At 45.1% G+C, this 144,179-nt stretch overlaps 2 protein-coding genes across 2 annotated transcripts in view; one reads left to right on the plus strand and one right to left on the minus strand.

The window, feature by feature from the left end:
* Positions 1-9,640, plus strand: part of LOC310917708 (UDP-N-acetylglucosamine transferase subunit ALG13-like) — a gene marked incomplete at both ends in the record, with an annotated part of 20,766 nt that extends 11,126 nt beyond the window's left edge. Inside the window, 6 exon segments of the mRNA XM_083876202.1 lie at positions 1,951-2,083; positions 2,327-2,362; positions 4,971-5,093; positions 8,126-8,166; positions 9,091-9,274; positions 9,375-9,640. Coding sequence (XP_083732328.1) covers positions 1,951-2,083; positions 2,327-2,362; positions 4,971-5,093; positions 8,126-8,166; positions 9,091-9,274; positions 9,375-9,640 — 783 coding nt within the window.
* A 12,692-nt stretch (positions 9,641-22,332) lies between these two features.
* Positions 22,333-95,295, minus strand: TRPC5 (transient receptor potential cation channel subfamily C member 5; the record flags this gene model as incomplete). Its single annotated transcript, XM_083876360.1, has 10 exons — positions 22,333-23,067; positions 23,754-23,843; positions 25,495-25,536; positions 26,430-26,636; positions 44,458-44,653; positions 50,361-50,683; positions 55,504-55,643; positions 59,240-59,576; positions 75,480-76,001; positions 94,918-95,295. 10 exons carry the CDS (start codon positions 95,293-95,295, stop codon positions 22,333-22,335), a joined length of 2,970 nt encoding a protein of 989 aa, XP_083732486.1.
* Between the last annotated feature and the right edge of the window lie 48,884 nt (positions 95,296-144,179).

Below are 144,179 nucleotides of genomic sequence, written 5' to 3' on the forward strand. Positions count from 1 at the left end.
TCCTACTCTGCCTGTGAGTTTATGAGCAAAAGGTAAGCTGAAGCCTTTCAAACATGAAGGGGAAAACTAAATGCACAGTGATTCTTTACCTAAATATACAGCAGCTTTTTTTTTTGTTGTTTTCTTGGAGTAAGGTTTAGCAGTGAATGTGACAATGGAAAACTGAAATTAGTCTAGTTCCTGTAAAACCTGCGTGAAACCTCAGTTTTTCTAGATGTTCCCCTTCTTTGTATCCTCAGTAGCACCACTTGTTTGCTTTTAAGCATATTTTCATAAACATAATAATGTTTCTCCTTTCTATTGCAGTTTGAAAGCAAAATCTTTTCCTCCTGTGCGTGTCTGTCTAGCTCTAAATATTGTGGGAGAAAGCTTTTCACTTGTTTGCCACACTATAATTTATTGTTTGGGTAGCAAAATTCAGAAACTGGATAGTGATAGCCTGGATTTTTTTTCCTATGAATTTGTAGTTGTGATGTTTTGGATTAACATGTTGTTCTGACACAGTTTCTTCTGCTGTAGAAACAGGAAAAAATTACAAACCTAAACTTTTCTTAAAGCAGTCTCTTTGTTGAATTGTAGATAAAGCGGCAGTGTATTCTTAAAGTTTAAAAGGTGTGGGTTTTTTCCTTTGTTTGTAGTCTAAGCGTAGTCCAAAGCTGCATGTGTTAAAAAAAATCAATTTATACATAGTTATCTGAATAGGAAACAGACAAAAAAGAAACACCAACCTGGTATGTTCCATTTTTTTTTGCTGTGTTGAAGCAGTGAACTTAACTAGGCTTAGACTTGTATTTAAATGAGGGAGAGAGAGTATGCTTAGGGCTGTTTCAGCATCAGTCATTTTTTCTTTGCTCTGATGTACTAGATCTGTAATCTTTGCTCTGATTTTTCCTCCAAGAGTGCCAAGGAATAAGGACACATTATCCTGCAATTTTTTTTCCAACGTGAAATCAATACAGCTCAGTGGTTTTTTTTCTCCCCCTTTGCTAGACTTGCCTGCAGCTCCTAATGAATAGGTTTTCATGTTCTTTCAGTGACTTTATTGTCAATGCCAAAGCTTTTTCTCTGTCTCTTCCTTGTCTTGTTTAGTAAAGGAATGTGACATTTCCTGGGGAAAGATGCATCTCACAGAGGACTCTGCCATGCTGCCAGAGGCCTGGTGGGAGAATCTTCTGCCTTACCACCTCTGCTTCAACCTTGGAAATGTTTCAAGCCTCTCTGAGCACTTTATCCATCTCCTAGTCACCAGTGTCTTCTGAGGAGAGTTTTGAGTGTCACCTTAGCCATCACAAAAGACTGAATCAACTTCTTCTACTCCAGCATCTCAATCCTATATTCCTCCTTTTAAATTGGGGTGCAGCTAAAGACTGATTTCAGTGCAGCAACAAAGGGCATGTAAAACATTGCTGTGGGCAACCTTGGGGCATGCTTGCTTCTCTCTGAAATAGTCAGGGTTGCATGTGTGGGTCAGCCAGGTGCAGACACTGCTGTCTATACCAGCAGCCACCTTTTGATCCCACCAGAAGGATGATCTTTCTCCTTGATGATCACTGTTTGGATGAACAGATCTGCTGCTGGTGTGGGGGGAAGGCTCTGGAATGAGGAATGCACTGATACATGTTGGGGGCAGCAGCCTCGTCTGGGATCTGCTCCCTCCTTTGCAGCTTTGTGAGAGCTTGGGATAAAGCTGGATGAGTTCTAGGGGGGAGCAGCTTGACTGCATGGCAGAGGACAATGGCAAAGCTCCTAAATTGCATTAATTATGCAAGGTAGAACAGAAGGAAAAGGAAGGAAATGTATGTTGCATTGGAATGGACACACAGGTGATGCTTCTAGTAAGCTTTGGTTGCAACAAGCTGGGTCAGCCTGCCTGTTTGATTGTGTCCATCTATAGAGCATGGAAAGGTTCTGAATTATTTGTAAATGTGTGCTTCTGACTTTGCTTTTCAGAGCCACAGTAGCCCTGCTCCCATTGTCCATGGTCCAGGGGCGTTTTGGGTAGCAAGGAGAAGTCCAAACACTGTTCCACCTAACAAGCAGACCCTGAGTGCCTTAGAGGAGGAGGAAGAAGCAAGTGAAAGTGGTGAGTTCTAAAAGGATTGATAGGCAAAAAAAAAAAGAGAGATTGTCTCCTTTAGGAGATGTAAGGAACCTACTTTTGACAATGAAAAGCACATTGACAAAGTGAGATGATACTGGAAGCACGTTATTAATGGATGCACTGACATGTAATTGCAGTAACTCCAGCTTTAAGCTTTTTTTTGCTCCCCCTTCCTTTTTTTTGTTCCCCTCTGAATCAAAACTTCTTGTTCTCTCTTCCTTGCAGGGAAATTTCGTGAGGAATATATTTATGCATCTCCAGGTGAGTAAAAGTTTCAGCTTTACTGATAGAACATTTGGTGAATGTAATACACTCAAATTGTGGCCTTCTAAGTTTGTGAAGGATTAGATTTAATGCAGCTCCTTTCAATTTATTTTGCCTATGTCCTCCAGATCCCAGCTGTGAAAATACAACAGTGTTTACTTCAGCAGAACCTACAGCAAACTTGGTAAGTTTTATTCACAGACTGTTCAGATTTGAGATCTCTGAGGTGTGTGGCATTCATGGAAGCTGTCGTTGGATGCATAGTAGGCCAGAAACTTAATAAAAGAAATTAAATCAACATTTCTTTATATGTTCATCATCCTTTTCTTCCCTGAATGGTGAGGTTTTTATCTGAGTCTGGATTGCACTGGATACATTAATGATTTTCCACCTTTCCCTCTGCAAAGAGTGTGTGTCTTTGAGTGCTGTTTACTTTTCTTTTGCTGCTCCAGACAGCACTTGCTTTTATCAGGCCACACTTCAGGTTATATTCCAGTTAATCTTAGTTCTCCTCTGTGGGACTGGAGAGATCTTATCTGTGGTAGAATTTATCTTGGAATTCCTTTTTTTTTTTTTTTTTTTTTTAAATTAAATCTTTAATCACCTGCTCCTCCACAGTGGATGTGAAAGCAGAATAAAACTGTGTTTAGTTGAGCTACAAAAAGACACTCTGGGTGTATAGTCCATGAATTTAAAACTAAAGAAAGGGGTGTGGTGTGTGTGCCTCGTGGCTCCTTTGCCCCTGGAATGAACCAATGCTTTGCTTTGGAATCCCTTCAGGAAGAAGGGGCAGTCTCGGTGTCACCTCAAGATGAAGTGGCTTCCTACAGCTATCCCCAGGAGGTAGTGTCTGCTACTCTGAGCTGTGTCTCACACTTCACTGTGGTGGCCCTGCAGAGAGGTGACCTCTCTGCTTGGACTGTGGCACTTTGTGGGGACCCCTCACAGCCTCTGGCAGCAGAGAATACAATTCCCTGCAAATGCAGGCAAAACAGACAACGCCTTGCAGGTGTCTGCAACTCTAAACTGGTATTTTCAGGCCAATTTTTAAGGAGTTTTTGGGTAGTTAGTGCCTTTACAGCTAGGATTTACAAGATGGATTTGTGTGAAGTGAGAATTTGTGAAGTGTGTGGTATTTTCATAGTCTTTGTCAAAGCCAGCTGCAGAGGCAGACTGTCAAATACTCTTGACTCTTTTCCAGGTGTTGGTGAACTCTGCAACAGTTTCCACCTCCACAGATGTTTATACTGCTCCAGCTACAGGTCTCTCTTCAAATTCTGCTGCCTCCACTCCAGCCAGTGTCATAACAGCAGCTCCCCCACAAACAGCAGTTCAGCCTGTCATAGTATCTCCCTTTTCTGTGGGGAGGCCAGGTAGAGTGTACAGACTGCAGCTGGACTTGGATTTCCAAGTTTTCAGTTACATTTTCCCCCTCCTTTCCTCCCCCCATCCAAAACAAGTGTTAAAAGGCTTAAAAAAAAAAAAAAAAAAAAAAAAGGTGTTACTTGCTTTGGTTTAAAATTACATAGCTTTAACTTGGCTGCTAACTTCATTTTGAAGGGGCTGTTGCCCCTGAATTTTTATGGGAATTGGAGGTCTCTGCTTTGGGTTCCCCTCTTGCCACCTTTAACCATTAATGCCAAATGTTTGCTAGAAAATTCTTTTCAGAAGGCAGAGTTCAGTGCAGCTCCCTTCACCTCCCCTTTCCTACAGCCAGTTTTCCTCTTGAGTTGAGGTAGCAAGCCTCTAGAACACTATCACTTCCAGGAGAGTCACTGGCTGGGGTGTTTTAGGGTCCAGTTAATTTTTGTGACCCTTAGTTTGTTCTGTGCAAGGAGATCAGGTTTGTGGGTAGTCACAGGGTGCACTCTCCACTTTAGGTACTGTACCTCCTTTGCTCTTGGAAAATGGCAGTTATGTAAAAATTCTGGTTTCCTTCTTGCAAAGAGCACTTCTCCTGTCTTCTGTAACATTTTATTTAGCATCTAAAAAATCTCCACCTTCCATTCTTCTCAGTTCTGTCTCACTTTTCTTCTCTTTCTTTATTTTTTTTTAATTTTTCTACTCTGCATGGGAGTTTAGTCAGCGTGGTTCTCAAAGCTGTCTGCTCACTGGTGCCAACCTGCTGCAGTGGTAGAGGTGTGGGCCACCCAAATGAATATTTAACACTTGTCTGTCCAGAAGATTTTTGTCCTGATATGTCTCAAACCTTCCCTTGGTTTTTGTGGGTTTACTGTCACACTTTGAGGACTTGAAATGATTAATTTGTTCTCTGTTGTTCTCATACATAACTATCTGTCCTAGAAGTCTGGCCTGCCTTCTAATATGAAGAAATGATTGAAAAAGATTATTTTTTTTTCCTTTAACCAGGATATACAGCTTGCAGATAGAAGTGCAGTTAAGGCTTGAGAGATTGAAACCTTCCCATCTAGTTTTAAAATTTCTTCTGGACACTTTTCCAAGTGATTGCTGAACAGAATTTTGTATTTAGGGGCACTGAGGTGTCAAAGTACATACTGAATTGTGTAACTCAACACCTTACTCATTTGACATACCATGGCAAAAGTTGACTTTTTGGATGACACTTGTTTCCTTCCAATTGTAGCAGTTTCTTCGGTGCCATTCCCAATTTATTCAGCTCCTCTTCCCCCAGTGAGTGAGGTGGGAGAAGCCAGTGCTGTTCTTCCAGCTTACTCTTGTGATCCCAGTGGCAGTGATCTGCCTCGAGGTAATGATGGTGTTTTGTATTTTTCCTCCTGCTTCTCTCCAGCACATTTCTGACTTGTGTTCTTCTTGGAAGCTTAAAGAACACCAAGTGAGAACACATAGTGAGAAGAAATGACTCTCTGTAACTCGCAGGGAGTGAGAAATAATATTGCAGATACTTATGCTAAAGTGTTTTCATTCCCAGTTTTGAACAGAAACTTTGTATCTCACTCAAATATGTGATTATTGCAGTCTCGACAGCACCTTTATTAAAGCCCAGGAGAGTGTGCTTGGCCTGTATTGTACTTGTTTGTGGCAGAATAATCACTTTTCTGATAACTGATTAAAATAAGAATTGTGTATTTATAAGCTGTGCTGTTGCACAGTTCAGTGAGGTATTTTGGTTGTTTTGCTTTATGGTTCCAAGCTGTAATTCCGTGGTATTACAGAGCAGGGCTGAAGTGTGGGGGCAGCTGTTCCTTGGGTGTGCAGCTTTGTCACACACACTGCCATCACCTGGGACATGTCTGAGGTCCCTGTCGGCTGTTCAGCAGTGACAGTGCAGGGACCAGCCGTGCCACAGGGTGCTGCCTTGCTCTGCAGTTACTCTGCTGCCTCTCTGTGCCCTCAAAGCCAAGGTTTGTTAATCCTGGCTGTCCCATTTCCCCTTCCCTGATCCCATGCACACATCAGAGTTCTGCTTTCCAGCTTTAGCTGAATGCCCTTAACGGAGGCTTTCCCCACTTGGGAGAATGGGGTGTTAAGTGTGCTGACAAGAATCTGGAGTGGATGTGGATTAATAACCTCTCCAGACCTTGCCTGGAGCTCTTCAGCTGAGCCAGTCCACACCATATTGGCCCTGTGCTGCTTGGCACAGACTGTAGGAATTTTAAAGATTGCTAGTTAGTAATATTGCATGTAGCATTTATGTTACACTGCTGGAGTTTAATCCATATGGCCTTTAAGTTAAGAAACTCAGCAGGTTTGGGGCAGGGCAGGGTGAAGTATGTGGGTGTGATTGGAATTGTGTGTGCTTTGCTAAAGACACCAGTCTGGTATAGATGGGGAGCAGGACTTGTCAACAGACTCAAGTCCTGGGAGGAAATCCTGCTGTGGGCTCTAGCATTACTTACACCTACATTTATTCCAGTTTTCACAGCATCTTGTGTCTTATTTTAATGGCACTTAGGACTTGCCAAGTGCCTTTATTAACACAGTGACCTCAGGTGTCCTGCCCTTGCCTGGTGCCCTGTATTTGAAGGAGCTGTTGGTAGAAGCCTGCTTGAAATGACTGTGTTCCAGAAACACTGTGTTCAGTACTGGCCAGAGCTTCCCATCAGCATAGTAAAAACTATCAGGAAATGAGATTTTTATCAGGCATCAATGTGGTCTTTATATTTTCCTGTCGGGATGGGCAACTTTTTTTTTGACGTAGCTGTTTCTTCATAAGGTTGTCACGTTTTACTGAAGATGGACTTGATTTCCAGACATCTAAAAGAGGAATATAAACGAAAACTGCTCTCCTACTGTACTGACTTCTGTTCCATCATTCCACAGATGTCAGTATTTCCAATGTCAGTTTGTCACTTCAGTCTCCCAGCAATTCCTTTGTACTGTTATTGCTGCTATGGAAGCAGCTGTTTCATTCAGCTCTTATGCTTGCTTTGCCTAGATTTGCATAAACAATTGAAGAACAAAATTGGGTTTTTTAACAAAACACTGAATTTTTCCAGATGTAATTTCAGCTCTATACTGAAAAGTTCATATTTGTGTAAGTCTTTGGAGTATTTTTAATATTTTACTGACTGTGGTGAGTGTTACAGCCAGACCACCAACATTTCCAGGACTGAGGATCTGTGTGTATTTCCTAAAACAGCTGCATGGATTGTTGCCCTGATTGATGGGGTTGAACAGGAAAAGAATTGAGAATTGCCAGCAGTGACAAAGGAACAAATCCTCGTGCATTTTAAAATTGCAGTTTGCTTTGCTGATGCTTTTGCCTTCCTGCAGCAAACAGCAACACAAAATGGCACAGAGAGCAGGGCTGGGAGATGGGGCAGGGCAGCCAAGGAGCCCAGGCCTGCTCTGGGGCAGGGTGGGTGTTTGTGAAGATGGAATAGAGTCACTGTGGAGGTGTTGCTGAGTTTAATCCCTCTGTGGCTCCTCTTGAGTCCTCTCCCTGCTTTTCTTTGGCTTTAGTACAGCTGGGAGCTCAATTCTGTGCTGTGGAATGGGTCACTTACTCTTCCTGAGCCTTCAAAGCAAATCTGTATTGGAATCTGAGAAATCAATTTTTTTCTCATGCACAGTTCCAGAACTCCATCATGGGATTAAGATTAAACACATACCCTCTTTTTTTTTTTTTTTTTTTTCTTCTGCCCTTTCAGTGGGTCAGCTTTAAAGGTTTAAAGCTGCTTCACAGTTTCTGGACTGTTGGAAATGTGTTTCCAAGTTCAAAACCCTGTTGCTTTTGGAGAGAGGTTTCAAAGTCCCTTCACACACCTGGGACTGTTTCTCAGCATATCATTTACTTGGCTGGGGACAAACGGTTCAGCACAGGGAAGACAGAAGTAAAATACTCTGTACCCTTGTGAGGAAGGAATATATTCCTTATTCCTGCTTTCACTGAGCTTAATATAACAGTTGGGGACCCCAAAATTTGGTGAGAAGGTCTTAGGATTGCTCTGTGTTAAATCCTAGTTGCTTAGACAGTGGAGCCTTGTAAAAAAACTGAGTTATCACTTGAGTCATCAAGATGAATAAACCAAAATTAAAGCTAATGTAGTCATTGAATTAAATAATTAGTTGGCCTGACAAATGGTCTGCCATTGCACAAACATCTAACTGGATTTAGTTAAAAAGATGAATATAAATAGTTGTTAAATTAGTTTTTAGATACATTCTTTACCCTTGAAACTTTAAAGAAAAGGTAGTGCTGAAATATTGTTATTCATTAAGTAAGAATAACTTCAGATAAAATGTTCTTAATGTAAGTTGCTTTTGCTTCTTGGTTTATATTCCTCTGCTCTTTAATGTCCTGTCCTTTAATTTCAGATACAAAGGTCTTGCGGTATTATTTTAATATGGGATTGCAAGTAAGTGCTTTTTAAATGAGTATAGCAAATTGCCTGCAGAAACTGCTGGGTTTCCTGACAAATGTACTGATGTATTCAAAACTTTCAAGTGTCCTAAATGTGCTTTCTGTGCACTGGACTATTAATACGGATGGATTTTCTTAGTGGAGGTTAAAGCCTGGATCAGGAAGGAAAGTTCTACCTCAAAATGTGAAGTACACCATATTAATTGTTTAGTAAAATAACCCACAGTATTTAGTATGATAACCCACAGTAGTGGGTTGTGGTTTTCTGGTTTTACTTTTGGCTTTTTGCTGGTTTAGGGTTTTGGGGGTTTTTTGTATTTTGATGCTGGATAAATACTCTTTCTGTGAAGAATTGTTCAAGTTCTTCCCCTATCTTAAGAGAATTTGTGCACTTAAATTTGTGCACCTTAAGCATCCAGGAAACAAACATCAAAGCCCACTTAGAGATGTGTGATTGGGGTCTCCTGGGACTTGTTCAGCTGAGCTCAAACTGGTTAACACTGTTTCTGTGTTCTGGAAATTTGCTCTGCTGAAGGATTCTCTGTAGCAGTAGTCAAGTGCAGTGTCAGTGCTGCTGCTCAGGGGAGTAAAAAACAGCAACATGAGCTCCTTCAGCTGAAGAAATGGGAAAAATCTCTGAATATGACACAATTAATAAGTGGGAATCTTCTTCCTCTATAAAGGCTTTTGACACAACAGCAGCATGGCTCTTGCTGCAGGTATTTCAGGATCTTTCCTGGTAGGCTGCATTGGTTTGATGGGGTTTTTTTGTTTGTTGATATGTCTTAAAGGGCTAAGGAGGAAAAAACTTCACTTTTTCCTGCCCTTAGATCTGAAAGTAGCAGTGATTTGGAGGGGGGCTGGAGAGTGTGTGGCTGTATGTATGACCATCATTTCCCTTTTTTCTTTTTCCTGCAAGTATTGCCACCAGAGCTGCTGGCCCTCCATGATGTACATGCAGCCAGTGCTGCCTCCCTCTCCAGTGGAAGTTTACCCAGCATATGCTGAGCCACCTCCTGTCCTGGATCAGGCAGTGCCTCAGCTCTTCCCTGATGCTGGGCAAGCTGAAATCCACCAGGTTCCCTTGGAGGCATCAGGAAATGGTTTGTATTTGAGTAATACTGTGTTCATGCCTGTTTAAAAAGGCCATCAATGTGGCTGGAGTGTGTGAATGTGCTTTTTGTTGTGGTTTTTTTTCTCAAGGTAACTTCCAAAACACAGAGCCTCCAGCCCTGTCCTATGGGCCAGTGTATTACCCCGTGGTGTCAGACCCCTTCAGCCAGCAGCCCCTGCCTGGCTTTGACTCTGTGGTTCCTGCCTACCGCTACATCGGCACCTGGCACCCCGTGAATCCTCCCCACGGCAATTCCCCACCCGTGGCCAAGGCTGGGAGCTCAGCAGCACCACCCCAGGTGGGCTACATGGCTTCCCCCAACCCTGCACCTCCCGATGCACCTCAGGGAATGTGAATCTGGGAGCTGCAGGCTCCTCCTTGGCCTCTCTTGTTAATACTGTTTTGTAAATGTTCCCTTCTCTCAAAGAGTTGAGTCAAACTGCGTTCAGATTTCATGTTTCTCTTTAGGTTTATGCTACTGATAGATGACCAGGTGTTGCTTTAGTTGGTTAGGAAAGCATAAGAGAAAAGTACTGTAGTGCAGAGAACAGCTTGGATGTGAGTATGTGAAAAAACATGCTGTGACTAAAGGCATGTTGTGCATGTCTGGGGCTGGCACTGGAGCACCTGGTTCTTGCTGCAGCACTGAATCAGGCTGCCATCAAACTCAGGTAAACACTGGGCACAGGGTCATTAGAAAGGGGTAATGATATTTCAGATAAGTTAACTTTCTCAGATTTTTGCAAAACAGAGCTGCTTTGTTTCTAGTGGTCACGTTTGTCATAGCTGTATTTCTTCTGTCTGACTTCATAGTGCATAGGTTTTGTGAAAAGTGTAATAATAATGTTTTGATCTGTTGTATATTGTTGTATATTTGTAAGATTTGTTTTGTGAAAGCTGTTGCACATACATGGTGGTGGCCGTGGTGTGGTTAATTTGCACAAAATAAAAGCATTAAACACATGAAAATGAGTGGTTGTTTATCACTGGCAGGTAATGTTCCTGACAATAATTAGCTATCCCACAGCCTGGACTGAAGAAATGCACTTGTGTGGGACAAGGCTGTTCCAGCCTTCTGTGAGAAAGCAGCAAAAGCTTTTAGCATGGAAATGAAAGTAGAATAATTCCTGGTAATTGCACCTTTCCCCCTCTAAACTCTAAACATCCTTGCCCTTCAAATAACATTCTACACAAAATTCAAATCAGCTCTATTGGCCCATTCTACTGTTTGGAGATTTTTTTTTAAAATAATTTTTCCTTTGTGTATAGCTAGGTGGTTGTGAAAAGGGGATTAAGTGCAGAACTGGAAGGGGAAAAAAAGTATTTCCTTTGGTATCCCTTTTAAGTAACCCTGGAAGCAAAACCATAATAGGAAAAAGTGACTTGTTACATTTTTGTTTTAAATTCATGCAGCACTGTTTGTGTTGATAAAGTAACTCTGTAGGGGGGAGGGCTGCAAGCTCAGCATTTCGTTTGTCTACTGCAATTTCTAATTGCTGTACATTTAATTTGGCAATTTAATAATGGCTTTTCAAGATGGAGCAGCCAGGTAGCAAGATGAAAATGACCCCTGAATACCTAATTTGATTTTGAGCTGCTGTGCTGTTTTTAAAACAAAAACATTTACACAAAATTCTTTATGAAATAATGGCTGGCCTTTGTGTTTCTGCCTCTGGAGGAGCACTTGACTTGCACAGGCATTTTTTGGAGAAAATACCATGAGGGTTTTTATTTTCTCTGAAATAACCTCTAAAAGGAGCTGGTAAAGCCTGTGATTCATTTTAAGGAAAAATTAAAACTTTAAAGTGGCACTTACCTGAGTACAGTCTCAGTGCTGGAGTCATGGGTGTGTTTCCACCTGTCTCAGGTGCCACCTGTCTATCCCAAGCAGTTTCTGTCAAGCACTGAAGGGAATTGAATATTTTCCCCTTTCAGGCTTTAGCTCTGAATTCTGCCTCCTTTCCTTCCTCTGTCACTGAGACAGCCTTGCTTTTTTCTACAAGTATTAGTCTGTCCCTGGAAGTCAATTATTTTCTTTTAATTGGAAAAAATGATAATTCTAGTATGGAGTCCTGGTGAGTTGTTTTTTTATTTTGCTTGCCCATTCAGGACCTGGATTATTCACCATCAGCCATGGCTATTTTGGCCTTACTGGCCATTTTGATATACATGAAAATTACTTTAATTGATATAATAACAGATCATACGCGGCCAGCTAACTTACTTATGGATTTGACACACTGAGCTACCTCTGTGACTCCTTTTATGTATTTTTTGCCAGGGCTTTTAAACCCTAAAATCAACTTTTTGAACTAGCAAGTAGGGACTGTGGGGGAGCAGTGTGTCCTGGAGCTGATGAATGCTCTCCATGGATAGGAAATGCCACCTCTTTATTAACAGCAAAAGAGCTCAGCATTCTGAGCTGAGGTACAGAACTTTAAGTGATTGCTGGAGTCTTTTATTTCACTTCTGTTTCCCAGAGTTGTGTTGCAGTACAACAGCTCTGCAGCACTTTTCTGAAACAGCTGCCAAAAAAGCCACAGCTCTGCCTAAACTGAGCTGAGCTGCTTTGTGCTTCAGCCCTTTCCTCAGCTGGAGATTGCCAGTCTGGCTGCAGCATCCCTGTGCTCACAGTAATCCTGGTTCTGTGGCTAATCAGCCTTTTCCAGGGGCTGTGGGATAATTCACATCAAAATTACACCATTTCTGGGTCTTAGTTTGAGAGGTTTGACTTTTTTTTTTTTTTTTTTTTTTTTTTTTTTTTTTTTTTTGTGGGGAACCCAGCACCAAAGCCTGCTGTGCTTTTCCAGACCTCTTTGGCACATGTTTTAGTTGTGATTATTTTAGCTTGATCATTGCTGTTACAGTCTGGTACCAGTCCAATACTGTGGGTTTTTCATGCCCAGCAAAATTGCTGTAAATGGGGATATTGGGATATAGTTTGAAGCCATAACCATATTTTATGTTTAGTTAGAAGAATGGAAAAATCCATGAGTATTGATTTCTGTTTGGAATATTTTTTTTTCTGCAGATTAATGTTTTTAAATTTTTTTTGTTCTTTATTGGACTTCTTGAATCATGCTGCCTAATAGTAAATTTTTAAAGCCAAGGTTTGATTCTGGAATGTGGGGGGGATTTCGTTTATTTTTTTGTGGATGGCTTTTCAGCTGTGAAAAGGGAGAAGGGTTCAGCCAAGTTCTCACTAGTCATGCTTGCCACCTCCTTTCCTTCACGGTGTTCTTACAGATGAAAGGCAGAGGCTCAAATTAAATCAACACCTGAAGGCTTTGTGAAGTGGCAGCACCATGGAGTGCTCTCCCTCCATGTGAGCCCCAGGGCCAAGCCTCTCCTTAGTGACACAGGACATGGCTCAAGCTGTGCCAGGGTAGGCTCAGGCTGCACACCAGGGAGAGTTTAATCATGGAAAAGGTTGTTAAACACTGCAATGGGCTGCCCAGGAGTCCCCAGTCCCTGCAGGTGTCAAAGGAGCACCTGGATGTGGCACTCAGTGCTCTGGGCTGGCTGACTGCTGCCGTGTGCATTTTGGGATTTTCCAAAGTCCTCTACGTTTTGGTATTAGTTTTATAATGGTTTATCCTTACACTCCCCCATCCCCAAATCCCCTGTGCTCTTCCCCTGGTGATGGATCTTGTCAATCACTGTCACCACACCCTAAAGCCTGAGAAGTTGTAGTGAGGCTTCAGGGTGATTCAGCCAAATATCAAGTTCCCCACTCCCCTTTCTGTCCATAGCTGGCCCTGCCAATTGTCCCCTGTTCTCAGTCACTCCTCCCCTTCCCTGAGATTGGTTCTGGATATCCCCTTGCCTGGGAGACACCCCTGGTACTTAATGGGCAACCTGAAGCTGAGAGCTCACTCTGCTCTGGGTGGAATAAAGCCTGGTAAAACCCACCTGAGTGTCCTCCTTCTTCCATGCCATTACCACGTTTCAGCCTGAGGTTCAGACCCACCAAACATCAAGGTACAAGGCTGTACCCTTCATATTGTGACCAGTGAGAGAGGCAGCTGGTAAAGCTTGTACTGGACACCAGCATAGGTGACAAAGTGGGGATCATGCACAGGTTGGGATCACTCATGGGTTGAGAACTCACTCCGTGAGGTCTTTTCCATCCTGAAAGGTTCTGTGGTTCTTCTGAACCTTTCAGGATGAACAAAGCAGTGACCATCCCTAGGGTTTGTGCTCTGGGCTGTGGCTTCTCATGTGGTGAAATGTGATTGAAAAGTGCTGCAAACCCTACAGCAGGAGGAGGCTGCAGCCTGTGTTTGCTGTGTGGTGCCAGACTCCAGAGTGGCTCTGTTATCTCTGCACAGCCAGCCCCAAGCCTGGGCTTTGGCAGAGGAGCAGTGTCACCCCCAGGGCTGTGCCCAGCCTGTGCCTGTGCCAGCAAGGCAGCACCAGTCCTGCACTGACAGCCACTGCACCACTGCTGATGGCAGCCCTCTGATGGAACTGTCAAATCCAGCTGTTATTTTATATATGCATGTATATATGTTATTCATATATATGTATGTATGTTATTTATATATATGTATTTATATGTATATGTTATTTATATATTTATGTATATGTTATTTTTATATATGTGTATATGTTGCTTATATATAGGTATATACATATGTATATATATGTATATGTTATTTTATATATGTATTTATGCATATGTATATATTATTTATATATCGATATATGTTTTACATATATGCAACATATATAGATGTGTGTCATTTATATATATATATATTATATATATTTATTTTATAATTATAAGTACTGTAAAGAGAGACTCTGCTGGTTCTGCCTCCCAGCACCACTGCCCCACTGGGCTGTCTCCTGCTAATGCTCCTTTGCTGTTTTCCCCCTGGTCACATAACCAAACCAATTCCTACAGAAAAATTGTTTTTCTAGCTTTGATTTTTTTTTTTTTAATTTCACTCTTAGGTTCCATTTCTCTCAGCAGTGCTGCTGGGGTACTTTTCTCTTTTATAAAATTACACCACCAAAGGCTGCATTATATATGGAAGATACTCAACACATAAATCCAGACCCAGAATTCCAAGTAACTGCTTTTCTCATAAGGGACAGAGATAAAACCGTTGAACCAGGACTTTATAGTTTTGAAATAAGATCAGAGATTAAATTTTGCAGGGGAGGCCTGTATCTAGAAGCTCCTGGCCACTGCTGCTCACCACATTTCACAGCCAGCGGGGCTGGGAAACAGCTCAGCCACAGGCTCAGAGCATGACGATCCCTGTGGTCCTGGATTTTGTACAGCTTTTGCCTTGCTCAGTGTTAATTTGTGTGCCCACATTGCCTCTCTTTGTGCAAGAACCTTCTGCATTCCAAGGAAAGGGATTTTGCCCTGGTTTAACTTGTGGAAACTCTTGTTTGACTGGAAGCTTGACCAAAACTCTCTGCTCAGAGGTGGAAACCTTTTGAAATGTATCTCCAGGACTTTAATGAGATTTGCCTGAGGACAGCTTTCCATAAGCGAATTATGTTAATACAGTTACAATTTATATAACTGTATTTTATAACTGTATAATAATACAGTTATAAGTTGTTGCTTAATGACTCCCTTACACTATTAGCTGTATTGCTAATTGTGTGGCCAATGCAGTTGTGCTGGTCTGAGGATATCTTTGGGGAGCAAATTAAAATGAAATTACACTTACTTAGACTTTTTCTGTGCAGGAGTAATCACATTCATGTGGTGAATTTTATTTACCAACACTTCCAGTGGGTTGCTATTTTCTGTTGTAGCCAAGATATAAAGAATATTTGGGGTTTTTTTTCCTCCCCAGCCAAATGTTGTTCAGCTCTTGCTCAAATTTGAGTGACCAGCAGGACTGTGGGATTTTTTTTATTACAATAATAATAAAATGTCTTTTTTTATTAAAATACCAATAAATTCTCCATAGAATCAGAGCCATTAAGTGCTCCTCTGACCACTGACAGCCCTTGAGAAATCTGTGCTGAACTTGTTCTTTTAAAAACTTCAAATTGTCAGACCTGTTGCTGTTCATAAATGTTTATTATCAATAGGCAGCTGGAAATGTTACATCTGAAAAGGTAGAAACACCTTGATTTTTTTTCTTTTTTTCAATAGGCTTACATTTTTGGGAAAAAAAAATTAAATGCTTTTTAATTTTTTTTTATTTTTTTCAGTTTACAGTTAAGCTAAAAATACACATAAAATAAATAATTTTATTTGTTATGTACATTGTTTCATTTTTGTACAGGTTATACCAGGGTCTGACATGGAGTCTGCACTACGGAGGGAAGAGATGCAAGTAGAAAAGTACATAAAACTAAGCATCTGTTTTTGCTTTTTGCTCTTTGCCCTTTTCTCCCCCTTTTCTCCAGGGGTGGCTATTACCACTCAACTGGCAGATTCTGAGGTCCCCGTTCTGTCTTTGCATACACAAAATTCTTACAACATCTAAAAGCTCTTTTGCCTGGAAAAGGCCCTTGAGTTTCTTGAGCAAAACTAAAATAAAGGAGAAGGGGGTGGAAAAAAGCCTCACCTTTTTTATTCCACTAAATAAAATGGCATTTTAAAATATGCTCGGGCGTGGAAGCTGTTTCTGGGGTTGATGGGGTTTTTTTAATAATGAAGATTTAATTTGACAATAAAACTCGATTGCTAAAAAAAATCCTGTTTTCAGAGTCAGCCCAGGTCTCCAGGGCTCCCATACAGAAAATAGAAGACTTAAACATCTGCTACTGCCTTTTGCTTCTCAAAATCCTTAGCCCTGTAGCCCCCAGACCTGCCTTATAAACACCTTCAGTAGTTTTTAAATAACTGTACAATAGCCAGAAAAAAAAAAATAAAATAGCTAAAGACCCAAAAGTGCCCCCCTGGCTGAAAAAACAACTATTTATAGTCAAAAGGCCTCTCGCTCTGTTGGCTTAAGGTATCACAGTGTTCTGTCAGCTCCTGGAGCCCTGGGCACAGCATTTGTGCTGCTGGGGAGGTGGGAATGCTTTCAAATGGGAGGGGAAAAGAATAAAAATCCCCCCAAAATATCCCTCAAATGGGCCATGCTGAGCAGGGATGGGGACAAGGCTGCCCTGGTGTCCCTGTGGGTGGGGATTGATGGAGAAGGGTCTGTCAGGAGTCCCCTCACTTGGCACAGGGTTGGACTGGATCTCCAGAGGTCCCTTCCAGCCCAAAGCTGGATTCTGTATGGAAGGAATTAATTAAAATGTAAAATTGTGGGTGGTTTGATCTCTATTGCTGTTCTGGGTGGGGGTTTCCTTTTGCTTTGCACACCTTAAAAAAAAACCCAACACAAAGCAGGTGGAAGTGTTTCCCTGAAGCACAAAATGCTATCAAAGGTTTAGAAGATAAAGATCAAACATTTTTTTTCCTTTTTAAGTGTACTTCTTTAGATGAAACATGTTTTGTTTTTAGAACAATGGTTCTTGGTGGTGAATTGCCTCCAGAGCAGTTGTTGGACTGGGTGGAGGCAGCTGCATGAATAGTATAGAAATTACTCTTTTCTAAAAAGGGGAAAGAAGTCTGAAAATTAAATTTAATCATATTATAAATGTTTAGGAAATATGCTGATGTGGCTAGCCCAGAGTATTCTCTACCTCCTCCAAAAAAAAAAAAAAAATCAATAAGGGAGTGACTTTATAGCTGTTTCATTCATTGAAAACTGCAGATTCTGTTGGGGGACAGTTTATTTTAGATGCTTCTCCAGAGAGTGGATTTATTATCCACCCACAGTCTCACTGATTCCAATTAATTTGACATTAATTAGAGTCCCTGATTGCTTCCAGCACACCTGGGAAGGTGTGACCAGCCCTGGCTGGAAGGGGCTGGAAGTCCCTCTGGGGATGAAGGAGGTCCCTGCAGTTCACCCATCCCAAAAACACCTCCAGGAGTTCTCAATTAAAAACCAACTCTCATTAGCTCGAGGCAGCCCTGATGGTTGGGATGTTTTTGGTGATTTTTTGCCATTCTGTGTGTGTGGAATTGCAGCAGAGGTGGGAAGGGGCTCCAAAAAGCCTCTGAGGCTGCACAGAGCTCTGTGTGTGTGTGTGGGACAGGACTGGACACTGCAGGAGGAGCTAAATGCTTAAAGGAGAGCTCAGCCAGCTCAACCAACACTGAACCTCCTCCTGGTTCACTGAAATGTGATTTTCTTTGGGATTTTGGTTCTTTGAAGGGGAAAGTAGCAATACCAAAGTGAAGCTGGGAAGGGAAGTGGACAAACACTTAATGCTGTGAGAGCAGTGAGTGCCTGGGTGGTTTCCAGCTGCTGGGAAACCCAGAGGTGATTCAGATCTTTGCTGACACTGTCCACATCTCCCTGTCAGTGACATCCAGGTCCCCAGTGCTCCTGTTCCTGGCAGGGAGCTCAGAGTGCTCAGAGTGCCCTTACCCTGCTGGTCCCCTCTCAGAGCTCCTCTTGCTCAAACCAAACACCTTTATCCAGAGCCAACACTAGAGAATATTGTACAGAGAAATCTGGGGGAGGAGGCCCCTCGCAGGGATGCAGGGGACAGTCTCCAGCAGCCATAGGGGTGGCCACACTCTGCCTGGGTGGGTGTCTGGAGCTGCCCTCCCCTCCCCTCCTGGGGCAGAAGAGGCAGAAAGGCCACCCTGCTCCTGTCCCAGCCTCCCTCTGCCCTCCTGTGACACCCAGGTGAGCTGTCCCTGCCAGTGATGGGGTGAAAGGTGATTATTACAGAGGTGATGATGTGAAATTTTTCCTATAGCCCCACCCCAGTGTGCCGGGCTGCCTGTGGAACTCCCCCCCTCCCCACCGACCACTTTTAACCTCTTTAAAAGGTAAGGGTTTGTATTCATACATTAATATATTTATTTAAATATTCTTAATATTTACAGTGGCTGTTTCTGCTAAAAATCATGTTACATGGGCTGTGGGGGAAAGGGATGGAACACAAATACAGGCAGGTGACATTTGGGGTGAGGCATAAATCACAAAAAAACCAAAGGTGGCAGAATTTAGGCTTCCAGGGTTATGCTGCTCCTGCTCTAAAGTCCCCTAAATTCCCTTCATGGGGAAACCATGCGAGTTTCCTACATGGAAAATTATCATTAACAGACATAACAGTTAAATCCTAACCTGAATTAGTTGTAAGAAAATAAAAGTTACATACCTACTGCTACCAATATCAACTACTGTACTGTATATAGCGCCTTTAAATTGGAAAGTGCTTATAAATAATGAACTGACCCCCCCTGCGAGGTAGGTAAGTATTATTATCCCTATTTTACAGATGGGGAAACTGAGGCATTTGAGAGGCTGAGTGACTTGCCCAAGGTCACGGGGGAGGCAGAGGGGAGCAGGGATGGAGCTGAGCTCCCTCCTGGCTCTGCCCCTGCCCACGTTTCCTCTGAGGGGACACAGCTACAAACACGGGGATATTTACATATTTACCAGTGACTGAGCATTTTTTTATTATTATTATTATTACCCAAATAACCTGCACGGATAATTCAGGTGGTTTCTTGTTTCTGAAGCAATTTAGGTAATCTCTGACCTGAGTACAAACACCTCCCAGCTCTATTGAATTCTTAACCCTGGGTGTTATTTGTTAATTTTTTTAATTGGTGATGGTGCCCCATCCCTGGAGGTGTCCAAGGACAGGGCTTGGAACAACCTGGCCTGGTGGAAGGTGCCCATGCCAGGGTGGGATTGGAACAAGAACTTTAAGGTCCCTTCCAACCCAAACCATTCCATAATTCCATGACCATCTGCAGATGTGCTGCTTTAAAAAGCCAGGTGAAAATGGGATGGGAGGTGAGGAAAAAAAAATGCAACTTCAAGAGCAAGAAACCTAAGAAAGGGCAAATGGTTGAGATCTGTGTTATTCCAAACTCCTTGCACAGGTACAAGGATCCTTTTTGAAGCCCACAAAATAAAGGCCAAGGTGTGAACCAGCTGAGCCAAGGAAAAGTTCAACTCCTCACAGGAGAAACTCAAGTGTTCCATCAGCTCCTACCCCGGCCCTTGCAGAGATAACACAGGGCTCATTCACTGATTTCTCTGAAGGAAACAACTTTCCCTAAAACACATTTTCTTTTTCGAGCCATTGAAAGCACAGAAATACTGGTGAAGTCCCAAACACTGTGCTGCAAGTGAATTAAGCAAAACCTGGGTTGGTTTCTTTTTTTTTTTTTTCTTTAATCAAATGTATTTTTCAGAAGCTACTTCAGTTTCACTCCCCTGAAGCTCCTGTTTTAGCATAATAATAATTCACCAGCTGCTCCAAAGCCTATTGCTATCAACAGGGATGCATAGATGCAATCAAAGAGAATTTTGCCTTTTGGGGGGACCAATTTGAGTTTTGCAAACTCCTGGACACGTGTATTAATCAGAGCCAAATCAAATATTTGTGTTGAATTCCAAAATCAGCTCAGATTCTGTCATAGCTGGGAGCAAGGGAGAGTCTCAGTCATGAAGCAAAGCCCAGGGGAGCCCCAGCCAGGGGCAGCATCTCCTCCTTCAGCACAGCCCTGGGGGTGTGCAGATCTGTCACCCTCTGCCCTTTGGGGCACAGCAGGGGCAATGTGACTCACCCAGTCTGCAGGGGAGGGATCTTTGCATTTTTGGGGGCAGCACTGAGGAGTTAATTCCGTTTCTTTGTGCTGTTGGTACCTGGGAATCCATCCTGGTGTCACCATGCGTGCTCCTCACCCAACACCTCAAAGCCTTGCCCTGGCCAGGGATATAAACCCCATTTCTGGCCCAATTTCAAGCCTAGTTGATGTGATCTGCAAAACTGTACTCAAATTGTTTGCATTCCTCCTCCTTACCCAGGAAATGCCATCAAGATTCTCTGGCCCCACGTCAAGCTGAGTTCAGGGAGTGCAGTGTGGGTCAGGAGAGGCATCAAAGGATTTCAATCCACCCCTCTGGCAGCAGCTCCTGCTAATGTTTATATCTGCAGAAATGTGCTCAAGTTTTGTTTTCTTCACCTGGGGGGATTTTATTGTGAGCACTGCCTTGGTGGGTCTCCCCTGTTGATGGATTTGCTCCTCCAGCCCCATGGATTTCCCCATGGATTTCCCCATGGATTTCCCCATGGAATGATCAGCAAGTCTCTCCCCACCCTTTAGGTTTTGCAAGTCTCCTCGTGTACCACCAATGTCAGTTTGCTCAGCCTTCCATGAGAGAAGAGGAAATGCAGTTTTCAAAGACGACTCTAACCCTGCAATTAGCGTGAAAGCCTGAAATCTGTTGATACAAAAATGCCTTTCACTCTGCCTTAACTAACTCATCCAGAGGCTTCAATATTTGGGGTTTTTACACTGCCTGCTGGTAACAGGGCTGCTGTCATTACCAGCAGGGAATACAGAAATGGTTTTGAGTCTCTGCTCCTTGCTGCTGATTGATCTCAACACCAGGGGCCACAGAGATCTGGACCAAACACTTCTACAGGGTCAGGCTGTTGGCCCAGAGGAAAAACCTCACCAGAGTTTTCCCTCACCAGAGGAGGTTTAAAGCTCGGGCAGAGCATCCAGCTGCAGGTGTTGAGCATCTCCCATCCCTCTGACCCTCCAGCAGAGCTGCTCCTGCCCCTCACTGCTGGACTCTGCCCTGCTCCAGTGGATTTTTCCAGCATTATCCTTCTCCAGAGGCCATTCCCAGCCCAGTTCCCAGGTGAGGGATTGCTGGCAGCCACCCTGGGGCAGTGCTGGAGCTCACACAGCCCCTCCTGGGAGCAGAATGAAGCCATTCCCCAGCTCCTGGGCAGGACCAGGAACAGCTCTGAGGTGGTGCTGAGTGCCAATCATCCGTGTTCCTTAGCAACACGGCAGAAGGAAGTTCAAGCATCCCATTGTTAAAAAAAATAAAATTAAAATAAAATCTTTGTTAAGAATCCAACCATCTTGCCCTTGATGGGGTTGTGTTTTTGCCCCCTCTCTGATGCTCCTTGGGACAACAGCAGTGACAGTGCTGAGTCCTGACACTCCCACAGCTGGGGAAACAAAATAAAATAAAATAAAATAAAATAATAAAAGAAAATAAAAGATACAACCTCGTGCCACAGTCCTTTTTGTTGCACCTCAGAGAAGGACCTGCAGAGCTGTTCCACTGCTGGTGCTGCTTTTCAGCCCTGCAGCTCAGGGGCTCAGGGAAGATGGATTTCCCCCTGGAGCCTGACACCCATCACACAGGCAGCAAAAAATGAACGCAGCACTGGAAGTAAAATTAGGAATTGCAAAATAATGGTACGGCTCAGAGCTGGGTTTTGGTTCACCTTGTTAGAAACCACTCTGAGGTTTGTGTTTCAAGCAGCCAGGGTTGGTTCGGGTTTTCTTTTCATCTACACAGGAGTTGGAGGCAAGGCCAGGTGCTGGCTCCCACTGTCAGACTAATTGGAAGGTCCTTCTGCTCCCCAAAAGGGAAATCAGGTAAATAAACAAATATGTCAGCAACAAAAACATGTTCCAGGTAGATGATCAAAGGGGTCTCATGTTCAGTAATGATTTACAATATTAATATAACGGCCTGAAAAAACAAGCACAACCAAAAGAATCATATTGCTTAAAGTGAACAAAAAAAAAAGCCCCAGTTATAAGTCAAAACCCTTTAAAAATATTTTCAGTGTGATTCTCAGCCTCCTGCTCGACAGCTGTCTGTGCTGATGAGGAAAGCTGAGCAGGATGCAGAGCCAGTGGTGCTGGACAGCAGCACTGAACCCAGCTGGGGTGGGATGATGATGGGAGCACTGGAGAAATCCTTCCCTCAGCCACCTGCAAGCCTCAAGTCTGTGGGGTTTGGAGACTAAGACTGCATCCAAAGGGATTCCTGTGGTTTATGGCAACCTTATAAATGGTGAAACCATTAGTTTAGCATTAGTGACCGTAAAAAAAAGTAAATCAAAAAAGGTGCAGATGGCTATAAAATAGGCTATAACATGAGTAGGTTTACACTTTTTTTTTTCACCTGTGGACAGAAAGGAAACAGTGATGCTGAACCAGATGAGAGCAAACAATTACCAATGCTTGGCTGAGTTTTCCAGTGAGAGTTAAGAGAGCTTTGCTCAGAGCCGAGTGGTAACATGATCCTCCTGCCCGTCTTTCCACTGGTTTATAAACAAGTCACAGGCCTCTCCCCATGAGTCAAACACATCCTCTGACGAGTCTATAAGTTTGGAGTTAGAGGAACAAATACTGGAAGCACAGTGAAGGGAGCTGGTACAAACCACAGGGCACTCCTTGCTCTGTCCTGTGAGTCTCGTGTTCCCACTGTAGGCCACCTCATTGAGGTTAATTTCACTTTTGGAACAATTCTCTTCCCTCTCTCTGTCCATGGGAGAATATTTAATGTCTTTCCACATGTAGTGTGGCTGGATGATCCCGTCTGAGATGGTGTACATGGGCTCTGAGCTGGGCTCGGGGACGTGCCCGTTCATCTTGGAGAAGAGCAGGCCCAGCCTCTTGAAGGATTCCTTCTTGGAGCTGGAGAGTCTCTGGACCCTGTTCCCATTCCTGACAAAGGAGCGCTTGCTGATCCCATTGCTTTTTGGCTTCTCTTCCACCATGTTGATCCCGGACATGGTTTTAATCAGAGCAGACACGTTGAAGTCCTTTTTCTTGTTGGCTACATTGAAGGACACGCTCTTGGCTCTGGGTTTTTCCCCAGCAGGGTCCTCGTTTGTCTCGTCCTTTTGGGACACCTCTGTGCTGCTGGTGGAGTAACTCCTCCTCTGGGGCTTCCTGTTGCCCAAGAGGTCGAGAACTTCGTAGCGGAAACTCGAGATGTCCTGTTTTAATTCCTGGGACGAGAGGAGACAGGAGTTACTCCCAGCAGCCTCACCTGACATGAGGGAATGGCCACATCCCCTCAGGAGAGCTGTTCAGCTGTGCCAGGGGCTGATACCAAATCACACAAGGACATCACATCCGTGCCCAGGGCCACACACAAATGATGTGTTGGTTATTGCTGAGAATTGGGGACCTAAAAAGGTTTTGTCTCCAAAGGCTGGGGACTGGTCCTGTTGATCATCCCCCTCTGCCCACCCCCTGCACACCCCAAAAAGTCAGATAAAAGAAGGGGGGAAATTGCTGAAAGATGGCAGGAATCCTGTCCAGCTGATAGACCTGACTTTAAATTTCTTGGTGAGTGTTTCTTAATATCCCCCAACCCATTCTTTGACTCTGTCTGCATTAGGATTGGGAATGTGATGTGATCAAATCACATATTTCATTCCTGCTCTTTTCCAGTGCATTTGTCTGCAGAGCACATTGTATATTAAAATATAGGAGGTGGTCATATAGGAAGACACTCAATAATAACAACTCACTCTGCCCACAAAACCCCACAGGCCCATCAGATATATCCCCTGCTCCAGCCACAATCCCATTTGCACACATCTCAAATCACCTTAACAAGTGAGTGCAAACTCTGCAAGGGGCCGTTTGAATTAATAAAACAAATTATTACTGAGGAATAATAAATTACCTTGAAGTTTTCTTCAGTTAAGCCTTCGTTGGTTTTGGAAGTTCTGATCATTGCAGCGACGTATCTTTTCACAAGATTTCTTATCACTTCCTGGAATGGGAAACAATCCAAGTGATTCAATTGCCTGCTCAGCCCAAACTCTGCTCTTGCTGCTTTTCCCTGAGCTCTTGCCAACAGCAGCTGTCCTGACTCTGCTGGCTAAAAACCACTCACCATCAGAAACAAAAAGCTTTCTTTTAAACAGAGCAAACCTTGGGAAGGGATGATACAGCTTCCATCTTATGGATGCTCAGTTTTTAACTAAAGGCAGTGCAGTTGTTTTGTGTTGGGGTTTGTGGATGTACAAATCACGGAGAGAAAAAATCCTTGGAGTGCTCTCTCCAAGCAGTTCCTGGATGTGCTCTTTAATCTCAGCTGCTGAAAGGTTTCACAATTACCAATCCCATGTGTGCACACTGCGTAGCCTGATGGGCTAAATTTGGCATTTGAAGGTGGTTTATCAGATATTTGAAGCCAAGAGGGTTATGTTAGCAATAGATAATGTGAAGAACAGCCAGGACCTCGTGGGTCAATGGACATCCACCTCAAACCACATCTGCAGCTGTCTGGGTGTTCCCTAAGGGCAGAAACTCCTTGGGCAGCACTGGAAGGGCCAAACCACACTCTCAGTGACTTCTCCAGGGTCTCTCACTCCTCTGTGTTACCTGTCTGCCACACTCCACGTTTTTGGTTGGGTGAGCTCTATTTTGCTCTGCTCATGCCACTCCCTGATGGATTCACAGAAACAAACTGGTACTTTGAGCTTCCACATTTATCTGTGCCAGCCCAAACACATCCAGGCCCTTTGTGCCTGTTGTGTGCAGGGAAGAGACTGCTCCAGACCTGCCCTGCACCTCCTCCCCTTCATAAACAAGTCTGAGCAACACCAAGCTGAGGATGGTGTCTGCACCGAGGCTTTGCTGGGAGGTTTTTAAGAGATCCCAGTGTCGCAGCTCTGAGCTGTGCTGTGGATCAGAAAGCACCATATGCCAGTTGTCAAAGGTGACTAATTATGTTAACCACCAACTTCTGATAAAAGGGCTCTTCAGAAAGCAGGAGATGTCTTAAGGAAGACAAATTACTGATGGCTTTTGGCAGTGCCACCTAACATTCTGGAGAATTTTTTTTTTCCTTCCAGCACGCTGGCATAATACATCCCACTGAATTCAAGGGTTGAAGCTGGTGGTTTTTAATGAAGTTTCATCCTTTTGTAGGTTGAGTTTAATGAGTACTTGATGACAGGCAGGCTGAGAATAAACAAGCCAGCCAGATTCAACAAAGGAATCGTTCCTCCTTCCTGAGCTGTCCCAAACAAAAGAATATCCCAACCACAGTCTGAGTTAGGGGTGCTTTACAAAAACGGGCAAGAGAGGAACAATTCAGGAGTGTAAAAATGATGCAGAAATAGTTTCAATCAGGATGTCCTGACAGCCTGATGGCAATGGGGATGTGACCTTGACTTCAGCAGCCACACTGACACCTGCAAGTTTTCCACTATTCCAGAGGGGCTGAAAGGCAAGGATGGATTTACTGAAGCATCCACCTCCAATGAGGAAATGCTTTAATCCATGATAAGCAAAATCCCCTTAGAGGACCTACACTTATCAAAATATATTCTGGAAGCAAGCAAGAATTGATGTATTGGAAAATGAGGAGGAGAAAGAAACAGCAAATAAAAAACTTTACGTGCCCAAGAGTTTACCTGGTAATGTTGATTCTGAATCAGGTTGTCAGCGTGTCGTTCCTGGAAAGAGAAAGGCACAGGGTGTCACCTGTCTGGTCCTGCCTTTAGAGTTCCTGATGGCTCTGAGCAAGTGTCTTGGGTTGCAATGGGTAACCAAAAGTGTGTATTCTGTTTGCCATCTGTCGAAACTGGTTGGGGAGTGTTTTTTTATTTATCTCTTGTAGAACCCATTCCTCATAACTCCAGGTAGAGGGGGTAGGTGTGTTCTGTTTCTGGGCAGCTGTTAAATCCAGCTGGGACAGTGTTCTTTATCTCCTCCAGGCCCATCCTCCTCCCAGGGGATCTCTGCTGTCCATGGCCCATCCAGGCTCACTGCAGGGCTGAGACAATTCCATCAGCCCATGGGGAGATGCTCCAGCCAGGGGGAGGAGCCCAGCATTCCCACCTGGATCAAACCTGGCATTGGGAACCCCAGCACAGCCTGTTTGGATTCCCAGAGGGAGACCAGACCCAGCTCAGCACCACTGGACCTTCTACAGGATCATCTCTGCTCCACCAGAACCACATCTGGCACTGCAGGAGGGCTGGGCTGGGCTGACACCAACAGCCTGAACCAACAGGGGGTCAGGTTGTGTTCTGACTCTGTCAGTGTTTCTAGGATTTTTATTGGTTTGTCTGATTGATTTGTCTGTACTATTACATTTTTATTTTTAATATTTCTAGTAAAGAACTGTTATTCCTATTCCCATATCTTTGCCTGAAAGCCCCTTAATTTCAAAATTATAATAATTCAGAGGAAGGGGGTTTACATTCTCCATTCCAGCTCCAGCCTTCCCTGGCAGACTCCTATCTTTCCAAACCAAGACAGCAAGTTATGACCCAGCAACCCTCTGCTGATCCCTCACAACCCTGAATATCCCCAGGAATGAAGCACGAGCCCGTGAGCTCCTTACCGTGAACGTTTTGAGGTTTTCGTGCCTCTTCTGTTCGTCATCAGAGTCGTCCCCTGGGCACAGCTGGTTGTGGATCCACTTGCAGAGGTACCAGACCGACTTGGGGCTGGGGACAATGTTGAAAGGAGGGGGCAGAGTGGCGCCTTCGTCAAAGTAACTCATCCAGAGCTTCGTCCGCGCAAACTTCCACTCGATGTCCGCGTGGTCCTGTGGGAAGGGCAGAGACTGTCAGGCAGCTGTTCCTGGAGCCAGGCTGGGCAGGGGAGGTGTGAGCAGCCAGGGATTTCTCCAGCTGCAGGCAGAGCACTGCCACTCCTCACATCTTCCCTCGCTGGGGGTGGGCGTAAACAAATAAATAAATTAAAAAAAAAAATTGGTGTGAAATGTAGCTGGAGTAAAAAAAATACCGAGCAGTGAGAAATGAGAGGAGAGAAATACCCAGCCAGGAGAATTCCACGTGCTGGAGGCCAGCTTTGTCCTGAACAGGTTGTGCTTATTAGTTCACCAATGCAAGGAGAAAGAAAACACATTTCTTGTTTTGCTTTTTGCCAGCACTTTTATTATCACAAACCGCTGTTCCTCATGTCTAAATCCAATGAATTCTCATATTCTTCCCTGGGGGAAAAAGGTCTTCCATAGTGGTTTTTGATTTGTTTTTTATAGTTTCCATTAATTCTGCTCTTATAAGGAAATGACACGTTTTATGTGTGCCGTATTTTACATCTTGCCTCTGCATTATCCTTACAGAAGCCAGGAGACAATTTGTTCTTAGGTTGGTGAGGGTTTTTTTGCATTTCTATTATCACCGTGATGCCTCGCTGTGCCCTGGTGTTTTTCATCCCGACAAAGTAGAGGTGGGAAGTTAACACCATCATTTTACAGCTGCACAGGTAGACACAGGGTCCATACAGTCCCCAGGGAAGAAATGCTGAGTTATAGAAGAGACTGACCTTACAGACTTCAGAATTTGGGGAGCACTCCCTGCAATTCAGTCAATTTTTAATGATGATGGAGCCAACCCAGTAAAAAGTGCAAATTCCCTCCAACATCAGGGCAGAGGCAGCTCCCTGCAGCCAGAGATGCTGCAGAGACCCAAAAAACAGATCTCGTGCTGCTTTTGTGCTTGTTTCAAAGTTGAACAAATGCCACTGCTTTGTACAGAATTTCTGCAGAAATTCTGACATTAGGCAGAACAGGGAGGGAAATAATTTGTGCAGATCACAGCTTGCAGCAGCACACTGAGCTGGAACTGAGTATTTGTGTGGTTCCCACTGCAGAGGACAGTGCCAGGGTGATGGTTGTGACACTTCAGCATTTGTGTGAACGGTGTCTGACACGAGATTAAACCAAAGCCACGATGATTGAGGCTGAGGAACAGCACAAGGTGGGAGAAAAGGACAACGTGGGACTTTAATTTCCCAAGGAGATTCTGGCAAGGTTGGAACAAGCAGTTTATTGAGCGAGGGGTGCTGGGCTGCACTGAAGTGTAGGACAGGGAGTTTAATAAAATATGGCTGAACATCAATGCCCAAAAAATTACTACACTGGCTCTCTGGCCATGCTCCAGCGCCCTGACACGGGTAAAATATGCTCACATTTTGACAGTGAGGTGCAGCTGAACTCCATTTTGGTAATGTATTCAAATTATGTGCAGCCCTGGATTTAGAACGACTTGTCTCAGTGGTCTGGGAGCACATTTATCTCTGCAGATGGTCTGAAGCAGCCCAGAACATCCTTGTCCCCTGCCAGTTTGTCATGGGGGCTCTTTGCAAGCCTTAGGGAGACTCAGAGGTGCAGCCTGTCGTGCCCCTTTTTTCCTCACACACCATCAGAGGCCATAAACAGGCAAACTGCAGCATTGCTGTGAAGCATCACGAGTTGATGTTGCTGGAAATGAAGTTCTGGGTAGTAAAAAAAAAGCAGTTTGGAGCAGTAGGAATAACTGCCACCATAAAAGAAACCAACAAAACCAACCTCCTGCTCATTTTCAGTTCATTTGTCTCTACCTGGCAGCTCACAGGACAAGTCCTTCTCTGCTGCTCCCACTTTGCAGCTCAGCCTCTTCCATAAGCAGGGCTGGCTGCTCCCTGCCCACACCTGACAGCTCCATCATGCCCATCTTTCCTCCTGAGCCTTTCCAGGGCAGCTTGAACCAAGAGGAAGGATGGGCACTGCAGGCCAGGTGAGCCCAGAGGAACCAGGGATGAGGGAAAGCAAATCCCTCTCCAGAGAAGGAGCCCGAGCTGCACTTTGTGTTCTTCACTTGGATATAAATTCATTTATCATGGAAAATCCCTCTAAAGTCATCAACTCCAACCATTCCCCTAACCCTGTCCCCAAATGCCCCATCCAGACACCTTTTAAACCCCTCCAGGGATGGGATCACACCACTGCCCTGGGCAGCTGTACCAGTGCCTGACAATTCTTTAGGAAAAGCATTTTTTCCTGATATCCAAGCTAAACCTCCCCAGGTCACTGCCAGGAAAAGCCCAGTGGCAGCTGCACGGTGCTGGTTTGAGCATCTACAGGGTTTTGTAGGGGAAGAGCTCAGGGTTAGATTACACAGCCCTGCTGGGGTTGAGCAAGAGCTACAAACACCTGGCAGCATCACCTGGGGCAGCTGGGGAGCTCTGGGCAAGGCAGAGACTGGAGGAGAGTGCAAAGACTTATTTTGGATAGAGACCTGTCTTTTGAGTTCTTTGTCAACACAGGAGGAGGTGTGAACGTGCCACCTTCCAACCCCACACATTCTGTGATGTTCTGTGAAAAATTCATCCCCCCTTTCAAGGAAAGTCCATCAAAGTGTTGGTGTGGGATCAGGAGTGGTGACTTGGCAGCAGGTTCCTTCAGCACATCATGAAAGGGCAAGTCCTGGGCTGGTGGATGTTGGATGCTGTTTGAAGAGGAAGGCAAAGCAAATCTCTACCTTGGGGATTGCGATTTTGTTGCTGGGAAAGGAAGGAAAAGGCTTAAAAAGCTTTTATTCTCAAAGTGGTTTTGGGTTGGTTTTGTTTTTTACTTTTTTGTTCTTTTATTTTAGAATAGCTGGATGGGATAATTCATCCCTGGAAGTGTGCCAGGCCAGGCTGGGAAAGGCTTGGAGCAACCTGGTCCCAGGGAAGGTGTCCCTGCCCATGGCAGAGGGTTGGAAAAGGTGATTTCAGCCCACACCATTCTGGATTCTGTGACTGCACAGGCTGTCCTTGGAGCTGAGTGCTGTGAGGCTTAGCAAGACTTTTCCCTTAGGAAGTTTTGAGGCTGCTCTGAACAAATCCCTGTTGGTCTGAGGGTGTCTGTGGGTGAGGCTGGGGATGCTGCCTTCACCCCACCTCTATTTCTTCTCGTGCTCTCTCAGTCAACAAGTGCACCATAACCTCTCTTAAAATACAGACCAGACCCTCTGTACAAAGCTCAAAGTGTCTTTTCTTCCCTTCTCCGTTCTGCTGCTGCAAATTCCCCAGGGTTTACAAACTCAGCCTTGTCTCAATTATTCACCTTGGCGTTCTGCAAACCTGAGCAAATCAGATGAGAGCTGCTGGCAGCAGTTTTGTGTTGGAAATATACAGCAAAGAGACACTTCAGCTTTACTGACAATGTCTTTGTGTGCCAGGAAACCACCATTTTCTTGGTTAGAGCTCTCCTTAGTGCTGTAAGCAATAAAATCCACACACAAAGCTACAGCTCCCCAAACTCTCCTCCCTTTTCTCAGTACCAAAAACCACTTCAGTATCTGTTCAAACCTGGAGAGCCACTTGCACTGGCTGGAAATGTGGCCCCACCAGGTTTGGGATGTTTCCCCACCCCAGTTTTCTCCCCCTGGGCAGGAAACACATTTTTGGGAGCTGCCTGAGTGTGAGCAGTGAGCACAGAGTCCTCCCAGCCCTGTGCTCTTAGATGACACAACTCTTTGGTAACATTTATAATAAGCTGAAACCCCACATTCACCAGCTTTGCCAGCCTGACCTTGTTGCTTCAGGAATTTTAAATGGAAGTTGGGATTTCACTGTCCTCTCTTTGAGAGCTTCTGTCTCTCTCGCCCTTGTTCTTGTCACCATTTTCTTTCAAGCACTGTTCAGCCTTTCAGCCATCAAACACTCTACACTTAAGAGGGCCGAGCCCTCAAGCTCAAAGAATTCATGAACTCAAAGAAACCAGCACTCAGCTTTGCTGTGAGAGATGAAAAAAAATAAAAAAAAACAACCTGTCTCACTTCCTATCACAATGTGAATGTGTCATCCCGGCCACATAATCCTCTTGCAAATCTCTGCCATTTGAAGTGAGAATTAATCTCCCACAAAGATTTCCCCGTGGGGTGGCTGAAGCCATTTCACTGGAGCAGTTGCAGATATTTCCTAATTCAGTCAAAGTGATGTATCCACAGATGTGCCAGATTTTAAATGATTACCTGCTACACTAATTATCCAGCATAATTCAGGCATTAATCTCCATCCTTATCTCTGCGTAGAAAATGTGTTGTTTACAGTTTCTGAGATGTTTTCTATAAAGATTTCCATCACCTTCTCCTTGTTGGGCCGGACAGGTTGGATCAAATGAGAGCATTGAGTCCTGAGCCAGCCAGCACAGAGCCAGCAGGGGAAGATGCTGTCAGCTTTCTGCAGGAGCTGGATGCCACTGCCACAACCTCCAGGTTCCTGAACCTCTCCATGAGATCAGCATTCCAGCTCCCTCGAGGCTGGGAAGGAGGGAATCATTGTGATTTTCTCTCAGGAGCTGAAGCACATCCCTTGGAAAGCCCAAATCAAGGCAGGGGAGTCCCATCTCCTGGCTCTTAACAGCCCTGGGAGTCCTGGGATGGCCCCAAGTTTTGATGGCTCAGGGCTGAGATGGATTCTGGCCGTGCTGTGGATTTTGCAGGTATCCCTGCATTGGGCTGTGGCAGTCTGAGGTTTGTCCTGGATCAGGCTGGTGCAGAACTGTGGTTCAGACCTTCAGCTCCCAGGGGCAGGGTTAGATATTAGAACAAAGTCCTTTATTGTGAGGGTGGGCAGGCCCTGGCACAGGTGCCCAGAGAAGCCCCTGGATCCCTGGAAGTGTCCAAGGCCAGGCTGGACTGGGCTTGGAACACCCTGGGATAATGGAAGTTGTCCCTGCCCATGGCAGGGGGTGGAATAAGATGTCTAAACTCCCTTCCAACCCAAACCATTGTGTGATTCTATAAAACCTAATGCTGAGGTGGTGGCAATGCTCAGCAGCCAGGAGTGCTGAGATCCTCAGACTTTTCCACTCTCAGAAACAAATCCCAGGATACTCAGTTGCTCCAGCTCCTCTGTGCCACGCAGAGCTGCCAGGGGCTGCTGCCCCTTCCTCTGGGAATTTCCTGGGATGCAAACCCTCCCCACGTCCACTGGGAAGGAACAATGTGTGAAGATCTCCAGCATCATTCTGGCTGGCACAGAAAGGGCTGTGAGCGCCTTTCTGGTGTTTTATTCCACACCAGGCAGGGGCTGAGCTGGGATGGGGCTGAGCTGGGATGGGGCTGAGCTGGGATGGGGCTGCTGCCTGTCAGATGCAGATAGAGATGGCTGTGACAGTGCCCCGGGGACCAGAGACTGGCTGGCGGTGCCTGAGTGACTCTGAAGGAGGGATGAGAAGCTTTCTAGTGGTGCCAGCAGTGCTGGCAGGAGCTGCAGGGATTTCTGCAGCAGGAGCAGCTCCCTGCTGCTGTCCCAGGAAGAGAAGAGAATCACAGAATCATCAGGTTGGAAGAGACCTTCAGGATCCTCGAGTCCCACCCAGCCCTGACACCTCAACTATATCATGGCACCAAGTGCCACATCCAGTCTTTGTTTAAACACATCCAGGGATGGTGACTCCACCACCTCCCCAGGCAGACCATTCCAGTATTTAATCACTCTTTCTGTGAAAAACTTCTTCCTAATATCCAACCTGTATTTCCCTTGGTGCAGCTGAGGCTGTGTCCTGTTCTGTCAGTGCTGCCTGGAGAAAGAGACCAACCCCAGCTGAGCACAGGCACCTTTCAGGGGGCTGTAGAGAGTGATAAGGTCACCCCTGAGTCTCCTTTTCTCCAGGATAAACACTCCCAGCTCCCTCATATGGCCCCACAGGGCTGGGATGTGCCCAAGCTGCGTTTCCCTCTAGGAAGGAAGGAGATGGAACATTTTCCTTGCTGAGCAGGGAGGCTGCTTTGCCTGCGGGGCACTGGAACTTCAAAGGTGCCTTTTTTGCTGAGTAATTAGCGCTGCTGCAAAGCGTAGGAGAAGTCATTAGACTCTATTTAATGTATTTCTCCCTCCACGTGCCTCTTTATTATTGCTCTGTGCTAAACCCAGAGCAGGAAACAGCACAGAAAATATCTCAGGGCTGGATTTCAAACAGGCTGGCACAAGAAAGATGCCCTTGTGTGTCTTGAACAGAAAACACTGCAGAAAAAGGGTCAGGAGAAACTTAATCTTTACAGAACTCCACACAGGCAATTCTTGTGCCTGTTTGAAAGCTGGTAATTTTGTAATGTGTGTCAGGGAAATTGAAAATAACATCAGCAGAGCTTGGGGGTTTGGTGACAAGCTCAGAGAAGAGAGCAGCAAAAAAAATCCAAGCAGGCTATTTGACGTAAATGGTGCTTAACATTTTTTTTTTTTTTTTCAAAGAAAAAGATGTCATAGAAAGAAAAAAAAAAGTCTGTGAGGAAATCAGGAAGCTACAAAGGCAATTAATGCATAGGTAATTCAGCTGCAGCTGGCAACAAATGGCTTTGCTTTCAAAGCTGGGGATGACATACTGAAGGGTAAGAACTTAATAGGATCAATCTCAAAAAGAATACAAGAAAAAAAATTACTAAAGGAGGACAATCCAGCATTAGGAAAAGCAATTAGGACAGTTAGGGGATGAGACAGCCAGAGAAGAGATGAAAGTACAGGGAGCACAAGGCAAAGTCCTGGGCAGGAGCTGTGGCAGTGCCCTGGGACAGCCAGCCTTGGGCAGAGGGAAATAAAGGAAAAAACCACACCTGGAGCAGCCCCTGCAGCAGCAGGCAGGGCAGGTGGGGGCAAAGGGAGAGCAGCTCCAGGAGGGACACAGGGAAATTCTGGCTCCAGCACAGAAAAGGAGCAGAGGCAGGTCCTGAGGAAATGCTCATAAATAAATGCCAGCACTGGGAAACAAGGAAAGTGAATTCTTGGAGCAGGATGAGGGTAACTGACTTCAGGCAAGAGTTATCCTTGTCTGGCAAAAGGCAGCAAGGCTCTTAGGTGAGGAAAGCAAACAGAGCACAAGGGAGACAAAAATTCAAATCAAAAGTTTTGTATAGCAGAGAAGCCATGATTGGGACTGTGAGCCTTAAAACCCTGAAAACTGGGGCAGGATCCCACATGGCAGAGCCCATGAAAGAACAAACACTAATGGAGGAAGTTAGGAAAAATTTCCTTAATTTTGCAGTGTCCAAGGCCCCCCACTTGGGAATGGCCAGTGCAATGACAACAAGACACAGCACAGCACCTGCATTTTGTTATAAGCTGGATAAAGGGTTCCATCTTTGGAACACAAAGATGACACAAAGGAACACAAAGATGCTCAGGAATTATGGAAACAGGGTTGGTTGCAATGGAAAAGAAAAAGGTGGGGCAGAGAGCAGGGACCTTCCCTCCTGAGTGACACAGCAGACCTGTCACAGGAGCTGTGGCTCTTGCCATCCCTGCCCAAAACCTTGGCTGCTTCTCCCAGCCCCGGGGAATCAGTTTGTTTGCAATTGGAAAATGCCTGCTTGAGCATCTCTGCTATTTATAACTTCCATGTGCAGAAGATATTCATAATTAAAATCTGTATTATGGCTTGCAATGAGCTGCCATTCCACGATGTATTTAGGTTATATGTACAGATATAGATATATATCAAATAGTTTTCATCTCCCACCAGCATCTTGGATGGAAACAAGGATAGTTAATGAGAAGGCCAGGGAATATTATATTGGAGAAAACACAGAGAACTTGAGGGTTTTGCTGGTTTTAGTGCAGTTAAATTATGGGAGATGACACCTTTTTGTTCCTGCAGTCATATTCCAATTAAGTTCAGTTTTTATTTTAATAGTCAAATAAATCGGAGCAGTGGGAAGGTCATGCAGAGAAACAGTTCTCTAAAAGCCTCAGCACGAAGAAACAATGAGGAAGATATCACCAAGGCTTTGTTCTTGCTGCCATCCATTCTGTCCTCCATCACTGCCTGATAAGAGCCTCTTTTCATGCTGAAGGTCAGAGAGATAAGAGGCATCTGTGCCGATAATGTTAACTACCTCCAGCCAGGTCAAAATCGAGTAACTCACACAACTCCTGGAGAGCTGAGCAGGCACGGCTCACCCAAAGTGCTGATGACTCTGTTAGTACTAAGGCAAAAAATAAACAAACTTAGCCTCATTTCTACTTGCCCTATTTCCAGGATATTGTCTTTGATTTTTTTTTTATTTTTTTTTTTGGCACAGCCAGTCAGGCTGGGATTTGATCTTCAAAACCAACCTGAGCCAATCTAAGAGTCCATGAGGTTATCATTGCTAAAGGGATCAAATCTGGATTACACTTGGAGAGAATCAGAATCAAAATCAGAATCATTAGGTTGGAAGAGACATCTGAGATCATCAAGTCCAACCCAACCCCAACCTCAACTAAACCCTGGCACCAAGTGGCACATCCAGTCTTTTCTTAAACACATCCAGGGATGGTGACTCCACCACTTCCCCAGGCAGACCATTCCAATACTTTATCACCCTTTCTGTAAAATCTTTTTCCTGATATCCAGCCTATATTTCCCTTGGTGCAGCTGAAGACACTGCGGGGCTCATGAAAGTGCCTGTTCCTCTCTGAGTGACCAATTCCTCAAGCTCAGGAATCAAACTCAGTTCTCCCTTCTGGCTTTGGGGTGCTCAGTCTGTCAGTGCAGGTCTCCCGCTGCTGGTGGGTGGGAACCTTGGATTCATTCTCTGCTGGACACAGCCAGGATGATTCTCTGGCACAAACCTGCCCTGGCAGGAAGGAGCACTGCAGAATTCACCATTTGGTGAAAAAAAATCAAAAAAAACCCAAAGCACTTGGTTTGATCTTGCCCTCCCCAGCTGAGCTGCTGCAGGTGGATTTCAAAAGGGAAGGACAATTCATGACAGTCCACCACGTGTGCCTGGAGCCATGGGGGGAGCCCAAAATCCAGTGAGTGAGTCACAGTGTCCTGCTGAGGACTGGAGCAAGAACACTGTGAAACTGGGCTGGAACAGCCTGGGGGGGGGTTTGCAGGGGGTGCCAGGCTTCACCTGCCCAAATCTCCTCAGCATTCCCAAATCTCAGTGTTCTCTTATCTTCTCAGAATCAAATCCAGCTGGGAGCAAGGCTGCTGCTCCTCCTGCTCCTTGCAGGAACACGACTCTGTGCATGCATCCAGCCACCAAATGCTTCAGTGTTTCGCTCTTTTATGAGTGGCCATAAACTGCCTTTCCTCAGCAGAGGAGTGGAGCTGGATTATGTGTTTTTACTGAGCCTGTAAAGGTCACAGCAGCAGAGGGAGCAGCAGGTGCCCAACACCTCTGCAAAGGCAGCCTGCTTGCACAGCCACTTAAATGCAGGGCCTCAGCTGCCAAAAATTTGAGTAATTGCTCAAAAATTTAAAAAAATTCCTATGTCCTGACCATTTAAATACATCCTTGAGCTGAAGGGAAGGGACAGATTATAAATGTATGAAATTGCTCGAGTCTGTGAGTGAGCCCTGAGCTGTGCAGGCAGCACTGACACGGGAGAGAAATCTCTGCTTTTTTCCTACCAAAAATCAGGGGCTGTGGCTGAGTGGCTGCAGGGAACAGGAGCAGCAAACAGAAACAGACATGGAGCTAAAGCATCAGGTTATTAATCATATCTCCATTTAATTAGGAGTGGTTGTGTGTATCCTCTTGCACCTTTACAATCAGCATCAACTTATTTGCAAGATTGCAGCAAAAGGAAATCTGTGAAGCACTGGCAGCTAAAAGGGCATATTTCAGAGAAATTTTAGTAATATAGCTGTTTCCATTGTTCAGTACCAGGGGAAAGCTCTTCCCAGATAAATCCCTTTTAGTGTTTCACTGCTTTTTCCTCAATAATATTCTTCTTTTATCTTTCACTTCTCCTCTGTTCTCCTGCCTTTCTAAACACGAGTCCCCTCGATGCAGAAGCACAAGATAATGCTAATTGAGCTTGTCAGGCCTAAATAAAAGATGGGATAATGCAGGGGGCTGCAACCTATGTGGTTCCATCTGGATACTTCAACTCCTATCATGTAGCAAGAGCAAACCTTGCTGTGCTGCTCACACGTAATGGGCAGAGAGTTATTGACCTGTCAGGCAGGGCACTGGGGTGTTAACTACACCAAAAAAAACCCCAAAAAAACCCAGAGCTCAGCCCTGAAAATTCCAGAAATAAATGCCAGCAAACTCCCTAGAATATTTTAAATCAGGGTTCATCTACAGACTTCAAGCTTAAGTGAAATGTGACTTAAGTGCAAATTTCTCCCCTGAATAAGCCCCGAAATTGGTTTGGCCATAGGTGGTTCCCAGGGATACATAAAACACCTGTGGTTTCAAAGATTAAAAGAAATTAAAAGAGATTGCAAAGATTAAAGAAAGGCTGGACCTCCTGATTCTGCTGACAGCACACACAGGGGTGTCAGGATTGGATCCTGGGATGGAGAATGAGCTTTGTCTGCTCCAGGAACAGAAGATGCAGCATCTGAGGCTGGAGCACATCGAGTGCCTCTATTTAGAGGCTCTGCAAACACCAGATGAATATTAACAACCAGATTCCAGTCCAAGGGTTACATGTAATTAGGCCAAAGCCAGCAAAAAGACAAACAGTTCTACACCTTCAAATGAATCCTTTAGCTTGCTAACAAAAAGCAATTAAGCTGCCTGCCAGTCTGGAGAGAGGCTGCAGGGGCTGATTTCACTCTCTGGCTGGATGGGAGCATCCCAGCACACCACTGCTGAACTTATTTCCCTTTATTTTGCAATAAAAACCTGCTGGGAGTCCCCCCACATCCAGACACAAGGTGCAGAGAGGGAACTCAGCCTTGGGAATCAATCCAGAGAGGCTGCAGCTCCTCAGGAAGGGACAGGGACTGGAGGTTCAGCATTTCTCTGCAGGGGTTGCACTCCATGGGGGAATGGAACAGAAATCATGGAATGGTTTGGGTTGGGAAGGACCTTAAAGCTCATTCCATTCCAAGCCCCCTTGCCATGGACACCTTTCTGTTGAAACCTGGAAAATTAGATTTTGGGGCTTTAGGCTGTAGTGATGTATGTAGGGCAAGATGGAGGATTTGGGGCTTTGTCTAAGTCCTTCTTCTTCACTTTATTTTTCAGGGTTTCAGGTGGATTTTTCTAATTGGGTGAAAAGGTCCTTGAGTGGTCAATTATTGGGCTAAAAGTATAAATAATATAAGTGTCATCTCGTTATTAAATGGTTTATGCTTAAATAACCTTGGAAAGAGTTAGAGACAGAGACATTTTCTACCCTGCCAGTCAGAGCTCACAGCTCGTGAGACTGTGATATAGATAAGAATTAATAAACACTTTAATAAACATAATATAATATAAAAATAATAAAATTACTATATATTACTATATTGTATTATATGTACTAAAATCTCAAACTCCAAGTCCTTCTTCACCTTCTTCTTGGTTTCAGGGGGTTTTCTGTAACTGGGTGAAAAAGGTCCTCACTTCAGGCCTTGGGTGGTCATTATTGGGTTAAAAGTATAAATAATACAGGTGTCACCTCTTTATTGGGTAATTAGCACTTAAATAACCTTGGAAAGAGTTAGAGGTGCTCCATTTTGCCTCCATTTTTGCACTTTATTAACTAGAGGTCCTGCAGAACTCACTGGTGAGACTGTGCTATAGATAAGAAATAATAAACATCTGGGTCTAAACATGAAAACTCACTCCAGTGTGTTAATCCCTGCTCTAAGACAAAGAAAAGAAGATGAGAAATACCAGGCAGTGACCAGCAGATGTGTGTGTTGGTCAGCAGGAGGCTCTGAGGGCCACAAAACCGAGGGACAAAGGGACATTTCACTCAGCTGCTAAACCAAGGAAGAGCAGCCTCATCCTCTTTCCAGAACCTCCTCACTTCAATGCACCACAAAAAGCTTCCAGAAATATTAATCCCAGGTTGTATTGGCAGCACAACAAGAGCGTAATTTCATTTCCTGCTGCATGACAGAGCTAAAAACCACCGACGGCTTAATTTCTAAGAAATTCAAATTAATGGCACTGAAATGAACATTTCCTGATGTTTTACCAGAGCTGAGTTCTGAGTCCAGATTTAGCAGCTGGTCTTATCTCTACAAGGGGGAAAAAACCCACCACCCCAAAATCTGCCACATGCAGGGACTGGGTGTCTGTTGTATCTCAAACAGAATTTATTGATTCATAAAATTCCTCCTTGGCAAAAGCACCAGGGAATAACCGTGCAGGTCGTGCGAGCAGAGGAACATTTTCTGACAGTCCTGAGGGTCACAAATCACAGTGGGGGAAAGAGAATTTCTGCTGGTGCTGTGAATTAAACTGGGTAGCAATTACTGCCACGGTGTTGAGGGAGTTCAGATGGTGCAGATGAAAAAAGTTTGAAACTGCCACCCAGGGGGAAATGCAAAGTTACCTTGGAAATAATGTGATAGGGAGCTGAAAAATCTTTATGTTTCTCCCTGCCTTAATTTTGAAGCTCTCTAGTCTGCAAAAATTGAGAAAATTTCATGTCTAATATCCCTATTCTTGTAGTCAAAGTTTTATTGATTTTTTTTTAGCTGCACATGCCATTTCTGTTTAGTGCACAGCTTTTGTTTTGTTATGCAAAATATTTCTTTTCTTCATTCTCGCCCTTAACTACTTGTGTTCATCTTGTGAAATAATTGTTAAACTTGTAAAATAATTTAATTTCATCATCTAAAACTGCACCCTGAGTTTGGTGCCCAATGCCCTGATTCCTCCAACCCAAACAACCAAGTTCCAATTTAGACACGCACTACTCTCAGGGACACACTTAAAACTGATTTTTTTTATTATTTTATTTTAAAAACTGCAGTCTTCTGCAGGAACAGCTGTCTGAGATGAGCTAGCTTGAAATAACAGCCATACCAAGCAACAGGAGGATACCAAATACAATGTACAGGACAATTTTGTAACTCTATGCTCCCTGCTGGAGCGAAGTCATTATTCCAACATCACACACAGACACTGCATTACACACTCGAGGCTGCAACATCTCCACTCGTGGGAGTCAGAGGGAATTTTCCTCAGGCTCACTTTGGTGTAAGCAATCCCTGGGGGTATTGAGCATCTTTGCACTTTTATCCTACAACATCTGAGAGCTGTGAGGGCTCACATCTCTCTTTCATGTGCTGCATTTATCACCCCAACTCACCTGCAGCTCTGACCAGCAGCCCCTGGTTCTCACCCTGCACAGCCCTTGGGGCCTGTTTTTCCACTGATATTCCTCCTGCAGGGTCAGAACTGCTGCTGCTGTTCCAGTCACTAATTCTTGCCTGACTCCCCAAAATATCACGGGTGTGGCCACAAGGAACACGTGAAAAATGAGGTTTACATTCTTGGTAAAATGTAAAAAGTTTAATAAAGGATGATAGGAGAGAGAAATAAAGGGTTAAAAATGGCTGGGTGCTTGGCACTTATCTTTGGAGGTATACTTAAATACTTTTTCTATTACAGACCTTTATGCATATTCATATTTTTTCTATAAACTAGTTTACACATTTTAGGAAATATTTTATTTAGGAACTATTTTATTTATTAGGAACTTTCCTTGGGGCTGCTTTTTTTAGAGCATGAGTTATGGTTTTGGTTTGTTTTCTTTATCATTTCTAGTTCGGGCCTTGGTCTATACTTTCTTTAGATGGCAGATGCTGATATTTGGCATATCAATAGCAGGGTCCTCATTATATGTTTACAGGATGTTATCCCAACTAAATAGACAGTTCAATCATAATTACATCAGCTACCACTACTACCATCTCTAAGATTTTGTTAATAGCAGAAATAAAAGCAAAGTTATTTTAGCATAATACATAGAGTATTTATCTCAATATTTGCAAAAAAAGCCAGCAATATAATATGTATTTATAACAATCAGGCTTTCAGAAAATATAGAAATCAGAAAAAAAAAAACAAACCAGAAAAAAACCAGGAAAAATCAGAAAAAATCAGAAAAAAATCAGAAAATTCCCTGCCTGAGGGCACCCCCAGGGCCAGAATCCACCTGCATCCTTGGGAACACCAACTATCCCACTTATTTGGGAAAAAATTAGCACCTGGCAGGAGGATTGTGTGACTTGAGGTGCAGCAGAGTGGCTCTGATGAGAAACAGCCCATCACGTGAAGTGTCCTCACCACCCACTCAGTTACTTTCTGCCACTAACAAATGATGGAGCCACCTGGCTACTCTCACATCATCCCCTTGTCCTTCCCCTTGTGATTGTGACAAATTCCTCTTCCCATCTGTCTGGTCTGGGGAAGTGTTGAGATGAGGGAGCTGGCAGTGCATAACCCATATATATATATTTATATTTATATTTATATTTATATTTATATAATATCCCATTGCATCCTGTGCTGCTTGTATAAAACATTCCCATATTGAAACAGCACAAAATGCATGGAAATTTGGGAGATTGCATTTGGATTTTGTTTGCTTTCTTGGTGAAAGATGGTGTCTGCCATAACCAAACTGTGGTTTGGCAAAAAGAGAAAAATGGGCTGTCTGGAAATAATCGATATTGAAACCGCTCCGGGGTGCTCCTGGAAGGATGTATTTATTGGAGTCTGAAATAGCTGAGGAAAAAACCAACGACATTATGGCAGGAAAGTTCTTCCTTCTCTGAGTCAAGAACCTCTTGAAGCAGAGGTTTAACTCTTTGCTTGCCTTGCTGTGCCTTCCACAGGCACCAGTGGTTTCATGCTGTGCCCCTGCACCAAGCCCTGAGCCCCAGACTGGGGAGACACAACCAAGGAAGAGCAGCTCAGTTTCTCCTTTCTCAACCTCATTAGAGCTCTGGAGGCTGAAAATTTCAGGCTTTCTGTGCTAAAAGGCCCTGACCCTCAAGCAAACACTGCATTTTACCTGAGGCCATGGAACAGGCTTCTGAAATTGAGTGACAGCACTGGGATTGTGGAGTTTGGATAGTATTGTGTGATATCACAGGGTGAAAAATTTGGATTTGAGATTTTAGTATATAATAATGTATGGGGCAAGATGGAGGAGTTTGGGCATTGTCTAAATCCTTCTTCTTCAGCTTCTTCTTCCTCCTTCTTCATGGGTTTGGGTGGTTTTCTGTAATTGGGTGGAAAAGGTCTGCATTGCGGGTCTTGAGTGGTCATTATCGGGTCAGAAATATAAATAACACAGGTGTCACCTCATTATTGGGTGATTAGCACTTAAATAACCTTGGAAAGAGTTAGAGACATCTCCATTTTACCTTCCTTTTCTAACTTGCTAGTTACAGCTCACTGCTCTTGAGACTGTAGATAGATAAGAAATAATAACACCTGAACAGGGAACTGTAACTGTCATGTATTAATCCTGATCCTGGCAGAAAAAGAAGCCAAAACCATCACAAAACCTCACAGCAGAAACTCAGCTGTGAGTACAGGAGCAAAGCCGACCTGAAGAAGTGTATGGAGTATATTTGTCCCTGCAAGAGAGGAGCCTGCTTGCATTGCAGCAGTGCCTGGGGCTCGTTAACAAACGGGATTAATGAAGATGTCCTCAGCACTCCTCTGCAGGAGAATCAGCAGGCAGGGATGCACTCTCATCTCATCCCCATGTCTGTCATGCAGTGATGCTCGTGGCACAGGATTTCCAGCTGATCCATGGGAGGAGAAGACCTGCACCCCAAGGACTCCTTTCCCCTCTGGAATGGTGCCATTCCATGTGCATCCAATGCCATATAAACCCCGGGAGTAGGAAATGCCCAGTCTGGCACCCAGCCTGCTGTGATTCCGCAGGGGGTGAACCCCATGACGGGGAGGTTAATTAAAGACCCACATTTGTAAAGCTCAACGTTTATTAACGGCTTGCTTTCTTCAGGGGGAGAGATTAATTGATGTTTGCCCTTAGGAGACACATGAAGGGAAGAAGAAAGAGCAGAAACACGGTTCCCAATGCCGAGTGAGCAGGGAGAGATTGGAAGTGACTGTCTCTTGCCTTCCCAGGAAATGTCACTGCTTCTCTCTGTCAGCTGCAGTGAGACACTTTAAGTGACAACCACGTCTCCTGTAGCATTTCCAGTGTCGTTTTCCCGAGAAGGGGCTCTTGTTGCTCGCTGAACCCTTTGGTTATCTGGAGAGTTCAGCCCTCTACCCCTGGACTCTCTGAGGGGTCAGTCTCTGCTCCCAGCTGCTCCAGACACAAAATCCATTAACACAACAGCCCCTCTGGACCTTTCCCTTGGCTTAATTGTTATGATGGGTCTCCACTAATTCGTGTGGGGTTGTGTGTAATGTGTCATTGCACCACTGGAATTATTCGGGGGAGAGAATGATGAGGTTTGTGGCCTGGTGAATAGCAAATACTGCTTTTCTTGTGCCAGTCTTAGGCTTGGGCTTTGTCTTAGTGACAAGCCTATTCCATGACATTAAAGGAAAGGGAATTGGAGAAAATGGCCAAGGAGAGAATCTTTGTTTTCTGTCTCTCATTCCAGCCTCCCTGGAATGTGAGGAGTAGCAGTGAACAAAGAGAAAGCACTCGAAGCATTGAAACAGACTGATAAAGCAGCGATGCCTTTGTGATAAACTGCTTTTCTGCTCATCTGGAAGGTCAGTGGTCCAGTTTTTCTCAGACTTTTTTTACCACTATAAAGATGAGATGTCGAAAAGAATCAGCAATTTGAGGGGTCAGTGCTCAGTTTGACCAAGTGAATTTAGGAACCACTTGAATCAGCAGATAATCAACAAGAGTTGTGGAACCTGTTCAAGAAAACAACTCAATACTCCCCTCTGTGCTTTAGCCAGGAAAGGAGCTCAGCCACACATTTCCCCGGAGACTTGTCCAGGAATTTGGAAATGGAAGTGGCAGAACTGCTGCTGGCTCCATTTTTGCTCTGATTTATCTTCTAGAATAAACCAAGAGTCACCCAAAGCAGAGGAGAAAGGCTCTACTCTGTCTCGAGTGAGCAGCCAAGGACACAAACAACTCCTGTTTTGTCCCCAGATGATGCAGCTCATCACCTCCCTGTCCCCAAATCTCTCATGTTAGTGGTCAGAACTGGACAGTAAGTGCCCACTGGTTTATCTGAAGTCCTGTGCACACGAGATTCTGCTCCCTTCCATACTGCTCCTGACCTCAAGAGCCTTAAAATGCAGAGCCATGCTGCTTTAGCTTTCAGTCTGTTGACAAATTTAATCATCAAGGTACAGATTGGCTTTTGGGTACACAGAATGAGATTACAGTGCAGAAACCAGTTTTGAACATTCGGATGAAAGTTCAGTTTGATAAGGGCTCTACAGCCCCGAGCTGCCTCAGCTCAGATCCATCCTGCCCTGGGATTACTCAGGAATCTCAGATTATGGTTTTACAGCCAGGAGACTCTGGTATTACAGATGGACATGATCTAATTTCAAGTGGGAAGACTGTGGAAAATGAAATTGCAGGACTGGGCTCCTGACACGCACAGTTTCACACGAGAAAACAGAAACAGGATTAAAAAAAATATATATATACCACAACACCCACCCCCCCCAAGTTAAAACCAAACAGCAGGAAGCAGTGGGAAGCTTTCCCTTTATACACCCAAGGTGGTCAGCAAGGTCACTCCACAGGAGGAGACAGGGGCAGATCACAGCCCATGAGCCTTTTCCAGCTAAGCAGCATCACAAAGAGAGCAAACCCTCCTCTGCAGGCATGATTCAGGCTGGTGAGCAGAAATCCCAGCTACAGGAACTGGGGGCAGCAGAAGGATCCACTTGCTGCAAACCAGACAAATGAGGCACAAAGGGGAGAAACAACAGCAAAAAGAGAAGGAGGTAACTCACAGCAATGAGCTGGTAGGAGTTGTTCATCATGGCTATGAGCATGTTCAGCAGCACAACCAGGGAGATGACGTTGTAGGTCCCAAACATGGTGGCCCCAACAAACTCTGTGAACTCGTGCCTGGCTTTGACGTTGGTGACGTAGAGGTTCAGCAGCCCAAACACAGACCAGAAGAGTGACTGGAGGGTCTCGAAAAGTCTGCAGAGAAAGACAGGTTTTTAGCTGGGAGGGTGGAAAATGATCTTCAAGTAGGGAACACACAGATATTGGGAGACACCACAGAGCAGCCACTCAGCACAGCCATTTATCCTTCCCTGGGGACACCCTGTGACCAATGCATGTGAGAGTTGTCCCATCAACAGCATTTGCTGCCTGTCCAAGAGCCCAGTCCACATCCTTGTGAAATGCAGTGAGCACAACTTGCCCTGAGGAACCCAAAGCTCCCTTTCCTACTCTGCACACATGAAAAACACAGCCACCATATATTCTATTTAATTAAAATTGCCATGCTGCGATAGCGCCGCTATCTATAAACTCTCCTGCTTAATCAGTGCCTGTATCATTAACATGTCTGCAGGATAAATGCTCAGGGAACCCATCCCCAAGTACAGCGTGACCAGAGCAGTTAAACAGTGCACAACAAGGCAGCACGAGGTGGGAGATGGCAGAAATCAGTCACTTTCACCTTTGGCTCTAATACAGGCTGAGGGCTTGTAAATGCTACAGCTGCTGTGATGCTGTTTGGAATACACGTCCCTAAAATGTTTGCAATGGTCCTGCCCAAAACTCTGCTGTGCTTGCAATGCACCTGTCCAAAAATGCTGCTGTGCTTGCAATGCACCTGCCCAAAAATGCTTTTGTTTGCAATGCACCTGCCCAAAATCTTGCTGTGTTTGTAATGCATCTGCCCAAAAATACTGCTGTGTATTGCAATGCACCTGGCCCAAAAATCTTACTGTGTTTGCAGGGCACCTGCCCAAAAATGCTGCTCTGTTTGCAATGCACCCTCCCAAAAATGCTGCTGTGTTTGCAATGCACCTGCCCAAAATCCTGCTGTGTATTGCAATGCACCTGGCCCAAAAATACTGCTGTGTTTGCAATGCACCTGCCCAAAATCCTGCTGTGTATTGCAATGCACCTGGCCCAAAAATCCTGCTGTGTTTGCAGCGCACCTGCCCAAAATGCTGTTTTGTTTGTAGTGCACCTGCCCAAAAATCCTGCTGTGTTTGCAGGGCACATGCCCAAAAATGCTTTTGTTTGCAATGCACCTGCCCAAAACTCTGTTGCATTTGCAATACACCTGCCCATAACACTGTTCTGTTTGCAGTGCACTTGCCCAGAACTCTGCTGTGTATTGCAATGCACCTGCCCCAAAATCCTGCTGTGTATTGTAATGCACTTGCCTGAAATCGTGCTGTGTTTGCAGTGGACCTGCCCAAAAATGCTGCTTTGTTTGCAGTGCATCTGCCCAAAACTCTGCTGTGTTTGCAGGGCACCTGCCCAAAAATGCTGTTTGGTTTGCAATGCACCTGCCCAAAACGCTGGTGGCCCTGAGTGGTTGGTGCAGCAGCTCCCACCCACCACGGGCAGAGTCCCTGGCAGAACCCACTGCAACCACTGCTCACTAATGACTCAGATGGAAGAGACTCATCACATTAATTCAGCTCAGGAGTTTCTCTTCTTTTGGAGGCTTCCTTCCCTAGATGAACTGGGCCCGACCCCAGTGAGCTGATGAGATCATCCCAGGTCTCTCTTTGCTTCAGCCACAGACAAGTGACCTTTCGCAGTCTCGTCAGCTGCGTAATCAGCAATCTAAATAATTGCTCTATTTGGGCATCTTTGTTTTGGCTTTCCAAAATACGGCGTTTATATCATCCAAAAATGACATTTATATGCCTGTTTAAGAGTTTCCATTTTGGCCTGAGGTCAGCAGATGTTTTCAAATGCGACCACTAGACAAATCAGTATGAATAATTCAGATGCTTTATTTGACATACCAGGAATCTGCTCTCCCTTCATCTCCAGGCATTTGTTCACATGTATCTCCATGCCTTATATGAGGATTTAGTTTATACTTTCTGGATGTGTCTTATGTTTTTCATTTGCCAAAATCGTAAAGATGCTTTAAAGCAAGAAACCTTTCTCCCAAAGCTCAGGCTGTTTGTTAGGCTTATTAAAGAACCCAGGCAGTAAAAGAAGGATTAACCAAAGAATGCCAAGGATTTCTTTACTAGAAGTGGTGGAGTGCTAGCTATCTTTTAAAATATTTATAATATTTTTACTGTTAACAGTAGAAATACTGCTTGGGCTGTAGGCACAAGAGAGGCAGAGGTTCTCATCATGAAACTGAAATCAGCTCTAGAAGTGATCAGTGTGTTGCTCTGGATGCACAGTATTACCCAGGTGTGTAATTTGGGCCCAGACTAAGGCAAACATTCAGGTGTGGGCATGCAGTACCCTTGGCAAAGACACCAGGTGGTTCCTGCAGCTCTGAGTGAGGCTCAGGTGTTGTGTCCTCAGTGTTTAATGACAGGACAGATCCATAACCTCTTCTCACAGCCCATGTCTCAGGGGGTCTCACCCTACTTTGGAGAAGCAGCTCTAAAGAAATAGAAATTTGGAAATTGTGCTTGAGACACTCTCATGCCCTGCTGAGTGTATTTTGTATCCTAATCAAACAGAGGAATTCTCAAAGCTCCACCACTCTCCATGGCAGCTTAGAGAGAGCAAGTGCCCCCTCTGCCACAGGAACCTGTGCCCAGGGGGAATGGCAGTGTGACCCTCCAGAGAGAAAGACACGACAGGAAGGGAGGTTTGCCTTCCTCCACCCCTTCCTCCTCTTTCCCACTCCCATCTCCCCCCTTCAGTCGCCAGCCTCACAGCTATAAACATATTTTCCAATCATCTGCCTAAGCAGCAGGCACTCTGCTTTCTGAGGGATGGCAAGGCCAAAGCAGAAAGCCTTAAATTATTCATGACTTCCCCTCATTGCTGTCACAAAGGAATATTACTTCTCCATGATCTGTGTGTGCAATGCAGAAAATTTCCTCACTGAGGAAATGCTAAACCCACCGTTTGAGAGGGAGAGGAAATGAAGTGCCAGTGAATAAGTGTCACACTTGACACGAGCTGCACACACACGCGAGGGGAGTCCTCTTTGCTCCCCTTGCAGAATCAGAGCTCATTGTGTGAGCCCAGGGATGCTGGTGGCAATCCAAGAGCACTGGTTCAAAGCTTTTCAGATTTATTCCTTCATGAGGAACGAACCACGAGCAAAGTCAGGGTACCCAGCTCTGGCTGGACTGGCTCCAGCCTCGTTTGCTTCCCCCACCCCAATCCAATATTTGGATCTGCCACTGCCCCGTGCTGTGCCTCTGCTCCCCAGCCAAATGTCAGCTTGTGCTGGGGGTGTTAATAACGACCATTTAAACTTTCAAGAACGCATTAAATAAATTTCTTAAGCGAGCCTCAAACAAAAAGTACCTGCAGAGTGTTCTGTCCCCTGCCAGGAGACCTCACTCCTAATGGGTCCCCTCCCACTGTGATTTTGTTTTACACAAACCTCTGCCACAAAGGCTGAGCCCCCTCAATTTCCTTTCTGTGCAACATTCCCTTGGCAGGGGGTTTAAATGAATGCTGGGGTGGCAGAAATTGTGGTTTGTATTTAAGCTGATCTACACACTTTCTGCTAAGTGCTTCTTGTATAATTTTTAGCTCCCAAGACATTACACCTTCTTCTTACAGACTTCAGGATGGTTGATTTGTTGCTTTGGGATTTTTTTTTTTTCTGCTGGTTCAATGCTCTTTTCCTTCAGTCAAATCCTGCTGTTGCTGTCTCACCTGACACAATGGAATCTGTAAAAAACCCACTTTGCAGTGGTGGCAGACCCAAACCAGAATGCAGGACTGAACACATCTGTTCACCACAGCTCAAGAAAAAGGCAGGATTTTGTGGGTTTGACCCTTTCTGACTTAGAATTTACCTCTTAACACACACCTTGCCAAACCTTCCTCCCTGCATCAATATGGACTCAGATCAAGGAATTGTATTTATTATCCAATCCCTTTGCAAGGGCAGCACAACACATTTCTGGGGCATGTGAGGCAGCTGAAACAGAAAAAAAAATGTCTGAAATCTTTAATTCTGTTTCTCATTAGCAGAGTGCAGGTCCATTCACTTCCCCCAGACATAGATGGGTCTCATGAGAAAATTAATCAATTGTGGTGTTCCTGCTCTGCAGTGGGAAATGGCACAAGTCTGGTCTGCCAGCTCATGCTGCTCCTGAGGGCTCTGTCCTGTGAAATGGGCTCTATCCTGTGAAAATTCCATATTTCTTTCAGGAGAGAACCCACAGGATAATGCTGGAACCTTTCCTCTCCCAGCCAAGTCATGTGGCCTCAGCCATCATCTGGTTTTGATAACGGTGCAAAAACATCCCAAATCCTTTCTCAACCCCAAGCCTTCAGCTGACAGAGGGTGGAGAATCATTGGGCATCATGACAAGTTTTATTTAATTTAGCATGAAGTGGTGGACAACAGTTTTGTTTTGCTTGTTTGCAGGGCGTGGGCCTTTTTCTAGCCCGTGCTTTATTTATTTCTCCTGCCATTGTGAGTTAAGTACTGTGCAAGCAGCAAGAACAATCGGGTGGGGGCTGATTATTATAATTATTTCTACTATTAGTAATTGAAACAAATACATCAGCAAGACAATTCATGTCATTTTTCAGCATGTGCTCTCTCTTTCAGCTCTGCCAGCTGTCCTCACAGCAATTTCCATGCCAGCAGCTCAGTAAACTACCAGCATTCCCAGCAAAAAAAAAAATATATATATATATATTCTGATGGGATTTTAGTTTGCAAGGAAATCAGAGAAGCCTGCAACGTGATGTATCCATAAAAACGGTCAAGGTGAGATTGTTGTTGTTGCTGTGTCACATTATTTATTAATACCTGTTTTTAATGGGTAAAAACAGGTCTTCATTTTATTCAGGTTTCCCTCTCTCCTTCAGTAATTAGGCAAAACAATTACTGTGGCAAAAGGACACTTCTTTTCTCAAATATACTGAAATTGTGCATAGACATAATAAGATTTAAGCTGCAGGATCACGTAGGGAAACTCCTTGGCCCAGAACTAAAAGGTGTCCCACTGCCAGACCTAAGTAAGAGTCTCTGTGACAGCCCTGATTTTTCAGCCTTCTGATGGTTTCACATTTCTACAGGAGCTTTCTCACACTTGTAACAAAAACAAAACAAATATTTTGTAAATAACACATTCCTTTCCAGGGGGAAGGACAAACTGATGGACTTCTAACTTGACCACTGGGGTCAGAGAGGTGTTACTCTCATCCCCCAATCCCTGAACAAATTCCAAACCCTATTTAAACCCCAAATCATAATAAACTTCCTCTCTTTCTCTCCTCACTTCTCAACTTGACAGGTGAATGTGGTTCTTTCGTGTCCTCTAGTGACAGCAGAACTCAGCAGAGTGTCTGCCCTACTCACCTCCCACCTTTCCTGCAGAGCCAACCACTCACCTATCACTGTCAGGGACATGAAAGAACCACACACTCACTGTCAGGTTGAAGTGAGGAAAAGAAGAGCAGTTTATTATGATTTAGGGTTTAAATAGGATCAGGAATTTGGTCGAGGATTGGTAGATGAGAGGAACACTTCTCTGACTCCAATGATCAATTCAGAAGTCCATCACCGAGAAATATGAAAACAATCTACGTTGTTTTGAGAAACTCCAGAAGAAATATGTAAACAATGATCAGAAGGCTAAAGAATCAAGGCGACACTCACCTGGTGTTTGCAAATGAATAAATAAAAGCTCTGTCAGCACAAGGACAGACAAGGGACAGGGGGAGCACCCTGAGCAGCAGAAAGGAGAGGAGCATGTCTTACGTGGAGAAGGCATTGTTCTGTTTCTCACATCGGATCCCCTTGCAGTTGTTGGGCTCCTCCGAGGCACTGGTCTCGTAATAAAAATAAAGCTGGTTCAGTCCATTGGCAAAAGCCAGCAGCACCAGGCAGTAGATAAAAAGGAATTTGAGGATGTCTAGCAGCATGCGTCCCAGAGAGATCTGCAGGGGCCCCAGGTGTGAGTTGGCTGTAAACAGGGAGATGAGACGCAGGGAGCTCAGGATGTTGGATATTGCAAAGAGGGCTTCTGCAATCAGGGTCGGGTGCCACATCTCCCACTCCTCCCGGGGCCGGGAGCCGTTGTACTGCAGGGAACAAAAAACAAGGGGTTAAAAGTGAGTTTGTGAGGTGATAGCTCTGAGATAACTCCCAGAGTCACCCCCACTCATTCTGACCCTTCACAGGTATTCATAATTCACTCATTATTCTTGACTCTTCACAGGTAAATCCTAACCAGGTACTTGACCAATGACACAGACTCTGAACTTCAGAAGGCTGAAAATTATTCTTTTATTTTTGGGATGTGTCTCCCCTTTTATACTGTTTTATACACAGACCAATTTGATCGGTGACACAAAGACAAATCTCTTCACTCCCATTGGTCAGAGCAGAGGGACAGCAAGAAAAAGTCCCTCCTAGGAAAAGGAATGAAAAACATAGTGGAGTTACAAAAATATTTCTCTTATTTACAGAAAATTCTGTGGAAAAAGAATTTCAGAAAACCAGAACACCTCAGGCACAAAACCAGGGCTGTGGCACAAAAAGTGTGATGGTTCTGGCTTCCTTTTTTCCTTGTTTAAGTTGAGACTACACAGGAAACTCAGGTTTTAAATTCAGACTTGAATGTTTATTATTTCTTATCTATTTCCAGACTCACGAGCTGTGAGCTCTAACTAACAAGTCAGAGAAAATGAGATAAAATGGAGACCTCTCTATCTCTAGCAGGTCTTTTCAAGGACAATCTGTCCAATTATGAAATGCCACCTAAATTATTTTTATTTTAAACCCAATAATTAACTATTTGAAGTCTGCAATACAGGCTCCATCAACCAATTACAGAAAACCACTCAAACCCATGAAGAAGAAGGAGGAAGAAGAAAGTGAAGAAGGACTCAGATAATGCCCAAAGCCATTCATATGCTTCACATATATTACTATATACTAAAACCCCAAATTCTAAGTTCCCAGAATTCCAGCAAAAAAGGACTTTTAACCCCTTACATCTCAGCTGCAGTCAGACTCACACTCAGGATTCAGGACTGAAGCTGACTTGATTAGGGCAGAGATGAAGGTTTAATGATGCTTTTTTAATGAATTCTGCCTATTATATTATGAGCCCCTGATGGTGAGAGATGTGGGACCAGGTTTTCTTTAGAGGCTTTGGGTATTGTTAGCTGTTCTTGGTCTAAACATAAAAATTAGGATTTTTAAAAATTTGTTTTACTTTTGAGTTCACAGTTTGAGGGTTCCTTCTGTCCATACACAACCTCCTTCTCTTTCAACATTTAAAGGGGTTCAGATTTTAGCAGCTTCCAGATGTAAATTTCCAATTACTTCTGTTGTTTTTCCTCCTAAATATGACTGCACATTCTAAACACTGCACATTCCAGGAACGAGGGGAGGAAGGGAGAAGGAAGGAAAGAAGAAAAGCAGTGAACTATTGGATGCTTTCCTTCCCATGTAATCTCAAAAAAAAAAAAAAAAAAAAAAAAAAAAAAAAAAAAAAAAAAAAAAAAAATAGTGCCAGCAGCCCAGAACCAAAAGGCTTTCTCTGTATTAATTTTCTTATTAGTTAATTTGTCATGGCAATTTTAGGAGAGTTGCTAAAGCAGAGAGGTCTTAATTACAGCTGAAACACTGGGTACAGTTGAGTGCATCAATTACAACATTAACTGGGTTTGTAATGTAACTGTAAAAGCAGAAGCATTTGCTGAGCAAAGTGCAGCCAGATGGGAGCAGGTAACACAAAAGAGCTGGTTCTGTAAAATGTAATTGTTCTAGTTCTGTAAAATATAATTGCTCCGGTTCTGTACAATGTGACTGCTCTGGTTCTGTAAAATGTGACTGCTCTGGCTTAAAGACAGTGGCACAGAGAATGGAGTCAAAGACATTTAACATCAAGGAGTAATTGTCCTTTTAACATTTGTCTCCGCTCATTTAGCATGCGTAAAAAAGGCAAATCTGCACTCAGAATAACACAGCTCACGCCATCACCAGAGTGTTTAGGGCTCCTAAAATAATTCTGGTACCTTTGCAAAGGAAATGGTACCAATATCACACTGACAGATGAGACTGCAGACACTTCCTGTCTGAATCTGAAGGTCCAACACACACGGGCTCCCAATTTTTCCAAGGGCTCAGCAAAAAAGCAGGTTGATATTTCAAACCATCCCTCTGTTTGAAGGAGATGAGACATGATACAAAGGCATTTCAGCCTGACCTCGGATTGCTTCTGACATTTCCAAACTGTTCTTTATTACATGAAACATCATGGCCTGAGCCTGTTAACTTGATTTTGAAGATGGCTCTTAAAATGCCTACAAAACAGGCAGAGAGGTCAACTTTTTTGTGGATATCCAGCAATGGGGGTGGGATTGGGAAGCCTGGAGAGAAAGTTTGCAGAGTTATTCCCAATTCTCTCCTGCAGGCTGGCTGGACACAGCAGCCCAGGGCTCTCTGTGAAGGTTTAGCACACAAAGGCATGGGGAAAAGGTCTTCTGTGTCCCCCACCTCTTTTTAAAGCAATATTTAGGTAATATTTTGGTCCTCTGTGAAGTGATGGTATCTCCTCGTTTGGTAAATAGAACCTTCAGAGCAGCCTGGCATCACAGGTAAGAGAGAAACAGCAGATTTCAGAGTTATTTCAGGGTTATCTAATGAAGCTGAGTATCTGGGAAGGCTGCAGTGGTTTGGTTTGATGTCTATTCAAAAGATGAAACACAGCAGAGATGTACACAGAATAATACAAATAAATTACACCGTGCTGTCACATCTACCCTTCCTCATTACGTGATAATTCAATGCAGCAAATGAAAACTGATTAAGAAAGTATTTCTACCCTATAATTAGCCTGAAGATTCCATTGGTATCAGACAATATCAGAGCCAGGTCTTGGATGCAGTCAAATCAGGAGGAAAAAAAAAAAAGAAAAGTCTTCATGTAAAAACAAGGATGGAAAACATGTAGTGTCAGTCTGCAATTTATTTTTTCTGATTTTTGGCAGAAAGTTGAATGTCCATGTAATCCTTTGAAGTTCTAAGAAATGTCAGAATGTGGTATATTGGCACCTATCCCACCCTCTTCCAGCTGAGGGCTGTTCTATAAATAACAAAATCATGTTGCAAAATGTTTTTTGAAGCCATTATCGAGGTTATAAACCCTCACATTTTGGAGCACACACTGACTGACACAGGGCAGGGGGAACTTCTGTGACAAGGTTTTCTGCCCCTCTCACAACTGGCCCTCACCAGGAGCTGAGCTGAGACTTGGTTTAATCCAAGAGGGTTTGATTTGGGCTAAAACAGATCCATTTCTGCAAACCCTCCTTTTTGGTCCATGGGGTTTTGTGGTTCACCTGCACATTCCTGTGGCTCTCACAGGGAGCACAAACAGAGCTCTTGACTCCTTTGTACCTGTGCTTTGGCTGCCAGTTTAAATCCTGGAGTGTGTGATGGATGCACAGCTCCTCCAGCAATTTATGTGTGAGAAAGAACCAGGTTGTTAATATTTTTAAGATTTGTCCGTGCATTTTATCGTTTCCAGCATCTTTTTTTTTTTTTTTTTTTTTTTTTTTTTTTTTTTTTTTTTTTTTTTTTTTTTTTTTTTGTATTGCTTGTGGTTTAAAGACCAACCTTTCAAGTCTGTAATTTCCTCCCTGGTTCTGAATGTTGGGAGAATAAAAGACATAATCTGTTCCTGCTTTGATGCTGTTACAGAGCTGCCTCTTCAGGGAGCAGCAACCAGCTTAAAAGCTTTTCCCTTTGAAAATCTGACTCACCACGGGCTGCAGCCTTCAGGATTTAACAAAGGCCCCATAGCAGGGCTGTTTGCATTTTGGAGTCAATGGGATCAGTGAAATTTTCTCCTCTTTCCCCTCTCTGCCTGCTGGGCAGGACTAAACAAGGTTACTCTGGGGAAATGCTTGTCCTGGTTATTGGGAGCTGAGACTTTGCAGAACTGGGGAGAGCAGGAGTGGCCAAGGAGCAGATCCCAGAGCCTTGATTTACACCTGAGTAATTCCACTGACTGCACTGAAGCTGCTGCTGCTGCTGATTCATACCAAGGGAAGAAATAGGCCAAGCACAGAGCTCCAGCTGAAGCCAAAGAGAGCTGTTGCATAAGGAATTTTACAGGATGCCTTTTGTGCCTTGCCTTTGTGAAAAAAGGGAGACAGAAGGAAAAGTGCTTCAGGCCATCCCCTGGCTTCAAACCCCGTGCATATGCTAATTTGGAGCATCAGAGGGTTATAAATGTGGAAGGTGCTTTTGAGGATGAGCTGGGATGTGTGATCTCACCACAAATGGAACATGACAGGGGAGAACCTGCAGGGTGTTCAAGCTTGTTCCTTTGTCATTTCCCTGCCCATAGGTTACATACTGAAGGGGAAGTTGACCCTTTTATATCAGATTATGAGATAGAAGCCTCATAATAACAGTCTTGCTCTTCTCAGTAGACCTGTCACAAACTTCTGACTGCTAATCTCCAGATCTGTAGGAATTCAGATTATAAAGCTTGGCTCTACAAGTTTTCAGGTAACCCTATTCTTGTTTTCCCTTTACCATTTTATTTAAAAGCCACATTTTCTCTATGCACTGTTGAAGGAGGTCCAGTGCCAGCACAGAAAACAAAGTGCTTTGGCAACTGAGTAGCTACAAAAGACACAGGAGGTGGAGAATTTTCTCCCCAGTGCCCAAACAATCTATTTAACTTTTAATCAAAGAGTGGGAATGAGCAGGATGTTCATTCTCCAAACAAAATAATAAGTTTTCCAGGTGAATTTTCAAAATTGGGCTGCTTGAAAAGCTGCTATTTTCCTTGCTCTGTGATTTTGATTTGAACAGTCTGTACCCTGTGTACCACAGCTCCCACCAGCACATCACAAATTCCCTCTCCCAAGTTACTGTACCTTGACATAGGCAACAATTTTAAGGGAGATAGTTGCAAGATAGAGGGAGTTCATTGCAAAATCCATCAGATTCCACCAGTCATGTACGTACTCATTGAATCCACCATCCCACATTTCCTTGATTTCTCCCCAGATGAAACCTGTAGGAAAAAAAAAAAAGGAGTTCATTGCCACGACAAGGCATTTTTTTGCCATTAAAGCTCTGTGTGTATACACATGATGTAACGCCAGACATTTTGAAAAATTGGGAAAAAATGGGAAAATTTTAAAAAATAGGAAAAAATGCCTCATCCCTCCTGCCTCCTATGAAGTGCTGCTGATTATGAGACATTTTACAAGTCTGTGGGGGAATGCAGTCTGGAGAGAGCTGAAAAAGACCTTGCTTTCCTACCCAGGGCTCCAGATATGCACATGAGGAGACTGCCTGAGACACATGTTATTTATAACCAGCACCAGTGCATTGGCTCAGCTGAAATTTGTCCTACGTGAACAAACTCTCCAAGCAGCTGGATTTGGTATAGCCCCTAACAGATTGTCTGCTCTCACAGACACAGTGAGCAACTCATTGCTCTGATTTTCCCTGACTTTTTCTCCAGCAGCACCAGAAACTTCTGCGTGCCCTCCCTGACCTGGGGAGGGCAAATATCACACCAAAGGAGGAAGAAGAGGATCCAGTCTCTGTGCTCAGCCACTGTATTTATGCATTTTGCTGTTCAAAAAGCCCACGGGGATTATTTGTGAGGAAAGGTAAGACTCAGCATGAGGCAGGGCACTGCAGCCTGGCAGTGACTCACCTCATGGCAGAGCTGGCTCTGGGGTTTGTTCCCAAGGATACAGCCAGAGCCCGTGGTGTCAGCTCTGAAATGCCTTCTGGTGATCATTTCTGGCACTTGCTAATGCTCACTGTGCCTCCTTGCAGCTGGAAGGGTGAAGGGCAGCTTCTGAAATTCAGAATTTAGCACCAGGCTGCTAAACCTGCCTGACACAGTATTATAAGTAACTTCTATGTCCTTTCCTGTAGAATTGTGTAAGTATTTTTGTGAAAGTATTTATGTGAAAGCCTAAGTCCCATTAAAAAGCAAATGGCAGCTCCTTCATGCCCTAAATGCTTCTAAAAATGTCTTTAGAGCCCCAGGTATTTTGAATCACCCACTTGACATTATCCTTGAATGAAAACCAGAAAAGTGAGAAGAGGAAACAAAACAGAACAAAACAAAACAAACTACACCTCCAGGTGCATCACCGTTACAATCACCCAAACTGCTGCCCCTGCCTAACCACAGGACATTGCAGTGGTCACTGATGTGCTGCTTGCAGCTCAACTTTAAGGACCTGGTAGTTCAATCTGAAGAGGAGGCAAAGTTGCAATGAACTGCTGCACGTCCCCAAATATCAATCTGAGCTGCTCAGCTGCCAGCCTGCAGGTCAGTGGCCACACAAACCTTAATGTCAGGGCCAGCCAGGTCACCCTATTACAGCTGCCTCCACGTCTTTGCATTGCACACAAAGCCATAAAGTGAAATAAATCAATGGAGAGGAGCCTGTTGAAGAACTCATGCACTGTATTTATAGTGAGTTATCGTGGCTGGTTACTATAGCTACAGAGATGCTGTGTGTGCCTGTTCTCTCTCCTTTTATAGTGGAAAATATTTCGTAAGTAATAACCTTTAATCTGGTGAAACTGTTCTAATTCCTTCATTTGATAAACAGTCATACAATATCTCTATTTATCCGAAACAAAGGAACTCGAGAACAGACAGCTGTAAGAGGTGCTTTGGAAAAGGTTTTTAAAAAATGGATTATCTTTCCTTCATCTGCAAATCAATTTTACTGAAATACCTACCATTTCCCTCAATTTTAACTGTGAATTTAAAGATAAAGTGAAGATATCACCTAAGCTCAGGAAAGACATTTAACCTCCTGAGCTTACCCTGAAGTTTCTACCAACACCTGCATTTCAGTGCATAAATCAGACAATGAGGCTGGTGGTGGAGCTGTGCAAGGAGCACAGTGCCCTGGGTCACCATCCAAAATGATTTGTGAACACGTTTGCAACTCTTTGTTTTCCTTCCTGGTTTCCCATCAGCAGTTTTAGGTTTGGCACAGGAACAGCTGGGTTTGTTCAGATCCAGAGCCTCCACAGACACAAGGAGCAGTGTCCTGGTATCTCCAGGAGAGGGGAGCCACCCCAGCCAAGTGTGGGGAAGGAGGAGAGGCAGGAAGGTGTGGAAAGCACTGCCCATGAGCAACATGCCTGGGGACATTCCCAGCTCCCAGGGGTGCCACATGCTGGTGGCACAGCAAGGGACACAGGAGCTGAACCAGAGGGGGAATCAGGATCCTGATGGAGCTCACAGGTTTCCTGCTGTGCTGGAGCTCAGTTTGGAAGGGTAAACAGTCCTCTTTCATCAAAAACACATCCATCTGGCTTCTCTGTTCTTCTCCCACCTCATCCCATCCCACTGCCTCAGCTGCACGTCCTGCCCTGAGCACACACACACCTCCTTCCCTCCCCAGCTCTGGCTGCCCAGGCCAGGCTGGACTGAGAGCCTCACACTTAACTCAGAGACAATCAACACCCCTCCTTCTCCTGCTGATATCAGAGCACTCAGTGTCGATGTGGTCAGTGATTATCAGCACAGAGTGAGGCTCATCCTCCCTCCCTTGCATTCCTGTAGCTTATCTAGGAGGAAGGAGCCAGGCTGGTCCCTTGTGGTGCCTCCAGGAGCAGGTCAGGGAGCAGGGAGGGCAGAGCCAGGCTCTGGGCACTGCCTGTCCCTGTGCCAGCCACAGGACAGAGCCAGCAGCAGTGACACTGTGTGTGACCCAGGAGTTCACTCCCAACCTGCCCTCCCAGCCAGCCCAGGGGTGCAGGGAGGAGCTGGGGCTGCTGTGGTTCGCTCAGGTCCTGTCTGAAGGCACATCAGATGGCACACAACAGCAGAGCAGCCCTGGGCCAGCAGGACCTGCTGTTGCAGAAGGAGCCCAGCTGTTCTGTGCAGTCTCTGGAGCTGCTGCCAAATCTCTGCACAGGCTGGGCTCGGGGATCAGGCCACACACAGTTGCCATGGGTGAGAGTCAGGCCCTGGAGCTCAGCATTCCTGGGTGTGGGATGGATGGGATTCACCTGGAACCCAGGGCAGGATGGGGTAAACCCAGGGCAGGACTGGGGTGTGGAATTTTCCTAGAACCCAGGGCAGGATCAGGTGTGGGATTCATCTTGAACCCAGGGCAGGATTGGGGTGAACCCAGGGCAAGATGAGGTGTGGGATTTGCCTAGAACCCAGGGCAGGATCAGGTGTGGGATTCATCTTGGACCCAGGGCAGGATTGGTGGTGGGATTTCCCTAGAACCCAGGGCAGTATTGGGGTGTGGGATTTACTCAGAACCCAAGGCAGGATGGGGTGAACCCAGGGCAGGATCAGCTGTGGGATTTGCTTAAAACCCATGGCAAGATCAGATGTGGGATTTACATAGAAATCAGGGCAGGATTGGGGTGTGGGATTTACAAAGAACCCAGGGCAGGATTGGGTGAACCCAGGGCAGGATCAAGTGTGGCATTCACCTAGAACCCAGGGCAGGATTGGGTGAACCCAGGGCAGGATCAAGTGTGGCATTCACCTAGAACCTAGGGCAGGATTGGGTGAACCCAGGGCAGGATTGGGGTGTGGGATTTGCAAAGAACCCAGGGCAGGACTGGGATGAACCCAGGGCAGGACTGGGGTGTGGGATTTACCTAGAACCCATGGCAGGATCATCCACTCCACGATGGTGGGAGGTGGCCCCTGCATGTGCAGGTCGGTCCTGACGATGTGCTGCGACGCCAGCAGGAGCATGAACAGGAAGGTCAGGTAAGAGCCAGTGTGGCAGATAAACTTGATAAATGGCTTTTTAATGAACAGTCCCAGCCTGCTCTTGGGTGCAATCAGGTAGGCCACGGAGAGCACGGGGAAGAGCATCCCAATGGTGACACAGGTCAGGAGTTTCACTGCCCAGTGTTTCCTCCTCCAGCCCGGAAAGCCGTCGTACCACAGAGTCGCCAGCAGCTGCTGGCAGTTTGGCTGAGCAACAAACTGGGGAGGGAAAAAAAAAGGAAAGAAAGGTTATTGCTGACTGATATTCCGCTTTTGGGATTCTGGAAACTTGGATTTTTTGGGGTTTTAGTATATGGTAGGATGTGTGAAGCAAGATGGAGGATTTGGGGTGTTGTCTAAGTCCTTCTTCTTCACCTTCTTTCTTCTTCTTCTTCTTCATGGTTTTGGGTGGTTTTCTGTGATTGGGTGAAGAAGGTCCACATTACAGACCTTGGGTGGTCATTATTGTGTCAGAAATATAAATAATACAGGTGTCACTTTGTTATTGGGTAATTAGCACTTAAATAACCTTGGGAAGAGTTAGAGGTTCTCCATTTTACCTCATTTCTGTACCTTGCTAGTTAGAGCTCACAGCTCCTGAGTCTGTAAATAATAAACATCCAAGCCTGAACAAACTTCGACTCTTGTGTATTAATCCCAATCCTGGCAGGGAAAAAGAATGCAGAACCATCACACTCCACGTGCACTCCCCCTCACTTCTGTGTTAGAACCCACACAGACCCTCAGATTACATTTAGGGCTGGAAAAACATATTTTGGATATAAAGGGGAAAAAAAGGAAGGAAGTTGCACTCTTTCTATGTAGGATTTAGGATTCTTTCTCATGGAAGAATTATTTTTTTTTCTGCTTGCAGCATCTTTATGTGGATCAACCACACACTCAGCCTCGTGCAAAAGCAGCACCAGGAGGATTACTACAAGCTGTTCCTCTCCCCATGTGTTGGAGCACGTTCCTTTTCACAATGTTTCAGGTTTCGATCGCCTCGAACAACTCACTGTCAGCGTCTTAAAAAAAAAAAATAAATGTGACTAAAAGATGAGGCAGGAGGGAAAAGGTGCAAAGCTCTGAGAGAGTGTGTGAGAGGGAGAATGTCTTCCAGAGTGTGTGGGCTGGGCTGGCATGAGACAGCAGAGAGCAGCCTCAGGTGTGGCCAGGTGACACCTGGTGGGAAGCAGGACAGCACATCTGGAGAGGCGTGGCCAGGTGACACCTGCTGGGAGGCAGGACAGCGCATCTGGAGAGGTGTGGCCAGGTGACACCTGCTGGGAGGCAGGACAGCACATCTGGAGAGGTGTGGCCAGGTGACACCTGGTGGGAGGCAGGACAGCACATCTGGAGAGGTGTGGCCAGGTGACACCTGGTGGGAGGCAGGACAGCACATCTGGAGCTCTGCCTCGCTGCTCAGGGAGAGAAGGGTAGTGATGCACCCCACACACCCCCAGCAGGTGTTTTTTCCAAATAGGGAAAGAGTTTCAGTTTACCTTTAGACATTTTAGGAAGTTTAGCTAGATATTTCTGTAGTTTTCTTTTATGTAATTGGCTCAGGGTCAGCACAAGAGCACAAATTGGGCTCTGAGAGTATAACTCAAAGCCTCTTGCTGATCTTATTGGCAGCAGGGCAGATTATCCCTCCTAAAACGTTCAGCATTAAGGAAGGAGCCCAAAGGAAGTAAAGGGCTCTTTGGAGTGTTTCTAGCAGGGTGTCAGAGGTTTTCTTGGACACCTGTGCGTGGCTTTGCTTTTGTTTTCTGTAACTTTTGTTATTTTTCTTTATTAAACCTTTTGTTAAAACAAAACACCTCTGAAGAGCAGTCTCCCTGAAATTAATTTTAGCCCCTTCTCTGCAAGGGCTGGACCCTCAGAGATTGACACATTAGCAAGTGGTTTATAAGACTCTGACCATGTGTTAACCTGGATCAGAGAAGCAGCTGTAAAACCCAAGGGATTGAGCAGAGGCCAAAAGGAATCTTTGATCACAGCAGAAGAGTGGCATCTGAGCAGTTTTTACTCTGTAAGAAATGGCATCATGATGGTGATTTAGGGCATCTCACCCAGGCCACACCTCAGGGTGCAGCTCCTTCAGGCTGCTCTGGTACCAAACAGCAGATTTTTTGGGATTTCAAACCAAGCCATATTATTATTATTATTATAGCCAAACCAAGATCTTTGTGCTCAGTGCCAGAAGACTGCATGTTCCTGATCGTACCTGGACAGCCCCATGGTTTTCAAGCCTTTGAACTAACCAGAGACTTCTGCAAGACCAAGATAACTCTGTTTTCCTTCAAAAATCTTTTAAATATTCATTCACCACAAAAGCTGCCTGCTATTGGGAAGACTTTTCCATTGCCATGTTCAAAATGATTAAACCAAGGTCAAGCAAAAGGAAAAAATTAATTGCTCGTTCTGATGAAGTCATTCACTTCTGTAAGTATCTTTAGATTTTGGTGATATATTTTATATGTCTTATCAGGCTGTTTATATCAGAATCAGCCCATTTTTGGACTGGGTAGTTCAAATATATGGAATGACCCAAACTAGCACTGAAAATAAGCTCTCCAAGGGAACTCTCTGGCATTTATGAAGCTGGATTTTGATGTGTTATTACAACAATAAGCTTCTAATGACTTCTGCATTGGCACCTAACTGATGACACTCTGCTCCAGAGGGCTTAGGAAAATAATATCAGAAGAGTGTGTGATTTGGAATCAACCAGCACCACGTAGGCAGCTGGAAATGGGCAGTAGCTGATGGGGTGATGGTCTCCAGAGAAAGCCAAGATGAGAAAATATTATTGTAAAATTCCATATTTGGGGAGAGTGATCATAAAATCACAGAATCCCAGAATGGTTTGGGTTGAAGGGACCTTAAAGCTCATTTATTTCCACATTTATTTCCACCCCCTGCCCTGGGCAGGGACACCTCTCACTATCCCAGGCTGCTCCAAGCCCTGTCCAGCCTGGCCTTGGACATTCCAGGGATCCAGGGGCAGCCACAGCTGCTCTGGGCAGGCAAGAGAAACAATTCTACAGAACCTGGAAAAGCACCAGGCATCAATTGCTGTTTGGCTGTGCTTTAACTCTGATTTCAGGAGGGTCAGCACTTTGTGTTTCAAACCTGGGAGAAACAGAAGGTTACACTGCTCTGTTTTCTCAAGATCCTGATCAGGAGCTGTTACTGGATGTGTTCTGCAGTGACTCACAGGGCAAGAGATGATGCTGCTTCTCTCAGATGAGGCACAACTTATTTTTTTAAGAGTGTTTTTTGGGATTTTTTTGTTTTGTTTTGGGGTTTTTTTTTTTGAGGGAGAAAATGTTATAAACACGTTTTCTCTTTATCACATATAGAAAGCTCTGAGGGGAGAATAAAACTGTTTTTTCCCTTGAGTCAAAGTCAAAGTCATTTGAGAAATCAAATGACTATATGTTCTTCTGGTTGCTGTGCAACTTGCAAGCATCTTAAAAGTGCCTCTTCTCTGCCTAATAGCTCATTTCTAAAATCTGCTTTCTCAGTTGTATCTGATGTTAGTTCTTCAAATGGAGACAAATTCACACATCATGAAAGAGCAGCTTTAAAGAGCAGATTGGCAAAAGGGAATGGAAATGGAAAAAGCCATTATATTTTCCAATCAAGCTGGTCCCAACCTCAATGAAAATTGCCCAAGGGAAATTTAAGCACATCACACAAAGAGACTCCCTAATGTCATAAACCACCAAACGCTGTGTTTATTAAAGGTAAGGCCAAGCACTTACCAAAGTAGACTTTTACTAACTTGTATTAGTCCAACTTATTAATCACAGATTTAGAATCAGTAAGCACTGATGCTTTTATCTCCACTAGTGCAGTTGGCTAAAAACCAAAATTTACAGTGTGCAGAAATTTTAAAATTCTGAATTCCAATGAAGAAGCAAACCAAGCCACTGGTGTGCTGCCTGAAGAATTTATTGGTGAGTTTGCTTCTAGGTGCTGTTAAATAAAATAAACCTCCAAATTAATTCACCAGACTAAAGCACTGAATGCTCAACTTATTAAAGATGGTCTAGGAGTCATAGTGCTAAATCAATACACACAAAATGCAAAAATAGATTCTTTTAGGTGTGAAGTCCCCTGAAACTGATAATATTGTGGAGCTTTTGTCATCCTCCATAATTTCAAATTTCTCCATCAAAGTTAAGGAAATTTCTACTTTGCAAATAGCAGAGAACTGGAAAAGCAATTTGACATCTTCAACACTACTTATACCAAGGCTTTTCCTGAGTGAAAGTTAATTTTCCACTATAAGTAACCCCAAATATGTTTTTTTCCCATTTTTGCAAAGCCTTTCATGTGCCACAGACTGAAATAGTCCCTGTGTATATCACAGCCTTTTATCACTGCACATGAATGTACCGTGTGTGACAGGATTTGGCATCAGTTAAAAGTCTCTGCACAACGAAAAGCAGGAAAAAAACCTGCATTTTGTCCCAGTTTTGTGGATGGTCCAGAGGCAGAGGCAGATGCACTGCACCAGAAGCTCAAACACGATTTCTCCAACACTTGACAAGCATTTTTTATCCAAGGGCTGTTGCATTACAGGAGCCTCCAGTCTTCCAGCACAAACAGCAGCACAAGACATCACCCCACAGACAGGAGTCTGGGGAATGTTCTGACAGCTGCATTAGTGGAAAAGAAATGTCACCAAGAGGTGGCATTTCTGCTCAGTTCAGTGAAGGGAGGAACCAAACAGCTGATGCTGTGTAGGGTTTGGGTTGGGGTAGAGTTAATTTTCTTCTCAGCAGCTGGGGTTTGGCTCTGTGCAGGAAACAGGGTTGATAACACAGGGATGTTGGATTCTCACTGAGCAGGGATTACACACAGCCAGGGCCTTTCCTGCTCCTCAAGGCACGAGGATTTGGGGGGGACACAGCCAGGACAGCTGACCCCAGGGATATCCCAGACCACACAGCATCACCCTCAGCACATGCAGCTGGGGGAGAAGGAGGAAGGGGGAACACTCTGAGTTTGCCTTCCCAAGTCACTGTGACACCTGATGGAGCCCTGGGGGTGGCTGAGCCTCTGCCTGCCCATGGGGAAGCAGTGAATGAATTCCCTGTTTTGCTTTGCTTGCACACACATGGCTTTTGCTGCACCTGCTCAAACTGTCTTTATCTCAGCCCACGGGTTTTCTCACTCTTCCCTTCCAGTTCTCTCCCTCATCCCACCAGCAGGAGTGGGCGAGTGGCTCCTGGGGCTGAGCTGCTGCCTGGGGTTAAATCACCACATTGAAGCCTGTGGTGGTACAAAAAAAAACCACATTGTCCAGGCTGGTCCCCAAGCAGATGCATTTCTGGAGGAGCTAATCCCAAAAAACAATCTCCTTGCCCATCACCTGTGCCTAGCTGAAGGTACAGTTCACAGGGAGATAAGATGCCACTCAGAGTCCCCTCCTTGTGAGCACAACATCCCTGTGATTCCTGTGAGCAAGATGCATTTTTGAAAATGGGGACAAATATCTTTGCCTTTCCAAGAAATGAGATCAGCAACTCCAGTCACCGTTGGGAAGCACTCTAGAGATTACTGCAGTACAAAGTCTTTTATGTTCCCTTTTTCTCCTCTCAGCCTTGCCAGGGTCTTTGTGTAACATTTGGCTTGCAGGTGGATTGTGCTATTAGAGAATTTCATTTTCCATGTTCATCACGCTCATTGCCACCTAATCCAATACCAAGGGGGATATTTTTAAGGGGGGAAAAAAGCAGCTGCTGGATGGAGTGTCTTTTCCTTAATAACTAATCTTTGCTGATATTTTTAAGTCCCCTAAATTCCACTTCTCGGGAATTAAATGCTTTCTGCATGCTGTCAAACACAGAAATCATGTTCCACCCCACTCCCCTCATCTGTGGGGAAATCCCTGATCTCTGGCAGTCATCAGTAACTTAGGATCAGACACAGATGGGTTGAGATGTGAATGCCTCAGGGAGCAACTGAAATAACTCCCTGATAGGCATCACAGGGGCTGAGCACAGCATCCCTCTGCCTTTATTCTGATTATCCTGACTGCTGCCAACAGCCTCTGCTTTGGGGTTTGTTGGAGTTCCTGTCTATGCTCTTCATAGATCAATAACCACAAATTTGGGACTGCAGAGCTCTGTCTTAATCAGCAGGACCCAGTTCTTCTATCAGCCAGCTCCAGCAGCTCCCAGGGAGGTCACCAGTGAGAACCAAACATGGTCTGGGAGCCACAAAATTCCCTTTGGTTCCCTCCTTTCCATAGGTCAGACCTCACCACCACCACCACTGTAGCCCAGAGCATCTCAAACCTGCCAGGCTACAGGACAATAGTGTGTGCTGCTGCCCCCCACAATTAAAGCTGTTTAGGCTTTGGAAAGGCAGATTTCCTCAGGAGCAGAGCTGGATTTTGCAGCCTGTGTGCAGTGTGCAGTATCTGATAGAGGTCTGTGAAGGATGCAGATTTCCTGTGAATGCCTGGCTCCTGTGAAAAGGAGAAATGCTATTGCCTTCTCCACTCAAGCAGCACCACACATTTCCAGGGCCTCACCAACCCCTCTGCCTCCTTTTTTACCAAGAACAAGATCCTCCGAGGAAGAATGGAAAAGAGGTGGATTGCTCTTAAGGGAAATTCCAGTGGGCAACAGTCAAAGAGCCTGGTTTCTAAATTAGCCCAAGACAGGAGAGAGAAACTCTGCGTGGCCTAATTTGATTCCTGCAGCAGAGAAGCCAGTGAGCCCTGTGAGACCACACGTTCTAGAGAAGAAATGCCAGCCTCCTCAAGTTTGTAGTGTTGCAAACAGTGAGATGAATAAGAAACCCCTTTTTTTTTTTTTTTTTTTTTTTTTTTTTTTTTTTTTTTTGGTAGCGCATTTCTTTTTAAAGTTCAACCTCGTTAATGACTGCAGAGTTATTTACATTCTGCAGCCGAAGTGTGAGCTGCAGAGGGTAAACACCTAATGGCTGTTCATCCTGTTAATTAAGTACTTTCTGCAAGAGGAAGAAAAAAAAAATAATTAAGGAGAAATGAGACAAAGTAGTTGGAGAGGAGGGTTGTGTAAAATGGGGGAAAGGGACTACACAACTCAACATTCTTCATCAGACACTTCCAAGACATCATAGAGGTTTTTTTGGAGGATGGATATCCTATCAAAAACACAGTTTGAGCAGCAGCAGAAGCACTGATGGAAATCCAAAGGGCAGCAGTCCTGCCATGAAGGAGATCACACTGAGCTGGACCAGCCCTTGGAGAAAACCAGGTGCAACCCAAACTGCTCCAACGCTCAGCTGGTGAATAAAACAAACTCCAGATCCTCCACAGATGAACATATGGCCTCGAATTAGACAGGAATTTAGTTTAATCTGTTCTTAAGATATTTTGAATTATGATGACACATGAATCTCAACCAAAGGTCTCCTATCCATAATAGATCTCTCTGGTGGTAGCAGACATGAAGTCAGCTTAAGTGGTGGCAATTGGAAATTCAGCAGTGAGGTGAATGCTGACAAAAGGAAAGAGTCAATAACCTCTAAAATCCTGCCACTGTTTCATCAAAATTCATGGGTTTAACACCTTCAAGTTGGATTGGCTTAAATATCTAAATTAAAAGGTCCCACATATCCTAGGACAAAGACAGATGATTGCAAATCCTGGATACCTACCCATGGAAGAAGCAATTATAAAGTCTTTTAAGCTTGAAATTAAATCCACCTCTACCCAGGAGTGCTTTAAATGTGTGTTTAGCTGTAGGTTTGTATTTATGGCCTGTGTCAGCAGGATTTAGGTGCATTAAATTCTGCTCTGAATCAAGGCAAGGTGCTGAGTGCTGCTCTTGGAGGAGACACCCCAGCAGAGCAGGCTCCAGACTCTGAGCAAGAGCCCAACAGAACCACAACTTTGCAGCAGATTAATTCAAGCAGAATAGAGCTGATAAAGAAATTCCTGAGGGATGTATCCCAGCAAACATCCCAGGACACAGTTCTCTCACAAAAATGCAGGAGGTCTGGGCTGGGTTTCCAAAGGATGAATATGAGCAATATTCACCCACTGGGAGTTAATTCCCTGGGTCCCAAGAGCTGATATGGGGATATTGGGCACAGAAGCACTGGGAAAACACTAAAAACTCTTTAGAGACAAATCTATCAGCATTTCCTGAGTGCCCTTTCAGGCAGCACTTCAGGAGTTACAGATTTTGGAAGCGAATGCTGGGAGCTCTCAGGGGCTTTAGCAGAAGTGGGGAAGGTATTGACTTTTAAGCAAAAGGCTGGGCTCATTCCCTCTAGTGAATTACTAACATTTACATTAAATAAGTGATAAGTAAAGCAAACATGAAAATTTTAAAAGCCATTCATGAGTATTTTTAAATACCCACTTTACCCAGTTAGTGTTAATAAAAAGTCCCAAAATTAGTTTTCCTTTGCTTCCTTTCTGACCTCAGACACATTTACTCCGAAATTGTGTAATTTTGGATTCCTTTTCCTTTCTGCCTTACCTTCTCCTGAAGGAGTAAATTTACTCCAATACCCACAAAAGAGCAGCCTAGCACACTGCAAACACTTCTCACCTCCCTGGGAACCTCCAAAGGCTGCTCCTGCTCCTGGGTTGTATCACCCTGGCAGAACATAAGCTCTGCTGAGGGAGGTTTACTCAACCAGCTGGGGTTTGGAGAAAATAAGAACAAAAACTGCAGTCGCAGCTTTTAAATGTCAGTCTGCACAGGAGCTCAGCTTGGGGGGGTGTCATGGCAAACCCATCTACTCATCTCACTTCTCCTGGAGCCACCTGTGAGGTGGTGATGGACCTGATTTGTACATGAGGTGAGAGGAGTGTGCAGACTCAGTTCTTTTCTGAATGGAGGTTCATAACTCGCTTCTCTAAGCCACAGGAATGAAGTAGAAATTCACAGGAATCAGGTAAATAACGATGATCACTTCTATATCCAAGGAGAGAATTCATGCTCGTAGTTTTCCCCCAGAGTTTATTACTTCAGAGTGTCACTCAAAGCATGAAACAACATGATTTACTCTCCTCCACTGACATAAAGCTGACTCTAAGTCCACTTCAGCCCTTCAGATGTGGGAACACTGAACACTTGGCTGTTACAACACACGAGGCATCACTTCTCCCCTCCAGTTCCTGTTGTCTATGGAAAGCCCATCAATCATCTCCTGCACTTTGGCTTTGGCTTCCCAAGCCTCTTCCCTGGCTGGCAAGAAGACTGATGAGAAACATGAAGTTAAGGGAACTGTCAAACTCACTAAATCATTCTTGAACGCTGTTAAAACAGCGGCAACCTCCTCAGCTTTCAACATATTTCCTGTCTTTGTCCAGGAGATCATTAAGTAAGAGCCACAAGACACCAAAAAATGACTTAAAGAATGATCCTGGCATTTTTCTGCCCGCTGCACATCACCATAACGCAATCCGAGTCCTTGTCCTTGACCTACATACCAGTCTTAGGGTGGCTTTTTCAAATTGGTGCATGACAAGATTAGTCAGAGATGATTCTGCTGTCAACAGACAGTGTTGTGCAGCTCTGTTCCGTGACAGCTGCAATATGTGGCTAACCTTCATCAAGCGAGAACATTTCAGCGTTACGTGAACGATGTACCAAGTAACGCTCTTCCCTCAAATAAACATTCCAGTCCACTTTGTCAAAGCAAGTCAACCATCAGATCCCTCTGGATATTATTTCTTCTTCCAAGTTCGCAGAGGAGTTAAGATTTTAAGTGCCACTTGTCCTGATTTTTTTTTTTTTTTTTTTTTTTTTTTTGCAACGCGCCGATGCAGCTGCACAGGTTAAAATTCCTGTGACAATTTCCCAGGCTGAACAAAGAGATCTGGCAACTGCACAAGTCTGTAGAGGAGGGGCTCTGAGTCATGCACCACCAGTGATCAGCAGGGATGGCTCTTTTAAGGGTGCAAATATAGACAAATCTTCCCCACCTGCCACCCCAAACTCTGCTGATAACAGCTCAGATAGTGCCACATCCATGGAAGATTTTCTAAGGTGGTCAAGTGCTGCTGGGGAGGAGTTTGAGAGAAAACAGCTTCATCTGGCACAGGGCACTGCTCACACACCAGATGGTGCAGACAACAATGGACAAATGAGAGGATGGCTGTTGGAAAGGGGGAAGGTCACATTTGGACAATCAGGTCTTTGGAAATCCCAAAATTTGTGGCACAAACCTGAATGTCATCCTCACCACGGAACACAGCAAGAAATGTGGGTGTCCCAGACCACCAGAAACCAAGAAAAGCTTCCACAAGGACCAGCTCTGCTTCCCTCACCTACTCCTAATAAAGACCTTTTCATGATCTGATTTCCTTCTAGAAATCTGGAAGTAAAAGCCTCTTTATTACTCTTTTGAGCTGTGGAAGGCTTTTCATTGTGCCTTTAAAGAGCACAATACAAATATTCAGCCCTGTATCATTATTCCTCCAGGCAGTATGGCAAGAAAAACAGACAAACCCACAGGAGAATAACTGAGCTTTGCCTGAGAGCAAAGAAAGATCTGTGGCCATCCATCAAGACACCTGAATGGCTTTCAAAACGGGTAAACAAGGAGCTTTGATTTTTCACAGGCCTCGCACTTCATTCCTCATGCATCTCTGATATTTTTATAAGCTCTTTTTATACACTAAGTGAAGTGCCCTCAGAAATTTCCCAGGTTTATGCATGCTCCCTGGAGAGGGATGCTGTGCTTCTGACTGCAGCCACACACTTGACAAGAGTCAAGACACAGAGGGGGGAAAAAAATAATGCGGCACGGCAGGAATGATTATTCATTCACTTCAGAGCTGCATCTCAGGAGGTGCTTGTCTATGTAAATGTCCTGGAAAAAAATAAAATAAAATATATAAATAAAGGACTAAAGCTGTCGAAGCTTCATCCTGAAGAGGAAAAACGGCAAAGAACACTTGTTTTTTAAATTAGAAAAGCAAACGATTCTGCTTCTGTCCTTTCCTGCCACTTGGTGAGGAAGAGATGTGGAGGTTCAGGTTTTCTGAGAAGGAATTTCTCTGTGCACTCCTTTGATCTAATTCTGTGGAAGTGCTAAGCAATAGTCACAGATAAAATAATGTTTTTTTCCTGAGTGCCTTGCACTGTGTAGACTTCTTATAGAACATAAACTAAACCTGCCCAGCTATTTGCCAGCACCAGGAAAATGCATTAAAACCCCCAGTACTGTGATGTTACACTTCATTTTGGAGATGTGAACGACCTGTGATGGAGAGCAGGAAAGCAGGAATAAGCTGAATTTGTACTGCTGTTCTTGTGGCTCAGCAGAATGTTAAATATGAGCAGGAATCTGCCCTTTCAGACCTGACTCACTGCTACACTATGGTTGTTTTACATTATTGGCAAAGTAAAAAAGAACTTAAAAGACATCAAAATTCTCTTTGCATGCTGCCTCTGCTCTGATTCCCTCACCCTGGATATACAAAACTGTGCTTTATGAAGCTGGCAGCACCCTAAGAGATGACTTTTCCCCAGCTTTTCTTAGAAATGCAAACAAATTAACAAATGCAGAGCTAATTTGACGCCAGGAGAGCACGGTGAAGAGTGATCCTCAACAGCTGAGCTGTGCCTTTTCCTATTAGACCCTCAGTGCCCTTTTCTCCTCCCAAAATTAGTCACGAATAAAAGAACTGGAAAAGTAATGATATGAAGACAAATGCTCCACACTACAGAGCGTTTATGAAAAGCCTGTTGGTCTCTTAGATCTTAATTGCTGTGATTCTTGGAAAATAATTTCTTTAACAGTGGACTGAGAGAACTGACGTGTCCAACTCATTGTGTTCCACAGCGTTTAGTGTTGTCCTCATTTTTTCCCCCAGATTTTGTGGCTGCCATGCAAACAGATATCACAGCTATTAAGTCCTTCCCATCTCCTAGAAAAACGATCACAGTGAGTTGAAAGTGAGGACACAACAATTCTACATTTCACATGAGAAGGGAGAGGGAGCTTGAGAACATTGCACAGCATGTTTTTTACCATTTACTGCGATAAAATATACTACGGAGCTACCTCAGGGCACGTTTTAATCTTTCTTGTGTAATTGATTTTTTTTTTTTCCCCTTTCTGTGTAAACAGTAATTTACCTTCTAGGATTTACGGGCTTATTAAAAACAAACAGGAAAAGCAACAAATTTATTCTCCATTGTTTTGGCCCTCCTCCAAAGTAGAATGGTCTTCTTCTTCATGAGCAACATGTTTCTCAGTTTATAAAATATTTAGGATGTGTCATGTTTGAGAGTAATCAAAACTTGTACCTCCCAAGGGTTTTTTGGTTTGTTGGGTTTTTTTTGAAAACAAATAAACAAAACCAAAAAAAAATCCAAAAAACCCAAACAAACCAACACCCACCATAACAGGAGATTTTCCCAGCCTTTGTAAAGACAAACCCCACAATCTCTTCACCCATCTCTCCTTAACAGCTTCTCTGAAAAGAATCTTGAAGTTGACCTTAGCTGCCTGAAATGGAATCATTTCATATTTTGTGGGAGAAAATTTCAGGTTTATTTCACGCAAAAAAGAAAAAAGCTGCAGGAAATTTGCCTGAAATCGATATGAAATGACACATTCTTTGTGCTGAATATAAAGATTTAACAACGGCAGTGACAATTGACACCCTAAAAAATAACCAAAGTCCACGTTGGATTCTTCTCTTAGGCTGCTAGAGATTTGACTTTTATCTTTGTCAATGTTAAGATGTAAAATCTTCTCCATCCAATTCAATCCAATCCAATCCAATCCAACCCAATCCAATCCAACCCAACCCAATCCAATCCAATCCAATCCAATCCAATCCAACCCAATCCAATCCAATCCAACTCAACCCAACCCAATCCAACCCAATCCAATCCAACCCAATCCAACCCAATCCAACCCAATCCAACCCAATCCAACACAACCCAATCCAATCCAACCCAATCCAATCCAATCCAATCCAACCCAACCCAACCCAATCCAACCCAACCCAATCCAACCCAACCCAATCCAACTCAATCCAATCCAATCCAATCCAATCCAACCCAACCCAACCCAACCCAACCCAATCCAATCCAATCCAACCCAACCCAACCCAACCCAACCCAATCCAATCCAATCCAACCCAACCCAATCCAATCCAATCCAATCCAATCCAACCCAATCCAATCCAATCCAATCCAATCCAATCCAATCCAATCCAATCCCATTTAACATTAAGACATAAAAAGTTTCAGCAGAACAAGATGATCTACTTTTCAAAGCCTGCTGTTCTTCTCTGCAGAACTGTCTTTCATGAAAACCAAACTCTCTTCTATTTCCCTGCCTGTCCTCACAAAAATCCTCTCAGTCTGATACTCTTCAGTCAGGATTAAAAAACATTTCTCAGCGTCTCCCTGGCAAAGGTTCCTTCCCATTTTTTTTTTTTTTTCAGAAGCTGGCAAGGATGTTTTTATCTTGCTTGATGTTTTGTGTTGTGCTAATTACCATGATAAGATGGGCTAATTATTATGATAAGAAAACCCCAGCCACCCCTGCAGGGTTTTTTGTGAATAACCAGGTGGGATGATTGGGTTCCCAGCCCCATTCATTCTGCCCCTGCCCACCAGTATTCCACCTGAAAACAGCACTGACTTTGGCTGGCAACACAGAGCATATTTGCTATCATTTTTAGGCTGGAACTGTCATGAATATGTCACAAAACATGGAATTTGTCCATATGCTTGGAATTCAGTCAAATACGCCTAAGAAAAAAAAAAAAAAAAAAAAAAAAAAAAAAAAAAAAAAAAAAAGAAAAAAGAAGATAAAAACTGTCAAGAAATCAGGCAACGATTAAAAAATTTAAAATGAAAAAGCTTCAGGACTGTTCAGCACCACGTTTCAAACACAGTGAGGTGCTTCAGATTTGCAGCTTTTGAGTGTGAACACAAGGTAAGAGCAGCCACAGACTCACACCTAGATGTCACAGTGGGACCAGCAGTGACCTGCACACCTGGGGGAACCTGCAGCTCCTGCCTGCAGAGCCTGGGCCTGTGTTAAAACAGGAGAATCTCTGCTCCTTCTTAAATTCAATGAACATTGGCCTGATTACCTGGCTTGCCCTTCTCCAGAGCAACTCCTCACTGCTTGTCCATGTCCCTAAAGCACTTGTGGTGTTACCCAACCCCATCACAGAGCACAAAACACAACCTGACACGACACCAGTGAGCTGAACCTCCCCTGGAGCAGCCCAGGAAGAGCAGGAAGCTGCCAGGTGCTGGATCCCAGGGAGTTTGAGGCTTTGGCATGGAGGGGCTGGCACTGGAGGGGCACAGCAGCCCAAAGGGGTGAAAGGAAATCTGCATCTTTCACCTCCTGGCTGTTTGTACCTCAGGGGACAGGTGCAGCCCTTCAGGGAGGGGAGATGGATCTCACCATGCTGGGTCACTGTTGGATGTGGGGAGAATGTTGGAGTCCAGGACATCCCTTTGGATGAGCTGGGACCCGGGAAAGGGAATTTGAGCCCTGGACAGGGGGTGTGGAGCCGGTCCAGGGGGTTGGAGACCTTGGCACAGCCCAGGAAGACACTGAGTTTGATCTCAGCCCATGGGAGAAACTTCCTGCACAAGGAGAGGAATTGCAAATCACCAGGAAGTGAAAATAGTAGTTTAGCACAGTAGAACATGCAAAATTCAGTAGTTTTAGGATTCTTAGAATAGAGGTAAATGGGGGACAAGATGGTGGAATTTGGGTGGCACCTCGTGTTCTCCTTCTTCCTCCTCCTCCATCCCCTGAGGTGGTGATGGCACAGGGCAGTGACAGTGGGTTGGGTCAGAGCAGAAATGACCCTTTTAGTGTGAGCCCTGGGCATTGGTACAAAATAGTAAATAACCTACATGTAACTATCTGTATAAATGTGAGGTGACCCCCATCGGGGGCCGTCCCCTCATGTCCCAGCTGCTGTCCAGATCTCGGCTGGGAGTGGAGAAAACTCTGAGATGTCAAATAATAAACAACTCAAGAAACCAGAAAACAAGGCCTTGAAGACTCCGCTTCTTTGTACCAACACAACTCGGGGCTTTTAGAGGGCCAAGGACTTTAAACAACCTGAATCTCAGGTGAGAAAACCAACCCGAGAGGAAAACAGTGAAAAGAAGAATGGGACAGGATCTTCTGCCACTCCAGACACAGAAGAATGTAATGCACATTAAAATTCAGTTCCTCAACCAAGCAACTAAATTCCTCCTTCAGATAACCTGGAACATGGCTGGCCAACAGCAATACATCATCTCCTAAATTCTGTCTGGATTTGGAAAGGGAGAGGAAATCCAGAGCCAACTAATGAAACTGTTGTCAGCATTCTCCTGGGGTTCGTGGCCTTTATTGAATCAACTTATAAATCTGTGGATTTGCAGGGCTCCTGAAAGGCTCTGTGCCCTTTAGCTGAAGTGTGGCTTCCCTCTCTGCAACTACGGGCAGGAGTTTGAATTTCTGGGAATTGCTTCTCAATTCCTAAAACAGAGATGGGTCAAGGACCCAGAATCAAGAGATGTCACAGGTGGGAAGAAATATTTGCACCACATGAGCATTTCCAGAAAACTGTTGGCAACTTGGAGACCTGGGACTCTGGGAGTGCTCCCAAACCTCTCCTGCTCTCCTGAACTGCTGTCACATTTCAAGTTAGTGCTGAATGGGCGCTTGGAAGTGCTTGGTGGTGCAGGGAGTCAACTGTGTGCTGTATTATTGCCTGCATTCCATGAGGGAGCCAGTCTTCTTCAGGAGCCAGGCAGCCCCCTTCCAGTTTTGGGTTCCTGCACAAAAGCAGCCACTGGGAAAAACTTTCAGAGCTGGAAATGTCTGAAGGCTGTTCTTTGCAGGGGCATGGGTTAAAAGGAGATGGGATTCAAGTAGCTTTGAGACAGAAATGATTGGTGCTGTAGAAGCCACAGCCCACTGCAGAAAATCCCAGTGCTGTTGTCCTCAAGTGTTGTCAGATTCACACTGTCCCCAAGGTGCCCTGAGCCCCCCTGGTTTGGGACTAATCCATCAAAAAACCCCAACTGAGAGCCAGCACTGAACAAACCCACAGCAACTCCAGAAATTAATTAATTTTACGCAAAACCTTCACATTTAGGTGACTCTTACCTCTTTCTGGTGATACTTTATTGCTACCTTTAGCTTCGCCAAGTCGTGACATTTTTGGGGATCCAGCTCCTCGCTTTGGTCATCCCTGTGATTGAGGATGATCTCCAGCTCCCGGGAACTCCTGGCCTGATCCAAAAGGTCCTTAGCAAAACGCTTGCACTGCTGTGAGAGCTCCTCATACTCAGCCTTGAACTCGTTTTCCACCTTGCTCAGCTCCTTGAGCTCCCAGCCCAGGCGGAAGGCGGTCAGGATGGGATCCTCGCTCGATAAGGCAATCAAGGAAGGGCTGGCCAGGGCTTTGTAGATGTTCAGCCTCGACCTGGAGTGCCTCAGGCTGTCCACCTCGGAGCTGGAGACACACTCCACACAGTTGCACCTGATCTGGTGCGGGCGTGGGATGGTGACCCTCCTCTGCACCAGCAGTTTGATGATCTCGTAGTTGTTGGTGTGAGCCGCCAGCATGATGGGGGTGATGTCCGGGGTGAACTCCGAGAACTGCGTGTCCATCATCAGCGTGGGGACCTGCACAGAGGGGGAAACAACAGGGGGAAAAGTCACACCTCACGTGGAGCAGCACAGTTCAGAAGTCCCTCTGTGGGAGCTGACAGTGGTAAGAACATGGATTCTTAGTTTCCAGGCAGTGACTTGAAGCCTGGGGGAAAGGCAAGGACAAACTCTCTCAGTCTGGCCTGGGAAACTGATGCTGGTTTACACCACAATGACACAGACTCTGAGATTCAGAAGGCTGAAAATTACTCCTTTATTTTTGGGATGTGTCTCCCTTTTATACTATTTCACACAGACCAATTGGATTGGTGACACAAAGACAAACCTCTTCACTCACATTGGTCAGAGCAGAGGGACAGCAAGGAGAAGTCCCTCCTATTCCTAACAAAAATACAGTTACGAAAACATCTCTCTTGTTTACAAAAAAATTCCCTGAAATAAAAATTTCAAAAAAACAAAACACCTCAGGCATGGAACCAGGGCTACATCAAATCATAAGGAGGAACCCAAAACAATCCCTCTAGATCTCCTCCTCCTGACCCTGGTGTTTTTCCAACTTGTTTACTGGTAGAGATGTTTACAAAAAGGTCGTGCCCTCAATGACCAATCCTATTCATTGTACTGAAACACTGTATTAAAAAAACCAAAAAACTTTGTAAAAACTTCGCTCTAAGCCCTCTGAAGAAATCAGAGTTCTAGGTGTCATTACATGAGCTGTCCTGAATAGTAACAACAGTCCCTCATATTTTTGGAGTGATGACATAATCAAACAGGGGTTTTGTGACACTTTCCATGATTTAAATGCTGTTGTAGGCAGGCTGATCCATCAGTGCTATTCTGGCAAAATTGTTTTCCCCCAAATCCTGCAAATCTGCCTCCTGACCACTCGTTCCCAGTTGCTGTAAAAGTCAGTCCCATCCCCATCCAAATGCTTTATATGTGAATCTGATCTGAAATGGGTATTGGCTCACACACCAAATGGAAAAAAAATAGGGGGGGGGGGGGGGCGGGGGGAAGGAAGAAAAAAGGCCCAGGTAATTACAAAAAAGAAAGAAAAGCCTAGAAAAGAGTGAACACTGAATAGACATTATTTGCACTATAAACACATTATTTGCAAATATTTGCAAAAGCATAAACATGCTATTTGCACATTATTTGCAAGTATTATTTGCAAATAAACACATTATTTGCACTGTTTATCTGCACCAGCAGGCCAAGACAAATGCCACACACAAGCCCTGCACACACCAAACCCTGGTCTGCAGTTGGGCAAAAACTCTTCTTCATTTTTGCCTACAGTTTTTATTTGAAAATATTTTTCAGTGTAAGGATACATTACATAACTGCCCTCAGAATAGACTTGTGGGTTTAAAAAAAAAAAAAAAAAAAAAAAAAAAAAAAAAAAAAAACAGATTTGAAAAAAATGAAATGTAAAATTAATGAGCCATAGCCCACTACAAATAAGCCACTCCAGGGTGTGCATTATCCAGCGACTGCTGCACTTCTCAAAAGATGAGCTTAAATGCACACCCTGTTGTGTCTTATTACTATATGCAGAGTGCAAAATTAGCTGGGAACGCTGTTACATCACAGGCAGCCAGTGTGTTTCCATTTGCAGGCAGGCAGGTCCCTTTGTTGTGCGTTAATCACCACTCAGACACTCTGTCCTCCCCTGCCCACCCCTCCTGCCCTGGCACATCCTGCTGCTCCAGCCTTGGGGCAACGCTGGGGCTGCTGTCCCTTGGCAAATATCAGATTTGTGTGGGACAAACTGCTGCCAGAGAGTCCTGATGGCAGGAAACCTTCTTCAGTCTGACTAAATCTGTGGCAGTTCTGGCTTCTTTTATTTCCTTGCCAAGGTCAGGATGAGAAACGTAGATTTTGAGTTCAGACTTAGATGTTTATTGTTTCTTATCTATTTACAGACTCATGAGATGTGAGCTCTAACCAGCAAGTTAGAGAAAAGTAGGTAAAAAGGAGTATCTCTGATTCTTTCCAAGGTGATTTAAGCACTAATTACCCAATAATGAGGTGATACCTGTAGCCTTGGTTTTGTGACTTGAGGTGTTTTGGTTTTCTGAAATTCTTTTCCCAGGGAATTTTCTGTAAACAGGAGAAATGTTTTTGTAACTGAAACTTTGTTATTCATTCCTTTTCTTAGGAGGGACTTCTTGATGTCCCTCGGTCTGGCCAATGTGAGTGAAGAGATTTGTCTTTGTGTCTGTGTAAAATAGTGTAAAAGGGAGACACATCCCAAAAATAAAGGAGTCATTTTCAGCCTCCTGAATCTCGGAGTCTGTGTTGTTATGGTGTAAAACAGAGTCAGACACCTGTATTATTTATATTTCTGATCCAATAATGACCACCCAAGGCCAGCAATGTGGACCTTTTCCATCCAATTACAGAAAACCACCCAAACCCATGAAGAAAAAGGAAGAAGAAGGTGAAGAAAAAGGAAGAAGGTGAAGAAGAAAGTCTTAGACAATGCCCAAAATCCTCCATCTTGACTCACTATATACTAAAACCTCAAAATCCAAGTTTCCAGGATTCCAACACAAATCCAAATGCAAAGCAGTGATGGAGGAGTATGAGATAAGAAATCCCTCTGCAGGATACACCTGAGGCTCAGTCCCCTGGGAGTTAAGAGCCTGCAGAGCACTAAAGAGCCAAACCTGATCAATAAATCTTTACACACAGGAGCTGTTCATGCCAGACAACACCTTCCCAAAGGTGCTCACCATGCAGGGCTCAGTGCAGGGTGGCTGGAGGCATTTTGGGGGACAAACCTGCTCTCCTGGATGTGACCCATGAGGAATTAAATCCCTGGCAAGCTGCAGGCACAAAGGTGTGGAGAGGCTTTGCAAACACAGCTGGTCCCCACAAAGGCAGGAGGGAGAGAAAACAGTCCTGAGGATTTGCTCTGGGTCATGGAGGGCTTGGTGTCTCTGAGCAAGGCTGGAGAAATGTATTTTAAGCTATCCAGGAACAAATGGCTGAAAGCAGCTCTCTGTGTAAGGTCCTGCACTCTCTTCCTTTCCCTTTGCTGAGCTCGTTTGGGTAGTTTGTTAAATGTCAAGAGAAAGGTGTGAGCTTTTTTCTCTTTCTTAGAATTTTTTTTTTTTTTTAAAGACCTGATGCTTGACTATAACTGCATTTATCTTCCTTCCTGCCCTTTTTTCAATCAGTGACTGGCTGCTGTATTCAGAGCCTGTGCCTCAAAGGAAGAACACTTTTCCTCCTCTATCACTTCTATTACTGTCAAGTCTAATCTTGTTTTTCTATATGGAAGTTATTGTACCCAGGGCTGCAAAAAGGATTTTCAGCTTTACACAGATGAGGAATTCATGTTGTTGGAATATGAAATGGGTGCTTGAGGAGAAGGTACTGATGTTACAGGTGGGGATAGTGATAATCCTGTCTGCACCAGAGGCTTTCTAGATCTAGATCTGGGGCACTCAAAATAGCTTTCCCAAGGTTTGGGATGGGATGAAATGATCTCTTATCCTTTATTCTGGCTCCTACCACAAGCCCTCACCCCAAAAACAGAGCAGTGCCCTATGAGAGCTCGAGCAGGGGGAGGGAAGGTGTTTTCTCTTGGGTTTTTTGTTTCTTTCCCAACCCGGGATTCCAAGGCTGGTGGTTCTGTTGGGTCTTTCTGTCTCTGGGCTCTCTCTGGGCTCCCTCTGTGACCTCTGAAGGCTTTAGGTCTGTGTCTGTGCTCGGCACGAGAATGATGTGGAGTCTCAAGGCCTTGGTTTTCTTGGTTTCTCATGTGTTTATTATTTCTTACCTTACAATTCTGTGTGTCCGGCCAAGGTGTTCACAGCAGCTCAGACACGATGTGACTCCCCCCGTGATGGGAGGTCACTCTGCCTTTATACAGATAATTACATACTTATTATTTACAATTCTGTGCCAATGTCTAAACCTTTCAAGAAGGGTCATTTCTATTTTGACCCAATCCTATCAAACTACCTTGTGCCACCATTACTGCAGACAATGGATGCCAAGGGAGAAGGAGAAGAACCCAGGGTTTCACCCTAAATCCTCCATCTTGTCCCCTTGTACCTACATTCTAAAAATCCAAAACTACAAAATCTTCCACATGGTGATAAACTACACCACTGTCTGTTACACATTTGTGTCTTGCAATTCTTCTCTGCTTGGAAGTTTTTCTCATGGACCAAAATCAAAGCCTGTGTCCTCCTGGGCTCTGTGCCAGGCAAACCCCCCTGCACAGACCCCAGACCCTCTTTTTTGGGTCTCAGGCCTCTCTACTGAGGTCTGTGACCTTCCAGGGTGCCCAGAGGGATGTCCTGAACTCCAACAGTTTTCCTGGGCAGCTCACAGCACTTTTAATTAAGAGATAAAGAGGGAAATGGAGGTGCAGGGAGACACAGAGGAGCGGATGAGTTCAAGGCCTCCACTGACAGGAGCTGGAGTTATTTCTGAGCAGCAAAGCAAAGCAGCACAACACAGAGCAGGGACAGAATGACCAGGGGCTGCTGCAGCCTCTTCTCTGTGTCTGCCTCACCCAAAGGCCGTGAATTGGCTCAAAAATTGCCTGTCTTGTGATAAATATTTTTGTTGTCTTCTCACACAGTGCTTTTTGATAATCTGCATCCTAAAGTGTCTGTTTTAAAGCTTTGCTCAGGGGCTGTGGCCTCTCCCTGGAGGGGCAGCAGAGATTACAGCACACTGATGTTCCTCCTGTGATGCTCTGCCCCATGGAGTTCATGTTTAGATCAGCTTCTCCTGTGTCTTGGATTAACTCGCAGTGATGGAAGCAGGAGAGCAATAATTTATTCTATCCCAAGGGCTCTGCTAAGCTCTTCCAAGGTTACTTTCATTAAGTGACCTGAAAACCAAAATTCTTTTCCATTAACCCCATCACCTAAAACCAGCTGTTAACCCTTCAGAACCTTTCTGCCACTACCTGCACAGGGGCAAACACCTTGTCTGCATCTCACCTTGGCTCTTTTCAGTTGAGAAATTAATGCTACCATCAACAACAACATTACCATCTGCCTAGATTTAATCCTCATAAGGTTCCCTGCTTACCCCTGCACCACTGCTGCTCTGAAAGATGCTGCAGCCACTGAAAAATCCCCTTTATTTGAAAAGGAGAGTGAAGAAACAAGCTTAATTCATTAGAGGAGAAGGATTAGCTCGCATAAAAGTGCTGTTCAGCACAGCTAAGCTCTCCTCTGAATGGAAAAAATAAGTTTTCCAGCAGAATAGTGCACTGCTGGAAAGGAGCTCTGCATAGAAAGAGAACAGGAGTCTCTGCTGTTAGTCATGAGTACAATGTAAGAGGAATTAAACTACAGAAGGAAAAGAAAAAAAGCTGACAATGAAGATCTAGTGGCCTTGTTGTAGGTCTTTAAGGAGTTTTATTTTGAATTTAATCTAGTTTGGTGACTGTCCCTGGAGCAGCTCCTCTGGTTAAAGCAGCTCAAGTGCTCCAAGGCTGCTCAGCAATGAGAACCACCCTGCAATAAATGGGAAAACTAAGGAGAGTCAGCTCAAGAACATTCTCCTCAAGCAAACTAACAGATGAATGGAAATTCACCTTTTTGCCTTTTATGGGTAATAATATTTTTGTCTGTAAATAACTCAGAGTGCTTTTATCTGTAACATTTGGAATTTGCTTGTTTTCAAGCCATCTGCATTTCATAAACCATCATCTCCCCAGGATCAGTTGCAATAAATTGTAAGTATAAGCATGATAAACTGTAAATACCTTTTTAATCTGCATTATTTTCAGCTTGCGTAACTTTTTGACTCAGCTGTGTGTTATAGAAGATTTTCTGATTGCCAACACAAACTTGTTCAAGCTACAAATAAATTACAGCTTTGCTGTAAGCTCCCTTTAGGCACTGGAAACCACCTTGTGTGGGACCCTGGGAAAATGGGAGATGGCTGTGATGCCTCAAGTTTTATCTTTCATATTTTCGGGTTCTGTGGTGCCCAGGGGTGCAGCTCTGAGCTCACAGTCAGTGTCACTCAGCTCTGCACACAGCAGGGACACAAAACAAATCCTTTTCCTGCTGCACACCAAGGACAACTCTCAGACCCAAAAGCACAAACAAGGGTGGCTGGAGGGAGGAACAGGAAGGATGGGACCTCACAACCTGCAGCTGGAATTGGACAATTAAACCCCAAGATGCAAATGGACCAAAACTTATCAAAGTGTGAGACCTGGTGACCATTTGTCCATTTTGTGACCATTTTGGGTCCACCTTGGGTATAGCCCTGGTCAGGCTCTTGTCCTGCCCAAGGTGGATCCTTAAAGGCCTTTTTATAAATATCTACTTTATTCTCTAGCTCTGTCCAGTCTCTGTTTCAGGTCAGCCTTCCCAAGGCATCACCTGTATAAATCTCAGCATTTTTTTAGGTGCTGCAGTGGTTTGAGCTTCACTAACTCAGCATCTCAACCAGAGATGCCTCAAGAGATGTCTGGTACCAGAGTAATGCCAGTATTTATATTAACAGGGAGTTTGTGGGGTTTTTCTCTCAAGAGCAACTCTTTGAAATGATGTGATTTGGTTAATGAAATATAATGACCAACACAAAGTGCTGTCTAAAAAAGTCGTGTAGTTTAAGAGCTTTTGTACTGGTTATCCAGGATCTTGGTAACTTTGGCACAAGGCACACGTTGTTGTACTTGAAATGTTCCACTGATTCCACTACAGCTGTCCCAGAATATCCAGCTGAAGAAAAAGCCTCTTTCTGGTCTAAAATCTCCTCAGTGACTTAAAATTTGCCTGTAAAGCCAAATAAAATCTCTGCTCCTCGGACTGATACTGCAGAACAGTGAAAATTAGTTACCTTTTAGTGCCTTTTAGGAAGCCAAATGCTGATATAAGGTTACCAGATGGTGCACATTAACACTAAAATAGGTATTTTTGAATAAAATAAAACATGCTACAGAATCACAGAACTGCTAATAATTGTTAATGCAATGCATTGCTATTGAAAGAATGTGAAAAAGTAGATCTGTGATATCTGTATAACCAAACATCCTTCCCCAGAACCAGTAAAATAAAGTAAAATATGGATAGACCTGCTCTAGATTCTTTCAGCTTTAATTTGGCTTCTTCCTCAATGTGTTTAAAAATGGAGGCAGGCCCAAGGGATTAGTTCTCAGAGCTGAGCTGAAACCCAGTGCACTTGACAGTGGCAGAACTGCATCAGAGCTTGTGCTCAGCCATGTGTTTAGGAAATGCAGCACAGCCAGAGAGATTGTCAAAAGATGTCCCCGTTTGTGGCTGATGCTACATAATAACTTCTGCTGGGGATTAAAAAAAAAAAAAAAAAAAAAAAAAAAAAAAAAAAAAAAAAGGAGGGACTCAGAGAGGAGCAAAGGATTTTGCAAATATGCATTTTAATGGGCTGTGGTAAGTTCCTGCAGTCAGAGCCCTCTGTCTGTGTGTGTCTCTCTCTCCTGAGCCCTCTTCTTCCCTGCATGTGGAGATGAGATGAGGCACTTGATGATGAAATGAAGAAAGAGTGCAGTCACTGTGGTTGATCTTGCGAGTCACAGAGGGACACTGCCAGAATTACCTCCTGTTTGAATCTCTGCACTGAGCTGGAGTGCAACCTGAGCTCACTCTGCCCTGAATTCCTGTGCCTTGATGCACTTCAGAGCTGCTGAATCCAGCAGGGAGCTGGACTGGTGAGTGCCTGCCCCTGCTCAGTGGTGCTGTGCCACAGGAGCTGCAGGAACTGCAGCTGCTGCCCTGGGGAGGCTGAGCTGGAACACAGACTGGACAGAGCTAAAGAATAAAATAGGGGTTTATTGACAGGCCTTTAGGATCCACCTTGGGCAGGACAAGAGCCTGGCCAGGGCTACACCCAAGGTGGACCCAAAATGGGCACAAATTGGATGACTGGTCACAAACTCTTATATTTTTATAAGTTTTGGTCCATTTGCATCTTGGGGTTTAATTGTCCAATTCCAGCTCCAGGCTGTGAGGTCCCATCCTTCTTGTTCCACCCTCCAGCCTCCCTTGTTTGTGCTTTTGGGGCTGAAATTTGTAACAGTTGTCCTTGGTGTCCATCTGGGAAAGGATTTGTTTTGTGTCCCTGCTGTGTGCAGAGCTGAGTGACACTGACTGTGAGCTCAGAACTCACCCCTGGGCAGCACAGAACATGAAATACATGAAAACTAAAACTTGAGGTATCATAGCCTCTCCTGGCTGTGGCTTCTCCTCTGTGTAGGAATGTTTTACAAGCCTGTTGTAGTTCTAATTTATCACGTATTACGTGATCTTATCTGCAGGGAGCCTTGGCTCCATCACACACAGTCTGGGGCTCACTGAATGGGGACAGCTCTGCAGGCAGGACAAATGTTGGAACCCTGAGCACTGAGAATTTCAGATTTTCTGTTCTAACAAGCACTGACCCCCAAGAAAACACTGCATTTGTCCTGAGCCCATGGAAAAGGCTTCCAAAATTGAGTGACAGCACTAAGGTTACAAGTGCATAGTTGGAATAGAAATGTATAATATCACAGAGTAGAAAACTTAAAGTTTAAGCCTTTAAAATACAGTAATATATATAAAGGAACATAGAAGATTTAAGGCTTAACCTAAGTCTTTATTTTTCACCTTCATCTTTAAGGTTTTAGATAATTTCTTATAATTAAGTAGAAAAATCCACATTGCAGACCACGAGTAGTTAGTTATTAAGTTAAAAGTAAAAATACTTCAAGTGCCCTTTCCTAATTAGGCGGTTTGTGATTAAAAGACCTTAGAAAGAAATAGAGACAGAGCCATTTTCACTTTGTTGGCCAGAACTCACAAACAAACACAGCACAATCACAAATCCAGACAATGATGAAGCTGCTGAAGTGGCCTAAGTGACACGGGGACCTGGCCCACAGCACGTTATGGATCTACCAAAAATTCAATTTTATGCATCTTCCCAAAATGCAGAGATCCCTGTCTGCTTGCTGGAGATTTTTCCTGAGACTGTGACACCAACACAGGTGTAAATCCAGAATTACTGACCTGGGAGTGAGCTGAATTATCTCCTAAAGGCTGATAGGCAGAGCAGTTGGCATATTCCTGATGGTTGGGGTTTTTTCCACTCATTTGGAAACACTAAATGCTGGTTTTTTGGGCTTTTTCACCTTTTTTCATTACCATCTTAAGAGTTACTCTGTGATAGGAGCAGCTGTTCTGAGTAAAAGTTATTAGGGTTTATTCCTTATTTTTAATGCTGTTTTTAAGCTTTGAACCCAATTTTATTAAAGAGCTTGCTTAATCCAGCCCTATAAATTTCTTGACTATTCCAAGAACCTTGGAATGTTGCTGCATCTGAGATATTTTTTTCATTTTATGGCCCCAAACACAACTGAAACAAAGATAGCCCATGGTTGTCTGGAAATTTGCAGGCTCCGTCTTCAAGATAATCTTTATTTTATTATGGTTTCTATTTTTCTAATATTTTTTCAGGCTTTATTCTGGGAGCGAGAGCTGTCCAGCTTTTTTGATTCATTTTTCTTGGTCTCTGTATTATCTATTCTTAGTGGTAACAAGGACAAGATGTGCTAATATAGGTTAATAATCGTGCTATCTACAGCCTTTTATATCATCTTTGTACATAAACCATCCCTTCTTCCTGTAATTTATCACCTTGTGTGGATGAGAGATGTTTCATTAACTTTGGGTGAGGTAATATGTTGCTGACAGGGCTTGAAGAGGGAAGGTTTTTTTTTTTTTTTCCTTGGGTTGTGTTCATATTCAATCACATTCCTTTAGAAAAAAAAAAATAAAATTAACTCAGATTGGATCATGAGCCAGTGTCAGGGAGAGGAGTGAGTTACTGCACCTGGCGCCAGCCCAGCACAAAACACAAAAAAAAATCCTGATGCTCACAAACCAGCAGCTTCATTATTCCTTTTTTTTTTTTTTTCTCTTTTTTTTTTTTCTCCTAAGCTCTGCTTTTGGCACTGCTGTTTTACCAACCAAGAAGACTCTGTAGCTTCTGAAAAAGACCCCAGAGTTTGCAACAGCGAAGAAATGACAACCTAGACAGGTGGCAGGGAGAAAACAACAAAAATAAATATATCTGTGTGGCTGTGATCTTCCTTTATTCCCACTCAGGCAGTGACTTCCTCTGCTATTCCCAGTGCTGGGAAGTTGAAAGGCTCTGGGTAATGCTGCTGCAGAGCCTGGCACTGCCTCATCACCCCCTGCCTGAGGAACACTTGGAGCACACAGCAACCCTCTCTCAGTGCCCTGAATTAAACACCAACAATTCACATGGCCCTGAGCCTCTGGAGCAGTTTTCCAGCATCCTCCCAAGGCAATGACAGAGCAAAGACCTTGGATCACAACGTTCCCTCACTGCAGCAGCTCAGAGACAAGAAATATTGCTCCCAGTCAACAATATTCCACCACCACTGCCCCACCAGGCAGTGTTTTGCCATGGGAGAGCAAAATATTGCTCACACAGGGGTAAACAAGCCATAAATGTGACTTTGCCAAGCCAGCAGAGCTCTAGTCAACAGCCAGGTAAGGGCTGAGGGACTCCTGCTAAGCTGCCCTGCAGTTCTTCACAGAACTTTATAGATCCCAGAGCTTTGTTTTGGAGGAGCCTGTAATTTGTTACATTCACTTTTCTCATGAAGAAAAGCTTCCCTTGAAAAAAAAATAATAAAAAAAAATTGTTCTAACTATTGCACCAGGAAGAATCTGCCACAAATCTGTATCAGGGGATGTAAACAGCCAGGCCAGACTTCTGGGTTTGGGGTTTCAGACAGAGCAGAGGCAAACAAGTGTTGGGTGATGCCAGGGGATGCTGTAATTGGGGCTTAGGAGCAAAGGGAGGTGGGTACAGCAGGCACATTCATGGATGCTGGGTAGATAATAATGGTTTTTTGAAACTAAACTCTTTAATCAACAGCTCTACAGAGAGCCCAGAAGTTTACTTGTGTAGCAGCACAAATAGGATTTTTTTTTTCCCTATAACAGTTCATCCACCCAGCAGAACCCTGAGAACCCATCACATCTGACTGAAAATTCACTGTACAGAGCAGGCAAGTGCTAAGAACACTCCTACAGACCAATAAAGACAATTCTCTGGGAAGCATCTGGGATAATTCCTGACTTCTCACCCCTCTATATGTTCAATTACAAACATGGCATGTTTGTGCTCGCTGTCATGCAGTTCTTGGCTTGACCCCCACTGGCATCCCAGGAAATAATAACAGGTTTTATGTTGATCCAGGAGAAAAAAGGAGCCAGTGCCTTATTGCCACTGTCAGGAATCTGGTACCTGTCACTGCCTTAACCTTGATGCTACTTGTTGAGTCCAGGAGATGTTTCACCCCAGTTCTTTTTCACCCAAATTTAAGATTATTTGGGGACTGAGGCAATGGGGAGGGAGGAAAGATTTTCACAGTTAAATGTAATCATTAGCTGAAGTGATCTTTGATTTCTCTGTTGTTTAGTTTAATTAGATGGAATTCATTTTGAAGGCAGCCACCAGTGTCAAAGGCATGTTAACTATAACTGTGAATTATTACTGCATCAATAAAAATAATGAAAAGCTTGGGTGCTAATGGAGCCATTAGGCTTTGAAGCTGCTTCTCTGTTTTCAGACATGATCCTTCTTCCTTATTGTGCCTCTCAAATATTTCCACGCTGAGAACTCGTGGCCATATTTTTCTTAACTAATTCTATTCTTTAGAACCTCCTTTTGCTCAGGAGTGTTTCTGACCAGGTTCAGCCTTTCCTTTACTCTTTGGACCCCTCCTTTAACATGGAAATCACTCACACCCATCAGCCTGTTCCCCTGTCCTCCACAGCCACAATTCAGAGCTGCCACAGAACTCCTTGGTGCAGATGCCTCTTCCTAAACCTCTCCTCCTCCCAACTGCCTGTAGAATCTATATTTTATCCTGTGAGATTTTTGAGAACTGAATCGTTTCTTTTGACTTAAACTGTCCCATCAGTGGTACAGGCAATGAGCTTCTACCAGCAAGTCTAAAATCAAGGGCTCTCAGTGGTAAGGGCTAAACTGATTTCTCCACACAGGACAAAAACTCTGTGTGAGTGGGGAAATTAGGCTAAATCACATTGTCTCAGAAAAGTTACTGGATTTGGGCAAGAATAAAATGGTTTAATACAACCTTTATTTTCTGCTTCACAAAATGCTCTCTCTACGCTGTGGATCTGTGGGATCTGAACAAGATTAAGGTGGATTTTCACTCATCAGCTCACCTAAAAGAGGATTTTTTTTTTAGGAGGTCAAATTTTAGGTTCACTAACACTACCCAGTGCACCAATCTGATGATCAGCAACTAAGACTGAACACTTGCCTTTTATTCTCTGTAGTTCCCTCTTCACAACCACACTCCTCCATAGCCTGTACCTGTAAACTCCTTTTGGAATCCACATGGATCACACAGATTCAGAAACCCTTTGTACCATGGGAACAAACCAAAGCACAGCCACGAATTGCAACATCCCTTTACTTTTTATTCTCATGACTGAGGAATTGCAGCCTTTATTTTCTGCTTCACAAAGTGCTGTCTCTGTGCTGTGGATCTGTGGGATCTGAACAAGATTAAGGTGGATTTTCACTCATCAGCTCGCCTAAAAGAGGATTTTTGAGGTCAAATTTTAGGTTCAGTAACACCACCCAGTGCACCAATCTTCTACCAATCTGATGATCAGCAAATAAGACTGAACACTGGCCTTTTATTCTCTACAGTTCCCTCTTCACAACCACACTCTTCCTGAGGCTGTACCTGAAAACCCTTTTTGGAATCCATATGGATCACACTGATTCAGAAACCCTTTGGACCACGGGAACAAACCAAAGCACAGCCACGAATCCTAAAATCCCTTTTACTTTTTATCCTCACGATTGAAGAATTGCATTTGTAGTTCCCATCTGTGAACCAGCTTAATTTGGAGCCATCTGCCACGAGAGCAAATTGCTAAGTTTGCCAGAGAGAGAGAGAGAGATGCTCGTACCCTCCTGGTGCAAACAGCTGATGTCAACCCTGATTGTTGTGAAGAAAACAACCACTGTGGAGGTGCTCACCAACGTGGAGTCATCCAGATGACTGATTATAAATCCTTAAAGGAAGAAGGAGGGCTCAGCAGGCAGCACAGAGTGTGTCTGGTGGTGCTGCAGGCACAGCCCCTGCAGGAGGGCAGAGATGTGAGAGCTGTGACTGACTCACCTTCAGTGGGGGCTGCTGCCACCAACTCCACACTGCTCACCCAATGTGGCCCTTGAAACGCCTCATCTGGAAAATTTGTACTCCTTTCAACAGGTTTTGAAGTGTTGAGGAAACGCAGCTATTACTGGTAAATTGAGGGTGAATCAAATGCTGGGGGGAAATGGGAGTTTTCAGACATGAATTTCCTGCTCTTTGCTAGTGAAGGTTGGGTGCAGCCTCCAGCTTGGCTGAAAACATAACCCACTGAATTGAGGTTTGTATAGTAAAAAAATCCATCTGATAGCACTTTTAGGAAAAAAAAAAAAACCAGCAAAACTTAAAGATCAAATAGGTTGAGAGGCAGAAGATTTTACAGGGAAGGAGAATTCATTCAACAGGTTTCATATATACATTCCCTCGCTTGTACAAGGGAGCGTAACTACTATGTAGTAGTTATGTATTATGAAAAGTAGTAGTTATGAATTAAGGAAAAAACCCAATAATTTAAAGTTCCCTGTTAATTTCAACCCCACAGGACCCCACCCAGATCTCTAGTTTTGCTGTGTGCCTGCTGCCTTGTTTTGCCATTGCATGTACTGGACCTGTCCCATGCACAAACAACTTTTGCATTTTAACATTTCCACCCCCAAAGAGAAAAGCCTGGGACAAGGTTAATACTGCATCTGCAGGTGGTAATTTTTTGCTATTTCAAACCTATCCCTGCTCTTTCTGATGTTTATTCAGTGGTTTGTTGTCTTATTTAAATAAGATGACACTCATCACTTAGGATGGATGGGTTGCCATGCCAAGTACACCTATATTACTCTTCTGCCACTGTGCAGTACAACATCACCCTCTGCACAGCCCAGAAAAATCAAACAATAACTATCACAGCTCCAGATGAGGCTCACTTTGATTTCCTGGAAAATTCATGTTTGCTGACTGCAAAGCTCTGCAGGAAAAACCCTCCAGGTTCCACGAATATTAGTTTGTTTTGTTGTTCCTTTTAATATTCATGAAAAGGTTGCTTGATTTCCAAAGGCCTGTCATGAGTTTGGGGGAAAAAACAAGCTCTGTTATGGTTTAAGTGGCCAGTGACTGGTCAAAGAGAGCTATGGTTTATAAAAAGCTCGGAGGAATAATCAGAATAAATTATGTAACATGTGGAAAACACAAGTTAACCTGTAGAAATCACAAAATTAGGGGATTTTGTAAAAATCACCAATTAGTCTTGGGTGACTGAAGAGGAGGATGGGTCCTTCAAGCCTGGGCTTTATTTACTCTCTGCTGAGAGTGAAACACATCAGAACATCTCTGTGCTCTCCCCATGATGATTTTCTCGCTGACTCCAAAACCTCCCATAGCCAACAGCATCTTCAAAAACAGCTGTAAGATTACTATTATTATTATTATTATCATCATTATCATTATCCTGTGACTGGTGAAGCCTCCTCCAGCAGACTCACAGCTCAGTACCCAAACCCCCATCTCTGAGCTGTCCAGACTGGCCAGCACAGATTTGAAGAGAAATGCTAAAAAGATCTTAAAATAGCCCACAAACCTCGCTTGGAAACAAACCTAAAAAGAAACACATCCACTCAAGCACATCACCGCTGATCTCTCCAGCATCCTCTGGAGCGAGGTGGTTCATGCTCATGTAAACAGAGCAATTTGCTCCTGTGCCAAGTGCGGGTTGTTATAGTTACTGCCTGCGACTTGCCCCTGCCATTGTCACGGCACTCGCAGTAAATGGCGCTTGAACAGCAGTCTAGCAGAGGTTTGCGGAATAATGACTCATAAAAATTCATTTAATCACAGGATCTGAGCCTCTGCATCGCCCAACCCCTTCATCCATCCATCCATCCATCCATCCATCCATCCATCCATCCATCCGTCCGTCCATCCATCCATCCCCCCCCCCCGCCCGGCCCTGGCATTGTCAGTGAGACCCTGGTTCTCTTACATCAGGAGCACAGCAAAGGTCACTGTGTGTATGTGAAACTTCTGCTCCCTGAAAAGGTCACGGTCCAGGTGGAGGGCAGAGCTCTGCCCCTGGGGCAGCTCTCACAGCTGGGGCTGGAGCTCTCTCCTGTTGGAGGTTCTGTGGCTGATGTGAACCTGCCTTTGCAGGTTCTGCGAGGGGCCACGGGTTTCTATCTGGTTTTGGGTGTCTCTTTTCCTAATTGTGAAAAACGAGCTTTGGTAAAATTCAAAAGTTTAATAAAGGACAATGGGAGACAAAGATGATAAAGCAAATTTTAACGGCCGGATGCTTGGAGCCACCTGCCATTTCAGAGACACCCTTTATACACCTTTTCCATTGCATCATCCTACTGCATATTCATAAACAATTATGCATATTTAAACTTTTCCCCAAACTAGTTTACGTGTTCCACGAACTGTTTAGCTCCTCCTCAGGTCTGTCTTTTTAGAGCATTGTGCATTTCTTGGCTGTGGTTTTAGTCTGTTTTTATTATCACCTCCAGCTTGGGTTTTGGTCCATGTTTTGGTCCATACTTTCTACAGACTATACAGCAGGTGCCGATGGTTGGCATATCAGTAGCAGGATCTTCATTATAGATTGTTCATTAGATATTATCCCAACCAAGCAGGCAGTTCAATTACCACAAGCATCATTACATCAGCTATTCCACTACTCTAAGTCTAGTTCGTAGCAGAAATAAAAACTACATCTTCATAGCAAAGTTATAGCCACTCCACGAGGGGCTGGAATGAGGCAGCCTGTAAAAATTGCTGTGGGGATTGTGGCACGGTGATAAGACACACACCCATGAAACAGGATTATGCTGAATGATGCTGCTCAGCTGCTTTTGAGATGCAAAGACAACAATTAACCGAGCTGACGTGAGCAGACGCAAATGGGAAAATGGGAACAGCTCCTCATGCCCGGCAGCCAGAGAGAGACACCAGGCTTGGGGAGAGAGGCAAACAACAGCCTGCTCAGAGCCAGGCAGCAGGAAAATGGAACCAACAGGATCTCCCAGAGCCCAGGTGAGTGAACATTTGATAGGGAGCAATCAGAGGATGCTGCTCCTGCACCCAGAGTGCAGCACAGACAGACAGTCCCTGAGGACAAACAGGCTGCCACACACAGGCCTGTGAACCCTTTGTACATTTAATTAATAGATTATACTGAACCTGATATATAAGAAGTGCACTGATACCATCTTATAAATTTCACAGCCAGACAGAAACCTTACTATGAGGTGTGATTTTTTTTGTTATTGCTGGAACAAAAAAAAAACAGGGTTTCTACATGATTTAGAACATCTGAGGAACTGATGAGGACAAAGCTGTGCTAATCTGCTTTATCAAGTGCTTTTTGTGAAAGCAATTAGGTGTGGGGTTCCCAAAGGACCTTCTGAGAAAGGGTCCAGCAAGGACAAATAATGAATGTATACTGATAGTGCTGTGGAATTAGCACCAGGAGCTTTTGCTCAGAAACCCCTCCTGTAACAGCTTTGTGATTTGACAAAATAACCGACTTTGGCCCAGCTTGTCCTGTCACTACACATGAAATAAATGTTCATCACCATCACTGCATGAGCAGTGAATGGAACAGCTGAAAGGGAAGTCCAGTCCTGCAGCCCTCTAGCAGCAAACACTTCCTGCAGTCTCCAGAAGAGCCTAAACCCCAGCCAGGGAAGTTAATCCAAGTTTGTTCATAGAAACTTGCACGAAGTCAGTGCCAGTTTAAAATACTGATGAAATCTGGTCTTGTAACAAACCTTGTAAATAAAGCTGAAACTGCCACTGCAGCTCTTCTCCCCCACACTTGTGCTCCCCTCCAGCTTGTAAACCCTGCAGCAGATCCAGTTCTGGAGGGGGAGAGCTGGCACAGAGATAACAAAAAATGGAACAGGCCCACTATGAAATGGATCACTGAACTAGAGACACCAGGGCTGAATTTCAGCTGTAATAAATCAACCTCATTTCACAGACCTCTGTCTCTGTCCAGTTAAGGCAGCAGGGCTGTGGATTTGAGTGGACACAAGTTTTGATGTTCAAGGGATGTTACAGAAATCCACATCAATCCCATCACTGGCTTTCCATGACATTTCAGGAGAAACTTGTCATTAGCCTGCTGTAATCCTCATGCCACTGAAAAAAAAACTTTTCTATTCTGCTTTCTCTCCTGCTGAGATGCAGGATGCTCAAATAGAAGACCAAGGAAAGAAATGGCTCACTCTTAATAGATGGGCTACTTACATTTTGTCAGATTAAAACTCAGTACTAACATTTCTATTTTTAGGTCAGATAGAGGAGTTTCATTATCTCCCTAGTTTTTAAACCACACATTAAAATCACATTGCTACCAGCATGCACAAGCATTTATTATTTCTAAATAATAAGCTGAGCACTCTTGAATTCTGTCAGGGTTGATCCTTATTGTTTGCTTTGGTTACATAAAATTATTATTGAAAAACTACGTGCTATGGGGCCTATGCATTGGAGACATTTTCTTCTATGATTGATTGGTATTAATCTTTCACACACAGAGGGATGTGTTCCCTTCAAAAGGAGGCTTGATATACAAGGATTATCCAAGTTTTGGATGTTCCTCTCTAAGCAGTGAATATGCAAAAATTATCAGTGGTCAGCAATGTACATAAATTATTCTAACTATTGGCAGTAATGCTTAAAAATGAGAAGAAAACCAGAAAAAAAACCACAGTTGGGGTAGTGCAGACACTTGAAGCAACAGGATTCAAGCTCAGTGGTTTTTCCACAGAGATCCTTAAGTAACTTAGGGATGGTTTTGCAGCTAAGGATCCTTCCTCCAAGTCACTGCTGTAAGTTATGTCGTGTCTCAGCACTGCTGCCCTGGAGCTCTCTGGAGAGGGAGACCAGGATGATCTGTCTGCACTACAGTGAAGGACTGAAACCCAGCAGACTGTTTGTTTGCTTGCAGTTGTAAATAAGCTTGTGTGCTTTCAGGATTTACTTATGGAATGCAATCCCACTTAATATCAGCACAACAGCGTGGCAATAGTTCATATTTACAGATTGTAATATAATTTCAGAGGGCCACAAATTCCTTTAGAAAGTGCTTGTCTATAAATCAACCTATAAATCAGCGTGTCCACCAAACACCATGGGGCTGGAAAGAACACTGAGTGAAAGGGAAAAAACTGAGTGCTTAAGTCAGGCAGAACATGTTTGCTCAGGCTGGAGAGTTATCATCCAAACAGAGCTGCTGTGGGCATTTAAAGCCATGGACCAACATCAAGCATCATAGTTGAGACAGCCACAGCACTCAGAGTGTTTCAATAAAAACTTCAGGGGGCTTCAAGTATCAGCACCATGTTGTCTAGAAGTCTTTCCTACCTTTTCTACATAGGAATCCTATGGGCAGCTCCCCACAGCTCTGGCTCTTTCTCTCCTTCTTCTCTCTTCCTTCTGCAGTTCCAGCTCACTGCTTCTGTCCTTGGCATGGCCACCATGTCCCTCATGTAATGGTTTACCTTATCAGTCCCTCACTTGACTTCCTGTCCCTTCCTCCTCATAGCACAACCAACTGACTCCCTCCCAGCTAACTCACCCTTTTATCACACCCATAGCTGTGAGGGCAAGGCTGTTCCCACTCTTTGGTCATTATATCAGAGGCAGGATTGCCTTCAGCACCATCTCTATCTGTCTCCTCACCATCAAGGACTTCACCCTGAGCAGCACCACTTTCCTAAGGCAGGATAAAGGCTCAGAACTGAACAGGAACACTCCACCAACCTGTTTTTCACCACTGGGCTTCCTGTAGTTGAGCAGCAGCTCCACAGCTCCCACCACCTCCTTCCTTATGGCGTAGAGCAGCGCGTCCCCCACGTAGACGCTGTGGCTCAGCAGCAGCTCCATGATCTCCAGGTTCTCATTCTCTATGGCTATCAGCAGGGCGCTGCGCCCCAGGGGATCCATGCAGTTGATGTTGATGTTGTAGTAGATCTCAGCCTCCTGGAGGGCGTGTTTCACGCTGGCATAGTCCCCCTTCTCCACGGCGCTGAGGTAGGCTTTCTCTTCCGACGAGAGCTCTGCCTCCGCCCGCACGATCTGCAGCGGGATGCGGTCTCGGTACGGGGAGAAGTTCACCTTTTTGTAGTATAGCTGGGCCATGGTTCATAGTGACCAGGCAACCTGGGAGAGAGGAGAAGGACACGTCAGTGACATCCCGTTATCATTCATCATCCCGTTATCATCCCGTTAGGATTCAGGACTGTAGCATGGCATGGCTGGAGTGTTCATTGTGTCCAGAGAGATACAGGCACCACCAGGGAAACAGATGAAATAAGGCTCTGCTTTGTTAAGCACAAGAGTTCATTTTATTTCCCCCCCTCCTCGAGCTGGGGAGGGAGGAGAAGGTGAAAAACAAGAGGGCAGGGGCAGGTTGGTGGGATTTTATCAGGTATTGCAGGGGAGGAGTCTTAGGGTTTGGGTCAAGGGAGGAGGTAACGTAAGTAAGATCAGATACACACAGGACAGCTCATGTAACAACACGTGGAACTCCAATTTCTTCAGAGGATTTATAGAAAAATTCATTGAAAGACAGATTCTTTTTATACAGTTTTGTACACATTTATACAATGACTAGGATTGATCCTTTAGGGCACCACCTTTTTGTAAACATCTCTACCAGTAAACAAGCTGGAAAAACACCAGGTATCAGGAGGAGGAGATCTACAAGATTGTTTTGGGTTCTTCCTTATGATTTCCCAGACCAGACTGAGAGAATTTTATCCTTGGCTTTCCCATAGGCTTCAAGGCACTGCCTGGAGCCTGAGAATCCATGTCCTGACCACTGTCAGTTCCCACACAGCCTCACAGGGGACATGTGTGGGAAATACTAAAGGCAAGAACATTTTTCAGAAGCTGTAATGGCAGGACTCAGGAACAGAAAGAACAGGTAACTTAGAGTTAGCTGCAGCTAAGTCTGAAAGCAGAGAAGATGCAATGATACAGAAAGCAAAGACATGAAACAGTGGTTTGGGTTTTTAGGCTTGGCTAGAATAGACCTTAAGACTGCAGAAAAATCTGCTTAGCAAGATAGTAGAAGGTTTTAAGCTTAATAATGGAATATTGTATATTGGTAATAGAAAGTATACAAGCAAACATAGTTTGAAGCAGGTGTATGTGTGCTTTTAGTGACTGGCTAGAACCATTGTCTGTAATTGGCTTGAAAACTTTTAAAATGCCCTGTAACAAAGAGATCTTTGGCTGCTGCTGGCAGGTGTGAGTTGTTGCCATCTTTCAATTGTCTCAAACCCTGTCATGAGGCTGATGCTGCAATAAAGCTCAAGGAACATCTCCCGGTGGTCCTGTCCCATTTGTGCAAAATGCCAACACAGGGACAAACTTCCAAAGGGCCATCAGGGGAAAAGCTCCCCATCCCTTTTTAGGATGTTGTGTTCTTAACACCCTCTGAGCAACCCCACCTTAAAGGACTACCTGGAAGGACCACCACTCACAATGACAGAAACTCAGTATAATTTTTTATCTTGTTTGAACACTATGCCATTGATGTCTGGTCAGAATCGTGATCTTGATGTTTATGGGTGATCTATCACATGCAAATAGGTGGATTTCTCATCATTGCTTTATTTCCCACTCAAAGTTCTTTTTATTTTCTCCTTTTCCACTGCTAAGACATGTCCTCAGCATCTCTGAACTGTCAGTGATGGGAGCTGCTGATTTACACCCTCCTCTTTACAGTAATAGATTCATTTTGAACATCTTTGCTGCCGCTTCTCTGCTTCCATCTCTTAAAACAAGTCTTTTATTTTTCCTTAGTGTTTACTCTTCGACTAGGTCACGGTTTTATTTTTAAAGCCTGCATGTTTTTAAACATTTTTTTCTCACTCTCCTCATTTATAAATAGGACCTCAAGACAGGCTGATGTAGAAAGCTCCCACCCTTGCTCTCCAAAGGCAGTGATGTTGTTTTTGTGGTCTAGGAAAACAAGAAGTAAATCCTGCCATGGAACAAGTGCAGCAAACTGAATGAATTGAGGTTCCTTCCCACACCTCAAAGATCCCAGCAGGTGACTGGAGTCACAGGAAACACAGGCTGGGTATTCACAGGTAAGGAAAAATTACCCAGGTTTGTCTAGCTCTGCTTGCCACTGACAAATGACACCAGGGCAGCACCAGGGGCCACCAGCAGCTGTAACTAATTCTGTGACTCCTCCATCTCCTTGCCCAAAGCTCCACAGCTTCCTGCAGCAAATCAGCACATTTTGGTCCATTTGAGTGCCTTATCCTGGGGGAGAAGAAGGTGCTGATAAAAGAGGATGAGGAGGAGGAGGCTGTGGTGGCTGCAGAGCAGACCTGGGGCTCTGCAGGTACCACCCCCTGCTGCCCCAGGCAGATAAAGAGCCTGGCTGCATCTCTCCCCTCCACAGTGGGTGGATCTGACACTGCAGAGCAGTGGGAGGCTGGAGCAGACAGCAAAGCTGCATCTGTGAACTTCCTGGGGAATCAGGGATCTGGGAATGTGCTCAGGGAATGTGCTCACTCAGGATCCCACTCTCCTCCACATGCCAGAGAGGTTTGTGTGTTGGTGACATACCCAGGGGTGCTGTCACACTGCTCACGGGTGTCTCTGCACAGGCAGAACCACAAAACCCAGTGGTTCAACCTCAAGGCACACCCAAAGGCACTGGAGGCAAAAAGAGCCATAATCTGAATAGAAACCATGAAATATATTTGCCTTATTTTCTACAGGAACATTGTGCCACTAAAGCTTTTAGAACTAAGGGAGAATCTCAGTGACTCAGAAGCTTCAAGTTTCAATAAACTCCCTGTATAACCAGCCACTCTGGTTCTCAAAAGCACCAAGGATCACAGGTCATTTTCAAATTCTTTTTCTTAAAACGTGGTTTCCAGCTAATTCCTACTGAAGCACTGACAGGAGACAGAAGGATGCAGCACAGGCCTGGTAACAACTAAGGACCAAAGAGATCTTTGGGAAAGTAAAGATAAACCCAAATGGGAAGGGAAATGCTGTCCTTGTGTGACAGTCTGGCTGATGGGAGCAGGGAACACCAAGCAGTGGGACTGGTGCCAGAGGACAGTAGTCACTGTGCAAAGGTCTCCTGGGGGAATCTGTTGGCTCCAAAAAAACCATGAGGGATTCTGGCAACAAGTGCGGCTGCTAAAGTGGAATTGGATATTTTTCACTGCTCTTTAGTTTAATTGGACGTTTTGTGGATGGTGAGTAACGTTTGCAATGAGTTATAACAAATGTCACCTTATGAAACATCGTGCCCGTGTTGGATCCATTTCTTTCCCAATAGTTTTGTAGAAAGGAAAGAAAGCTTCAAATATTTAAACTCCTCAGTGAGATCTCATCTCCCAGTACAACCCCAGCCCAAAGAAAGCTAATAATGTTAATACCTCAAGCATATAGGAGGCTGCAAGAAAACCAAACAGGAAAGACTCACAGAATTAAATAATCTTCCTGAATTCCTCTCATCCCAACACCTGCACAGCCTGATAAACACATGTTGCTGTCTGGGTTTGGAAATAATGGCAGGCAGGATTAAAAGAAAATAATAAAAATGTCTGTCTGGAGTTCATGGAAGATTTCAGCAAAACCTTTATCTGGTGAGCTGCCCCTCAGCCAGAGATCCAGCACAATTTGCAGACTGACCCTCCAGAGCTGATGTCTTTGTCAATCCAAATTATTCAGCCAAGCATCAGTCAAACCTGTGGATGGAATGACTGAGCACGAGATCCCTGCTCTGGCTGTCACCTCTCAGCACCACAATTCTCCCAAGGGCAGCATCTCTTGGTGATGCAGATAATTCTGGTAGGCCCTAAATACTTGTCTTTCCCAGACTGTCTCCTGCTTAACACTTAAAAATTACAAAAATATTGATGAAATCCTGGTAAGAGAAGGGGAAGGCAATGCACAGGTGCTGCCTAGAGAGGAGCAGCAGTGGCATTCCTGAAAGGTAGCAAAAATTAGAAACACAGTCACAGTAAAATTTTGGAATCAGTGCAGAGAGCCTGAAAATAAGTGTTTTCCATATGAATTCCCTTCACAGAGAGGCATTTTCTGCTCCTTGGGTTATTATTTGGGGTAAGGAAAATTCTTCCTAGCCTATGCCTGACTGCAGATGCCTCAATTTCCAGTGAGTGGCTATTGCAGTGGTGACACCTGCACCACAAACAGGTGGAGAGAAACAACCACAGCAAGAGAAATAAAACAAACTACTCAAGATAGAGGCAGGAGGACTTTGCACTCACTTTGGTCTCTATCACCTCTCCCCAGCAGAGATGCCCTTCTCCAGTGAATTATTAGTCCAAACCTCCAAGCCTTTTCAGCCTGACACCACTTCTGTGGTGCTTGGCACAAGAAATCAGAGTTTCAGCCCCTGGAAAGGAGCCATACCTGGCAGGAACAGCTGGCCTGCTTTGGGGAAAGAAAGCTTCTGGCCTCGTGCCACTAAAAATTCCATCAGCTGTCGCTACAAAAAAGTTTTTAGGGTCTGTTTAGGAGTTGAGCCATCCCTGAGTTGCCACTTTACACACACCACACACTCCCACACTGTCCCTGGGGAGTCACAGTGACCTGGGGGGAATGGGACGAGCAGAACTGAAGGGGAGGCAGCCAGAGCCACTTTACAGCCACCTATCACCAGGCCCATTACAAAACACGACCTTCCTGGAGTTTATTTGCTCTGATCATCACCATGAAGCTGATTCAGAGGTGGAAAAGCAGCTCCTGCTGGCTGAGCTCCCCCAGTAACGGAGGCAGCAGAGACTCTGGGGGTACTGAATTTATCTGCCAGATGATGAGAGCATCTGACAGCCTGAGGAGCTGATCAAACACAGATCTTGGACACCAGAGCAACAGCACAGTTACCTTTCTGTTGCTTTTTTATCTTCTTTTCTGCCAGAGTTAGGATTAAATGCTCGAGATGGTGTTTCTTGTTCAGACTCAGATGTTTAATAATTCTTATGTCTGTTAGTCTCACAAGCTGAGAGTTCTGCAGCACTTCAAGCTAAGAAACTAAAAAATGGCCTCTATCTCTCTCTCTACAAGGCCTTTTAAGCACAAACTATCCAATTAAGAAATGACACCTAAATTATTTTTACTTTTAACCCAATAACCAACCACCCATGGCCCGAAATGCTGACTTTTCTACACAATTACAAAATACCACCCAGACCATGAAGAAGAAGGTGAAAAAGAAGGACTGGCCTACACCCTAAAACCTCCATCTTGCTTTATATATATGACTACATTCTAAACCTATAAATTTTATCTTTATATTTATTACTATATTTTATATATTACTATATTTATATATATTACTATATTCTTATATATTATATTACTATATCTTATATAATCTATATTATATTCTTATAAACTCTAAGTTTTCCACCCTGTGATATCACACACTTCTATCCAAACTCCACACCCACAACCCCAGTTCTGTCACTCAATTTTGGGAGCCTTTTCCACAGCCTCAGGTCAATGCAGTGTTTTCTTGGGGGTCAGAGCCTGTCAGCACGGAAAATCTGAAATTCTCAGTGATCAGGGCTCCAACACTTGCTGGGACTCTGCATCACACCTGAGAGCAACCAGCAGCTCAGAGCATGGCTGGGTGCTCCCTCACACCAACAATCAGACCAAAACTCCAAAAAAGTGTGGCTTTAACTGCCACTCCACCTTCTCTCTCAGACCTGAGCAGGGTTTATGTGCTGGAAAAGCCACCTGCATTTTCCAGCTGTATCAGCCCCATCAAAGAGCTGATCCCTTGTCACACATCTCACTTCACTGCTTCCCCCATCCCTCTTTGCCAAGGCTGTTTCTTTCTCTTTTAGTGTTTCAGGGAGAGCATTTCCCTCGTTTTGCAATTCTAATCTGGACTCCAGGTCTGGAAATCACGGGCAGTAAGTGGGAAAATGGCCTGACTTTCATGGTGCTCACACACTGCCTGCTCAGTACTATTGATCTTTTTACAAAAGGTTATAAACCTGAGCTATGAAATAGTCCAGAAGGGCCACTTAGGTAAATAATATTACATGGAGTTAATGGACCAATTGAATTTGTGATTGGATCCTTCTTTTTAAGTGCTCTAGATCTTATTTACTAACAATGCCTGGCTGAGCACAGTATGAGGAAATAAAAGTGACTTTGTAACATTCTGCAATTCCCCTCCTTCTGCAAAGATACCCTCTTGTTCCAGAAAATTGCTTTTTCCATGGAGTTCAGTGGGAACCAGATTACAACCCTAAGTCTCACTGCTTCTCATGGAAGCAGAATTTTTTTGGCTCCAAAAAGCAGAATTTTTTCCCTGCCGCCTTTAAATGCAAAGAGAGCCACGAGTGAACAAATGTACGACCTCAGACGTGTTTTAAAATTATAAAATTGCACTGACCTTCTGGTCCTGTGGCTGTGTAAATTCCTTTTAGCTAAAGCCCCATGATCTCAGAAAGTTTATATCCACCTCGTAAGTTATATAAAATATATCGTTGAGTGGAGTAAGTGCTGTTCCAAACTTGCAGGGCCTCAGTGCAACACAAAAATGAGAAAGCGACAGCTAATAAAACTGGGGATGAGTAATCCACTTTCACTGCCCAACAGGAGAGAAAGGAAGAGCACTAATAGCATATGTGATAAAAATGCAAGGCTGCAGTGGCCTGTGATTCACAGCGGAGATATGTCCTTAGAAGATGCAGAGGAAAAAAAAATTCCTTATGAAATTGTTTTTTGCTCATCATCACTCCCAGGCCAAGTTAAAAACACATAAATCCCCTGGGGGACAGCACAGAACCTTCTAACCCAGAAGAGTTTGTCAAGAAAGACAACCTCAAACTTCAGATTACAGAATTTACAGATGCCAGAAGAAAATTCTTTGCCAGTAAGGCAAAATGTCACAATTTGACTCAAGTCCCGAGTGCAGATCTCAACTTCCTGGGGAGGGTGACAATTATCAAAGATATATATGTTTGATTTGGAAAGGACAACTCTTGGGTAGAAGCTTCTTCCGCTGCAGAATCAATTGATGAGTCATGACCAACCCCATATGGGGACATATAGACGTGTTTTTATATGTGTGTGTGCTTTATATATTCATATATAAATATATATATATATAAAATAAGCTCCTTGCTGGAAGCTTCAGCTTTGTGTCCTCATGCAAAGCACTGAGGGTTCACCTGGGTCATTCTGTTCAGAGATGAGCAAGTTCCCTTTGCAATAGGATGTTCTCCTCTACATCTCCTCTTGCCAGGCAGAGCATAATTCATGGATGGAGAATTTGGGCTGCAGACAGCCAGGCCTGAGCAAAAGTCTCCAATGCTTGGGGCTCCCCCAAGCCTCCTGCATGCCCAGGGATAGGCTGTGTGTGTGCTTTTGATGCACCCCAGGGATGGGCTGCAGGTGGATATTTCCCAGGGCGAGTTTCACAGGGCATTGATGGGCTGTTAACGATGATAAAATTTCAGCCACGCTGGGCTGGGAAATGGGGAGAGCAATAAAAACCAGCTGCAAAGCAGATTTCCCTCCCTGCAGCACAGCCAGAGGAGTTATCCCCGTGCCTGGGGGAAGGAAGCAGAGGTGCAGGACCTGCAAAAGCAAGACAATCTTTGGGAAGGATGACAGCAAAAGCCTCTGGTGCTGAGCCAAATGCAAAGCTCCTCTTTGGGAGACAGCAGGAGGGGGAAGGACTGACCCAGCCATGGAATATCTCAGTATTACCTCAACAGAAATCAGTCTGGGCTACTGAAATTACCAAAATTACTTTCTAGTGATGGAATGGCTGCAGAACATGCTTTTAGCTACTGTTATAATAAAGTATTTACAGTCTGCAGTTCTCTCACTTCTTTCCACGCAGCCATCACGCAGGTGGTAATAAATAAAAATGTACCATTGTGAGGAGATTTTAAAAAAAAAACCAGCCCTGGAATATATTCATAGTACATATCTTTACAAATGCAGGCAGAACAGAAAGCTCATTTTGTCTGTCTGACGTCATTGCTCTGTCCCCTACTTGTTTGAGACGGGCTGTGGAATCATTTTCCACAAAAAAAGAGATGTCAACTGAAGTGAGAAATACTGTCAAGCACGCTGCCCTGTTGTCTTATCTGCTAATGCAGCACTAATGTAGCATGGCATCATTATCATCTCCAGGCTCTGTGTCCACTGCTGCTGTGCCTGCTGCTTGTAATCTCTGGCTGCTGCAGCTATTGAACAAGAGAGTTGTTTTCTGGTTTTTGGGTTTGGTTTGGTTTTTTTTTGCTTGTTCCCACTGTGGCTCATCATTTCTCCAATCAGCAAGATAATCTGGGAGCAATGTCTCAGGGAGAGCTGTCTGGAATGTCAGAGCTGCCTCAGCCCAGCTGGAAGTGCAAGCAAAGCACCCAGGTAGGGAGGAAAAGTCCAGATGATGATGGCACAGCAGCCAGGGAGAGGAAAAGGCAATGGCAGCAGCTCTGAACTACCAACAGTGACAGTCCAGGCTCTTTTTCTCATCCAGCAATGAGAGGATTTATCAGTGGCTATCAGTTCCCATTTCTGAACAAGCTCTGCTGGGCTGTTTCCATTGACACCACAGTAAAAACAGAGTCAGACCCAGCACAGGGAGCATCCATCACCTGCAGCCCCTGCTCTGAGCCTCCAGGGTCACTGGGCTGCAGGAATTCTGCCTCTGCCTCCATCTGGGGTTTGTCCCCAATTCTGTCATTGAAACCTGACTGGAGGTTCTTGGAAGGAAGAGGCAAACTCGTGTGCTCAGTTCTCAAATGCATGTTTCCCAGTTGGAAAAAAAAGAGCTTTTTCAGACAATACTGTGTTCACCTGCAGCACCTTTTGGATGTGAAAAAGTGCAAAACCCCATGAATTCTCTCCCTGAGTTACGAGGTAAATACAGAGGGATCAAAAGCCAAATCCATTCCTCAATACATTAATTCATTGCAGAACACTGGGGACAGGAAAACAAGGAGTCTGTGCCCCAGCACACACATCACTTGCATTTCACAATTATCTAAACAAATGGGGCCAAACAGAGAGCCCTGGGTGGGCAAGGAGCAGTCACCCTGCTCCCATGAGGAATCACTGTGTGCCTGCACTCTGTGGAAAGGGAACAAACTCCCAGACATTTCCCTGTTCTAAAACCTTCACGGGAGAAAAAAAAAAAAAATAATTATTTTTTTAAGGGGCTTCCAGATAGAGGAAGAAAATTCTGAAAAATCCCAAATATCTGAAGTAGTTAAAAGCAGGTGACAGCTTGGTGTGGGGATTTTACATCTCCTTCACCAGCTGCAGACAATGCACTCACAGCCCCCTTTCCATGCAGATTCCTCATCACTGTTGGACCCTGCCCACACCTCACCACTAAATCCCACAGCCTGAGCCACCCAGATGGTTGTAGAGCTGAGAGAGAGAAACATTTCCACGAGCAAAAGGTCTCTCTGAATGGATTTTTAGAAGGATGGAGATGGAGCATTTCAGATTGCAGAGCAGCCACAATTGGTCTCAGCCCTGGTCATCACATCTTTCACAGTCCCTGGACAAAACAACTGCTGTATGGACAGGTGGAAATGCCACCCTGAAAAGAGAAATCTTCACAGAAATAAAGTGTGAGCGAACTCCTCCTGACAGTGAGAATAAACAGAGCAGCCTGCAGATAAAATAAAGGAGCAAAGCCAAATCCTGGTTCATTAGGATAGCTCAGGAAAGAGCACAGAACTGCAGACTGGACAGTTTCTGAAGACCCACAGAAAAGCTGCAGGCAGTAAAAACACATTCATTTTAGGTGGAAAAAATGTTGTTCTCAAGAGTACTAAGCAGGCAAATCCAAAAGACACAGAAAATGCAGCACAGACATAAAGCAGCTTGGGAGAGGAGGAACAGTTATATTTCTAAGTGAAGGAATGCATAGAATCAGGTTTTTGCTTCCTAAGAGGTTCCTGAGTAACAACTGCAGTATTAAAACTTGCTTATTCAACCTCCAGATCATTCCAATAAAGTCAGAGATTTGGGTCACAGATTTGTAGGAGTAACCACGTTATTCCTTAATCTTTGCCACAGTTAAATTGTGCCCTTTGGCTACCAACAGTAATAACACCCTGATCTTTTGAGCCACAGAGCTGAAAGTCCTTTTGAAAGGACAGACAGCAATTCATCCTCGTGTTGTGTGGGCTGGGAATCTGCAGCAAAACAGAAGTTATTTGTTTCATCCTTGTGACAGCAAGTGATAACTGGGCAGGATACCCCATAAATATAAATACAGATATTATAGACCTATAGTTTAATAGGTGATACAGTTCTTTGGTGCCTGTTGAGACAAGCCCAGTGCCAGAGAGATCTCGAGTGCACCAGTTTCATCCCTTGAAAGGGATGATAATAACTAGAAATGTCCCATATTACCAGGAAAAAAAACTTATTTTAAATATCCCACAAGGGCTACTCTGTCACACATTGAAAAATCTGCAGGACATTAACTTGGAAATCAGTTCTTGGTTTTCCTAAGGGGAACTTCTCACATGGGCATAGGATGCCTTTTTATCCTCCCCAGGTCTTTGTCTGCAGCACACCTTAATGTCACTGCTTTTTTCTTTTTATATTTCCCTTCATCAAGATACTATTCCAAAATTTCCTCCCAGATTTAATTTTGCAGTTTGCCTCCGTGTTAAGCCTTGATTCAAGACACCTCAGCTTTCAAGAGACATCTGAGGTGAGGCTCATCAGTTTCTCTTCAGAAGGATTTTATTTTATTATTTTATTTTATATGCTCTGGGGGTTCAGGCTCAGCTACAGTATAACTGCAGGGGGTTCATGTTTAAATTGAGCTGCATCCCTTTGGCTGCAGGAGTGGGCCCAAGCAAAGGAAATGCACAAATCCATAAATAAGGCTTGGCACGATTTCCCTGCTCTACTTAATGCCGACATTTGCAAGCTCTGTTTTCCCAAACCTCTCGCTTCCAAATCCCTGCACCTGCTAATTTGTTAATTCTGTTTTCACTGAGTTTAGGCTTATGTATTCTTAATTATGCTAATGAAGAATAAACTACTTAAAATATTAATGTTTTGCAAACCTTAAAAATAAAACAGTTAACAAATACCTTTGCCCCTGAGGTCTGTATTAACTGTTGGATTCACAGACCAGTCCAGGGCATTACTTTTTTCTTGAGATGTCCTGTCCTCCCTTTCTCCTTTCTCCTCCCTCTCAGGCCTCTTCTGATTCAGCCTCACTTTCTCCTTTTCTGTCTGACCTCTGTTGGGAGGAAGTGAAATGAAAATCACCCCCAAGGTGGTCATTACCTCAAATATCTCCACCAGTTTTCTTTTCCCCTCTTGGTGTTGATCTCTCCCCTCCAAATCTCTGTAAATGCTCCTTGCCCTGCTCCTTTCCCAGCCATCCTCTCAAACAGTGTCTGGAACCTGCTGGGAGCTCCTGGTGTGGCACAGAGCTCTGTCCCCTCCTGTCCCCTGTGTGTCCCCCAGACACCTCTGCCAGGCAGGAGAGGTTCAGTTCTGGCAAAGGAATGAGGCAGGAGACAAAGTGTGCAAGGCAGGAGCTGAGCTCTCCTTTCCGTGCACCCACAACTTCACCAAATTCTCCTTTGAGCATTTTCTTTGAACATTCTCTCCCTTGAACATTTTTTTGCACACCTGGTTTTATGCTTTCACCTGGTTTTATGCTTTCCTGGCTTCTACCTAAACCACAGGTCAGACCATGGCAGCCACACACCCAAAATTGTGATTTACTGCATGTAAAAGGGATAATGAGCACAGAACCTGCAAAGAATAATTGCTTCATTTACCCAAACAACTGACTACCTGCAGAACCTCCCTGCCTGCCTGGGGTTCCTCCCCTATCTGTGCACTCCTGATAAAAAAGCTGTGCTTTTTCTGCTGCCAGCCTTTCCCGAATGTCTGCGTGGAGCTGCTAAATCGCAGATTACACCGTGTAGGATATCAGTTCTCACCATCTCCCTGACAAGGCAGCATTGTTTCTTACAGGACAGATGGCTCACAAGATACTGATCTCTGCCAAGGGAGCAGCACTGCACTGTCTGCAAAGTGGCTCTGGAGTGACTCTGAAAGCCACTGTTTTGGCATTAAGACTGAGATTGAGGGTAAACCACTCCAAGGAGCAGGCCATGGAAGCAGCATCACTCTCAGCAGTATCAAGGAGCTGTTTCACCCCAGGAGAGCAGCTTTTCCCCAGGGTTGTGTGCTCCCCTGGCTGCTCACAGTCTGCACGACTAGACTAGATTACAGTCATGCCATGCTTGTCACTTCCCTGGGAGTCTAGCCACACTTTGCTGGGGTTTATTTTCAGCCCTCAGCTTTGGGAGTTCAATAATTATATGAGAATGTGTTCTTCTGGGGGGAAAAAAAAGAGAAAAAAAAAAAAGTTTCTAGCCTCTGGGGTGTGAAGTAAAGAGTGTGAGTCACAGAGTGAACTTCATTGATGCAGAAACCAGACAGAAAGTGTCCCAAATTCTCTGGGCATAAAAATCTCCTAACTTTAGGACAAAGTTTGCAGGTTTGAGATGTGGGACAGAGAGGGGAGAAATGGGCCTTGGAGCCCATGGGCTTGGCAGCACTAATCACAGAAACACAGAGCCACAGAACATCCTGAGCTGGAAGGGACCCACAAGGATCAACCAGTCCAACCCCTGGCCCTGCACAGACACCCCAAAAATCCCACCCTGTGCATCCTTGAGAGCATTATCCAAACACTCCTGGAGCTCTGGCAGGCTTGAGGCCATGACCATTTATTTCCTGGGAGCTGCTTCATTTGGGGATGGCAGAATTTCTCTGCAGGCCAATTTTTCATTCTGCACCTCCTTTTTCCTGGCTGGAAAAACCCCCATTATAATCCTAAATGTGTCTGTGCTCTGCTCTGGTAGCAGGTCAGGGTGACAGTGGCGTTTTGTGCACTGACTCAAGCCCACACACCTCAGGGATTGCCTGCTCTGCTATTTATAAAGCTGAAAGGGTGTTATCACTCAGCCAGCACAGTGCAGAGGCATCACTGGTGTTCTCCATGCAGGCAGATCTGTAAGTCCATTAAATCATCCCACCCCTTGTTCACACGGATTCAGAGGATCCCTTTGACTCAATCCAATAAAGCAGCCACCAATTTAACACCACTTTTGGCAGAGGAGAAATGCAGCTCTGTACAGGCCCACTTAACAGCCAAGGCCTGCTGAAGCTCCTCTGCTGCAAGACTCTTCCATTACTGCCACGCTGGGCTTCAAATCAGCTGGGAAAATCTGCTGCACACTGGAGAACTTTAGTTAAACACAGTCATCATAACTGTGGCTACAGACAGAAATGCAAAAAGGAAAAAAAAGTGGGTATCACCAGACAGGCACTATTTTCAAAGGGCCCTCCTCCTGCTGGCACATCTGGTCAGGGAGCCCTGAGAAATGGGAACCATCATCATCCCCATTTTCTAAGAAAAGCAAAGCAGGAGACACTTCCAGCTTTTGAGAGAATATTCAGGGTAGTAAAAAACCTCATTCCACTCCACACTTTAAGCACTGACTGACAGCTGAACCCCTTGTGGAAGACTGAGACCTCCCTGCTGATGTTTTCCCTTAAATAAGGCACTGGAGCAGCAGATGTGCACTGATGATGCACTGCTGGTCTCTTTCTGACAAGCACTCCTCTTTCAAACCCTCATTTTCTTTTCCTCTGGCTTCTTCATCTGAAAGCTTCCATCCTCTGTGCCTCTGAAGGGTCTGAAAATTCAGGTGTCTGATGCTCAGACAGCTACAGGAGTTAGCAGACAGCCTGGAAAGGAACAAAGAGCTTCCAGAGGTTTGAACAGTCCCATCCATCTCAGTGAGGGGTTTAATCCCGGGGCACGATCACTGCTGGTGACAATTCCAATCCTTATACAAGAGAAGAGATGGGGAGTTACCAATTTGCATTATATTTTCCTTTTTAGCATCCTTATTATCATTTTGGGGGGGGGGGGGGGGGGTTGAAGACACCCTCACCTATTTTGCCCCACCTCAAAGGAGCTACACAAATAAAAGTTTGTACAAGAAGTGAGCTGTGATTGAGGTGTTCACTGAAACACAGGAAACAGGCAGAGGACTTAAGGAACTCTGCAAACTGCTGGAGGGACCACTGCAGTGTCAGACATCACTTGGGCATGGCTCCACCTGCCATGTGTTACTTTTCCAGCTTTTCTTGCTCAGGTTGACCCCACTGCTGGACTCTGAGCCAGGTCCTGCTGTGAACAGCGTGTTCAGAGTGTCACCCTCCCTCCCTGCCCAGGGCTGTCTGCAGAGCAGCACTCTGGACACTGACTGGGGCAGGAGTGCCAGGCTGAGCTGCCCCTGCATCCTGCACATTTCTGCGCCTCTCCACAGCTCCCAGGAGGGCTGAGGAAAGCAGCCACAACCACATCAGCCCAGTCCCTCATAGATCATTAGGCCCGTGGCAAAACAAGCAGAATTAATGTGCAGCAAAGGAGATTAATAGCCAGCTCTGCCCTGACTTTGGTTTCTGATGCAGTGATGTGAACACCAGGCCCTTCAAACCCCCCTATCCCCATCTGTAGGGGGCACACCCCATCACAGGTGACAAAATTAACTGTGGGTGACATCCCTGAGGTGCCTGAGAGCTTCTCTGGGGTGGAAAAGTATTCAGGACTCTCACTGGGGCTCTCAGCAGCAGCATTTTCTCCATCTCACAGTCCCATCCCAGTGACCTGCCAAACTGGGGATTGTTCCACTGCCTTTCTGGGCAAGCAGCTTTTCCCACCTGCACTCCTGTTTGCTCCTCTATCTGATTTTAGGGTGTGTGGCACCACTGCAAACAAGCACAACCTGCTCTTGGCTGCTGTGACAGGAACCTGTTCTGTTCCTAGAATTCATTTTCTTGCTTCTCCCTATTTTCAATGAATTTCACTGCACAGCTCTCCTCTTCAATGTCAGCACTCTTCTTTCCAGATACAGAAAATCAGATCAAGTGCCTGATTAAAAAGCAGATACAAAGGGCTAAACCCAGCTTGTATAACAAGCAACTGGCAGAGATATTAAATTAAGACCTGGGGATTTTTTTTTCCCCTTACTCTTTCAATGGGCATTGGCATAATGACCATGCACAGCTCCATCATTTCAAGCTCCATGGTTAGTTTTACACATTTCCTTGTTCATGTAATTAGCTGTTAGCATTCTTGAGCATCGTCCATTAAATTTTATTACCCACAATCTAGTTTACACAGAAGAACAGCAAAAAAATTACTGCAGAGATAATATCCATGGAAGACATGTTACATGTATCATCACAAGGGAAAACTGAGACTTTCCTCAAGTCCTGAGCTGTTCCTAGACAGACTGCACGACTGATTAAAATACTGAGTCTGGTCTTGCTTCTGTCACAAATCTAAAATTAATTCTTTGACTCTTTAGGATTACCCTGCATCCCTGCTAGTTTAATTACATACAGGACTTAATTTGGATTCACCAAAAGTATTCTAATTTCCTCAAAACCTAATTTTTCAGGTCTTTTTCTGTAATTTTACCAAAGAAATGGGTTTTTATTTAGTATGTATTTACCTCTATATTTATGAAAAAAACCAAAACAAACCAAAACTAATTTTTTACTCTTATGAACTAAGGCTGAATTCTCCTCAGTGCACTGAGGTTATATTCCCTGGGTCCTGTGTTTGGAAGTGCCATGAGGAACATGTTTTTTGTTTGGTTTTGCATTACTTGCAGCCTGTGTAAATTTCCTCAGCTTCTTCAGCCTGTTTCCCTGAGATTTTCCACCCCCTGCTCATTAATTACCTTTGCCAGCACAGCTCTCCAGTGGGGAGCCAGACTCTGCACCCACTTTCCTGTTCTCTCCAGCACCCTGAGGAGCCCTTGAATTTTATTTTCTTAGGTACATCTTGCTGCCAGCAACAATCTCTTTTAAATTCTGCCTTAAATGCATCAGACCAAATTTTCTGTTTGCTTCCTTCACCTTCCTTTGGCCCAGGCCTGACTCCTTCCTCCCAGAACTGCAGCTCAGCTCCACCTTTACTGATTTTACTGATCAAAACATAGTGGAGTGGGTTTTCCCACCACTGAGAAGCACAAACACTGCTCTCCTGGGCAGAGCACAGCCAGCCACCCTCTCCCCAGCTTTCACACAGGCAAGCATGGAAAACTACAGAAATGAGCCATGCCCTGATTTTGGGTAGTGCTAAGTCAGCTCTTCACCTCTCTGGCTCTATCTGTGTGAGCACAAGTGTTTTCTTTCTCCCTGTGTGAGCCAGGGATGCTGCTGCTGCCACTGCTCATCCCACAGGGCGAGAAACTCATCTTTTGTCAGCCCCTCTCCTGACAAGAGGGGGTGTTCCAGCTGGAGAGGGAATTGGGGCAGCTCTTAAATGTCTCAGTTGGATCCTTGAGCACTGAGGAATTTCTCCTGAAAGGCATACTCAGAGTCTCCTGCAATTAACTCTTTCCATGTCAGCTTAGTAAAGATCACCTGTGGACAAAGCCGAGCATTTTGTTTGTTAGTGAATTATAACTTGAATGGACCAATTTGCCTTTTTTCCCCCATTGGTTTCCCCTGAAGAGGAGGAGGGCTGGAACCCACATGGGCTCTACCGCTATGACCATGGTGACTACAGCTCTTCCCTCTCTCCTGATTTTGCTCCAAGCTCTACCTTAAAATAATTAAAGGTGCTGCTATTACTGACCCTGGGAGCTGCTGTGCATCCCACCCTGCACCAGCCACTGCTGGATTTTCCCCCACAGTCCTGTTTGTCCCCAGCTCCTGCCATGGGAGGATGGCACTGCAGTCCTTGTCCCATCCCCAAGGCCAGGCCTGGAGGCTCCAAGAGCCATTTATTCACCCTGTGCAGTTTGGAGGGATTCTAACTTGCAGATGCTTCTCTACCTCAAGTCTTTATTTTTTCCTCCTGGTGCTCTGGATTTTATTTCATCCCTGAGGTGTCTCAGAATAGTCCACCCTCGCTCAGTCATGGATGATTTATTTTCCTCAGCAAAATCAAAATATTTTGCTAAGGGTAAAAACTGGTTTTGGTGGGATTTATTTTTTTTTTTTTAATCTGAGGTTTATTAGCCACTTTTCCCTTTATTTGTACTTTGAGTTTTCTGTGGTGCTTTTAATGACAGCAAGCACTCAAACTCACTGTGAATGTGCTGGGTCAGGTGAAGCAAACAGTGTCCCACTTGTGAGATGCCCTCTGAGGCCAAAAAACCTGCTCAGCAAATCATCAGTCTCAAACCCCTGGGGACAGCCAAGAAACCATGGATCACCTTCCAGGGGAGCTCCAGGAGTGAGGAGCCTGGGTGAAAGAAGCTGGATTCTTCCAAGAATCCCCCTGTATTTCAGGAGAGCTCCTGAGGGCTGAGCAGGATAGTCTGGACTGTCACACTGTGACTGACAACAAATGTCACTTGGCTGACATTTCAGGTGGGAAAATAAAAAACAAATTCTATCCGTATGTTTCCCAAATTTTTCTGCACTTCAGCTTTCTACAAAGGAGAACGAGGGGCAGGGACAGCTCTGGGGATGCTGCACTTGTGCCAAAGATGCCACAGCCTGATCTGGTCACAAACACAGGACAGCACTGCATCGGGTAATGCCACAGGAGCGAGGGGAAAACTGCCACAAAGTGCTCAGTGTGACTCAAGAATGTCCTCCTTAAAGCCTGGGAAAGGTGACCCCACTTAAACAGACACACAGACACACAGACACAGACACACAGAGACACACACAGGCACAGACAGGCACACAGACACACAGGCACACAGACACAGACACAGACACACACAGACACAGACACACACACACACAGACACACAGACACAGACACACAGGCACAGACACACACAGACACACACACACACACACACACACAGAGGCACACAGGCACACAGACACACACACACACAGACACACAGACACATAGACACACACACACGCAGAGGCACACAGGCACACAGACACACACACACAGACACACACACACACAGAGGCACACAGGCACACAGGCACACAGACACACAGACACACAGACACAGAGACACACACACACACACAGGCACACAGGCACACAGGCACACAGACACACAGACAGACAGACACACACACACACAGACACAGACACACAGACACACAGGCACACAGACACACAGCCCACCCCTCCCTGGGGGGAAAACCCAGATTGTCCACTCTGGTTTGTGCACTATTATACACAGCACTGACCATGGAGCAGCTCCTGCCCCCAGGGCTGGCTGGCAGCAGCAGTGACATCTCTGTTGCAGTGCAGCAGCAGGTTTGCACTTGCAGAAGCTGATAAATGCCAGCTCAAGGTGACTCCACTGCATGGGCTGCATTAGCATCGGGCTGCAAATCCTGAGCGAGAAACACCAGAAAGTGCAGCCCTGCAACCAACAAAGTCACAGAGAAAACCCTCCCTCCTCACAGATGGGATGCAGGGCAGCACCTCAGGGAGTGTTTGCAGCCTGCTGTGCCTCTGCCCTGAGCCCACCTAAGGAAAGAGGGATGAATATTGCCTGTTAGAGACACCTCCTACACGATATTATTACTTTCCATTAAATTGAACAAAAAAAATACCCAGCTTCTGGAAACACTGTCTCATTGTAACACCTGCATGATTGGATGAATAAATCTGTTTTAATTAACTGCCTTTTTTATAGTAGGCTGTAACAAAATATTGTGAGAAAGCGAGAGGCTGATAGTTGGCTTTGAGATTTCAAATAACCCTCTCCTAATTAAATCTGTATATATTTATATGTCATCCCGGAGCACAAAAGCACTTAGACCAATCCATTTGTTTAACTTCCTTTCCTGTTTTCTTTTCTAGTGTTAGGTATTAATTTACTATGCTCTTCCTTCACTTTGCTTCAGCCAGAGCAGAGCCAAATTGTCTCAAATGCATTTTGTGCACTCTGAATTTCACTCTGCTTATGCAGATCCACTTGTCTTGCAGACTCCAGTGACACAACTCCTAATTGCGAGGCTAAAACTGAAAAGAGGAGTCACCATGCTGGACTCTTTCCTGCTTTGTTGCACTTGTGATGCCACTGACTGGACTCTCCAGGCTAAAACTCTCCTCCAGCTCAGCAGGGAAGGTGTTGCAGAGCTCTGGGAGTACATCAAAGCATCTCTGAGCACTCTGCTGCCCATTTCATGTCCCACCAAGCTGCTGCTGAACTGCTTCAATTCTCAGTCCCAGAGCCTGCTGAGCTTTGAGTTGTCTATTGTCACTCTCACTTTTGTGCTTTATCCCCCCTCCTCAGCACCCAAAAAAAATACGAAAAAAGAACAATGAGGAGCTTGTCTCTATCTGTGCTGTGCTGGGCTTGGGTTTGTGCTGCCTTAGGGGGAGATTCAGAACCCAATAAAGCACAAATGTGGACCAAAACAGGATCATCTCCTGGTGCTTTACACATCTCTGTGCAGAAATAGGGTGTGGGGCAGCAGGAAACACTGAGGGGGCTCTGCAAAGGCCATTTTGACATCACCCTGGAGGGGGAAGATGCTGGGGGGATGCTTCACCCTGAATTTTGGTGCTATCACACAGCGTGCCCTAAAAAAGAACAAAAATAAACTCTTCAGAGAATATCTGAAATAAAACATTGTTCTTCATGCTCAGATCTAAATCTTGCTAAAGTCAGTGGGAATTTTTTCATTTCTTCCCCCCTGGAAGAGGAAGATAGTTGTGGAAGTTCCTGGGCTGTAACAAACACAAACAGGATTCACTTTTGCCCACAACCACACACTGCTGGGTTTTAAGATTTCCTTTGAACTAAAGCTGTGCTTTTCTGCCCCACAAGGTCTCCCCAGCTGCCCAGACATAAAAAGCACTGTCAGCAGTGTTCCAAACACATCCTGGCTGGTCTGATGCCAGCAGATGACTGGGTTTCCACCATTCCTTTGTAGCATCCATCGGTTCTCTGGGATTCAAGCACTCATGCAAAGTGCAGTCGTGCTCCAAACAGCTACAAAAAAGGGAAAAGCTCCAACTAAAAAATCTGATATTCAAATAGATTTGTGTCTCCAGCATCTCCACTGCATTGAGATTCATCTGGGACAGGAAAATCCTGCAGCCTGAGGTGGCTGTTTCCAGAGTTCATTTTTCAGGTGCAGGACGTTCTCTTGAGCAGCAGCTCTTGATAATGATAATTGATCCATATGGATTAAACAAGAGTGTTGGATGAAAAACATTAGATTGAAACCAGAGGGTTCCAAAGCAAGATAAAAAAAGAATTTAAATGAGGCACGAGCAGGTCTGCTTGTGTGTTAGTTAATTTGGAAACAAACCAGTGCTTTTGAGCAGCATCAGTTATCCATGATACTTATAAATGATCTTCCCTATAAAAGACTTCACTTCCACTGAAAAAACTGCCCATGCTCTTCACTTTTCACTTCTGAAGTCTCAATTCTTTATGACTTGATTCCCCATTTAGTACTCACAAAGGCATATTCGGTGTGCTGAGACTTTAAAAGATGAATAAAACGGGGAATCCATCCATCCATCACAAAATCCACCCAGCAGGACGGTGCCCCTGATGTCTCCACATTTTCAGCAGCACACTGCTCGTTCTCTCCTGAGCTAATAAACTGAACTCAGTGACAGCTTTGTGTGGCACAGCCTCGAGGATGGAAGAAAACTGGCTTGGGCTCCTCAATCTTGCTTCATCAGGGGTGTGCTGCTGTGCTGCTCTTTTCCTTGCCTGTAAAATGGGTGGAAATGCTGCTAATCTGTCCTAACCCCACGCTAAGAGGCTCAAGCCATAAAGCCGATTTAAGCTGCAGTATGGGCACAGGAATAATGCCATTAACATACTTCACATTTCCTGGAAGTGAACAAGAACTGAAAGCCTAATTTGATTTCTTTTTTTTCTTTTTTTTTTTTTTAACTCTGCATTTTTCTTCATAATGCTTCAATATTTAAAGCACAGGAGCATGCTCTGGACCAGGAGTCAGTGGTGTGTGAATGCTCTCCCTGCAATGCTCTCCCAGCTGTTCCCACTCAAGCCTGGTGATCCCTTGGAAAGGGAGGAAAACCACCCTGAATGTGTGTGACAGCTCTCACCTCGCCAGTACGACCAGAGGGTGCTTGAAAAGGCTCTCAGGCTCGAGCATTAGTGTCTGGGTCAAACAGAACCACATCCTGTGGCTGCCCAAAATCTCCTAAAGGCATCACAGAAAATGAGAGAGCACTCTACGAGCTGGCAAAAACATCCAGGAACAGCAGAGCCATTTGTAGAACCTGGATCAGGGTATGAAATGGTCATTAGCAAGGAAAAAAACCCGTGTAACAATGTTGTTGCTGTGAATAATCTGACAGCAGAGACTGGACAGGTGTTTGTGGTTTTCTTCCAGTTTAATTGTTGGAACAATCAGGCACAGGATCCTCTCACAGGCAAGTTTGGCAGATAAAGGACTTCAGCCAAGCAGAATAAGCAGAATAAAGGACTCTGAGAGGGGCTGTGCAGCAGGACTGCAGGAATCACATCTCTGTGACTCTGAGCACCTCCTTGGTTCCCTTCAGCCCAGCCTCTCACAGCAAAAAACAACACACAGCTTTCACCCCCATCTGTAACTCCCTGTTCTGAGGGCTGAGCCTCAACTCCTGCCCAAACTTCTGGGCTGAGTCAGTTCTGGGAGGAACAGAAGGAAAAGGTCACTGGCACAAGTCAGTCCCTGCTCCACACACACCTCTGGTCACTGAGGGGAAGCTCTGAACGCAGAAGCAGCAAAAAGCAGCTCTGATGCTAAAAAAGCAAACCCACAGAACAGTCCTGAACTGGCCTGCTCTGCACAGGTCACTGACACAGGAGGGGAAGCCTCGTTTCCAGCTGGTTTTTGCAGGAGAGAAAATTAAATTCCCAAAAATGTATGGGAAGGTCATGGCAGCAACATCACTCTTTCATTACATGCCAAATGCTTCACCCTGAATTTTGGTGCTATCACATAGTGTGCCCTAAGAAAAATGATAATAAACTCTTCAGAGGACAGTGAGAGCATCTGAATAAAACATTGTTCACCATGCCCAGACCTAAATCTTGCAAAAGTCAGTGGGAATTTTTTGTTTTCCCACTGCTGCCCCTGTGCTCACAGAAGGGCCCTTCAACAATTCAACCCACAGCCAGCCCCAGGACTGGTGAGAGAGAGGAGCCTGATTAGAGCCACAATTCCCTTTACCCTGGCAAGAACTGGAAATTCTGAGAATTTAACTCAGCCTTGAACTGGAAATGTCCCTGAGCAGAGACCAGGCAGAGCTAAAAACTCTGACAAATCTGATCTTTATTCCCTACAGGAAGACCAGTGTTGGTGGCCTGATTCCCAGCCTTTCCTTGTCTTTCCCCAGCTCTCTGCTGAGAGATTTAACTACCAGGCTCTGGATCTGCTCCTCTTTGCATAAATAATTAAAAACTTTGGGAGCTTGCTGACTGTTATGCTTGAAGAGTGGAGCAACATACCAGGAATCTGTGAGATTTTTGTAGGACAAAACCACCTATTTTAAGTTGTTTTTTTTTTTTTTTTTTTTTTTTTTCCATTCACGAGTAGATTCCAGTCTTTGGCAAAAATCAGAGGACAACCCAGAAAAATCCTGCTCATCTCTGTGCTCCCTGACCCCCTCCATAGGTGTTTGGCCAGTGCAGATGAACTATTTTAGACTGGAGATGGTCTAGAAACCCTTGCATGTAAAACCACTTGTCAAACACCTCTTCCTTTGCATCATCCTGCATTTCTTTTCAGCCAAGCCGCTCTTCATCCTTTCCTCTCCCAAACTATTTCAGTCAGCCAGGGGTTCATGTGGCTCCTGTGGACAGCAATGGGTTTATTTTGGGAGGGGTGCCCACCCCTCCCCATTCCAACTTTGTGCCAGTAGCTGAAGTGATGGCTTGTTGACTGCTGATATTCCTACTCCTGTCTTTGACAGGCAAGGCTCCCACTCACCAGCTGCTCAGCCTGTTTGATTAGGTTACAGACAGGGTGCAGGGAAAGCTGCAGGAGATAATGTGGAAGTGGAGATGCTCGGGGTGTGCGCAGGCGCGGCTTTGCAGGACCACAACAAACCTCTCCCAGCCCCAGGGTGAGCCCAGCTCTGAGCTCCTGAGCACCCTGAGGGTTGGGGAGAAGGCAGGAGAGCTGGGAGGTTCACTCCAAACCCACAAACAAATGTCAGAACATTTGCCCAAACACCCCATAAACACAGAGCTCCAGGCTTAAACAAAGATGTGCATTTTAAGGCAGAAGTTTAGACCTTGGTTTAGACCTTAAATCTGAGAAGCCTGGAGCCCTTTTCCCAGCTAGAGAGCATCTCTCTGCCCTGGTCTGGGTTCAGCTTGTGCCCCTTAAATCCATGGCACAGGGGAGGGACTCGGGGTCTGTCTGGAACAGGGACGTGGCACCTCTCTGCTCTTGTGCAGCCAGGCTGGCCATGGGGATCAGCCAGGACTTTAGAGTGATGCCTTAAGCTTTAGTTTTCATATTTTCAGGTTCTGTGGTGCCCAGGGGAGCAGCTCTGAGCTCACAGTCAGTGTCACTCAGCTCTGCACACAGCAGGGACACAAAACAAATCCTTTTCCTGCTGCACACCAAGGACAACTCTCAGGCCCAAAAGCACAAATAAGGGGGGCTGAAGGGAGGAACAAGAAGGATGGGACCTCACAGCCTGGAGCTGGAATTGGACAATTCAACCTCAAGATGCAAATGGACCAAAACTTATAAAAAGGTAAGACCTTGTGACAGGTCAGCCATTTTTGTGACCATTTTGGGTCCACCTTGGGTGTAGCCCTGGTCAGGCTCTTGTCCTGCCCAAGGTGTTTCCTAAAGGCTTTTCAATAAATCCCTACTTTATTCTCTTAGCCCTGTGCAGTCTCTATTTCAGGTCAGCCTTCCAAAGGCATCAAGAGGAGCTGCTCTCCCTGCCAAGGGAGCAGGAGGCTGCTGGAGCCCAGGGCTGTGTCTGGGCAGCCCAGTTCCCTCCAGCAGCCCCTGGGGAGCCACTGAGCCCAGCCTGCTCCACTATGGCCCTCAGGGACTCCCCCAAGAGGGAAGTTGGTCTTTGTTTTCTTGCTGAAGAAATGAGATATTGCAGCAGAAACAAACTTTTAAGATTCTTCAGAGGCTCAGTCTGCTCTTCCCAGATGAGGATCCCCTGATGGTATTACACAGGACAGAAAGAGCTGGGAAAGGATTTTCACTACAGCCCCTGCAGGGACTTTGCATCTTTTTGTTCAAACATTCTCTGTGCTCTCCTGCCCTCTTCCATAGATCACCTCTTACTTTCTTTGTCCACAAAACCTCTTCTTTTGAGTTAGAAAATCCCTCTCTTGCAGCAGATGCTTCTCTTTGAGTCACCTTTCCCAGCAGCTCCTCAGGGGCAGCCCCCTGGCCATTCAGGCACTGACCACGTCCCTGCTTCCAGCTCAGCCTCACAGGAGAAATGGGCCACAAGGCACTGACATCCTGGCAATCCTTATTCCTCTTGTTCCTATTAGGAATAATTTTAAGGCGTTAGGACAGTTGTATAAACCTGGAGGTCTTTCCACTTGGAAACTTACAAATACCCCAATAGACATAATACAGGGATTTCCATTAACTGCAGCTCCAGGCTAAGTGAGAGATCAGCACCTCCATTTCGTAATGCAGCACGAACCAGAATGAACAGGACACAAAGACTGAATGAGAGAGAGGAATTATTTCATCTTCTTGTCCCAGCCAGAGCCCTGAGCCCCAAATGGCTTCATCCTCTCACTGCTTTTGTCAGTAAGGCTTCACACAATGAAATTCTTGCAGCTTCCTGTGTTAATCCATTAATACCTGTGAGAGCAGGCTGAAATCTCTACCCTGGTTATCATTCTGGAGCCAAAATGCCCAGTAAACACTATTCCATAAGCTCTAACCTTCCCTGTCTATTTGACTGGGCAGAAAGTGAATTGCTGTTTTAACAAGCTGTGCATGCCAGAGCTGGGAGAACACAGGGATGGATTCAATCCATGTCCCTTCCAGCCCAGGGTGATGGGCAGCAGTCTGGGTGCCCCTCTGCACTCTCCCTGCATCTGGCAATTCTGAGGTTACACCCAGACCTTCATCTTCCCTCTCCTCTCTCTGTGCCTTGTGAACTCGCCTTGTGTTTTTTAACCTGCTCATGCTTTTGCCCTCCACAGTATCCTGTGGTAATGAGCATTACAATTTAATTAGCAGACATGATAGGGAACCTATCTGACTCCATTCAGGTGCTTAAGCCAGTCTTGCCCAAACAGTGAATCAGATTGCTCTCTAAGGATGAAAAAAGGGATGCAGGACACGTGAGAGGGGCCAGGAAATTGCTTCAGTTCTCACTGGAACATGTTCACTGCACGTGAAGAGGGAGAGAGAGGGAGAAAAGGGAAAAGGGAATAAGGACAAAGCAGCTTCCTGGCTTGAATCCAGAGACTGAGCTGAGAATAAATAATAATACGTGTCTAACGAGCTAACACCCATCATTCCATGAGCAGAGACCATCCTGCTGCCTCAGTCAAGGCTCCTGTCATGGCCACTGTGACCAACACCACATAAAACCTGATGCGCTCTAAAGAAAATAAAAAATGGAGAAAACGAGGGCCCAAGATTACCTGGTACTCACACACAGAGAGAAATACTCTTTGTGTCTCCAGTTCTTCCCTTTCCCAGCCATCACCTCCCAGAAAACATTGCAGGGATGCCATACCTACAGCCACTCTGCACTGAGGGACTACTCACTGCTTTCCAAGGCAAGAAACCTCAGGAAGAGCACAACTTTTTATGCTGAAGAACTCCACACAACACCACAGCAGCCTCTTTCCCGTGATGATAACAGCCAGAACACGAGGCAGGTTATCCAGCAGGGAGGCAGAGCTGCAGGGAACTGATCCTCATGCAGCAGCAGGAGGGGACCAGCCCCAGCTCTCCTCGTTTCAACTCTGGATGCCAGCACAATTCTTGCTTCCCCAAGAGGGGATTTAACCTAACTTACCCTGAAAACACACTGGAGCGGAATGGCTCAGAGAGCTCAGAGGAACAGCCCTGGCCCAGCTTTGCAGCCACTGCAGCTCCCTCACCCAGGGCCAGCTCCATCCTCCCCTGAGCTCTAACTGCACTGGGGCTGGGCATCCAAGAGGAGCTGGCTGGCAAAATGCTCTGTTGCAGTGATTTGTGCTCACTGGCCATCTCCCTTGGCAGGAAAATCAACTGAGAGCAGCTTTTGCCTTGCCCTGATTTAGTGCTTGTCTAACCAAGAGACCCACAGCTGTTGAAAAGCCACTGACCTGCTCTGGTACTTCTTAATCTGAACCCCACACTGGGTCTGGAGCCTTCTGCTCCAGATTCCACATTGCTCACCAGAATTTTAGTTTTAGAAACTTTCAGAAATCATTTGCTAGTTTGTGCTATTTTGGTTTTTTCCCCCAAACTGGACATTGTAGAGGCTAACATCCATCCCTGGCAGCATCCTGTCTCCCTGGACAGGCAGCACTCCCAGCTCTCACCCTCTGAAATGTGCCAAATGCAGGTGCTGGGGTGAACCTGCCCACCTTTGTACCAGGCTGTCAGAACTCTGCTCATGTGCAGTACCTGCATTTAGGCACTCACTCCATACAGGTGCCTCTCATTTCCAGACATAAAAGACTCTGGCAAATCCAGACCTCCGTTTTTGATCTGAACTCGGTGATCCCTGCTAAACATGACTTTATGAATGTCTCATCCTGCAGGTTGGCTTTTTTTCTGCTCTTCTCATGTTTTCCTTTCTCCGTCTCTAGCCAGAAATGATTTACATGTTTGTTTACTCTGAGCTACATTCATCTGAGTCATTCAGCAACCCTCTACCCACAATCACATTACAGCAAATTTGGAATTGGAGTCTCAGGGAGTGAATATTATGCTGTTGTCATGATGAGAGTGAGGGGGGGGACCATATTCTGCCACTGGGTTTCAGGAAAATCTGACTTTTGCAAGCGTGTCAAAACCCAACAGCCTCATAATCCCCCATGTTCTGCAGTTCTTCATAAAGGAGAAAATCCAGGCAAATAAATTACTCTGTATTTACACCAGTTACAGTGTGACAATTAGTAGGATTTGGCTCATTTTGTACAAATTATACTACTGTACTAGTAGGAATAATCTATTCTGTTTCAAACTAATTTTAGCCACCCTTGACTGCTCTTCCATCTGTTGCAGAAAAAAAAAAAAAAAAAGAAATTATTTGCACATAGCTATTGTGAATTTTCTTCTCCAAGGTATGTTTTCAAGAACTACATCTCTCAAAAAACAACGTAATCATATTCTTAGCAAGACTCATAGCTCAGCTGACAGTACCTTGTCTATTAAATCCACAACATGAAAAGACCTCAGAATTGACATTCTAAAGATTTTTTTTTTTTAAGGCTGCCTGAAATAAATCTTTACAGAAAGCAAGCTGATCAAAGAATTTTTGAGCTTTGCATTACCTTTTAATGCAATTCTAGAAGCTATTCCGAGATTCTACCAAAGCAGAAAGAGGTTATGAAAAGTAACAACACCTTTTAAAAAAAACATATTACAAAACCGATGAGATTTCAATACACTACAGTGAAAGCGATGCACATTAAAATAGAAAATCAGTCTCTCAGAAGCCCAGTAATAAAAATAAGGAATTCTGTTAATGTTCTATGAACTTGTGAGATATATTAAGATTGATCAGAGGTTAGTCTCGAGCTCAAGTCTTTTTCTATCTAGTTTTTCTTCTTCCCTTTACGAGAAAAAAAAAAAAAAAAATAAAAAAAAAAAAAAAAAAAAAAAAATTAAACCCAAACCAGCACCTCGACCTTTTTTTTTTTACTTTTAATTCTAGGAATGTGCTCTTTAGCAGTATCTGAGGTACAGCTCTTGCCTAGGAAGAATTCTAGCTGATAGTGTATTGATCCCTGCTGCTCCTGAGAGTAAAAGCCCAAGCAGATGGAACAGCAAAGCCCCAGCACAGAGAGCAGGGGGCTCACAGGGGGCATGGGGTGTCCTGGTCAGGGGAAGAACCTTCATATCCTCATCCACTAAAGGGATTCTTCATTTCTTCAGTTGATTATTACTGCTGAGTTCCCAGCAGGGAAATTGGGAGCGAATACTCCTGGCCCGGACAGGAGTGACACATCTGATAACACCCAAGTGGGGGCTGCTTTTCTGCCTTTTCTCCAGAAACAACACTAGACTTCCTTACAAGGGAGTATCAGTCAAAATCTCAGTTTCTTTAGTCTGCTTTGGAGCTCCCTGAACAGGAAATTTGCCTACAAGTCCCAATCAACTGCCTAAAGATACCTTCTTTAACTTCTGAAAAGCATTTTTTTTAGAGCAGCAATACAGCAATTTGCATTTACACCGTACCTGCCTGGCTGAAAAGTGTTCTCAAGGGCTTCTGAGCAGCTTCACGGAGCCCTGGGAAGCAGGGACACAGGATATGCCATCATTAAGGAGAAGGCAATCAGCACCGAGGAGGACTGAGAGCTTTGCCCAGGAGCAGGCAGGATGTTCTCTGAGCAGAAAAACCCTGCTCAGCTCTCCCGTGGGGACACACACACACACACAGAGGAGCTGTGCCCATAAAAAAACAACCCCTCTTCCCAAAAATCTTTCCTCCTTCAGGCTCGGGGTATTCTGTGCTCCTTGAGCACCTCTGGCATTCCTCTCTGCATTACATAAGCTCATTCTCACAGAGATGCACCAGGCACAAAACTTGGGAGGTTTTACATCTGCCCAGCAGAAAAATTAAACATTTCTTTTACAATACAGTGGAAAAAGTTAAGAAAAAGCAATCAGACAGGCTGGGAATTCAAAGTGATGCTGCTCAAGAATGTAAGACTTGGTACGATGACTGTTCAACCATGTTACCTTAGAGCATGGAGGATTTAATGGGAGACTCGCACATTACCATATTCATAACCATGACTAACAAATCTGTTGTCAATGCCACCAAAAATATCACACAAGCAGAATGTTTTTATACCAAAGAGACCACTGAAGTCACGGCTCCATAGTAAACAAATGAACTTATGAAGAGTCTTAAAAATCAGCCCTTTTTTCTTCTTTTCTTTTTTTTTTTTTTTTTCCCTGCGGAATTTGATACACTATAAACTGCGAGATGCCTGGTAGTTCAAAGAGGGGGTCGATAAAAAAGGCGTTTTTCTCCTGCAAGCATCACAGCAGAGAACACCCCTCTGGTATCACCGTCACCTTTCCCATGCTGAGGGCACCAGGATGACTCCCAGGCAGGTCAAGGGCTGCCCGAATGGGAAATTATTTAACCCGGCGTTTAACCCGCCCCGTGGGGCTGCATGTGCTCGGTGCTGTCATTTCGGGCAAGGGCAGCCAAAATCCAGCGCCGTCCCCCGGGATGTGAGTCCTGGTGCTGCCGGCATCTCCCGTGGGGGAGCGAGGCCACCCATCCCGTCCGGTCCTGCATCCCTCCTGGCCGGTCCTGCATCCCTCCTGGTCCTGCATCCCTCCTGGCCAGTCCTGCATCCCTCCTGGTCCTGCATCCCTCCTGGCCGGTCCTGCATCCCTCCTGGCCGGTCCTGTATCCCTCCTGACCAGTCCTGTATCCCTCCTGGTCCTGCATCCCTCCTGGTCCTGCATCCCTCCTGGCCAGTCCTGCATCCCTCCTGACCAGTCCTGCATCCCTCCGTCCGGTCCTGCATCCTTCCCAGTCCTGCATCCCTTCTGGCCGGTCCTGCATCCCTCCTGCTCCTGCATCCCTCCTGCTCCTGCATCCCTCCTGGCTGGTCCTGCATCCCTCCCGGCCAGTCCTGCATCCCTCCTGGTCCTGCATCCCTCCTGGCCAGTCCTGCATCCCTCCTGGCCAGTCCTGCATCCCTCCTGGCCAGTCCTGCATCCCTCCTGGCCGGCTCCTCATCCCTGCCAGTCTCTCATCCCTCCCGGCCGGTCCTGCATCCCTCCTGGTCCTGCATCCCTCCTGTCCAGTCCTGCATCCCTCCTGGCCGGTCCCGCATCCCTCCTGTCCAGTCCTGCATCCCTCCTGGCCGGTCCTGCATCCCTCCTGGCCGGTCCTGCATCTCTCCTGGTCCCGCATCCCTCCCGGCCGGTCCTGCATCCCTCCTGGCCGGCTCCTCATCCCTGCCAGTCTCTCATCCCTCCCGGTCTCCCATCCCTGCTGGTCCTGCCGCCGGCAACTTCATTGGGATCAGCGCTCCACGCCGGGCCGGGCGGGTGCCGGCGGCTCCGGGGGATGCGGGCACGGAGCGACACCGACCACCCGCTCCCGGCGCCCCAGAGCTCGGGGCTCCAAGTTCCCGGAGTGACCGCGGGGCTCGGGGTCCCGTCCCCCCGCCCGGTGCCGGCCCGTCCCCGCTCACCTCCGTCAGGCGGTACCGCCGGGGGCCCGGGGCTCATCCGCGATCCGCCGGGCGCCCGGAGCCGCGGGGCGCGGCCGCCCCCATCCCGCTGCCCGCGGTCCCTAGGGCGCTGCCCGCGGCCCCGCCGCTCCGCTCCGCCGGCGGGCAGGGCACGGCGGCCGCCGCATCGCGCTCCCGGCCCCGGCGGCGGCGGGCACGGCTGAGAGCCGCCTCCCCAAAAACACCGCCGGGAGAGCCCCGCGGTGCTCTCGCCGCCTCCGCACGGCCCTCGGAGGAAGGCGGGCCCCGGGCGAGCCGAGCGGAGCCCGGAGGAGCGGAGAGGAGCGGAGAGGAGCGGAGAGGAGCGGAGCGGAGCGGAGCCCAGAGCCCGGGCACACGCCGCGCCCCCCGCACCCGCCACCGGCACACACCGCCCCCCGCGCTGAGACACCCGCCCCGCACACGCACACACAGACACACACCCTATACAGGGACCCTACACACAGACACACACCCTACACAGGGACACACACCCTACACAGGGACACACACCCCACACAGGGACCCTACACACAGAGATACGCACCCTGTACACAGGGACACACACCCTACACACCGACAGACACCCTACACAGAGACACACGCCCTACACATGGAGACACACACCCCACACACCAACAGACACCCCACACACAGGGACACACACCCTACACAGAGACACACACCCTGTACACAGCGACACACAGCCCGTACACAGGGACACACACCCTACACACAGAGACACACACCAACAGACATCCCACACACGGAGACACACACCCTACACAGCGACATACACCCTACACAGGGACCCTACACACGGAGACACACACCCTGTACACAGGGATATACACCCCGTACACAGGGACGCACACCCTACACACAGAGACACACACTCTACACACCGACAGACACCCCACATACAGAGACACACACCCTGTACACAGGGACACACACTCCGTACACAGGGACACACATCCTACACACCGACAGACACCCTACATGTGGAGACACACACCCCACACACTGACACACACCCCACACACAGTGACACACACCCTACACACCGAGAGACACACCCCACAGAACAAGACACACACATCCTACACTCCGAAACACACCCTACACACCGACAGACACCCCACACACAGAGACACACACCCTACACACCAACAGACATCCTACACACAGTACACAGGGACACACAGCCCGTACACAGCGACACACACCCTACACACTGACAGACACCCCACCCACAGAGACACCCCATACATGGAGACACACACCCTACACACCGACAGATACCCCACACATGGAGACACACACCCTACACACCGACAGATACCCCACACATGGAGACACACACCCTACACTGTGAGACACACACACCCTGCACACCAAAAGACACCCCACACAGTGACACACACCCCACACACCAAGAGACACACCCCACAGAACAAGACACACACACACCCTACACACCAACACACACTACACACCGACAGACATCCCACACACTGTGAGACACCCTGCGCACCAACACACACCTTGCACACACCAACACACACCCCACTCACCGAGACGCACACCCCACACAGCGACAGACACCCTACACTGTGAGACACACACACCCCACACACCTGCACACACCTCACCCAGAGGGCACACACCCCACACACACTGACACACACCCCACACTGACAGACACTCCACACACTGAGACATACACCCTACACACAGCAACACACAAACCCCACACACCAAGAGACAAACCCCACACACAGAGACACCCCGCACAGTGACACACACACCCCACAGAATGAGACATACACCCCGCACGCTGACACACACTACACACACCCAAGACACCCCTGCACAGACACACACAATCCCCCCAATACACACCCCACCCAAGTGTGGGTACAGCCACACCTCACACACAGACACACACCCTCACACCCACACCCACTGCTCTGGGCTGGGCATGGAGTTCATTCTCTACCCAGTATATGGTGCAGGGCCTGGAGCTGGGCTCAGTGTGAGGATGGTGGTGCTCACACCCCAATGTTGTAGCTGTTGTGAGGTCAGTATGAGGAGGGTGTTGCTCACACCCCAGTGCTGGAGCTGTTGTGGGGTCAGTGTGAGGTTGGTGTTGCTCACACCACAGTGCTGGAGCTGTTGTAGGGTCAGTGTGAGGATGGTGGTGCTCACACCCCAGTGCTGTAGCTGTTTCTGGGCTCACCCCAAGCCAAGACTGAGCAGTGTCCCATGCTCTGCCAGTGAGCAGGTGCACAGGATCTGAGACACAGCACAGCCAGGACAGCCAACCTGAACTGGCCAAAGGGATTCCACAGGGTCCTGCCCAGTCTGGGAACTGTTGGAGCTGGCCAGGGTCATTGATCCCTGCTGGGGGACAGGCTGGACATCTGTCAGCAAGAGGTCTGTGTCTGTATTGTGTGTGCATCACTTGTCCTTCTTAGAGTTTATTCCTGTCTCCCTTTTGTTATCTCCCTTTTCATTACGGTTGTATCATCATGATGATGATAGTGTTTTATTTCAGTTATTAAGCTTTTTTTATTTCAGCCCACAGGTTTTGCCTTCTTTCTAATCTTTCACCCCATCCCACTTGTGGAATGTGTAGAAGTGAGTGGTCTGCATTGTACTTTGTTGCTGGCTGGGCTTAAATCCCAACACCAGCACACCACACACATCCACCCACCCACCCAGGGTTCCCTCACACCCCTCGGAGCCCAGTCTGGTCCCCCACCAGCCTGGTGCTGTCACAGGGAGGCTGAACTGTGAGTGTCCCAGAGCCAGCAGTGTCCCCCAGCACAGTCCTGGGTGACACCTTGTCCAGGGACCAGCTCTGGACCTGAACTCTGCAGCCATTCAGGGCTCTAAATCCACATCTCCTCCTCATTTCCCAGCCATTTGGTCTCATGGAGAGAGGAGCTGACCTCTGAAAGGAACTGGCCAGGAGAGAGAACACACTGATGCTGCCTCCAGGGTCACACTGTGCCATTCCCACAGCCAGGTCCATTTTGGGCAGGACCACACCCTCGTGGGAGTTCTGTCCCCTGTGGTTCTGTCATGGGCACAACATCACAGCATTAAATTCTTTTTCTGGTGTAAGCACTATCACTGTTACAATGAGCCTTTCTTACACTTCATGCTCTGTCCTGACACTCAATAAGAGGTTGTAATTTGCCCTATAGACACACTAACCCCATATCCTGCCCTTTTAAGGATCAAAATCATTGCCAAACTCTCCTAAATTTTATAATGACATTGTTAAAGATGAATAATACGTGCTCACACTCTGAATTTGCTGTGCCTTGCTCATGCTTCCCTTGAGGAAAGAATTTACTTGCTCTGCACAGGGACCACTTTGTGTGTGACAGAGATGCAGCCACCTGTGAGGAGAAATGCAACCACAGCTTTAATGGGGCACAAAAACATGACACAGACAATGTCAGGCTCCATACTCAAAGTTCCAGAGCCCACCAGCAGCCCTGGCAAGGAAACACCACCTAAATCAGTCACAGCATTGGGACAAACTCTTCTGCCCCTGCAAACAGCCCTGGAGTCCACTCAATATTTTATGGTGCAAATGTTGAGCTGCCCTCCTTGTCCTCTGAGGTTCTGAGCAGAGCTGAGTAAATAATTCACAGCAAATCATTTATTCAAAACTTCTGCCTGTGGTTTCGTGTCAGTCCAAGAACACAAAATTATGTTCTCCCTGTCCAGGTCCAGTCAACCTGTGTTTTAGGGTTTGGGTTTGAGTTCCAAGGGCTGGGATATGTGAGGGGCTGCTGCAGGGGTTTCACTGCACTGTCTCTATATGTAAATGCTGAGTGGGTGCAGTTGGCTTTACAAATGACATCCATTTGTCCCTGTTCCAGTGGGATGAGCTGGATTTACTGCCAGGGAACAGCCTCCAGCCCAAGGAAAGAGTCCCTTTAGCAGCCAAGATAAGGTTCAGATTACAGACAGAAAATAGTTCTAGTGAGGCAAAAAAAAAAATAAAGCAAAAACCTCTGGTTATTGTGTAGAGAAAACAGAGGAGGGGCTTCTGCAGGTTTCCTTTCTGAGTGATGTGAGCAGAGGAACAGGGCAGAGCTGCAGAGGGGAAACTTCACTCAAGAGCAATGCAAAAGACTCCCAAAAATCCCACAAATGCAGGTGATTAAAAAGCAGTGTCATTTTTGAAACACCATACCAACCCAAACTCCATTTTAAATATAGATGTCTGTCCCATATGGGAATTTATTCCTCTGCAGCCACTTGAACCCAGTTAACCATCAAGGACCAAATTTCCATGTCTACCAAGCTCTGGCTGTGGCTGGTGCCACTGGTGTCAATCAGAATCAGACCCAGTGGGGCATTGACAACCCATTTTGTGTCACAAAAACCATCTGGTGCCAGTAATCTCAAGACAAGTAACAAGTTAAATGGATAAAATTATTTATTTCCCATTTCTTTACCCAGAAAGTGGACAGTTGCTGAGCCCTAAAAATGGAAAGGGGAGCAGTCAGCTATCCTCAGAAATAAAGCCTCTGGAAAAAAATGTCTTTTATCTTGCTGAAAAAATGTGTTTTCCTTCTTTGTGGAAAAAGGCAGATTTTGCATGTTTTAATTAGATTGGTTGAAAACTTGGGGAAAAAAGAGAAAAAAGAGAACCTGCTTTGCTGTCAAGCTCCTTAGTGAAGAAAAGTTCTGAAAGTTCAGGAACTTGGAGAGGACTTCAAATCTCCATGGCTAAAAATAATCCATCCCTTAAGAAAATGCCATAGATTTTTATTTTTTTCCTTCTTCTTCTTCCTTTTTTTTATCATCGCTGCCTTAGATGACTTCAGGTCAGCCGCACATGGAAATTAAAGTAGGAAACTGGAAATCTTTTTCTTTTCAACTTTCTGATTCTTTTTCAGAACCTTTCTGCAGCCAACTGGGCAGCGGGTGCTCCCTGCAGGGCTGCCATTCCACTCAGATTTGCAAGAAGTGGTGCAGCCACTGATGAGATACAGCTTGACAAGATGTTTTGGAGCTACAGCTGGTGGTGCAGACATGAGCAGGAGGTTTCTACACCTCCTCTTCAGTGGTTTGAATTTTTATTTTTTTTTTTCTGGATTACTTTTATTAGCATTATTTGAGATTCTGTGGGTTTTTTTGCTCCACTGAGCAGACACTGAGCAGCCACCCCGGGCTGTGCTGGTGGCAGAAGGGACAACTTGGGCTGTGACAGTGGCAGAGCTTTGATTCACGTCAGGGCAAGATCAGGCTCCAGGACTTACACCTGCTGCTCCCACTGAACTGAACAGGAAAATTGTTGAGAGGCGCTTTAAAAACTTTTATTTTATTTTTAGTTTTATGTAAAGGGTGAGACACTATAGATGTTATAATTCACACCATTACAATTAGAAGCCAAACTATTTCCTAATTACAATGCTTTATAAGCATTTCTTGGCCTATCAGCTTTTGCCACACAATTCTGTAAATGCCTTAAAGCCAATCATCTAAAATCACCCCTTGTGGGTCCTACAACAATGCACCTTTTAGAGTTCTATTTCTCCAAACTATCTAGTAAAGTATCTATCCCCATTATGTAAACCTTCTGTCAGACTTTAATTTTTTTCTACAAATCCATTTCCCACACTTTTTCCCTTTTGCTGACAGAGCATGCACATCTCTGCCTCCCTCCTGCAGACTGACACACCCCGGGGCAGTTTGGCTGCCCACACCAAGCCTGGTGTTTTCTGGCACTGAGCTGCACCATCTCTGGTCCCTGCAGGAGCCAGGAGGGGACAGGTGACCTCCACTTTCTGGGATGATTGACAACTAACATGGCATGAAATTTAGCTGCCCTGGCATCATTTCAGGTTTTAGTGCAGATCACAGGTCCTGTGAGGACCTCGTCAGTCAGTGCACTCAATGGAGCAGTAAAGAATGAAATCAAACAAAAAAAAAAATCTATCAGAGTATTTCGTATTTAATATTTATTTATTTGTTGTATTTTAAATGGTTGCTCATAAAAATCACTTAAGCATAGGAACAGAAGCAACAGAGCTGCTTTGTTGGGGTTAAAATAACCCCCAGAGCAAGGTGCTGATAGCTGCAGGGATGGACAGAGCGGGAAGCTGAAGGGTGAAGGAGGCTGCAGGTGCACCCAAAGCCAAGGAGCACAACACTGAGGGCAGGGCAATGTGCAGCAGCAGGCCCAGAATTAAAAGCTGTTTCAAGTAACTTTTCTGCATGAGCCTGATTTACCAAGCTGGAGGAGCAGAGGTCACACAGCTCGTTAACAGACCCCTGCTCATTTCTGCCATCTGCTCCTCCTGTGACAGTGCCCTTCTCCCTGTGCACACACAGGGTGATGGATCTGCTCTGTGCCCATGTCCCTGCTGGAGCTCTGCAGGACACACTGATCCCTCCAGGGAGCCCTGCAGCCACTGTGAGTCCCCAGAAATGTCCCAGCAATTCCCTTGCAGACACACACGAGGGTTCAGTACAGACTGGGATTGTCAGGAAAGGAAGCAAAGACCTTGACCTGGCAATAAATCTCCTGTGGTGTAATGGCACACAGTGCCAGGGGACTTGGCAGCCAGGAGCACTCAGGAATGTGAGAATATTTGTAGGAGACCAAAAGAGTTTAATTCCTGTCTTCCCACAATTCACCTCTAATTTTAGCCTTTAGGACAAATACCTTTGAAGTGTCACCTTTATGCTCTCCTGCCCTGGATATCTGTCTTCAAACCTGGTCTTTTCCTCAGTGTGCAAATACTAATTCCTTTTAAAAGAGAATTTGGGGTATTAGAACAGAATTCTTTAACTGTGAGGGTGGTGAGGCACTGGCAGAGGTTTCCCAGAGAAGCTGTGGCTGCCCCTGGATCCCTGGAAATGTCCAAGGCCAGGTTGGACAGGGCTTGGAGCAGCCTGGGACAGAGGAAGGTGTCCCTGCCCATGGCAGGGGTGGCATTGGATGATCTTTAAGGTCTATTCCAACCCAAACCATTCTGTGATTCTATCTATAATTACTCCAGAGCTGGGCATGGTTACTTGGTATAAAGTGACCAGGACTATTTTACATTCCTTCACTGCCTCATATTATTTTTGCTAAGTTTAGTCCTTGGTTCACAGACTTCCTTTCCCCAGCAGCTCCCAGCCACCCTGCATTTCCAAAAAACACTGAAATCTCTAGATAAAACTGGAAACTAAGTGGCAAAGTCATTGCTTTCACCCCATGCCAGCTGGGCAAGAGCAAATGCTGTCATGGACACATTTAAAAGGCAACAGGAAGGGTTTGCTCTCAGCTGTACCTGCAGGGCTGCAGAGGGTTTGTTTCCCCCAGCATCATATTCCCCAGGGTGGACCCAGGGGAGACACCAGAGGCAAGGCAGGAGTGGGGATTTGGGGTGCAAACTGCTGGAAATGCCCAGAAGGAAGGGGATCCCCTCTGGACTGGATGGTCTGTGCCCAGTGCTTTAGAAATAGGAGGGTCATTGCAAAATCCAGTTGGCTTCAAGTGCTCAGCACTGTCATAGGAAATGGATTTTTGAAGGGGATCTGCTGTGGGGGGTGATTTGCATTGGAAAGTTCAGCCAGAACTTCCCAGACAATATCTGAAAATGCTGTGGAACCACATAGCTGTATACTATCCCTGTCCCAATATAATTTATATATATATATATATATATATATATATATATATATGCTGCAAATAGATGCAGCCTACACTCATCTGTATTCAATTAGGATTTGCATATTGGGGACACCAAATCCTGTGCCCTATCCCTCTCAGAGCTCTGTTTTGGCTGAGCTAGAGAAAAAAAAAAAAAAAAAAAAAAAAAAAAAAAAAAGAAAAAAAAAAAGGCAGAAAACCACATTGTGGATGCAAGGGGTATAAACATCCTAGAGAAAATCTTCCAATCTCTGCTGACAATCAGCTTCTGTGCCAGAGCAGAAGGGATTAGATCCCTAAGAGAAAGATAAACTTCTTCTATCTGACTTGGTGGAGAAAACTCTCACTTTGCAGATAAATCTCCCTGTGTGCCATCTTCAGGGCTGTTTATCCTCTGTGCATCTCCCAGGCTAATTACAGGCAGTGGCTCTCTTTGTGTGCAGAGTCCTGCAGTTTAGAGCATTGTGCTCTTGGTTTTTGTGTGCCACAAAAATCAAGGACTCAGGAGAATCTGCAAATGCAGAACATGCAATAAAAGCCCTGTGAGTGTCCATCTTTCTTTCTGTGATTCTGTTTCACCTCCCCAAACTGAATCATTCCCATCTTTTCTCTCTCCCCCTCAGCAAGGACATCAATTTTAATTCAGGATTTTCTCTTTTCATGTCTTCAACCCTCAAGTCTCTCACAGTGAAGCAGCATTGTGGTTGTTCAGGTCCCACCAGCAATCCTGGTGTGTCCCTGCAGTTCTCACCTCCAGCCAGACTCTGGTATCATTTATGCACTGAACTCAAGCAAAATATTGATTTCAGTTGTGTTTCCTGTGATTTACATTTGTGTAACAAAATTGTTTCTGCTACAAATATCCATTTTCTCTCTAGTTTAATGGAAATATGATTCTTCATGTGGGAATAATTGTGCTTGGCTTTTAAAACTGGCTGCACTGAGGACTGAGTTTATCAAGTGAAAAAACTCATGACTTTGCATAGTCCAGACTACAAATTATTCTTTGGGAATAGGAACCACTTACTTTCCTGGGGCAAACTTTTCCAAAAGGAGTCCATTCAGTCATGTTGTCACACCTTACACAGTTATTAATGAGCTCAGGGATGGAGACACAGTGGAGGGGTAATACACTAATGATCCTTTATTGATTTAATTACAAACCTGCAGGTGTCATGGGATTTGAAATTACATTTGAAGATGAGAAGAACTATTTCTGTAAGGAATCAGCATCTACCTGCAATTTCAAACCACGGTATCAAAACAGGCCCTTTAGTTGGAGCCTTTAAAGTAATTTCCTTTGCTTGTGCAAAGCCTTTATAGTACTTTGCTCTTAGTATTTCTACCCATTATATTTTACTGCCTTCTTTCCTTTTTATGACCCCATTTTTATTTACAGTACAGCCCTTAATTTAGTAGTGCTGACACAGTTACACTTGCAGCAATAGCTTAATTACCATATATTCATGAATAGGGTGGTTAGGGATAGTAGCTACAGAACATGACAGATTCATTTGCATTATTATCATCAGCATGCTGCAGAAAGGAGTTTTATGTTTGGGAAGGAACTGTTTAATGGGGCTATATTGGTTCCATAAGAACCCAAGTCTAGAGGAGAGGGGTGAGCTGCCACTTGCACCACACTGGCCTGGAACCTTTGCAAATTGCACTGTGATCATGCTGACAGATGGCACACAATGCCATTTTCCTACTCAGCAGAAAATGGAAAAATATAATAAAGACAGGACGGAGATTAGAGTCTTTATCAATGAGACTTGAAATCTAGCGCACCATATGCTTGGTATAAAAAGAAACATTCATCTGAAAAAAATTAAAGCAGAGCATAGGCTGAATTTATCTGTTACTCTTTGTAGACTCCGTGGTTGGGTTTTAATCCATAATTTTAAACACAAGTGTAACTGCAGTGGGTGATAACGTGGTGCTCCAACGTCTTCCTTGCTCTCTAGTAGCAAGTCCTTCCCTCACTGCTCTCAAGAGGAGCCTCTCTCAGTGCTGAGGTGATTTTTGTCAGCAGGAAATGAGCTGGTGCTCCCAGCCCTGCTCTCCACCCTGTTTGTTGGTGGCAGATCTGACCCAGTGCCTTGGGCAGAGGGATCTGAGCCAGCAGAGCCTGACCTTTCCTTTGGCAAAGGCCAAGAGATGCATTTTCAAACACCCAGAGCCAAGGCTGGTGTTTCTGCCAGGATTATTGTGGCAATTCTTTACTGGGAGTTCCTCAGAGGTTTGCTGAATGCTTGAAGTGCAGGCTCACAAACTGTGGTGATGAACACACCCCCTTCAGTGCCATGCAGGGATGGCCATCACTCACTCCTGGGGAAATCCCAATGATCAGTTGAGGTGTGTAGGAAATTCTGGAGCACCACTGACTGCACTTGATCCATCCCTGGGCACACATTCACTGCACAGAGTTGCAGAGCTCCAGTCACTGGGATGCTCAGGTGAGTGAAAAGTCCCACTGGAGTTACTGCACTCACTGAAAACCAGGTTTTTACTGAAGTGCATCCCCTAATCTGCAGCAGGGATCAGGTCTGATGGAGCAGGGAAGCCAAAATGCTGCTGTGATTGTCCCTGGAGGATGTGAACTCTGTTTATACCATGAGATAAAAGTGGCTGGGAAGGCTCATGACACACACAGGAATGATGACTCTGCTCCCACTGGGCCAAGGGGAGATTCCCCAGCCTTAGTGATGAATTTGCAACACACAGAGCTGGTGATTTGGAAATGTAACCATTTCCCCTCTCTTAACCTTACCTGTCAGCTTGTTCCTTGGGGTAGGCACTAGTCTGAACAGCAGATTCTATCAACCACACTCACATGAGAGAACAGGAATTTGTTTGGAACAGCTAGAGAGGCTGTTCAGTCTGTTTTCATTCTCTTCTGACACTCCAGAATAAGACAAGAGGTATGTTCAATTTTCTTATTCATCCAGATGAGATTGCTGAGACAGCAGGGCCATAAAACCCAACAATTTTACCTGCCTGAGCCCTGGGAAAGCTCAATCACAGACAGCGACTATAAGGACACTTACAGTACAACTTGAACTTGAAGATTTTTTTGGCTAAAAGCTGAGCTCATCTGTGTTAAGAACAACTGAAGTGCTGGGTCTGTACTTTTTCAAATAAGTCACTACTCAAGAGGGGCATCTCCAAGGCCTCAGTGCTTGTAGTCAAATCCTGGCTTCTGTGGCATCCTACCAAGGATATTAGTGCCTTATCTACATCAGGGGTCTTATCAGCTTAACCCAAATTCCCTTGTGCTTTTTGTCCCTGAATCAGAAAGACCTAAACATTTAAAAGATCACAAATCCCATAATTTCTTGCTGTTTTAGGTCCATATTGGTTACGTGCAGCAGGAGTGAGAGAGGCTGTGGACAAACCCTTCACTCAGAAGTTGGCAGTGTCCATGCTGGGTGGTGCTGCAGGTCACTCCAGCAGCCAGGAGAGGCTGCAAAGGGAGAAGCACTCTCCTAGGAAATGCTCCCAAACTCTCACATGCAGCCCTGGTACTTCCCAGCCCAGAGATTCTGTCCTGGCATTTGAGATCTCCTCAATGATATTTTCTTCTATAACTTTCCCCTGCTTGTTTTTGAGCTTTGTGATCTCCCAGCACCCACGGCATCCTGTGGCAAGGAGCTCCAGTACTAATTCACATATTCACCTTAAAACTCTTCTTTAAACTGATTTTTCTGCTTGTTGTCTTCCATTCCGGGAGTCTTGGTTGACTCCCCACAGGCAATCCCATGGCCCTGGATGCCCCTGGCTTTAGGATGTGTCAGCAGGAGGTGCTTGTCAGGGTTGCAGAAGAGTTCCATTGGAATGAGGCTTGGTGTCTGTGTTCCTGAGCAGCAAAAACCTCACTATATTACTCAGAGACTGCAAAGGGAGCAGCACTTTCCTAGGAAATGCTCCCAAACTCTCACATGCAGCCCTGGTACTTCCCAGCCCAGAGATTCTGTCCTGGCATTTGAGGTTCCCTCAATAATATTTTCTTCTATAATTTTCTCCATGTTTGTTTTTGAGCTTTGTGATCTTCCAGCACCCACAGCATCCTGTGGCAAGGAGCTCCAGTACTAATTCACATATTCACCTTAAAACTCTTCTTTAAACTGATTTTTCTGCTTGTTGTCTTCCATTCCTGGAGTCTTTCTTGACTCTCCACAGACAATCCCATGGCCCTGGATATTCCTGGCTTTAGGATGTGTCAGCAGGAGGTGCTTGTCAGGGTTGCAGAAGAGTTCCATTGGAATGAGGCTTGGTCTCTGTGTTCCCAAGCAGCAAAAACCCCACTATATTACTCAGCAGTATATTCATGCTATAAATAAACCCCTTTTTTTCGCATTAATTCATCCTTATTTACCACAGCAGATAACAGAACTCCGGGCTCAGATCCATGCAGCAATAAAAAAAACGACAGAAATTTCTCCCAGATTATAAAGATTTGTCATGTTGTCACTACGTTTATTTTCTCCATCTATTTCTCTCCTTTCTGTGCGTTGCTTTATGCTCTGCAGGGCCCTCAGGGGAGGCAAAGAGGGGCATTGTTTTGAAAAATATAAGGGTTTTTTGATTAAAGGATACAAAATTAATTTGCTTCACAGAGCCTGGAAGCATATTATTTGACAACTGTACTTCAGTGAACAAACACAGCACACATGGCCAAATTCATCATGTTGATCACCAGACCCTGGCCATTTGTTCTCCAGTCTGGGGTGTCTCTTTTGCAATTAGAGAACGTGGGTTTGGTGAAACACACGGAAACACGGGTGGGTTTTTTTTTTCACTGGCTTGCACAAGGTTGGAGGAATGATGTGGCTCCAGCTCCCACTGAGCTGGGAAGAGCTTTGGAGCACAAACTGGGGATACTGGACACCACACAGAGCAGGGCTGGAGACTGAGTTACCCCAAATTGAGCCACTGGATAAACAAATCAATATGATTCTAACAGAATCTAATGTTTACATTTTATGGCAGATATAGATTTTAGGTCTACCTGTCCACATGGGCATTTTTGGGTTGACCAAGCTGCTTCTTCCTGAGGCAGGCACATCCTTCAGGACATCCAACTGGTCAATGTCCATCCTCACCTTGTGCTTCCCCTATTTAGGGTTTACGTATTTTGTAGACAGTTTCTCAGGCTCCCTTCTTATTTTTGATTTTGTTGTTTTCTTAGTAACTTTGATGAATTCCTAAGAACTTTAATAAGAATACTGCAAGTGGTTTAATAATATTATTATTAATAAACCACTGCAAGTGGTTTAATAATATTATTATTTAATAATATTACTCACAACCAGTTTGGCTGGTACATCAGAATGGCCTGTTATAGAGATACATTGCTACACCAAATTAGGTTAATTAGTTTATTAGTTTAGGGTTAGGTCCTAACTAACCAGCAGAGATAGAGGAGTCACTGGTTCTCTCTGAAGGGTGGACTTTTCCCATTTAAAGGATTGGGAATTGAAGTTGAATCACATCTGAATGAACACCAGAGCACCATCACTGCCCTCATGCTGGGGCCAGTCACCAGACACTGCACTCTGAGGTTGTTTTGGATATGTGATCCTCTCAAAACAGAGCACAGCCAGTCCTTGGACAGACATTGTTACCAACTGGGAAACAAAGCTGAAGACAATTTGCTTTTTTTGGGTATTTATACACCAGAAAATGAGGGAGAGAAATCTGTGTGGCTTCCCTGCCCTGGGAAGGCACATCTGTGCTGTGCTGTCCCTGTGGATGCAGCTCCACTGGGACATCCCCTTGATGCACAACAGTCACATTGCCTGCTCAGCCTCTGTTTTGCTTTGTGTATTTGAGTGCAACGAGGAAGAGCCCAAAATTACTCACACAGGCAGAAATGTCACTATGGAAACAAGGAGACAGTTTAGCCTAGTTTGGCCAGTATTGACAGAGCTGCTCTAATAACCCAGGAGATGGTGAGACCCTGGCTGTCTGCAGAGAGCCCCTGAGGAGCACAAATCCTCAAATCTTCTAAAATATCTCTATATTGGGCCTATCAGCCATTATCAACTCTTCCCTATTCTCACAGTGCCTTTCCATATCTGAAGGACTTTGGGAGTGCACAGATGGGATGAGACCTGGAGCAAACCTTGTGGGGACACCCTGTTTTGTCATTCCAGCCTTTCCACTGGCTCAGACATGTCTCTCCATCAGTAAACACACACACAGAGCACTCCAGGTCTGTTTTCTGCAGCCCCAGCCTGGGCTCAGGATGGAGAGTGTCCCATGGCACCTGTAAACACAAAACCCACTCTGGTGGAGCACCAGCAGTGACTCCTGCCACAGCAAACACATCTCGTGTGTACAGCACAACCAGCTCTGTCAACCCAAGTGAAAATAATGTTATAAAAACAAGCTGGATGAAATCCTGCTGCTTGTGAGCCCTGGAGAGAGCTCACATCCCCATCTCCCTTCTCCCCATGATTTATTTGCCTCAGTCCATGCAGGGAGCTTTCAGGGAGCTGCTGCTGTCACCATTTTTCTCTGCAGATGTGTTCTCTGGGGAGTCTTACCCTGTAGCCCCTTGTCTGAAAGAGGAGCATGAGGAAGGCAGGGAGATGAGACCCTTTCCCTGCAGATCAGCACCAGCTCTCCCTGCCAGCACAGGCTCTCACACCTCCTGTGGTATGCAACTAATTTAAGTTGAAAATACAATTAGAAGCAGTAATTCTGCAATGCCAGTGTTTTAAATACCTTCCAGACAGCTCTGTACCCGGAGAGAAACTCAATGCAGCATCCAAGTGGATGGTCCCTAAAAAAGGCTGAGTGAGAACAAGCTCCTGAGGACCCCCTTAGGGAAATTTTGGATCTTTATTTCTGCCAAAGGTGGGGAACATGATCAGGGCTCCCACCAATCCCAGTTTCCTTGCGACAAACAAAGTAATGCATCTGATTTTGGATGGTTTCTCTGGTTTTATTGCTTTTTGGGGCAAATTATTGGTGAAGAAGGAAAAGAGAAGGAAAAGACGGGTTTTAACCATCCTGAGCACATCAAACCTTCTCTGTTGTAGGATATCAAAGTGCTTGGTGGCCCCAGAGCTCCTGCAGGGACCAGACCTGCTGCCTGGGAAGTGTTTCCATCCATGCTGGGAGCTGCAGGGGAGAGTTTCAGGGGAAATGCTCTCACTAAATCCACAAGCCACACTCAGCTTTATGAGCTCAGCCTTTGAGCACAGAACTCGCCCCAGAGCTGTCACCCACCATCCACCCCTGGAAAAACAAGAGGAAACAAAACCCTTCTGTCTTTTCAAGCCTTCCCCCAGCTCAGGTCAAAGTTAACTTGCAGGGATGATTTTTGTCACTCTCTCCATGGAGGCAGCAGGTGTGGGAGGTGAGTTTGGGGAGAGGAGTGAGACACACAGACACACTCCCACCCCAATTTCCTTAACATGCCTCAGAGGATGCTTTCAGTGCAGCCAGGGAGCTGTGACCAAAGGTTGGCACCATTTCAGAAAGGCATGATTTCCTCCAAAAATAAAAGAGTTTTTAAAGATAATTAATTGACCCATTTCAGCTTTTTGCTTTTATTCTTTTTTTTTCTTTTATCTGCTATTTCCTCAGCCCATCGTTCCTAATCTCTAACTGTGTCATCTTTTATACAATCACATTTCTTACAATAGGCAGCTTAAAAGAAAATTAATCCTAGAGAGTCAAATCTATCCTGGTCCTTTCTGGGCTCGTGTTTCTGATCTGATCCATCTTTTCCATGCTGCTCAAAAGCAGTGGAAACAAATCTTCCTGCAAATCACTGCCTCCTTCAGCCTGTGATTCCTCTTATATGATTCATTTAGTTCTGTGTAGGAAATAAAATGAGACAAGATGATTTTTTTTTTTTTTCCTCCACTGAGGCAAGTTTATATTGGGACTTCCTGGAGTCCAGCACTTCTTACTCCCCTTACTCTCACTGTGGTACTACTAAAAACACACAGGAAAAGTGAGCTTGGTGCAGCAGAGCTGTGAAAAATGAGAAGGATCTGCCAGGTTTCTCCATGTTAGGAAACACAAGGGTTTTGTCTCAGGATGCTCTAGTAAACAGAATGTAAAAAATGCAGAGTGAGAGATGGAATGATCTCCCATGCACAATATCATTGCTGTGGGAGGGAGATGTCTGCACCATTAGTTACATTGAACATGTTCTCCTTTGCCTGCACTGTGAGTCTCAGAAAGATTCCCCTTGGAGAACACTGAAATGAGAGGCTGAATCAAGAATGAATTAATTGTGCTCAGTAATTGGAATGCTCACATTACCTGGTCCTTCTGAGCAGTGGGAGGAGCAGCTGCTGCTCTGCCCTGGCAGATTCTGCTCCCTGCAGCCAGGGAAGAGCTGAATATTGGGTTTTAATTCTTATTTCAGTCCCCAGCATTTCAGGGAGAACATAAAACATTTGCTGATGCCAGAGTGGTCCCTGCCCTGGGATGAGCCTGGGCAAAATGCAAAGTCCTGCTGAGCTTTGCCAAGGTCTTCCCTACTGCAGAGGCACTTCAAATCTGGCCAGGAGGGCTCTGCTGAAGGAGCATCACAAACAAACTGGTATTTCAGCATTGACACATCAGCTTTCAACCCTTTTCATCTCTCCAAGTCCCTTCACAGACTGGAGGCCATCCTGGCAGGCTGACCAGGGTGGACCTGATCAACCTTCCCTCTGGTCACCCCTCCCATGGCAGTGAAAGTTGGTGGCTTTTAAGCCCCAAACAATGCTGTGACAGCTCTGCTGTCCCACCAACTCTCATCCTTCCCAAGCCTCTTGCTGCCAGCTGGGGGAAATTATTCACCTTTGTTAGACTCACTTGGATGTGAGGCAGGGGTGCTGTGGCAGGCAGCCTCTCCTCTTGGAGCAGGTTTGGCTGCACAAACAGAATTCTTCTTGTGGCCAAAAAGCCAGTGGGAATGTCTTGGGTGCATGGTGAGCCCTCAGTGTGCCTCATCCTGGGGAGAGGTTGCAGCATCCCTGTCATCAGATGTGGTGTGGAGCACTCTATAAAAGTGGATGTGAAAATAAGAATAGTCCCAACAGGCACCTGGCAGTATTGCTGCCCACTGAACCTGCTTGCTTTTAATCTTGGCAGTGTTTCTGCTGTGCTGCTCTGAGCTTATCAGATCTTTCATTCAGCACAGGCTGCCTTCGACTAGTCCAGAGGTTACTGAGTGGGGAAAAGGAGAGGGAAAAGGCATCTGGGACTTGAATATTCCCTGCAAAGAGATGCTGTTTCTTACCCACAAATCAAGTGCTCTTTGAATTTCCAAGGCTCAGCTCCTCTTCCAAAGTGGCACAGAAAATTCCCAACCCCTCAGGAGAGTTTTATGCCCATTGACTTTACAGGACATTGGAGAACAATCCATAATGAACATAAATTATCAAAAATTCACAGAGATCAGCCTGAGTGAACATTTTGGCTCTGGATGCAGCAGTGCCAAGTCAGAAGACAAGCAGACACACACACAGAGCTCAACTTTTTTTTCATAAAAGCTCACTTTAAATGGATGTCATCCCTACATATTTTTAGCTTTTAAATGCGAAGTTTCACCTCTTTAAAATTAACTTCACTTCTGACATATAATGATGTGATTGTTCATCACATCTTTGATTCTGCATTAGCTGTTGGAATTCAAAGTAATTTTTTTTCCAGTTTTTTTGAGTGTGCCTTAGCAATAAAGTTCAGTTTAAAAAAAAAAATAAAAGTTGGTCTTCATATGCATTTCCCATGCGTGTGTAAAACTCCCAGGCAGCTCCAGAGCTGCCTCCTGCTCCGAAAGGCCCCCGTGAGCTTTTGTAAACTCCACAATATATCGCTGTCATTCCGTATCTTAACAGCAGGTGCTATTAAAGGACATAAAATATGTCAGCGTAACCCTGGAGGAGACGGGAGAGGAGCTTTGTGGTGGCAGAGCTTTGTGTGCAGCAGCAGAGTGACAAGTGGTGGGTGTTTGGTTCTGGCACGTTCCCCTGGCGGGCTCCTTGCCTTGAGGGGTGCAGAGTTATGGTACCAGCTCTTTGCACATGAATTGCAAATTTAGATCCTCCCTTTTTTTCGGGGTTGGGGGGAAGTTTGGTTTTTTTTTCTCGAAGGAAAAAGGCAGGGCGTTAATTCTTGTTTGGCAAACGGAGCTCCTGATGTTCCCCAAATAGGGGAGGGAAAAGGAAATCCTTAATGATACAGGAGTCATCAGTCATTGTCACACGGCATCAGCTGGGCTGTGAAGGCATCATTGTCATATCAGTGTCATTCCTGTGCTCCGGGAAGAGGGTGTGACAGACACTGGGACAAAGTCAGAGAATCCCAGGATGGTTTGTGTTGGAAAGGACCTTAAATCCCACCTCATTCCAGCCCCCCTGCCATGGGCAGGCTCCCCTTCCACTAGACCAGGTGGAAGGTCTTGGAAGTCAGACCGATGATTTTTTTATTCAGCCTGGAAAACGTTTTCCCAAGCAGTAAACTTGGAACAGAAAAGAAGCAGGAAAAAAAATCTGAATTTAGATCCCATCTCTGAATTTCACTGGAGCTGATACATCCCCGAGGCTCTGGGCTTGGCAGAGCAGAGGGTGCTGATATTACCTGCATTTCCCAAGTGTGGGATCTCTCTTCTGCAGTTTCATTTCAGACATTCGACAAGATAAAAAATTCTCAGTGGTTCTCATATATTTATATGTGTGTTTATTCCTCCCTACTATGAATCTAGAGCACAATGTCCCTCTAGCCCAAATTTAGATAAAGGGCAAAAACCTGGTTTTCACAGAAGAATTTGAGCTGAAAGATCATCTACTTCCAAACCCCTCTGCCACAGGCAGGGACACCTTCCACTAGACCAGGTTGCTCAGAACTCCATCCAACCTGCCCCTGAACACTTCCAGGGATGGGGAAGTGTTCAAGTGTTCATTTTATCCTGGCAGCATCCACCAACCGAGGCTTTGTGCCTTTAGGAGTTTTCT

Source organism: Zosterops lateralis, assembly GCF_965231275.1.
Source record: "Zosterops lateralis genome assembly, chromosome: 21".
Taxonomy (NCBI): domain Eukaryota; kingdom Metazoa; phylum Chordata; class Aves; order Passeriformes; family Zosteropidae; genus Zosterops; species Zosterops lateralis.